The sequence below is a fragment of the Coregonus clupeaformis genome, chromosome 1 (assembly GCF_020615455.1).
Source record: "Coregonus clupeaformis isolate EN_2021a chromosome 1, ASM2061545v1, whole genome shotgun sequence".
Classification (NCBI taxonomy): domain Eukaryota; kingdom Metazoa; phylum Chordata; class Actinopteri; order Salmoniformes; family Salmonidae; genus Coregonus; species Coregonus clupeaformis.
Window position 1 is genome coordinate 84112176 of NC_059192.1, and position 120249 is coordinate 84232424.

At 43.7% G+C, this 120249-nt stretch overlaps 6 protein-coding genes across 11 annotated transcripts in view; 2 read left to right on the forward strand and 4 right to left on the reverse strand.

Moving 5' to 3' along the window:
• The first annotated feature begins 23130 nt into the window (after nt 1-23130).
• Nucleotides 23131-36822, forward strand: LOC121575447 (metalloproteinase inhibitor 2). The gene is made up of 5 exons (XM_041888579.2): nt 23131-23565; nt 33195-33295; nt 33398-33506; nt 34194-34318; nt 34865-36822. The coding sequence occupies exons 1-5, from the start codon at nt 23436-23438 to the stop codon at nt 35060-35062; spliced, it is 663 nt and encodes a 220-aa protein (XP_041744513.1). The 5' UTR covers nt 23131-23435; the 3' UTR covers nt 35063-36822.
• A 16259-nt stretch (nt 36823-53081) lies between these two features.
• Nucleotides 53082-63499, reverse strand: LOC121575458 (sideroflexin-2). 2 transcript variants are annotated; one of them, XM_041888587.2, is made up of 12 exons: nt 63414-63499; nt 56027-56330; nt 55478-55648; nt 55245-55343; nt 55060-55135; nt 54880-54965; nt 54701-54761; nt 54516-54582; nt 54278-54327; nt 54036-54085; nt 53638-53685; nt 53082-53504 (listed from the first exon to the last, which is right to left on the reverse strand). In XM_041888587.2, the coding sequence occupies exons 2-12, from the start codon at nt 56179-56181 to the stop codon at nt 53405-53407; spliced, it is 963 nt and encodes a 320-aa protein (XP_041744521.1). In that variant the 5' UTR covers nt 56182-56330; nt 63414-63499; the 3' UTR covers nt 53082-53404. The 2 variants fall into 2 exon arrangements, with proteins under 2 accessions (XP_041744521.1, XP_041744520.1); XM_041888586.2 differs by lacking the exon at nt 63414-63499 and adding an exon at nt 62292-62430.
• Nucleotides 62712-72197, forward strand: LOC121575479 (ADP-ribosylation factor-like protein 3). Its single transcript, XM_041888599.2, has 6 exons — nt 62712-62845; nt 65568-65711; nt 66486-66602; nt 71490-71540; nt 71649-71834; nt 71938-72197. The coding sequence occupies exons 1-6, from the start codon at nt 62843-62845 to the stop codon at nt 71983-71985; spliced, it is 549 nt and encodes a 182-aa protein (XP_041744533.1). The 5' UTR covers nt 62712-62842; the 3' UTR covers nt 71986-72197.
• A 6358-nt stretch (nt 72198-78555) lies between these two features.
• On the reverse strand, nt 78556-86220 carry LOC121575488 (E3 ubiquitin-protein ligase TRIM8-like). The gene is made up of 5 exons (XM_041888609.2): nt 83440-86220; nt 81640-81735; nt 81267-81532; nt 80834-80949; nt 78556-80703 (listed from the first exon to the last, which is right to left on the reverse strand). Exons 1-5 carry the CDS (start codon nt 84040-84042, stop codon nt 80033-80035), a joined length of 1752 nt encoding a protein of 583 aa, XP_041744543.1. The 5' UTR covers nt 84043-86220; the 3' UTR covers nt 78556-80032.
• Nucleotides 86221-92103: 5883 nt separating this feature from the next.
• On the reverse strand, nt 92104-113159 carry LOC121575494. Of its 5 annotated transcripts, none has more exons than XR_006002346.2 (5): nt 112460-113158; nt 95799-95958; nt 95413-95527; nt 94431-94520; nt 93067-93155 (listed from the first exon to the last, which is right to left on the reverse strand). XR_006002346.2 is itself a non-coding variant. In XM_041888620.2 (4 exons), the coding sequence occupies exons 1-4, from the start codon at nt 112862-112864 to the stop codon at nt 93041-93043; spliced, it is 795 nt and encodes a 264-aa protein (XP_041744554.2). In that variant the 5' UTR covers nt 112865-113149; the 3' UTR covers nt 92104-93040. The 5 variants fall into 5 exon arrangements, 3 of the variants coding, with proteins under 3 accessions (XP_041744554.2, XP_041744570.2, XP_041744562.2); XR_006002347.2 differs by lacking the exon at nt 93067-93155 and adding an exon at nt 93676-94042 and having other exon boundaries at nt 112460-113159; XM_041888620.2 differs by lacking the exon at nt 94431-94520 and having other exon boundaries at nt 92104-93155; nt 112460-113149.
• A 5811-nt stretch (nt 113160-118970) lies between these two features.
• LOC121575514 (serine/arginine-rich splicing factor 2) overlaps nt 118971-120249 on the reverse strand; it is a 4875-nt gene continuing 3596 nt past the window's right edge. The window contains exon 4 of the transcript XR_006002349.2: nt 118971-119848. The gene's annotated coding sequence lies outside the window, so the exon portion shown is untranslated. The remainder of the gene's footprint in view (nt 119849-120249) is intronic.

Here is a 120249-nt window from a genome sequence, read left to right on the forward strand (position 1 = left end):
CTTAGAGCTGATTACATATTAGACACACACATGCACACGCGCGTGCATGTGCACGCACGCACGCACACACACACGCACGTACGCGCACACACACACACACACACACCTGCTGCTCCACACGCACACTCATACAGATTCATAAATACACCTCCTGTTTCACACCCACCCACACACACATCAGAGTCACCGCACTCAGACCTGCTGGGCATCCAAGTCACGCAGTCACACTATAGCTACTGCATTCACACACTCACATACACACACATAATGGCATATATACAGCACTTACAATCGTACGTGTACCATCAAGGACATGAGGACAGAACACACACACACTCACAATTCTCTCCTTCTCTCATAATTGATTTTGGCCCAATAGACCTTGCATATTCCCACGTTCAAGGAGCTTTCCATTTTGATTGGATTATTTTGCCTAAAAACCTTTAGGCCTACCTATAGAAAAATTAAATAAACAACTCTGCATCTCTGCCCAGCCTGGCAAGAGTGGCCAAAAGGGTGTTTAGTATCCCCAGTGGCTCTGCAAGTGTGGAGCGGATATTCTCCGCTGCTGGCCGGTTCTCCAGGCACCATCACATGAAGCTACAGACTGGCCAAACACGTGTTTCTAAAAATGAATTCTAAGGCACTAATAAGTAATTTTTCATTGAATTTGTATTTAATTCTAAGTAAGTTACAGCTTATTTGGGCCTGCCGTGTGGCGCAGTGGTCTAAGGCACTGCATCGCAGTGCTTGAGGCGTCAACACCCTTCTTTCCTTCCTCTCTTTCTTTTTTTTATCGCTCTCTTGCTATCTCCTAGTAGCATTCCCACCAACAACGCCCTTTATAATGGGTTTACTTTTTCCAAGTGTCTTGTCTTCTGCCCTCCCCTCCTCACACTCTCTTTTTTAAAAGTAATTCACTCCCTCTTTCTTTCCCCTTTGTTGCTCAATCCTAATTCACATATTCTCTTCTCTCCCAGTGGTGACGTGTCATTCAAGGCAGGTGGGGCAGAGCACTCTGGGGCAGCCTGCGGAAAATACGGAGCGTAGGGGTTGGTAATGTTCTCTAGTTGCGCCGTGATTGGCTCAGTGTTCTGTCACTCATGGGGACACAACTTCACCGCAAAATCTACGGGTAGAGCTCGACAATTCAAGCCCCTTGGGTGCTGCCATAGACTTACATTAGAAGTGCCCATCCAAAAAGGCTCAAGGTCATTGGCCACAGATAAAATGGCATCAAATCACATTATATCTACTGTAGCTTTGATTGGACTGATCATGTCAACATCATACTTTCAAAATCTTAGCTAGCAAGCTAGACAAGCAGTCATCATCAAGTCGACAATCTACTTGTCATATGAAGAGAAATTATAGATAAAACGTATCGGTGCTCGTTGGCCATTGGACAAAACATTACACAACAAGTTGGAAATCGCAAATTCAACAATGAGTGCTAAGGTGCCACTGCAGCCACAGGTTCGATCCCAGGCTGTGTCACAGCCGGCTGTGACCGGGAGACCCATGAGGCGGCGCACAATTGGCCCAGCGTCGTCTGGGTTAGGGGAGGGTTTGGCCGGTCGGGATGTCCTTGTCTCATCGTGCTCTAGCAACTCCTTGTGGCGGGCCGGGCGCCTACAAGCAGACTTCGGTCGTCAGTTCGACAGTGTTTCCTCCGACACATTGGTGCGGCTGGCTTCCGGGTTATGCGAGCAGTGTGTCAAGAAGCAGTGCGGCTTGGTTCTCGACCTTCGCCGAGTCCGTAGGGGAGTTGCAGCGATGAGACAAGATCGTAACTACCAATTGGATATCACAAAAAAGGCGGTAATGCCATGGGCCAGAAAAGTTTGAATACATTGGCCATGCTGTCAATCCAGCATGACTTCTGCCGCGTTCAAAACAATTGGAAACTCAGAACTGGGAAATTTCAGACTTATGCCCCCTTTATTTATCCTACGGTTCTGACTTGGTGTACATGGAGAATACTGTAAGAACGGCCCATGTTCTGAATTCTGTCGCTGTACATTTCTAAAGTGCTGAACAAATAGTTATATTGACTACATCCATCCTAGCTCGCTCATTGTCTTAATCCAAATTACGGATTGCCTCTTATCCGCTCGTTGTCCCCTTATGCCATAGTTTGTACATCTCAATTGTCAGTAGAAACCACATTTGTTTAAGCAAGTCAGCCATATCAGCTACAGTGGTTTGCAAAAGTATTTTCCTATTTTGTTGCCTTACAACCTGGAATTAAAATGGATTTTTGGGGGGTTTGTATCATTTGATTTACACAACATGCCTACCACTTTGAAGATCCAAATATGTTTTATTGTGAAACAAAGAAGAAATAAGACAAAAAACAGAACTTGAGCGTGCATAACTATTCACCCCCCCCAAAGTCAATACTTTGTAGAGCCACCTTTTGCAGCAATTACAGCTGCAAGTCTCTTGGGGTATGTCTCTATAAGCTTGGCACATCTAGCCACTGGGATTTTTGCCCATTCTTCAAGGCAAAACTGCTCCAGCTCCTTCAAGTTGGATGGGTTCCGCTGGTGTACAGCGAACTTTAATTCATACCACAGATTCTCAATTGGATTGAGGTCTGGGCTTTGACTAGGCCATTCCAAGACATTTAAATGTTTCCCCTTAAACCACTCAAGTGTTGCTTTAGCAGTATGCTTAGGGTCATTGTCATGCTGGAAGGTGAACCTCCGTCCCAGTCTCAAATCTTTGGTGACTGAAACAGGTTTCCCTCAAGAATTTCCCTGTATTTAGCGCCATCCATCATTCCTTCAATTCTGACCAGTTTCCCAGTCCCTGCCGATGAAAAACATCCCCACAGCCAGGGGCGGTGTGTTCATTAGGGCGATATGGGCGACGCACTGCCAAACGGGAAAAGGAAGGGATTTTTTTTCTAATCAATTATATCACGGCAACAGTAGTTTTCAGTGTTCTAATCTAGACGTCTGATCTGCCACTAAATGTCCAATCAGGCTAAAGTCGTGCTTCAAATGGCCCCGCCCGTTTTGGGGCGATTTCAGTCAGGTTGAAAATCGCCCCAGAAGTCTCTCAGACTCTCATGTAAAATCTTTTTTTTTTCAAATATCAGAGCTTTCAATACAATCTCTATGGGTTCCGGGAGGGCTTGCACTTACGCGCTTTCGTCATACGTAACATAACCATGAACATAACTAAGAAAAGAGCGGGTAGCAGCGTCAATAAATTCACGTACAACTGTCAAGATGGCTAGCGTTCAGTGCAACTCGATTGTCTCTTTGAAAGAAGTTCATTTTTGTCGGCGAACAAATCAAGATAAATTGGCAACGAAACAATTAGGACCTCCCAGACCAAATTTAATAATTCAACAGGTTTCTACTAAAGGGGGAAAGTCCTACACCCGAGGATTTTCAAAAAATTGGTACGAACGAAAAACCTGGCTAGCAGGCTGCGATGTAGCTAATGCAGTCTTCTGCTACCCCTGCTTACTCTTTCACCCTGAAGGCGGCACGGCAGACAGCACCGCTTGGACAGCGACAGGTGTAACGGACATGCACCATCTTTCAGAAAAGATTAAGAAACATGAGCTGTCAAAGACCCACATGGATAGCTGTTTGAGATTGTCTGCTTTGGGGAGAGTGAACATTGCCACTCAACTGGATGAGGGATACAGGCTAGCTGTCCGCTGCCACAACGATGAGGTTAGCAAGAACCGCCACATCCTCAGCCGGCTAATCCAGTGTGTGAAGTTTTGCGGAGTGTTTGAGTTAGCTTTGCGAGGCAAAGATGAAACTGAGGGCTCCACCAACCCTGGTATTTTTCTTGGACTTGTCAACTTTGTGGCACAATTAGATGAGGTGTTTGATGACCATCTTAAAAATGCTAAAGTTTTCAAGGGCACATCAAAGACCATTCAAAACGAGCTACTGGAGTGTATGCTAGCGGTCATGAGGGAACATATTGTGGAGGAGGTGAAGTCGGCGAACTTCGTAGCTATCCAAGCTGACGAGACCACGGACGTTTCTACACAGACACAGCTGGTGCTTGTGCTGAGGTACATAGATAGCAAGAATTTTTTTTTTTTTTCCTGGGGCTTTTTCACAAAATCATGCCCCACGTCGACATTCTGTACCAGAAGCTACAGAAGAAGGACATCGATGCTGCCTTCATCAAACGTTCCCTCGACAGCTTCACAAGCAGTGTGCAGGCCATAAGGTAAGATTAAACAATATCATTCGATCTTTCTCAAAACAGAGCTTTATTTGAAAATGTATGCATGAAAGGAGACATCATCATATTTACAAATCTATACAATTGGCCAGAATATGGTTGTTCATTTTTACAAAGCCATACAGATAGCTGTGTTTACCTTTTCTAGAAATTATTTTCAAATTCTGTTTTCAGGCAAAATGTCTATCACTGTTCATTTTCACAAATCTATACAAGAGGGCAGAATATGGAAGTCTATAAAAATGTCTTATTACCAATAACTTGCATCAATGTTTTCAGTAGCCTCTATCAAAAGCTCCTGCTTGCTTGTTGTGAATTATGCTCAGGTGCACATATTTCCAATTCAACCATGAGGCCTTTTTGAAGCAAGTAATGTGTATATCAGTATTGACATATGCTGCCCCTGTCTTCATGTTGTTGCTGGACATATCTTTTTTTAAATGTGTGTAGGTCACCTAAATCATCAGAAAAATTGCCCCACCTGAGAATTTTTTCAAGAGCCGCCACTGCCCACAGCATGATGCTGCCACCACCATGGTGTTCTCTGGGTGATGAGAGGTGTTGGGTTTGCGCCAGACATAGCATTTTCCTTGATGGCCAAAAAGCTCCATTTTAGTCTCATCTGACCAGAGTACCTTTTTCCATATGTTTAGGGAGTCTCCCACATGCCTTTTGGCGAACACCAAACGTGTTTGTTTATTTTTTTCTTTAAGCAATGGCTTTTTTCTGGCCACTCTTCCATAAAGCCCAGCTCTGTGGAGTGTACGGCTTAAAGTGGTCCTATGGACAGATACTCCAATCTCCACTGTGGAGCTTTGCAGCTCCTTCAGGGTTATCTTTGGTCTCTTTGTTGCCTCTCTGATTAATGCCCTTCTGATATGTTTTTATAACCCAACCCTGATCTGTACTTCTCCACAACTTAGTCCCTGACCTGTTTGGAGAGCTCCTTGGTCTTCATGGTGCCGCTTCTGAAGGTAATTGGTTGCACCAGATCTTATTTAGGGGCTTCATAGCAAAGGGGGTGAATACATATGCATGCACCACTTTTCCGTTATTAATTTTTTTGAGTTTTTTGAAACAAGTTATCTTTTTCATTTCACTTCACCAATTTGGACTATTTTGTGTATGTCCATTACATGAAATCCAAATAAAAATCAATTTAAATTACAGGTTGTAATGCAACAAAATAGGAAAAATGCCAAGGGGGATGAATACTTTTGCAAGGCACTGTATGTTTTTTTAAAAAGGCAGTAAATGAGGCTGAATGGACTGTTTCGCTACCAGACAAGGCTCCGCTGATAGCCAGGTGTCGCAGTGGTAAGGATACACTACATGTTGCTGAAAAGATGCTCTGCTGTTGGGACAGCTTTATGTAGGCCCTAACAGTTTGTAGGCACAGTTTGTCACCGTTATAGTGCAATTAATGTATTATTTAGTGTTGTGTTGGCTTTGCTGGCATGCATTTAAAACATTTTTTTAAGTTTTCCCCCACCCTGATTTACATGCTAAAATCGCCACTGATCTCTCCTCCTCTTCTCTCTCTCTCCTCTCTGTTCTTCTTCTCCCCTTTCCCATTTGAATTATTTTTGAACTCTCCAGTGTAGTTCCTCTGTGGCCGCCCTCAACCTGTCTCAACCACCTTCCTCCACTCCACCAACCTTGACTGCCCCTGACCTCGACCAACTAGGACTCTCCTTGGCCTCTACAGGCCTAAGGCTCTAGGTTTCATCTCTAGAGAGCCAACTTCTGAAAATGAGTAGTTTGAGATAGAGGGAGGAAAGAAAGAGAGCACACACACACACACACACACACACACACACACAGACACACACATGTATGGATGACCTACTTGGAAAGGCCTCAATCTAATTTTCAAAGTAAATGTATTTTCTATCGCCAATCAAAAGCCTTTGAATTATTTTACTTTCAAGGACAAAGTGACGCTTCAACTAAGAACAAGTCATAATGTCTGAAGAATAGTGTCTGTGACTTTGTCCCCTTCCCCAGCCACACATACTGTATACACTACACACACACACACACACACACACACACACACACACACACACATGCAAAGACAAACAACCACAGAGTCAGGCTGGTATTCAATCCGATCACACTTTGTTGGCTATGCACCTTTAAAAGGCAATGTATGAAAAATGTATGCACTCACTAACTGTAAGTCGCTCTGGATAAGAGCGTCTGCTAAATGACTAAAATGTAAAATGTTACCACATTCGCGAAGACCACTTTTAACGTGTTGTATATGTCGTCTCAATCAGAAATGTCCCTTTAAAGACGTCCTCCAGCAATTGTTTTACTTTTACTGTTGAAAAGCGATATCCCAAGTATAAATGCAGTAAAGTACCCACCAGAGGAGGCTGGTGGGAGGAGCTATAGGAGGACAGGCTCATTGTAATGGCTGGAATGGAATCATTGGAACTGAGTCAAACACACTGTTTCCATGTGTTAGGTGTGATTGGTACCATTCCATTTATTCCATTCCAGCCATTACAATGAGCCGGTCCTCCAACAGCTCCGCCCACCAGCCTCCTCTAGTACACACACCAAAGGGAAAAAAATACATTTTGAGAAAAAAGCTCTTCCTCGCTATGATTTTGAGCAAAAAGCTCTTCCTCGCTATGATTTTGAGCAAAAAGCTCTTCCTCGCTATGATTTTGAGCAAAAAGCTCTTGCTTGCTGTGTGGTCACGTGGGTCGCGTAAGGCAGATCTAAAGAGCCCTGGTGGGAAACTGAAGGAAACATTTTTAACTGTGTCAAAAGAACAACGCACAGTTGCCACTGGCCTGGTCCTGGTCGCCTGTTTCAATTAGGTATCTCATTATCAAAAATGACACATTACAGAGATGTTTCTACTATAAAATACAGTAAGTGGTCCAGGGAGTGAACACAACATCTCTCTCTTCCTCCCTCACCGTAGCTCGCCATCCATCCACCCCAAACACTTCTCACAAATGAATCAAACCTGGTTGTCATGCCAACCAACACAGCTAAAAGGGAGAGGTGAGAGGAAGAGGAAGAAAAATAATAGAAAAGGCCAGACACAATGTGTTGAACGAGAGAAAGGTAAATTGCTTTCTCCTGCTAAAAGCAGTTGCACTCAGATAGTTGGGATTTGTGTGTGTGTCAGGGCCGGCGTTATGGGCGGGACCTAGGGGGCCTGGATGCCCTACCCGTACCTCCATGCCCCTCCAAATAAAATATTGAAATATTGATCATTTATTTGACGAGACGCGCACCGACAGAAAGACTCATCAATCTCAGATAAAGCATCCGAGCGAGCGAAACAGCGTCCCTCTGTCTCAGTATAGACCATGTATCTGATGCTGTCTGGACAAAAGGAGTATGGCATGTCATACTATTTCTGGCCGGACAGCATCATATACATGGGCTACATATAGTAAGACAGAGGGCGCTGTTTCGCTCCGCTAGTTTCAGCAGAGAGCAGGAGGCAAAACGAGATGGGTCACTCTCGCCAAAATCTGTCCTGAATAAGCCCAATGTGTTTCTATGGGCATAATATGCAGACCCTAAGCTTGTCGCCTGCCTTCCCACCTTTGGGACAACGACTCGCATTGTTAGTGCGGCGACATGAGCATCTCGTCATTATACACACTGTTCAGATGCTGGCTTCCCCTAAAGTAAATGGATATTTTGCCAAAATTATATAATTACTCCTGTCTAAATAAAATCACTCAAAATACTTTACCAGAGAGCTTGATTTAGCCACAGAAGATCATTAGCTTATTTTTTTTTAAATAGCAGTGAATTGTTTCAAATCACAAGTGCATAGGCCTATGCCTATTTGGGAAGCCAGCAATTTGGGCAGCGTGCGTGGCAATAGGCCTAGCTGGTTACTGAGTTGCGGCTGTCAGTGAAAAGCATCTATGTGTGAAGGTAATGTATCTTGAGTATAATTGAAAATGTTGAGACAAGAAGAAGGGGAGGGGTGTGTGGCGAATATATGGGTGTCTCTCTCCAGAATACATGCACTCAGCTCTCCAGAATGTGCTCCGCTGTCTCCCGCCAACTCTTATAATAATAATAATAATATGCCATTTAGCAGACGCTTTTATCCAAAGCGACTTACAGTCATGCATGCATACATTTTTACGTATGGGTGGTCCCGGGGATCAAACCCACTACCCTGGCGTTACAAGAGCCGTGCTCTACCAGCTGAGCTACAGAGGACCAACTCTTACACGTTCATTGTTTCATTGAGTGAATTGTTTGCCCTTTGACTGTTTATTTTTTATAAACTCAGCAAAAAAAAAAGTCCCTTTTTCAGGACCCTGTCTTTCAAAGATAATTCGTAAAATTCAAAATAACTTCACAGATCTTCATTGTAAAGGGGTTAAACACTGTTTCCCATGCTTGTTCATTGAACCATAAACAATTAATGAACATGCACCTGTGGAACGGTCGTTAAGACACTAACAGCTTACAGACAGTAGGCAATTAAGGTCACAGTTATGAAAACTTAGGACACTAAAGAGGCCTATCTACTGACTCTGGAAAACACAAAAAGAAAGATGTCCAGGGTCCCTGCTCATCTGTGTGAACGTGACTTAAGCATGCTGCAAGGAGGCATGAGGACTGCAGATGTGGCCAGGGCAATACATTGCAATGTCCGTACTGTGAGACGCCTAAGACAGCGCTACAAGGAGACAGGACGGACAGCTGATCGTCCTCGCAGTGGCAGACCACGTGTAACAACACCTGCACAGGATCGGTACATCCAAACATCACACCTGCGGGATAGGTACAGGATGGCAACAACAACTGCCCAAGTTACACCAGGAACGCACAATCCCTCCATCAGTGCTCAGACTGTCCGCAATAGGCTGAGAGAGGCTGGACTGAGGGCATGTAGGCCTGTTGTAAGGCAGGTCCTCACCAGACATCACTGGCAACAACGTCGCCTATGGGCACAAACCCACCGTCGCTGGACCAGACAGGACTGGCAAAAAGTGCTCTTCACTAACGAGTCGCGGTTTTGTCTCACCAGGGGTGATGGTCGGATTCGCGTTTATTGTCGAAGGAATGAGTGTTACACTGAGGCCTGCACTCTGGAGCGGGATCGATTTGGAGGTGGAGGGTCCGTCATGGTCTGGGGCGGTGTGTCACAGCATCATCGGACTGAGCTTGTTGTCATTGCAGGCAATCTCAACGCTGTGCGTTACAGGGAAGACATCCTCCTCCCTCATGTGGTACCCTTCCTGCAGGCTCATCCTGACATGACCCTCCAGCATGACAATGCCACCAGCCATACTGCTCATTCTGTGCGTGATTTACTGCAAGACAGGAATGTCAGTGTTCTGCCACGGCCAGCGAAGAGCCCGGATCGCAATCCCATTGAGCACGTCTGGGACCTGTTGGATCGGAGGGTGAGGGCTAGGGCCATTCCCCCCAGAAATGTCTGGGACCTTGCAGGTGCCTTGGTGGAAGAGTGGGGTAACATCTCACAGCAAGAACTGTCAAATCTGGTGCAGTCCATGAGGAGGAGATGAACTGCAGTACTTAATGCAGCTGGTGGCCACACCAGATACTGACTGTTACTTTAGATTTTGACCCCCCCTTTGTTCAGGGACACATTATTCAATTTCTGTTAGTCACGTCTGTGGAACCTGTTCAGTTAATGTCTCAGTTGTTGAATCTTGTTATGTTCATACAAATATTTACACATGTTAAGTTTGCTGAAAATAAACGCAGTTGACAGTGAGAGGACGTTTATTTTTTTGCTGAGTTTAAATTCCCCATTACATATGTAACCAGTAGGCCTGTGTCGTATCGGGTGAATGGTGGCAATTATTGCTGTCAACAAAGAGTCCGCTTAGGCTGCACAATGATTAGAGGCTTTTATTAATATCACAAGGTTACAGCATAAGTTACAGACCCGCGGTGTCTGGAGAACGGCGTCCCAGATTGCAATGGCCATTCTGCCTCTCTTTGTCTAGCCCCTTACTTATAAACAATGCAAAAAGATGGGTGGCTCCCTCTTCTGGCCAATCACCAGTCTCCCCTGGGGCGTCACCCTCCAACTGCTACATTCAAACTTAAGATAAACAGTTCTTCTTTGTCCCTCAAGACTAGTCATAATCGTCATACACGACATATCCCCCCTTCGAGACGAACTAAAAGTCTCGAAAACAAACAGAATAGGATTATGACAAGTAACAATTTATCTTATTGAGTATCTTTAACATTAAACCAAAAAACATTCTCCTCTAGAGTGTATATACCTTTCTATGAAATATGAATAACTGTTTATGAAGTGTGAATACATTACTATGAAATATGAACAAATCTTTATGGAGTGTAAGAGCGAAAAACTGTCCGGCAACCTTCGTTCCAAATCCATCCATCAATCAAGACAGTAAAATTCTCTCACGGTCCCTCTGCCCCAGGCAACCACCACGGTACTCCAGATAACCTCATAAACAATGTAAATGCATTTGAAACTATGATGCAATTAAATACACATGTAAGCCCCTGCAAACAAAATCCTATCCAAAAAATATCCACTCTAAGGCTGGTCAACCCATTGGACCCTACAGTGGACCTCTCCCTGCCTGGACTCCCTGTCCCTAAGCATTCACGAAATAAACAAAAACATCTAAGATCCTCACATGTATTCAATAACATCAAATATCATTCTACAAAAATTAATACGTAAGAGTATGACACAAATTATGTATTACACATGAAATATGTCTATATTTCATTGCAGACACTGGAATGTAGTCCACTACACTTCATCTCCTCCGTAGTCTCGACTTCCAATGGATTGTTGATGATGGAATCGGCCACACCCTCCTTGTTTCATCTCCTCCAGTCATATTGTCCCTTCATATTGTCCTTGTTTGAGTATTTCAATCTCCACATGTTCTCCCAAATGCTTCTGGAAGAAAAGGAAAGACCAAACAGTATCTTTTGCAAAACAACACCTTCAAATTAAACATCAATATCAACTAAGAATATAAAAATGATATATAAATGATGTATGAATCACATTAACCTATTCCCCCCTTTGATTCATAAAATCATACCAAAATCACCCTAATATTGAAAAAAAAAATTTGAAAAATGATCAAATAATCAAAAATGATATTTATCCATTCAGTTCCACTTGTCCATCTTCATCCAGATCAGGAACAGTCAACAACGGCATCTGAGTGTTGTCTCCAGGCATCACTCTCCAACCTATCTCAATATCATAGCTTTCTCAAAGGTCAGTAACAAATTACAAACATCACACACAGTGTTATCAAAGCTGCAACTAGAATCTGAACCATCACTGCCCCTACTGGGCCTAACTGATCTTGCAACCAAGACTTCGCTGACCATCCAGCTCCCTCAGATCTCCCAAACGCATCCCTTATATTCTTCAATGCATATATAACCCTAGTGATAATATCTGAACTATCTGGACTCAAAGTATACCTAATATTATCAATATGATCTTCCCAAATATTACACCATACCATGGAAAAAGTCCCCCCTTCTCCCTTGGACTCATCCTTCAATGATAGGCTTGAAGACTATAACATGTCTCCATGTCACCCTTTTAACCCTAGATTTATCTGTGTCCGGTGGTACCCCTCTTTTAATGGTAGAAACCTCATATGGAAGCTTCCACGTTGACATGTAACAACATCCTGTCCATCCATAGGGTAAGAATATATATGCTTTATCACCACAAACCCACCAAATATCTCTAAAATTCCCAATAGTTACATTGACAGGCAAAAGCTGATCTTTCACCATCAAAGTCCTGCTCTTCTTATTACCTGGTACATAAAAAGTTACATTATATTTGTCCTCTCTAACCTTTTGTCCGTGCTTATCCAAAGTCATCATATAATCATCACAATCTGATATTCCCATGAACATACCGTTTACATCATCTGTTTTATTAGAACAAAAACAACTTTTAGCCCTCACTGCTTTCACCTCAAATGATTCAGGGCTCGCTGTTACCTGATTTTTCTTCCCATCTAACAAATGCACACAAGTTAATACACTTAACCCAAGAACACCTAAACCTAGGCTTAAACAAATGTTTTGACAACGACATTATTTTATCTGTTACTGACTGTTGCTGATACCACAGTCATGACAAAGCATAAGATTGACACATACTTGATAGAGGTCGAGCGACCGTCTCTAACATGTTTGACTGGAATTCTCAACAGACATGGACCCTCAAGATTCCTCACTGATATTACAGAATGAGCTGCTGGAACCTGCCCATCTATCTCTAACTTTCACAACAGAAGAATCAAACCACTCCATATAGTTTCTCTCTTCCCTAACGAGCGGTACTGATCAGATACCTCTCCTTGTCTGTCATTAAAATCAAAGACCTCATCCTGTACCTCCATGATGAATCTATATTCTCTATATTCTCTCTACCACTATCTGTTCTCCTATTTTAACCCTATTCGTACTATCATTGACAGCACTCTCCATCCGTAACATAAACCCCTGAGTCCTTCTTGCTACCCCCTTTAATTCCAGAAAAGTTGATGTCGGTGTCATACTTCCTACATTTGCTATTGCCATCGTATCATTAATCCCTTCCAAAGTTACCATTAAAGTAGTTGATTTAGTTGATGTATTACCACCTTAATTATTTCTAGTAGGAAAGCTACCGATATCCTATGTGCATTATTTACTGTTGGAGTGACTACTGTAATCTACTTCTCCTGAACTCCCTCGGTGACTGCGGAAACTTCAACAGACTTCAAATCTTCCATTATAAGCGTTACTTTATGAATTACATAGTCTTTTAACCAATAATTCTTAACCGGAACAAATTTTAATGCTTGCACTAGATAAGTACACATATTCTCCCTAATCTTCTCTTATCATTACGCAAAATAAGTGAACAGTCACTCATAACCCTCTTCCACTTCATATCGTTGTACAAACTATACCTCCTTTGATTAGGTGCAACAGCTTCTACTCTTGGTCCTGATAACAATACTTCTTCTCCATAATTATCTCTCCATGTGGGAGGAACGTCCCCATCCTAACCCCAATAAGTATTTTCCCCCTAAAATTGGTGCTGGAGCTATTGGTTCCCTTATAATCAAATGCGATATATTTATGGCTTTAATAACTATCAATGTTGAAAGAGTTAAATTGCTTCTCACTGTTGTTATAATAGACTGACGTGTTAATGTCCTTATTGTTACTTCATCCATTTTCCCCAAAGCTTTGAAGTCTTTGCTTGTACTTCCATCTATCACCACTAGTGTCACTTTTTCCCAACTCTCAGTCCTAACTTTCAAACTTTTGATTATAAAAATACCCCTACAATTACCTTGATCTTCCTACTCTAAGATGTCCTTCACCACTGTTCTCTCTCTCTTACTACTAACTTTGAAACTTAGCTTACTGTCTTAGAGTTCCTTCAACCTAGTTCTCCTAACTTATTTTAATCTAATCTTTTCTCCTAACCTTTAAAAACCTTTTCCACTGATTTATTCACAAAATCCCTTTACCACCAATTTTTAGGATATGTGATAGGGAAAGTCCCCACCTGCTTCTGACTTCTTTACACACAGACTTGGCAAACAACTAAACACCTTTTAGCCTAGCCTGAAATCTCTTGGTGTAAGAATGTAACCCAGAATAACAGTCACCCCTTTTAACTTTATTTTCCAGACAGATTGTCTAATAGGCAGTCTAATAGATTATCATCCTTCCTATGATATTATCTTTTTAAGCCAATATGATTCCCAAAAACCCTACTTTTTCAAAATCTTCTACCAGACAGCCGTTTAGTGTACATCCTATTGTACAGTTCAATTTACACCATGCATCTCTTCCCAACACTGCAATAGGTATATGTTATAATATTAGTATGTCTATTTTAATTTCTCCTTGATTTTTTATAGCATAGCTCAATTGGTTCCCTAAGAGTAATTAACTGTTTTACTACCTCAAATCCCTATCCTAATTAGTTAATTTTACATAGTGAGATGTTTAACCTCTTTTAGGCTCAACACAGATAAAAGCTTTTACACTATTCACTATCACTTCTCATAGTCCTCTGGTTTTACTTCAATTGTTAGTTTTCTCTTCTTCTCTAATCGATGCTATCAGCTGACACCCCCCTTCGTATCTTCTAGGCACTCTAGAATCCTTAGGATTCACCTGGAGAACAGGTGATCTTCACTTGCTCCTTTATCTTCCTTAAAAATGTTCTCTGTTGTTTCCTCCTGGCCCATTGCACTCACAGGTAAAGTGACCAATCTGTCCATAATTATAACAGTCTTCTGAAAGTTGCTGGAAGTGTAGCTGAAATCTTCCTCCTCCTTCTAAGCCTTCTCGTCCTCTTCCTCTCCAATTCTGTGTCTGTCCAGAAACTGGCTGTGGATATGAAACACCTGGTACCCCCCTTGGCTGGTACAATTGCATTTGATATTGTTCAGTTGAAGCTGTAACAGTGATTGTTGATTTGGTTCACTCTGATTCTTCATAACCAAAGCTTCTCTTCTCCACCAGTTGTATGATTGAGTTTTTTGAGAGTTTCTTGATCCTGTTCTTTCTTGCTGTTGACATATCAGTATTCTTCAAAAGCTTATATTCTAAGTTCTGTCCTCAAAATATCATCTTCCATCATCTTCTTACTTTTCTTCTGTGCCAGTCCTTGTAGGATAAACTCCTTTTGAATACACAGCACCTTTAGTCTCCTCTTTATCGCTGTCTTCATCTGAACTCGAACCTCATTCTTCTCTTAGTTTCCAGACATCTCGGTTTTTCTTCCTTCTGGAGTTTTGGATTCATCTTCATTGTCGTTTCTGCTTGTCCTCTATCTATTATTCATCTTCATCTCTGATGCAACAATCACCCTCCTGGATGATCCCTGGAAGCTGAGGATAAACATCCCTAAGCTCTACTTCCTTCTCGTAAGGTGGGTGTCTTTTTGCTGAATCCGTATGTGAGAAAGGTGTACTAACTTCTGCCATTAGTTTTCCTGTCACCTTCTCTATACCTCTGTTTATCTTATCGCTGGAATCTTTTATCATTTTTTGTTTGAGAATGAAGGGCAACTTTTGTTTCATTTGCCGGATAACCTAACACTACTTTTAACTAAAGGATTACCATTTTGTACTATATCAACCGATGTAATGACTTTCATAGCCTTGCTGTCCTTTCTCCCCATTGTAACAACCCTTTTATATTCCTTTATCGTGAATTATTTTATTTTAGACTATATAGCCTATGGCTTCCCCCCTTTAATTATTAATATAACCCAAACAACTAAAAAAAAAAAATTTTTTTTTTTTTAAATAAATCAATCAACCAAAATATGAATATGAAAAAATTCAATTAAATGTTTTTGAGCAATCGATAATTATTCCTGAGTTAATTCTTAGAGCAAATGTAGAACGAACGAATATTGAATGGTGGCAATTATTGCTGTCAACAAAGAGTCCGCTTAGGCTGCACAATGATTAGAGGCTTTTATTAATATCACAAGGTTACAGCATAAGTTACAGACCCGCGGTGTCTGGAGAACGGCGTCCCAGATTGCAATGGCCGTTCTGCCTCTCTTTGTCTAGCCCCTTACTTATAAACAATGCAAAAAGATGGGTGGCTCCCTCTTCTGGCCAATCACCAGTCTCCCCTGGGGCGTCACCCTCTAACTGCTACATTCAAACTTAAGATAAACAGTTCTTCTTTGTCCCTCAAGACTAGTCATAATCGTCATACACGACACCTGCTAAATGTACCGTTAATCCCCGTCATTTGGTTACATTCATTTCTGTTAATGCATGTATTACAGTCATTTACCGTTCTCATTCTTGGAGTGGAAACGTTGTTTGCAGAATTCACAACCTGCTACACTTGTGAGAAACAACTTTGGTTTATTTCATAACCATCATTTAGGAGTTTTGTCAATTTTTTAATTGTCTTTTGTTTGGAGTGCTCCATGTGAGCAGTGATCATGTCTGTGTTTTTTCTGTCCTGATAACTCTGAGTTCCATGCGCTAATTTCATTTGTAACTTTTTGATTTTTATCATTTTAATTCCAATTTTTTGATTAACCATGTGACAATAATTTTGAGAAATTAAAGCGTTATTATTGAAATGAAGCTGTTCCACGAAAATTCGCATATAAAAATTATCATAACTGGCACGCAGATAGGTAGAAATGGTAGGATAAATTGTAAGCTTCCCCAAATTTCAAACTCACAAGCTGCCTATGGTCTTTATTATAATCCCCATTAACAAAATGTGTGCACGTGCTAGCGCGAACACACAGGAGGTCCCGTGAAAAAAACGGGTCCACCTATAGAAAGCAAATGCCCCTCCAACTGAGGGGTGCCGGCCCTGGTGTGTGTGTGTGTGTGTCTGTGATTACCTGTGTGTGTTTTACCTGTGTGCATTGCAGATTGCTGATCAAATCATACTATGACTATGATAACCTTATTTCTAGAAGTCTCCATCTCTCTGGTGGATAACACATAACTCTAAAACCAGAGGATTTTATACACTGGCCTGAGGGGTATACTACAAAGCAGGATCAAGGAGTTAACCAGCTAATTTACCTAAATATTCTAACATAAATATTTTTCGTGATATCCAATTGTGATCTTGTCTCACCACTGCAACTCCCCAACGGGCTCGGGAGAGGCAAAGGTCGAGTCATGCGTCCTCCAAAACATGACCCGCCTAACCGCGCTTCTTAACACCTGCCTGCACCAATGTGTCGGACGACCTGAGTCAGCCTGCAGGCGCCCGGCCCGCCACAAGGGGTTGCTAGAGCACAATGAGCCAAGTAAAGCCCCCCAGGCCAAACCCTCCCCTAACCCGGACAACGCTGGGCCAATTGTGCGCAGCCCTATGGGACTCCCGGTCACGACACAGCCCAGGATCGAACCCGGGTCTGTAGTGACACCACTACAGTGGCTTAGACCGCTGCGCCACTCGGGAGGCCACAAACTTTTGGGCATGGTCTAATTGACTCAACAAACGAAAAATACATATTTTATTTATTTGTATTTTACCTTTATTTAACTAGGCAAGTCGGTTAAGAACAAATTCTTATTTACAATGAAGGCTTAAGTGTTGCTTTTTTTAAAGAACTATAAAATCAATAGTTATTTCTGGTTACTTATTAAAGTTAGCCGGGTAACTAATTGAAACGGCTTTCTAGTATACCGCTCTGGTTGCCAGGTCTGTTTTAGCCAACTATTTTGCACTCTGTCTTATAATATGCCATTTAGCAGACGCTTTTATCCAAAGCACCTTATAGTCATGTGTGCATACATTTTTATGTATGGGTGGTCCCGGGGATCGAACCCACTACCCTGGCGTTACAAGCGCCATGCTCTACCAATTGAGCTACAGAGGACCACATGGTAGTGCTATTGTCTGCCACACGGTGGTGCTATTGCTCCAAGTGACAAAAGCTTTTTCCTCAACATTCATAAAACATACCCATTTACATGTACGCTTCATACATTTCGGTAACTAAAGCGGTTCTAAAATCTCACCATGGACTGAGCAAAACAGCAATGGGAGGTTGTGTCTGTGTGTGATTACCGTGTGTGTTTGAGAAGCTGTGTACGTGAGAAAATGCATGTATGTGTGTGTGTACCAACTAAGCTGTCACTTTCACAATTGCTGTGCCCTGGTATTGCTACACATCTCTTCTGGGCACAGCTTCTGTGTATCATCTGCATTTCATCACCCCCTAACATCCCCTGCTAATATTAGAAGTAGTGTTGCAGCCTCACTTGCTTGAGACATGGAACATCCACTTTTGCTGTCAGACCAGAATCTAGCTTTGAATCACTCACTCACACACACACACACACACACACACACACACACACACTCACACTCGCACACACACACACCTTATTATCATGATGGTTAATTGCCTGTGCTGATAGAGTTGGTGTTTACAGATGGACTATGATCATTGACTACTGAGCAGCCATCTTGTTTTGGGGTCATTTCATAGCGAGAGGAGAGCAGAGAGATGACTAAACCACCAGTTCTGGGCACAAGCTGCACATTCTCTGCATAGTTTCCCAGTTGAGTCGATCACCACAGCCATTAAAGTACATTTGTCCGCCCCGCTCCCTCTGTCTCTTTCTCTCTCACACATACATACACACACACACAGCTACACCAACAGAGACATCCAGATAGTCAGGCCACTATATTGCATTGTTATACAGCAGCACTTCTTTTTTTTTTGCACAGAAATGTGTGTATGTGTTTGTGTGTGTGTGTGTTTGAAAGGGGGAAAGATTAATTCAGTAGGGTTAGAAGGTTATTTGTCTGGATTGGGTTGACTCAGCCCTGTTGGGGTTTCCATGGTGACAGTGACACACATTTGTCTATGTCTTGTGTGTCACTTCCAGAGGTGTCCCCATACATTCAACTGTTGTCATAGATGTACAGTGGGGAAAAAAGTATTTAGTCAGCCACCAATTGTGCAAGTTCTCCCACTTAAAAATATGAGAGGCCTGTAATTTTCATCATAGGTACACGTCAACTATGACAGACAAATTGAGAAAAAAAATCCAGAAAATCACATTGTAGGATTTTTAATGAATTTATTTGCAAATGATGGTGGAAAATAAGTATTTGGTCACCTACAAACAAGCAAGATTTCTGGCTCTCACAGACCTGTAACTTCTTCTTTAAGAGGCTGCTCTGTCCTCCACTCGTTACCTGTATTATTGGCACCTGTTTGAACTTGTTATCAGTATAAAAGACACCTGTCCACAACCTCAAACAGTCACACTCCAAACTCCACTATGGCCAAGACCAAAGAGCTGTCAAAGGACACCAGAAACAAAATTGTAGACCTGCACCAGGCTGGGAAGACTGAATCTGCAATAGGTAAGCAGCTTGGTTTGAAGAAATCAACTGTGGGAGCAATTATTAGGAAATGGAACACATACAAGACCACTGATAATCTCCCTCGATCTGGGGCTCCACGCAAGATCTCACCCCGTGGGGTCAAAATGATCACAAGAACGGTGAGCAAAAATCCCAGAACCACACGGGGGGACCTAGTGAATGACCTGCAGAGAGCTGGGACCAAAGTAACAAAGCCTACCATCAGTAACACACTACCCCGCCAGGGACTCAAATCCTGCAGTGCCAGACGTGTCCCCCTGCTTAAGCCAGTACATGTCCAGGCCCGTCTGAAGTTTGCTAGAGTGCATTTGGATGATCCAGAAGAGGATAGGGAGAATGTCATATGGTCAGATGAAACCAAAATATAACTTTTTGGTAAAAACTCAACTCGTCGTGTTTGGAGGACAAAGAATGCTGAGTTGCATCCAAAGAACACCATACCTACTGTGAAGCATGGGGGTGGAAACATCATGCTTAGGGGCTGTTTTTCTGCAAAGGGACCAGGACGACTGATCCGTGTAAAGGAAAGAATGAATGGGGCCATGTATCGTGAGATTTTGAGTGAAAACCTCCTTCCATCAGCAAGGGCATTGAAGATGAAACGTGGCTGGGTCTTTCAGCATGACAATGATCCCAAACACACCGCCCGGGCAACGAAGGAGTGGCTTCGTAAGAAGCATTTCAAGGTCCTGGAGTGGCCTAGCCAGTCTCCAGATCTCAACCCCATAGAAAATCTTTGGAGGGAGTTGAAAGTCCGTGTTGCCCAGCGACAGCCCCAAAACATCACTGCTCTAGAGGAGATCTGCATGGAGGAATGGGCCAAAATACCAGCAACAGTGTGTGAAAACCTTGTGAAGACTTACAGAATACGTTTGACCTGTGTCATTGCCAACAAAGGGTATATAACAAAGTATTGAGAAACTTTTGTTATTGACCAAATACTTATTTTCCACCATAATTTGCAAATAAATTCATAAAAAATCCTACAATGTGATTTTCTGGATTTTTTTTCTCATTTTGTCTGTCATAGTTGACGTGTACCTATGATGAAAATTACAGGCCTCATCTTTTTAAGTGGGAGAACTTGCACAATTTGTGGCTGACTAAATACTTTTTTTCCCCACTGTACTTCAACATATTCTGTTTTAAAGGTCAACTGTCGGTCGTTAAATCCTAACTCTGGTGACCAACAGCCGCAGTGTTGAAAGCCTGATGTAAATCCTGACCTCTCTCTGTATCAGGTCAGGGGTGAGGGACAGTGCAATGGGGTCAAAAGAAAACCCCTAGTGTTCTAACCTTTCAGAGGAGGGTCTCTCTCTCTCTCAATTCAATTCAAAGGGGCTTTATTGGCATGGGAAACACACTGTATGTATACATTGCCAAAGCAAATGAAATAAACAATAAACAAAAGTGAGGAGAAACAAAAACAACATCAACAAAACACTATTAGAATAAACAAGATTTCAAAAAGATAAAGACATTTCAAGTGTTATATACTGAACAAAAATATAAACGCAACACGTAAAGTGTTGGTCCCATGTTTCATGAGCTGAAATAAAAGATCCCAGAAATGTTCCATACACACAAAAAGCTTATTTCTCTCAAATTTGGTGCACAAATTGGTTTACATCCCTGTTAGTGAGCATTTCTCCTTTACCAAGATAATCCTTCCACCTAACATGTTTGGCATATCAAGAAGCTGATTAAACAGCATGGTCATTACACAGGTGCACCTTTGTCACACAACACAACGCCACAGATGCCTCAAGTTTTGAGGGAGTGTGCAATTGCCATGCAGAGTTGTTGCCAGAGAATTGCGTGTTAATTTCTCTACCATAAGTCACCTCCAACGTCATTTTAGAGAATTTGGCAGTACGTCCAACCGGCCTCACAACCGCAGGCAACTTGCAAATGCCACTGGCACGCTGGAGAAGTGTGCTCTTCACGGATGAATCCCAGTTTCAACTGTACCGAAACAATTGCATTTTCTCGATGGCAATTTTAATGCACAGAGATACCGTGAAGAGATCCTGAGGCCCATTGTCATGCCATTCATCTGCCGCCATCACCTCATGTTTCAGCATGATAATGTACGCCCCCATGTCGCAAGGATCTGTACACAATTCCTGGAAGCTGAAAATGTCCCAGTTCTTCAATGGCCTGTATACTCATCAGACATGTCACCCATTGAGCATGTTTGGGATGCTCTTGATCGACATGTACGACAGCATGTTCCAGTTTCTGCCAATATCCAGCAACTTTGCACAGCCATTGAAGAGGAGTGGGACAACATTCCACAGGCCACAATCAACAGCCTGATCAACTCTATGCGAAGATGTGTCGCACTGCATGAGGCAAATGGTGGTCACACCAGATACTGACTGGTTTTCTGATCCACAGTTACTGGAGAGGAAGGAAACTGCTCAGGGATTTTACCATGAGGCTAATGGTGACTTTTAAACAGTTACAGAGTTTAATGGCTGTGATAGGATGGATCAACAACATTGCAGTTGATCCACAATACTAACCTAAATGACAGATTGAAAAGAAGGAAGCCTGTACAGAATACAAATATTACAAAACATGCATCCTGTTTGCAATAAGACACTAAAGTAAAACTGCAAAATATGTGGCAAAGAAATTAACTTTATGTCCTGAATACAAAGCGTTATGTTTGGGGCAAAATCAATAACACATCACTGAGTACCACTCTTCATATTTTCAAGCATGGTGGTGGCTGCATCCTGTTATGGGTATGCTTGTCATCGGCAAGGACTAGGGAGTTTTTTAGGATACAAATAAATGGAATAGAGCTAAGAACAAGCACAATCCTAGAGAAAACCCTGATTCAGTCTGCTTTCCAACAGACACTGGGAGACATTCACCTTTCAGCAGGACACTAACCTAAAACACAAGGCCAAATATACACTGGAGTTGCTTACCAAGACGACATTGAATTTTTCTGAGTTGCCTAGTTACAGTTTGGACTAAAATTGGCTTGAAAATCTATGGCAAGACTTGAAAATGGCTGCCTAGCAATGAGCAACAACCAACTTGACAGAGCTTGAAGAATTAAAAAAATAATAACGTGCAAATATTGTACAATCCAGGTGTGCAAAGTTCTTAGAGCTTTACCCAGAAAGACTCACGGCTGTAATCACTGCCAAAGATGATTCTGACATGTTCTGACTCAGGGGTGTGAATACTTCTGTAAATTAGATATTTCTGTATTTTTTTTTTTTTTTTTTGTTTTTTTTTTTTTTTTGTCATTTAGCAGACGCTCTTATCCAGAGCGACTTACAGTTAGTGAGTGCATACATTTTATATATATATATATTTTTTTTTTTTCTCCCATACTGGCTCCCCGTGGGAAACGAACCCACAACCCTGGCGTTGCAAACGCCATGCTCTACAAACATCCCTGCCGGCCATTCCCTCCCCTACCCTGGACAACGCTGGGCCAATTGTGCGTCACCCCATGGGTCTCCCGGTCGCGGCCGGCTACGACAGAGCCTGGATTCGAACCAGGATCTCTAGTGGCACAGTTAGCACTGCGATGCAGTGCCTTAGACCACTGCCCCACTCGGGAGACTTATTTCATTTTCAATAAATGTGAAAAATATTCGAACAAATGTTTTGACTTTGTCATTATGGGGTATTGTGTATGTGGGTGAGACAATTTATTTTATTTTATTTTTTTATTTGAATGCAGGCTGTAACACAACAACATGTGGAATAAGTTAAGGGGTATTAATATTTTCACTGTAAATAAACAGATAAATATTGGTGGTATTTACAATGTTCTCTCTCTCTCACTCTTTCTCTCTAAATATGCTGATAACGTCAGCAGTAGCTACAGACGGAGAAGAGGGATGCAACTCAGAAGAGATGAGAATAGGAGAGGAAAACTTTTAACATATGGCTCCAGCCCCTACCGCAGGACGAATCGTTACCGAGGGGGGAGGAGTCCAACATGCAGCAGACTTAAAACCCAGCTGATCCTGAAAGAAAGAACAACAGACTCCGGTGAACGGTCACACTGTTGGACAGTGCAGCAGCGTTTCCTTCACGACTTTCTAAAGGTGGATTTTAGTTTCCTCCAGCTCGGAACTGCTCAACTGCCTGGGGCCCAGGACCTGCGGTCTTCTTCAGTTATTATTGTCATTGTAGCGGCTCTCACACACAGATAGCCTACGCACACAGACACACACACCTACAGCGCTCAGCGGATTTCACTCTCAATAGGGACACTTTTTCCGCATTTCAAAGGAAGGTAAACAACGCGGGAGAAAATGTCGTTGTCAATTAACGGCGTCCTCTGTACGCTGACGGTACTGATTCTGTGGCGGGCAGAGGAGCTAGTGGAAGCTTGTAGCTGTGCCCCTGTGCACCCGCAACAGGCTTTCTGTAACGCGGACGTAGGTAAGTGATTGACAGGCTACGCCCTCACGTGCACCATCTGGGCACCTTCTGTTGTTGTGTCTCTATTACAGCCTCTGTCAACAGGTCTGGTCCTTTAAGGAAGGTAGTAGTGTGCTTGCCAGTTCTGGCTGTTTTCTCATAGTCTGCTGGCAGCGGTGGCAGAGTTTGTCACTTCTACAGTCTCTGTCAAGTGTGTCCAGTAGTTCATTTTGTAGTTTGTGCATTCAGTTTGTGGTGCGTTCAGGAATAGGGGGCCACATCTGGGTCGTTCCACCACAAAAAGGACAAGAAAGAGGATTTAGACACCCACCATCTCAGATTGTTCTGAAATCGTTTCTGTTAGAAACGGATAAGATTAGCATTCCTGCAACATTATTTTGTTGAAAATATAATTTGATCTCTGAGATAATAAGCTAAATATAGTACCTAACATCCGATTTGGACCAAAGTTTTTCTAACAATGAGTAAGACAAGGAATTCCCCATGTCTTACTCATTGTTAACATCCGATTTGGACCAAACGTTTTTCTAACAATGAGTAAGACAAGGAATTCCCCATGTCTTACTCATTGTTAACATCCAATTTGGACCAAACGTTTTTCTAACAATGAGTAAGACATGGGGAATTCCTTGTCTTACTCATTGTTAGAAAAACGTTTGGTCCAAATTGGATGTTAGGTACTATATTTATTGGATATGATATGAATCCTATAAATTAAAATGGCCAATTTGGGTGCAATCAAATTATATTTAAACAAAATAATGTTTCCGGAATGCTTATCTTATCTGTTTCTAACTACAGAAACAATTTCAGAACAATCTGAGACAGTGGGTGTCATGGCTTGCTGAAATGACATGGAACGACCCTTCTTTTCCACACTGGTGAGAATTGGTTGACCAACTTCTAACACATCAAATGTAAACAGGAGATGTGTAATGGAGGTGGTTGGCTCACATGATGATTAGTAACTTTGTCTGAGAGATGTGAAGGTTTGCATTGTTTCTCCACCTGACGATTCTGCAGACATGTAGGACGGGGTCCGATAGTAACGCAGAGGTGACACACAGACACACACCATTGTTTCACCTAGATTGTCTTTTGAATGCGTTGGCAAAGATTGCAGCGGGTTCACGGGAACATGCCCCTGCAGACTGTGAGAAGGTCATTTCTGGTGACTTTTTAAAATAACATTCTACTCCAAAATTAATGAAAATCAAATGATGCCAATACCAGGTATCTATAATCCCCACCAGAAATGAGCCCAATATTGACAAATTATTTTAAGGCTCTTTTACCATAGCCTGTACATGGCACCATACAATATTATCAGGCAGGTGTGCTATTAGCAATAAGAAAGGTTTTCCTCCAATTCTACGCATTTTACCATGGCTAATTCTGTGTTCTTATGTTCAAACATTATCACAAAATCAGTGGGGACCTGAATCGGGGCCAATAATCCAGCTATGCCAAAAGTACTTGTAAATTCATATTTTAATTTAATTGGTTTCATCGTTTTAGCTTTCTGGGGTGATTTCAAGTTCTCAAAGATTGTATGATTTAAAAATATGTAGGTCAATCATCTTGTCTGTAAACTTTGTCTACTTATACTCATTTAAGTTTACACTGAAAGCGTTTTTCCATCCCAAAAAGTTATATTAAACAAAGTGTGTGTTTATATATATATATATATATATATATATCACATACAAAAGTAGTGGATTCAGCTATTTCAGCCACACCCGTTGCTGACAGGTGTGTAAAATCGAGCACACAACCATGCAATCTCCATAGACAAACATTGGCAGTAGAATGGCCTTACTGAAGACCTCAGTGACTTTCAACGTGGCACCGTCATAGGATGCCACCTTTCCAACAAGTCAGTTAGTCAAATTTCTGCCCTGCTAGAGCTGCCCCGGTCAACTGTAAGTGCTGTTATTGTGAAGTGGAAACATCTATGAGCAACAACGGCTCAGCCGCGAAGTGGTAGACCACACAAGCTCACAGAATGGGACCGCAGAGTGCTGCAACACTCACTACCGAGTTCCAAACTGCCTCTGGAAGCAATGTCAGCACAAAACTGTTCATCAGGAGCTTCATGAAATGGGTTTCCATGGCCGAGCAGCCCCACACAAGCCTAAGATCACCATGCACAATGCCAAGCGTCGGCTGGACTCGCCGCCATTGTATTCTGGAGCAGTGGAAACGCGTTCTCTGGAGTGATGTATCACGCTTCACCATCTGGTAGTCCAAGGGACGAATCTGGGTTTGGCGGATGCCAGGAGAATGCTACCTGCCCGAATGCATTGTGCCAACTGTAAAGTTTGGTGGAGAAAGAATAATGACCTGGGGCTGTTTTTCATGGTTCGGGCTAGGCCCCTTTAGTTCCAGTGAAGGGAAATCTTAACGCTACAGCATACAATGACATTCTAGACGATTCTGTGCTTCCAACTTTGTGGCAACAAAGTTGTTTCAGCATGACAATGCCCCTGTGCACAAAGCGAGGTCCATACAAAAATGTTTTGTCGAGATCGATGTGGAAGAACTTGTCTGGCCTGCACAGAGCACTGACCTCAACCCCATCGAACACCTTTGGGATGAATTGGAACGCCTAATCGCCCAACATCAGTGCCCAACCTCACTAATGCTCTTGTGGCTGAATGGAAGCAAGTCCCCACAGCAATGTTTCAAAATCTAGTGGAAAGCCTTCCCAGAATAGTAGAGGCTGTTATAGCAGCAAAGGGGGGACCAACTCCATATTAATGCCCATGATTTTGGAATGAGATGTTCAAAGAGCAGGTGTCCACATACTCTTGGTAATGTGTGTGTGTTTGTTTTTGGTGTGGCAGCAACAATTTAGCAGTGGCGGTGTGCTGCTGCTAAATTAATACAGGGGAAACACTGCACAGTCCCCTATGAGTTTACAGTGCTTTAGCATCTGCTGTGGGGCTAGGAGTATCGCCTGGTTTGTGGACGTGGCACAGCAGGATGAGGAAGACATAAAGAGAGGGTGAGAGCGAGCAAGGGAGACTAAGATGGACCAAGCAGGGTAGTATAAATTCTGCTTTAGAATCCCTCTCAGAATTAGTCTCACACCAGTCCTCCTCTCTCTCTCTCGCTCTTTCTCTCTTTCTGTCCTCCCTTCTTTCCCTCCTTCCTCTGAGGGGTGTAGCTGCAAGGAATGACAGGAATGTTTCAGGGGTTTTCCCGCTCCGCACCAAACTAATGCAGCGGGACAGCTACAGACACTGACACACGCCACTTCAGAGAGACATCCCACTGGGCAAAAACTGGTTGAATCAATGTTTCCACGTAATTTCAGCAACAGAAAATCAATATGATGACGTTGAATCAACGTGAAAAAGATTGGAGTTGCAAAAAGTCATCAATGTAATAAGGGAATTGTCTTTTTTTTCGCGTAACTTTTAACCTACATCCAATGACATGGTGACATTTGTTGTTAATGTCATGTTGAATTCAAGTTAGTTGACATCTCAACCAAATGTACACTGAATAAAAATATAAACTCAACATGCAACAATTTTAAATAAATTCATTAGGCCCTAATATATGGATTTCACATGACTGGGAATACAGATATGCATCTGTTCGTCACAGATACCTTAAAGGCAGGGGTGTGGATCAGAAAACCAGTCAGTATCTGGTGTGACCACCATTTGCCTCATGCAGCGCGACACATCTCCTTCTTGATCTGGCTGTTGATTGTGGCCTGTGAAATGTTGTCCCACTCCTCTTCAATGACTGTGCGATGTTGCTGGATATTGGTGGGAACTGGAACACACTGTTGTACACGTTGATCCAGAGCATCCCAAACATGCTCAATGGGTGACATGTCTGGTGAGTATGCAGGCCATGGAAGAACTGGGACATTTTCAGCTTCCAGGAATTGTGTATAGATCCTTGCGACATTGGGCCGTGCATTATCATGCTGAAACATGAGGTGATGGCGGTGGATGAATGGCACACCAATGGGCCTCAGGATTTCGTCATGGTATCTCTGTGCATTCAAATTGCCATTGATAAAATGCAATTGTGTTCGTTGTCCGTAGCTTATGCCTGCCCATACCATAACCCCACCATGGGGCACTCTGTTCACAACGTTGACATCCGCAAACTGCTCGGCCACATGACACCATACACGTTGTCTGCCATCTGCCCGGTACAGTTGAAACTGGGATTCATCCATGAAGAGCACACTTCTCCAGCATGCCAGTGGCATTTGCCCACTGAAGTCAGTTACAATGCCGAACTGCAGTCAGGTCAAGACCATGGTGAGGACGACGAGCACGCGGAGGAGCTTCCCTGAGATGGTTTCTGACAGTTTTATTTGTCACATACACGTGTTTAGCAGATGTTATTGCGGGTGTAGCAAAATGCTTGTGCTTCTAGCTCCGACAGTGCAGTAATATCTAACAATTTCACAACATGTACCAAATACACACAAATCTAAGTAAGGAATGGAATTTAAGAATACATATTTGGACAAGCAATGACAGAGCGGCATGGACTAAGATACAGTATATAAATTACATATTGGATGAGTAGTGCAAGATATGTAAACATTATTAAAGTGACTAGTGTTCAATTTCTTAAAGTGGCCAGTGATTTCAATAGGCAGCAGCAGCCTCTAATGTGCTAGTGATGGCTGTTTTTAACAGTCTGATGACCTTGAGATAGAAGCGGTTTTTCATTCTCTCGGTCCCAGCTTTGATGCACCTGTACTGACCTCGCCTTCTGGATGATAGCGGGGTGAACAGGCAGTGGCTCGGGTGGTTGATGTCCTTGATGATCTTTTTGGCCTTCCTGTGACATCGGGTGCTGTAGGTATCCTGGAGGGCGGGTAGTTTGCCCCCAGTAATGCGTTCGGCAGACCGCACCACCCTCTGGAGTGCCCCGCGGTTGCGGGCGGTGCAGTTGCCATACCAGGCGGTGATACAGCCCGACAGGATGCTCTCAATTGTGTATCTGTAAAAGTTTGAGGGTTTTAGGTGCCAAGGCAAATTTCTTCAGCCTCCTGAGGTTGAAGAGGCTCTGTTGCGCCTTCTTCACCACACTGTCTGCGTGGGTGGACCATTTCAGTTTGTCAGTGATGTGTACGCCAAGGAACTTGAAGCTTTCCAACTTCTCCACTGCAGTCCCGTCGATGTGGATAGGGGGGTGCACCCTCTGCTGTTTCCTGAAGTCCACGATCATCTCCTTTGTTTTGTTGACGTTGAGTGAGAGGTTATTTTCCTGGCACCACACTCCCAGAGCCCGCACCTCCTCTCTGTAGGCTGTCTCCTCATTGTTGGTAATCAAGCCTACTACTGTTGTGTCGTCTGCAAACTTGATGATTGAGTTGGAGGCGTGCTTGGCCACGCAGTCATGGGTGAACAGGGAGTACAGGAGGGGGCTGAGCATGCACCCTTGTGGGGCCTCAGTGTTGAGGATCAGCAAAGTGGAGATGTTGTTTCCTACCTTCACCACCTGGGGGCGGCCCATCAGGAAGTCCAGGACCCAGTTGCACAGGGCGGGGTTCAGACCCAGGGCCTCGAGCTTAATGATGAGCTTGGAGGGTACTATGGTGTTGAATGCTGAGCTATAGTCAATGAACAGCATTCTTACATAGGTATTCCTCTTGTCCAGATGGGATAGGGCAGTGTGATGGCGATTGCATCGTCTGTGGATCTATTGGGGCGGTAAGCAAATTGAAGTGGGTCTAGGGTGACCGGTAAGGTAGAGGTGATATGATCCTTGACTAGTCTCTCAAAGCACTTCATGATGACAGAGGTGAGTGCTACGGGGCGATAGTCATTTAGTTTAGTTACCTTTGCTTTCTTGGGTACAGGAACAATGGTGGCCATCTTGAAGCATGTGGGGACAGCAGACTGGGATAGGGAGAGATTTAATATGTCCGTAAATACAGTCTAGCGGTTAAGAGCGTTGGGCCACTAACCGAAAAGTCACTGGTTCGAATCCCTGAGACAACTAGGTGAAAAATCTGTCGACGTGCCCTTGAGCAAGGCACTTAAACCGAATTGCTCCTGTAAGTCACTCTGGATAAGAGTGTCTGCTAAATGACTAAAATGTACAGTTGAAACCATGATTCATCCATGAAGAGCACACGTCTCCAGCATGACAGTGGCCATCGAAGGTGAGCATTTGCCAACTGAAGTCACTTACGATGCCAAACTGCATTCAGGTCAAGACCCTGGTGAGGACGACAAGCAAGCAGATGAGCTTCCATGAGACGATTTCTGACAATTTGTGCAGAAATTCTTCGGTTGTGCAAACTCACAGTTTCATCAGCCGTCTGGGTGGCTGGGCTCGGATGATCCCGCAGGTAAAGAAGCCGGATGTGGAGGTCCTGGGCTGGCATGGTTACACGTGGTCTGCGGTTGTGAGGCCGGTTGGACGTACTGCCAAATTCTCTAAAACGACGTTGGAGAGAAATGTACATTAAATTCTCTGATAACATCTCTGGTGGACATTCCTGCAGTCAGCATGCCAATTGTACACTCCCTCAAAACTTGTGGCATTGTGTTGTGTGACACAACTGCACATTTTAGAGTGACCATGTATTGTCCCCAGCACAAGGTGCACCTGTGTAATGATCATGCTGTAAAATCAGCTTCTTGATATGCCACACCTGTCAGGTGGATTACTTATCTTAGTAAAGGAGAAATGCTCACTAACAGGGATGTAATCAAATTTGTGGACAGAATCTGAGAAATAAGCTTTTTGTGATTATGGAACATTTCTTTGATATTTTATTTCAGCTAATGAAACATGGGACCAACACTTTACATGTTGGATTTATATTTTTATTCAGTGTAAATCAAAACTAGTCGTTGAAATTACGTCTGTTCACAGTGGGATGGGTGCTGTGCACACACAAGACTGCACAGACATGCAGTACAGTACACACACAGAACAGTACACACACACACACATGCATACACTACAAAGAAATGTGTCGCTCTCTCTCATGCATCCATCTGGCTGTCAGTTTTGGGTACACAAAAGGAACAAATATATAAACGTCAAGGACCTCTCACAAATATGTATGGTATCCATGGAAATGGCACAAACTTTATCTTTCCCGCTCTCCACCCATCCTTCTGACCATCCCCTCTATGATCATCGCTTTCTCAAACCACACACACAAACACTATTGATTTACAGGGTGGGATACTCTAACCTCTGACTTTCAACAGTGTTCGCTCCTCTTCAGAACCCATCCGTGTCCTGGTCATTTTGACTATGCATACATAACATAAATGCATACATACCTCTTAGTGTAGCAGTCCCACCAAGCTCATCAAAATTAGTTAGACTTTGCAGAGAGAGGCCAAGAATATGCTTAAGCTCCCATCCATACTCCGAGTAAGTAAGAAGAGGGAGAGGATGGTATGATAGGATGAAGATGAGATGTGTGTGTATATTGTCTGTGTGGACTACGCCAGTCGACAGCACACTGAGTCTGTATCTTCTAGTGGAGTGACACTAACAGCTACGTGATTTAACATTTTCCCTGGTGTCACACACACACACACACGTCCCTGCTCCCATGTCTAGCTTGTAGACAATTTTTATTTATTACGTTTATTTGGACAGGGACAATATACAACAAAAACATCACTCTGAAGTGAGAACCCACTGTGCACAGATGTCAGTTCAACTTCTATTCCACGTTGGTTCAATGTAATTTAATTCAAATGACGTGGAAACAATGTTGATTCAACCAGTGGGAAGTGATGCATTGCACCAGATTTAGCTTACAGCTAATTTTACATCTGCATTCCCCGGGAAAGACAGGGGACTTCCCAGCCTGCTCCAGCAAGTGCTGGGAATTGGGAGGCCAGGTCACCCCCTAGAACCACCGCTCTGATGGGGAGAGGGATGGAGAGTGGTGTGGTGTGGTGGATAAGTGAGGGGACGGTTAGGGGAACTCAGCATGGTTTTCATGGAAAGACATTGCTTAGTGCTGGTGATTTATACATGTATAAGTAATTCTGCATAGCTATGATTGGGGTGAGATGTGTGCGTGTTTTAACCTCTTAGCTCTCTCTCTCTGCTACCCTAGAGTTTCTGCTCCCCTCTCAACATGGGGTGCTCATATGACCTAGTTAAGAAGTAGCGGCGGCGGGGGGGGGCCTATTTAGGAAAACATAATTCCTGCGAAAGTCATTAAACAGGCAGCAGTCCCAAATCACAGAATCCCTTAAAATGTTTTGTCATTTAGCAGACGCTCTTATCCAGAGCGACTTACAGGTGGGTTAAGTACCTTGCTCAAGGGCACATCGACAGATGCGTCACCTAGTCAGCTCTGGGATTTGAACCAGCGTCCTTTCGGTTACTGGCCCAATGCTCTTAACCGGTAGGCTACCTGCCACCCCCACACTTTTTCCCTGGGCTGAGCGTTCTCTCTAGGGCTGGGAATTGCCAGGGACCTCATGATACGATCTTATCACGATACTTAGGTGCCGATATGATATGTATTGCTATTCTCACGATTCTATATGTATTGCGATTCAATACTGTGATTGTATTGTGATTCCATAGTCCAAACAAATTGCTCACTGTATGTCTGCTGCAGAGGGACAAGAGAGCAATGAGAAAACAACACGTTTTGATCAGTCATGGAAATAAAAAAATATTTCAGCCAACTAGCGCAAAAATAATATTGCGATATTATCAAAACGATACGATATCTTGTCAAAAAGAATATCCCGATATGTAACGGTATGAATTTCTTTTTTCTTCCCAATTGCTAGTTCTCTCTGCCCTGTTATATTCCCAGAGTCCTTAGTGCTCATTAGCCTCTGGGCCTAAATGAGGTCAGGAAACGAGAAAGGGAAAAACTCCACGGAATGCAGGAGAGGGAGCCAACCAGGTACACCGCTGGCACTTGGTGTGTGTGTGTGTGTGTTTTGCATCAGCCTCAGTCAGCTCCCTGTGTATGAACTTGGGAAGTGGTTACATGTGCAGAAAAGCATGCAAAAGACAGAGCATTGACCCCCCAAATATTTGTGTCTGTTCCATGCCATAAAGAGAACCCAAGGGTTTAGAGCAATGACAGTCAACCCTGTGGAGTGTGTTTGTGTGTGTTTCTCTCTGGTGATTGTACGTTCTTGCGTATTGCTCATTTTCCATTTCCTTCCCATAGCTGAAGCATGATGTAGTCTGTGAGGTCTTACACACACACACATACACACGAACTACAGCTCGTTCATACTTTATCTGGCCTCTATCCTTTCTTCAGTGTCACTACATTGTTCTCTCTCTCGCTCTCTCCCCTTGATAATGTGCCTCAATCACTCCCTTGTTTCTGTCAGTGAAAGCACACATCCCTCCCTGCCAATATGTGCTAACAAATCATGATTTGATGTGGAATGGTAGTGGCAGCTAGTTCACATCCTGAAACAGTCAAAACAAAGTTTTGACTCACCGTATTTGGGGTTTATTGATGTAGGATCTACAGGCTGCCATAGTGTGTTTAGGCTGCCTGGGCTCCATCTGCGGGTGGTTAACGAGCTGTACTGTGGAGGGAGGTATTCAAACAGAAGCTTTGTTTTGGGTCTGTGTGTGTTCTTGATGTCCTCTGACCCCATATCTCGGTCTCCCTGCAGTGATCCGAGCGAAGGTGGTGGGGGAGAAGGAGGTGGATACTGGGAATGATATCTATGGGAACCCCATTAAGAGGATCCAGTATGAGGTCAAGCAGATCAAGGTGAGAATACATCTATGACCTCTAACCCCCCCTGACTTGTGGTTGTGTTGTTAGATATAAGACCTGTGTTCATCTAACCCCTTACCTGTGATTGTGTTGTAGATGTTTAAGGGTCCTGACCAGGACATTGAGGCAATCTTCACTTCGCCAGTCTCCGCTATGTGTGGCGTTACCTTGGATACCAGCGGCAAGAAGGAGTACCTCATCTCCGGTAAGGCTAGTCGTCTGTCTGACCTGACCAGACACTGATGACATGGCGTAGTAATCTCCCTCCACTGTGTGCTAGAAGTAGTCTTATCCCAGAGCTGTTTGTGTTTTCTTGCCTACTCCTACGGTTAGTGGTGTTACAATGACCATAGGAGTTGGCAAGACGGCACAAACAGATCTGGGATCAGGCTATGCTAGATGGTGCTGAGTGAGCACAACTGGAGCAGACAGAGTAGACGTAAAGAGGGACACAGAGGGGCATTAGATCATGCACGCTCTGGTTTCCCTATACACACACACACACTCACACACTCAGCCTAATTACAGGGAACACCAGAACAGGAACTGCTGAGGTTAGCGTTTCCTTCTTCTGGATCCTTTAGGATTCCGGACGGACCTCAGTATGGTGAAAACCAGTTTCTGTCCTTCTAGCATTTCAACAACTCACCCCTCTCGTCCCTCCTCACCCCCTCTTCTCCCTTTTCTTATCGCTGTCTGCCCCGATCTAAGAGGGGGAAGGAGAGTAAAAGAAAAGCTTCTGTCCGATTTCAATTACTCTCATCACGTTTCAGAACCACATCTGTTGTTGCTGTTTTAGAGAGAACCTTTCTCTCTCTCCTTACCCCACCCCCTCTGTCTCCACCCACCTCTCTCTATCTCTCTCTCCCGCTCCCTCTGTTGCCCCCTGCAGGCAAGGCGGAGGCAGGTGGGAAGATGCATGTGACCCTGTGTGATTACATCACGCCCTGGGAGCCCATGAGCCCCACTCAGAAGAAGAGTCTGACGCAGCGCTATCAGATGGGCTGTGACTGCAAGGTAGGTAGGGAGGGAGGTGGTGGGAAGCAAGATGAGTGAAGGGCAGGAGAGTGATGTGGAAAGGGTAGATGGGTAGGGAAACCAATCTTAAAGGCCCAGTGCAGTCAAAATTCTGTTTTCCCTGTGTTTTCTATCATATTGTACAACAGCTGATGAAACTAACACTGTAAAAGTGTTTTTTTATATATATATATTTGTATCAGTTATTTCCTGAAAATACAATCTACAGAGGGCCTTCTAATCAGCAGGTTTGATTGGGCGGGAGTTTCAGCTTTACAGTGTAAATTGGTTAATAGATCAATAACAGAGTTCGAAACCTCTCTGCCAATAATATCAGCTAGTTTTTAGTTTCCCCCTCCCCACTCAGACCTAGCAAATTTCTTACTTAAGAAATATTTTTTTGCTAAAAAGCTATTTTTGCCCATTTAAAATGGAAATCTATTACAGTAAGGTACTTAATTGTTACCCAGAAATGATTTGATATTCATATAAAAACATCTGCATTGGGCCTTTAACCTATGTGTGTATCTGTCTCTCTCTGTGTAGATTGTGCGCTGCCCCTCCCTGCCCTGTGCCATCTCTGCTCCAGAGGAATGTCTGTGGACAGACCTGATGATAGAGAAGCAGGTGCACGGTCGCCAAGCCAACCACTACACCTGCGTTAAGAGGGCAGACGGCTCCTGTTCCTGGTATCGCGGTGTGACTCCGCCCAAGAAGGAGTTCCTGGACATCGAGGACCCCTAGTCACTTTCTGACACTACCCCCTTCCAGCTGCCCACTGCACAACCTGATTTAAAGAAAAAAAATGGTTTCTAAACATTTCATGAAATATTAGGGGAGAAAATAAGTTCTGTGTGAAAGGCCAACATATTAATATGATACACATATAAAATATAACGAGGCAAAGCTGATTGATTTTAAGAGAGCTCAGTGAAATTGTTTACTGGTCCAAAAACAACTCCTAGCTACTACCCCTTCTTCTTGTGTTTGCAGATCTAAAGGGACTGAATATGTTAATAGTATGGTGATGCTCCACCTAGCCCCCTAAATGGTATTTGTCAAATTGCTTAAACCCATCCGGTTCCTTCAGGACTACAAAACACAGAAGGGTTAGAGGCTAGGGGAAGGCACTAGACAGGGGCTCAGGATGTTTGTGTAGCTATTTAGGGTCACGAGACCCATAGTCTGGTCGAGTGATGATGATGTCACATCCCCCTGAGGCTGGCGTCAGGAGGACTGATTTATGGGTGTGTCTCAAATGGCAACAGAGCCCAGGTCAAAAGTAGTGCACTCTCTACCCCTGTCAAACTACCCAGGTTAGAACGACTCCATATCTATTCAATGATGGCTCGACATTAATTATGTTTCCTCATTCTGTTTGATTGCAAAGCCATATTCCAAGATGCCTTTTTGTGTTTTTTTTTTATCTAGTCAAACGCTATTTGTTGCTTCTCATAACCATGCTGTTAGGACCAATCAGATTGATGGTGAGGCGGGACTTCCCAGCTTGTTCTAATAGACATTTGGTAAGAAGGGAGTTTAGTTTTTATAAATGGTTGCATTCGTTTTGTCTGAATAACCAAAGCATCCCAGTCAGAGACAAATATGGGAATAACATTTTAAAAGAACCTTCTAGAATGCATGTCTCACCAGACCAGTCTATGGTGTATGTGATAGAGATACACGCCTATGGTATCACATATTACCCCTGCACCCCCCATAACCCGCACCCCTATGCCCCCTCTAGACTCAACAACCCCCTCACCCCTCCTCACTGTCTCCACCCACTCCCCCTAGATTGCTGTACAGTACCTATGCATATACTTTTGTTTTTTAAAATAATTATTGTTATTTGCATCATTAGATCTAGAACTAGATTTGCACTTTGAAGAGGAATTCCAGTAAAGACCGAACCGTGTGATTCTCTGTAGTGTTGTTAATATCATACCACAGGCAGGCAGACTGTGTGTCCCAAATGGCACCCTATTCCAATATAGTGCACTATATGGGTCCTGGTCAAAAGTAGCACTACAAAGGGAATAGGGTGCCTTATGGGACTCAACCAGACAGCCAGGCCACGTTCTGTCTTAACTGCAGTCAGTCACATTGCGCAGGTGATCAGATCTCACAATGCCTGGAGAAGTGTAACTTCTCAGGAAACCACATCAAAATGAAATGGCATCTTCTGAGGTCTGAGACAGCACATACTCCTCAGATCTCAGTAGATTGCTATATCATATTCATTTGGATTCAAAGTATGATTGAGTATCAGAAGCATAAATTAAAGTGCTTTCCATTTCCAGTACATTTTGTTTTCCAGTGTTAAATCTATTACATGATTTAGTGTTTTTTTTCCTATCAAGTCTGTCTTTCTTTCTAAAGTGGTGAAGGTCTTCTTGCGCTGGGAGCATGTGAGAGAAAGATCATCTCACCAGTGGAGGCTGCTGAGGGGAGGACGGCTGATAATAATGGCTGGAACGGAGTAAATGGAATGGCATCAAACACATGCAAACCATGTGTTTGATGTATTTGATACCATTCCGCCCCAGCAATTACCAAGAGCCTGTCCTCCCCAATTAAGGTGCCATCCACCTCCTGTAAATCTCACCCCTAGTCACCTACCTGCAATGAAGGCACTTGCATAGATCTAAAGAGGATTGGATGTAAGAAACATGGGGATCATTCTATCTTTCAGAAGGCAATCCCTTGGTAATACCATATTTATTTTACCTTATCCAATGCTTTCAGATGTACATGTGCCAAGTTGGTAGGGAGGGGTTGATGGGGTATTGGGTGTGTGTGTGTGAAGACTGAGGGAGATGAAGAGGTGGAGTGTGAAGACAACCAGACTATGCATGTGTTTAATGCTTTGTGTAAGTCCCTCGTGGGCATTCAGCCGATGGACAAAAATATACAACAGTATTATCAAATAAAACCAAACCTTTGAAATAATAACTTTCTCTGTGTGTGTATCTGTGCTGCTGGTAGTTATCAGCCCTTGATTTAGTGTTTCACATGTTGCACCACTAAAGGGTGTTGACTAAATAGAGAATCTCTGTTTCGGTTCCAAAAACAGAGCCTGCATCCCAAATTGCACGGAGTACTTGAAGTACTTTGTCTGGTGAAAGAACAGGGAGGGAAATTTGGACTTGAGCATGCTTGTCGCTCATGTGGTTACGTTCAAAAGAATAAAGTATACTGAATTTTTCATGATCTTAATAAATGGCTTTGGGTGCTGATCATTATTCTTGCAGTAGTCAACAATTCTAAATGTATTAGAAGGCTTGAAAATGCTAACCTAGATTAATACATTTAAAGAAATGTTCTGCTTCTTTTTTTCTGCTCAGGGAATTTACATTTTGGTGTAACTCAATACATTATGTAAATGGTGAAGAATCTTGTTGAAAGCTAACATGGAGCTGCTCGTCAGTCTCACTGGCCAGGTTCTAGCCTGGTTCAAATACTACCTCACAAACTGTTATATTTGTGCATAAAACTCTGTTGTACCACAACCGCCAAATGCATCGAGGACTCGGTCATTGCTATTCTCCCTTCCAGGACGGCTACAAGGCCCTCCTCCGCTGCCCTCCTTTCGACAAATCAGATCATGCCTCCATTCTGCTCCTCCCCACCTATAGGCAGAAACTTGGTCTGACCAATCAGAATCTATCCTTCAAGATTGTTTTGATCACGCGGACTGGGAAATGTTCCGGGTCACCTCTGAGAATAGCATCGACATGTACACTGATTCGGTGACTGGGTTCATCAGGAAGTGCATAGAGGATGTTGTCCCACTGTGGCGATTAGAACTTATCCAAACCAAAAACCGTGGATAGATCAAGTGGCCAGGGTTCCGGTCTAGAAGCAAAGTTTCGACTGCTCCTACAGTTTTGCTTCGGTACTGCAGTTTAACTGAAAGACAATTTCCGTAGACGGCCATATAAAGAAGTCAGATTTGAAAATTCCTAATAAGAGACTTTAGTCATCACCGTTGTGCACAAAACATCCATTGAATTATTCAATTAATTGTCGCTGAGGCAGATTTTTTTTCAATCACTCACAGCCTAAGATATTAGCATTTTATATTCATCCAAATGTCTGCCATGTTTTTGGATAACATGACGTCGTCGCTGCTCCCTGTGCACACCGAGTGCTAGTGCGCATGTGATGTTAGTCCGTATAAACCGGATGCAACCCAGATATAGATGGTCGATGAATCGGCGTATGCGAACATGAGTAGATTACCTTGAAAACAACGGACGGACATCTTGGGCGGACAGTCTCCAGTACTTATTATACCTCAGAGGGATAGATGGCAGCATGGAGCTGCTCGTCAGTCTCACTGTCCAGGTTCAAAGTTATCTTTTTGCTAAAAAATCTTATCACAACCGCTAAATGCATTCTACATCAGTTGTACAACTTCAGTGTGAACATATACAATCAAGTTGCACACTGTGCAACCAGAGGGGGAATAAACTCTAGACCACCTTTACTCCACACACAGAGACGAGTACAAAGCTCTCCCTAGTCCTCCATTTGGCAAATCTGACCATAATTCTATCCTCCTGATTCCTGCTTACAAGCAAAAACTAAAGCAGGAAGCACCAGTGACTCTGTCAATAACAAAGTGGTCAGATGAAGCAGATGCTAAGCTACAGGACTGTTTTGCTAGCACAGACTGGAATATGTTCCGGGATTCTTCCGATGTCATTGAGGAGTACACCACATCAGTCACTGGCTTCATCAATAAGTGCATCGATGACGTTGTCCCCACGGTGACTGTACGTACATACCCCAACCAGAAGCCATTGATTACAGGCAACATTCTCACTGAGCTAAAGGGTAGAGCTGCCGCTTTCAAGGAGCGGGACTCTAACCCGGAAGCTTATAAGAAATCCCGCTATGCCCTCCGACAAACCATCAAACAGGCAAAGCGTCGATACAGGACTAAGATCGAATCGTAGTACACCGGCTCCAACGCTCGTCGGATGTGGCAGGGCTTGCAAACTATTACAGACTACAAAAGGGAAGCACAGCCGCGAGCTGCCCAGTGACACGAGCCTACCAGAAAAGCTAAATTACTTCTATGCTCGCTTCGAGGCAAGTAACACTGAAACATGCATGAGTGCATCAGCTGTTCCGGACGACTGTATGATCACGCTCTCCGTAGCCAATGTTAGTAAGACCTTTAAACAGGTCAACATTCACAAGGCCGCAGGGCCAGATGGATTACCAGGACGTGTACTCCGAGCATGCGCTGACCAACTGGCAAGTGTCTTCACTGACATTTTCAACCTCTCCCTGTCTGAGTCTGTAATACCAACATGTTTCAAGCAGACCACCATAGTCCCTGTGCCCAAGAACACTAAGGTAACCTGCCTAAATTACTACTGACCCGTAGCACTCATGTCTGTAGCCATGAAGTGCTTTGAAATGCTGGTCATGGCTCACATCAACACCATTATCCTAGAAACCCTAGACCCACTCCAATTTGCATACCGCCCCAACAGATCCACAGATGATGCAATCTCTATTGCGCTCCACACTGCCCTTTCACACCTGGACAAAAGGAACACCTATGTGAGGATGCTATTCATTGACTACAGCTCAGCGTTCAACACCATACTGCCCTCAAAGCTCATCACTAAGCTAAGGATCCTGGGACTGAACACCTCCCTCTGCAACTGGATCCTGGACTTCCTGATGGGCCGCCCCCAGTTGGTAAGGGTAGGTAACAACACATCCGCCACGCTGATCCTCAACAAGGGAGCCCCTCAGGGGTGTGTGCTCAGTCCCCTCCTGTACTCCCTGTTCACTCATGACTGCATGGCCAGGCACGACTCCAACACAATCATTACGTTTGCTGATGACACAACAGTGGTAGGCCTGATCACCGACAACGACGAGACAGCCTATTGGGAGGAGGTCAGATACCTGGCCATGTGGTGCCAAGACAACAACCTCTCCCTCAACGTGATCAAGACAAAGATGATGATTGTGGACTACATGAAAAAGAAGAGGACCGAGCACGCCCCCATTCTCATTGACAGGGCTGTAGTGGAGCAGGTTGAGAGCTTCAAGTTCCTTGGTGTCCACATCACCAACAAACTAACATTGTCCAAGCACACCAAGACAGTCGTGAAGAGGGCACGATAAAACCTATTCCCCCTAAGGAGACTGAAAAGATTTGGCATGGGTCCTCAGATCCTCAAAAGGTTCTACAGCTGCACCCTCGAGAGCATCCTGACTGGTTGCATCACTGCCTGGTATGGCAACTGCTTGGCCTCCAACCGCAAGGCACTACAGAAGGTCGTGCGTACGGCCCAGTACATCACTGGGGCCAAGCTTCCTGCCATCCAGGACCTCTATACCAGGCGGTGTCAGAGGAAGGCCCTAAAAATTGTCAAAGACTCCAGCCACCCTAGTCATAGACTGTTCTCTCTGCTACTGCACGGCAAGCGGTACTGGAGCGCCAAGTCTAGGTCCAAGAGGCTTCTAAACAGCTTCTACCCCCAAGCCATAAGACTCCTGAACATCTATTCAAATGGCTCCCCAGACAATATGCATTGTTCATCCACTACAGCTCAGCCTTCAACACCATAGTGCCCTCCAAGCTCATCACTAAGCTCAGGGCCCCCGGGTCTGAACCCCTCCCTGTGAATCTTGTCCTGGACTTCCTGACGGGCCGACCCCAAGTGGTGAAGGTAGGCAACAACACCTCCGTCTCGCTAATCCTCAACACGGGGGACCCCACAGGGGTGTCGTGCTCAGCCCCCTCCTGTACTCCCTTCAACCTGGGAGAAGCGGTCATACAAAAGTGTCTCACCTTTTAGCCAGGTACATTTCTATGGCAACGAATCATTCAGAACTAACCTGCTCCAGGGCAGGAACAGAACAGCGCCGGAAGAAGATGGCTGCCGTTTTACAGCCCTCTAACCAATTGTACTATTATGTGTGTTTTTCCGCGTTATTTGTAATTTATTTTGTACATAATGTTTCTGCCATCATCTCTTATAACCAAAGAGAGCTTCTGGATATCAGGACAGCGATTACTCACCTCGTATTGGACGAAGACTTTTTCTTCAACGAGGCGTTCGCGAAGGATATTCTACAGACACCCAACAAGGCCCAGATCCCCGTCATTCGCGTGAGGAAGAGACGGAGATATCGTGGACGCAGATCCGGTGCCTTGTAAGGATCCGACGGCGAACGAGTAAACTGCCTCTCCCATCAATCCTATTAGCCAACGTTCAAGCTTTTGAGAATAAAATGGACGATTTAAGATTACGGTTATCCTACCAACGGGACATTAAAAACTGTAATATCTTATGTTTCACGGAGTCGTGGCTGAATGACAACAATGACAACATTCAGCTAGCAGGCTATACGCTACATCGGCAGGACAGAACGGCAGACTCTGGTAAGACAAGGGGCGGCGGTCTGTGTATATTTGTAAACAACAGCTGGTGCACAAAATCAAATACTAAGGAAGTCTCAAGGTTTTGCTCGCCTGAGGTAGAGTATCTTATGATAAGCTGTAGACCACACTATTTACCAAGAGAGTTTTCATCTATATTTTTCATAGCTGTCTATTTACCACCACAAACCAATGCTGGCATTAAGATTGCACTGAATGAGTTGTACAAGGCCATTAATCAACAGGAAAACGCTCATCCAGATGCAGCGCTCCTAGTAGCCGGGGACTTTAATGCAGGGAAACTTAAATCCGTTCTACCTCATTTCTACCAGCATGTTAAATGTGCAACCAGAGGGGAAAAAACTCTAGACCACCTTTACTCCACACACAGAGACGCATACAAAGCTCTCCCTCGCCCTCCATTTGGCAAATCTGACCATAACTCTATCCTCCTGATTCCTGCTTATAAGCAAAAACTGAAGCAGGAAGCACCAGTGATTCGGCTAATAAAAAGTGGTCAGATGACGCAGATGCTAAGCTACAGGACTGTTTTGCTAGCACAGACTGGAACATGTTCCGGGGATTCTTCAGACAGCATTGAGGAGTACACCACATCAGTCACTGGCTTCATCAATAAGTGCATCGATGATGTCGTCCCCACAGTGACCGATACGTACATACCCCAACCAGAAGCCATGGATTACAGGAAACATCCGCACTGAGCTAAAGGGTAGAGCTGCCGCTTTCAAGGAACGGGACTCTAACCCGGACGCTTATAAGAAATCCCGCTATGACCTCCGACGAACCATCAAACAGGCAAAGAGTCAATACAGGTCTAAGATTGAATCATACTACACTGGCTCTGACGCTCGTCGGATGTGGCAGGGCTTGAAAACTATTACAGACTACAAAGGGAAGCACAGCCGCGAGCTGCCCAGTGACACAAGCCTACCAGACGAGCTAAACCACTTCTATGCTCGCTCGAGGCAAGCAACACTGAAGCATGCATGAGAGCACCAGCTGTTCCGGACGACTATGTGATCACGCTCTCCGTAGCCGATGTGAGTAAGACTTTTAAGCAGGTCAACATTCACAAGGCCGCAGGGCCAGACGGATTACCAGGACGTGTACTCCGAGCATGTGCTGACCAACTGGCAAGTGTCTTCACTGACATTTTCAACATGTCCCTGACTGAGTCTGTAATACCAACATGTTTCAAGCAGACCACCATAGTCCCCGTGCCCAAGAACTCTAAGATAACCTGCCTAAATGACTACCGACCCGTAGCACTGACTACTGTAGCCATGAAGTGCTTTGAAAGACTGGTCATGGCTCACATCAACAGCATAATCCCAGAAACCCTAGACCCACTCCAATTTGCATACCGCCCCAACAGATCCACAGATGATGCAATCTCTATCGCACTCCACACTGCCCTTTCCCACCTGGACAAGAGGAACACCTACGTGAGAATGCTATTCATTGACTACAGCTCAGCATTCAACACCATAGTGCCCTCTAAGCTCATCACTAAGCTAAGGATCCTGGGACTAAACACCTCCCTCTGCAACTGGATCCTGGACTTCCTGACGGGCCGCCCCCAGGTGGTAAGGGTAGGTAACAACACATCTGCCACACTGATCCTCAACACGGGGGCCCCTCAGGGGTGCGTGCTCAGTCCCCTCCTGTACTCTCTGTTCACCCATGACTGCATGGCCAGGCACGACTCCAACACCATCATTAAGTTTGCCGACGACACAACAGTGGTAGGCCTGATCACCGACAACGATGAGACAGCCTATAGGGAGGAGGTCAGAGATCTGGCCGTGTGGTGCCAGGACAACAACCTCTCCCTCAACGTGACCAAGACAAAGGAGATGATTGTGGACTACAGGAAAAAAAGAGGACTGAGCACGCCCCCATTCTCATCGACGGGGCTGTAGTGGAACAGGTTGAGAGCTTCAAGTTCCTTGGTGTCCACATCACCAACGAACTATCATGGTCCAAACACACCAAGACAGTCGTGAAGAGGGCACGACAAAGCCTATTCCCCCTCAGGAGACTAAAAAGATTTGGCATGGGTCCTCAGATCCTCAAAAAATTCTACAGCTGCACCATCGAGAGCATCCTGACTGGTTGCATCACCGCCTGGTATGGCAACTGCTTGGCCTCTGACCGCAAGGCACTACAGAGGGTAGTGCGTACGGCCCAGTACATCACTGGGGCAAAGCTCCCTGCCATCCAGGACCTCTATACCAGGCGGTGTCAGAGGAAGGCCCTCAAAATTGTCAAAGACTCCAGCCACCCCTAGTCATAGACTGTTCTCTCTGCTACCGCACGGCAAGCGGTACCGGAGTGCCAAGTCTAGGTCCAAAAGACTTCTCAACAGCTTCTACCCCCAAGCCATAAGACTCCTGAACAGCTAATCATGGCTACCCGGACTATTTGCACTGCCCCCCCACCCCATCCTTTTACGCTGCTGCTACTCTGTTAAGTATTTATGCATAGTCACTTTAACTCTACCCACATGTACATATTACCTCAACTACCTCAACTAGTCGGTGCCCCCGCACATTGACTATGCAACGGTACCCCCCTGTATATATAGCCTCCCTACTGTCACTTTATTTTACTGTATATATAGCCTCCCTACTGTCACTTTATTTTACTTCTGCTCTTTTTTTCTCAACACTTTTTTGTTGTTGTTTTATTCTTACTTTTTTGTTTAAAATAAATGCACTGTTGGTTAAGGGCTGTAAGTAAGCATTTCACTGTAATGTCTGCACCTGTTGTATTCGGCGCATGTGACCAATAAAATTTGATTTGATTTGATTTGATTTGATTTGAGGCTGACTCACTTACCCTAAATGAAATGACTGAGTTAAGGACCAATGAAATCAGATTCCCTCCTTCTTGCTAAGATTGCACCATCATCCCCTTCATTTGAGGAAGATGACAAATTAAATATTTTATAAACTACTACAAAAAATGGTGTTTAAAAATAGTAATGTTCGAATACACTGCTCAAAAAAATAAAGGGAACACTTAAACAACACAATGTAACTCCAAGTCAATCACACTTCTGTGAAATCAAACTGTCCACTTAGGAAGCAACACTGATTGACAATAAATTTCACATGCTGTTGTGCAAATGGAATAGACAACAGGTGGAAATTATAGGCAATTAGCAAGACACCCCCAATAAAGGACTGGTTTCGCAGGTGGTGACCACAGACCACTTCTCAGTTCCTATGCTTCCTGGCTGATGTTTTGGTCACTTTTGAATGCTGGCGGTGCTTTCACTCTAGTGGTAGCATGAGACGGAGTCTACAACCCACACAAGTGGCTCAGGTAGTGCAGCTCATCCAGGATGGCACATCAATGCGAGCTGTGGCAAGAAGGTTTGCTGTGTCTGTCAGCGTAGTGTCCAGAGCATGGAGGCGCTACCAGGAGACAGGCCAGTACATCAGGAGACGTGGAGGAGGCCGTAGGAGGGCAACAACCCAGCAGCAGGACTGCTACCTCCGCCTTTGTGCAAGGAGGAGCAGGAGGAGCACTGCCAGAGCCCTGCAAAATGACCTCCAGCAGGCCACAAATGTGCATGTGTCTGCTCAAACGGTCAGAAACAGACTCCATGAGGGTGGTATGAGAGCCCGACGTCCACAGGTGGGGGTTGTGCTTACAGCTCAACACCGTGCAGGACGTTTGGCATTTGCCAGAGAACACCAAGATTGGCAAATTCGCCACTGTGCTCTTCACAGATGAAAGCAGGTTCACACTGAGCACGTGACAGACGTGACAGAGTCTGGAGACGCCGTGGAGAACGTCCTGCTGCCTGCAACATCCTCCAGCATGACCGGTTTGGCGGTGGGTCAGTCATGGTGTGGGGTGGCATTTCTTTGGGGGGCCGCACAGTCCTCCATGTGCTCGCCAGAGGTAGCCTGACTGCCATTAGGTACCGAGATGAGATCCTCAGACCCCTTGTGAGACCATATGCTGGTGCGGTTGGCCCTGAGTTCCTCCTAATGCAAGACAATGCTACACCTCATGTGTCAGCAGTTCCTGCAAGAGGAAGGCATTGATGCTATGGACTGGCCCGTCCGTTCCCCAGACTTGAATCCAATTGAGCACATCTGGGACATCATGTCTCGCTCCATCCACCAACGCGACGTTGCACCACAGACTGTCCAGGAGTTGGCGAATGCTTTAGTCCAGGTCTGGGAGGAGATCCCTCAGGAGACCATCCACCACCTCATCAGGAGCATGCCCAGGCGTTGTAGGAAGGTCATACAGGCACGTGGAGGCCACACACACTACTGAACCTAATTTTGACTTGTTTTAAGGACATTACATCAAAATTGGATCAGCCTGTAGTGTGGTTTTCCACTTTAATTTTGAGGGTGACTCCAAATCCAGACATCCATGGGTTGATAAATTTGATTTCCATTGATAATTTGTGTGTGATTTTGTTGTCAGCACATTCAACTATGTAAAGAAAAAAATATTTAAGAAGATCATTTCATTCATTCAGAAAATCACATTGTAGGATTTTTTATGAATTTATTTGCAAATTATGGTGGAAAATAAGTATTTGGTCAATAACAAAAGTTTCTCAATACTTTGTTATATACCCTTTGTTGGCAATGACACAGGTCAAACGTTTTCTGTAAGTCTTCACAAGGTTTTCACACACTGTTGCTGGTATTTTGGCCCATTCCTCCATGCAGATCTCCTCTAGAGCAGTGATGTTTTGGGGCTGTCGCTGGGCAACACAGACTTTCAACTCCCTCCAAAGATTTTCTATGGGGTTGAGATCTGGAGACTGGCTAGGCCACTCCAGGACCTTAAATGCTTCTTACGAAGCCACTGCTTCGTTGCCCGGGCGGCCACTCCTTCGTTGCCCGGGCGGTGTGTTTGGGATCATTGTCATGCTGAAAGACCCAGCCACGTTTCATCTTCAATGCCCTTGCTGATGGAAGGAGGTTTTCACTCAAAATCTCACGATACATGGCCCCATTCATTCTTTCCTTTACACGGATCAGTTGTCCTGGTCCCTTTGCAGAAAAACAGCCCCAAAGCATGATGTTTCCACCCCCATGCTTCACAGTAGGTATGGTGTTCTTTGGATGCCTCAGCATTCTTTGTCCTCCAAACACGACGAGTTGAGTTTTTACCAAAAAGTTCTATTTTGGTTTCATCTGACCATATGACATTCTCCCAATCCTCTTCTGGATCATCCAAATGCACTCTAGCAAACTTCAGATGGGCCTGGACATGTACTGGCTTAAGCAGGGGGACACGTCTGGCACTGCAGGATTTGAGTCCCTGGCGGCGAAGTGTGTTACTGATGGTAGGCTTTGTTACTTTGGTCCCAGCTCTCTGCAGGTCATTCACTTGGTCCCCCCGTGTGGTTCTGGGATTTTTGCTCACCGTTCTTGTGATCATTTTGACCCCACGGGGTGAGATCTTGCGTGGAGCCCCAGATCGAGGGAGATTATCAGTGGTCTTGTATGTCTTCCATTTCCTAATCATTGCTCCCACAGTTGATTTCTTCAAACCAAGCTGCTTACCTATTGCAGATTCAGTCTTCCCAGCCTGGTGCAGGTCTACAATTTTGTTTCTGGTGTCCTTTGACAGCTCTTTGGTCTTGGCCATAGTGGAGTTTGGAGTGTGACTGTTTGAGGTTGTGGACAGGTGTCTTTTATACTGATAACAAGTTCAAACAGGTGCCATTAATACAGGTAATGAGTGGAGGACAGAGGAGCCTCTTAAAGAAGAAGTTACAGGTCTGTGAGAGCCAGAAATCTTGCTTGTTTGTAGGTGACCAAATACTTATTTTCCACCATAATTTGCAAATAAATTCATTAAAAATCCTACAATGTGATTTTCTGGATTTTTTTTCCTCAATGTCTGTCATAGTTGACGTGTACCTATGATGAAAATTACAGGCCTCTCATCTTTTTAAGTGGGAGAACTTGCACAATTGGTGGCTGACTAAATACTTTTTTCCCCCACTGTATACCCTGATATTTACCCTTTTCGCCCAGTATTAATCAGCCCACATGACTATTTACATGTATGCTGAACAAAAATATAAAACGCAACATGTAGATGGTTGATCCCACGTTTCATGAGCTGAAATAAAATATCCCAGAAATGTTCCATACGCACAAAAACCTTATTTCTCTCAGATTTTGTGCACAAGTGTTTACATCCCTGATAGTGAGCATTTCTCCTTTGTTAAGATAATCCATCCACCTGACAAGTTTGGCATATCAAAAAGCTGATTAAACAGCATGATCATTACACAGGTGCACCTTGTGCTGGGGACAATAAAAGGCCACTCTAAAATGTGCAGTTTTGTCACACAACACAATGCCACAGATGTCTCAAGTTTTGAGGGAGCATGCAATTGGCATGCTGACTGCAGGAATGTCCACAAGAGCTGTTGTCAGATAATTTAATGTTAATTTCTCTACCATAACAGTCTCAGGGAAGCTCATCTGCGTGCTCGTCCTCCTCACCAGGGTCTTGACCTGACTGCAGTTCGGTGTCGTAACTGACTTCAGTGGGCAAATGCTCACCTTCGATGGCCACTGGTACGCTGGAGAAGTGTGCTCTTCACAGATTAATCCCGGGTTTCAACTGTACCGTGTATTGCGTCGGTGTGGGCGAGTGGTTTGCTGATGTCAAGCGTTTTGAACAGAGTGCCCCATGGTGGTGGTGGGGTTATGGTATGGGCAGGTAGGCATAAACTACGGACAAACACAATTGCATTTTATCGATGACAATTTGAGTGCAGAGATACCGTGACGAAATCCTGAGGCTCATTGTCGCGCAATCACCTCATGTTTCAGCATGATAATGCACTGCCCCATGTCGCAAGGATCTGTACACAATTCCTGGAAGCTGAAAATGTCCCAGTTGCAAACTCACCAGACATGTCACATGTTTGGGATGCTCTGAATTGACATTTACGACAGCGTATTCCAGTTCCCGACAATATCCAGCAACTTCGCATAGCCATTGAAGAGGAGTGGGACAACATTCCACAGGCCAAAATCAACAGACTGATCAACTCTATGTGAAGGAGATGTGTTGCACTGGATGAAGCAAATGGTGGTCACACCAGATACGGATACTGACTGGTTTTCTGATCCACGCCCCTACCTTTTGTTTAAGGTATCTGTGACCAACAGATGGATATCAGTATTCCCAGTCATGTGAAATCCATAGATTAGGGCCTAATTTATTTCAATTTACTGATTTCTTTATATGAACTGTAACTCAGTAAAATCTTTGAAATTGTTGTATTTATATTTTTCTTCAGTGTATAAATCCATTTTACATGTTTGAAGGTGAAGTATTGCAATTAAGGGTTGAAACATATTCACAAATGAGTGAGTCGGACAGCTTTTTGGGCACATTCTTACCACAATTGTGTAAATAATATATAATCTTTACATATCTGGCACACCTGGCTCATTTGGTTGTATTTTCTACATCACTGTGAACATTTAAAGATATTATTGGGCATACTACAATTATATTTCATACAGGTATGGTCATGCGGAATTGATCCAATAATATGCCATTGAGTTGTTTGGCAGCCATATTGGAAAAAGGCTTCTGTGGGCTTAATACGTAAATCCTGTATTTGTATTTATTAACGATCCCCATTAGCTGCTTTCAAGGCAGCAGCTACTCTTCCTGTGGTCCAGCAACATTAAGGTAGTTATATACCATTTAAAATATTACATGACATTACATTTCATAACACTTTTCACAACACATTAAGTGTGATGGCCCTGTATCTTCAAATCCTTTTTAAACCCTGTTCTAGCTGTGTGTGTGAAATGTGGTGGCTCCATCACCAAAGTTACAATCCAAAAACATAGCTGCAAAACTACATGGAATTTTATGGCTAAGCTTCCAACATTCTAATGTCAATGGCACACAATGGGCTATTTTAAAACAATAGTTGTAGCTGGTGCATTCAAAGTTGGTTATATGATATATCATTTGAAAGGTAATGTCATGAGCTTTCAGACAAACAAAAATGTTAACGTATCAGGGTTTCCTTTTTTAAAGCAATTTATACAGGTAATTCTGATATGTACCCTAGAGGTCAAAGGTCAAGGTTCTGCGACAACTGGAAGTCTCCAACCCCCATATCTGACACTCACAAACTAAATATACATTCACCGGCCAGTTTATTAGGTACACCCATCTAGTCCCGAGATGGGGCCCCCCCTTTGCCTCCTGAACAGCCTGAATTCTTTGACTTGTAGAATCCATGCCCCGGAAACGTTCCACAGGAATGTTGGTCCATGCTGACGCGATGGCATCACGCAGTTGCTGCAGATTGGATGGTGGTACACCACCGCCACCAGCCTTTACCGTTGACATGGACTCATACTGCTTACGCCAAATCCTGACTCTGCCATCATCATGACGCAACAGGAACCGGAATTAGTCAGTCCAGGCTGTTTTTCCACTCCTGAATTGTCCAGTGTTTGTGATCGCGTACCCACTGAAGCTGCTTCTTCTTGGTTTTTAGCTGATATGAGTGGAACCCGGTGTGGTCGTCTACTGCAATAGCCTATCTGTGACGAGGATCGCCGAGTTGTGCGTTCCAAGATGCCATTCTACACACACCACTGTACCGTTATTTGTCTGTTTATGGCCCGCCTGTTAGCTTGCATAATTCTTGCCATTCTCCTTCGACCTATCTCATCAACAAGCTGTTTTCGTCCACAGGACTGCTGCGGACTAGACGTTTTTGGTTTGTTGCACCATTCAAAGGGAAACCCTACAGCCTGTCTTGCGTTAAAAAAGCCCAGGAGGGCAGCCATTTCTGAGATACTGGATCCGGCGTGCTTAGCACCCGACGATCATACCACGCTCAAAGTCGCTTAGGTCACTCGTTTTGCCCATTCTAACGTTCAATCGAACAGTAACTGAATGCTTCGATGCCTGTCTGCCTACTTTTTATAGCAAGCCCTGTGACTCACTGTCTGTAGGAGCGCTCCATTTTCGTGAACTGGGTTGTGTACCTAATAAACTGGCCAGTGAGTGTGTGTACATTGTCTACCAATTGGTGAGAGCCTCAAATTCCACATTAATTTATACATATCCTCTGTATACATGAATCACGGCAAAGTTAGTTCCTGTTTTTGCCATGTCTTTGGTCACGTTCGGGTGGGTCAAACAAAAACACCATAATGCGCAAGTCGGACACTTTTTATCCCAATAATGCAACACACTTTGGAAGGCGGTGACCAACAATCGACAACGACTTGGAAAAAGTGATCTGCTCGAACGCGCCCACAGAACAAGGAGCCAGATGTTTCACCAGATGTAAAAATCTGAAGCATCCGGTTGGAATTTCCAGAGTAAGCCCAGTGGCCGGCAGAGGGAGTATGGAGCGAGATGGAGGTGAGCCGAAATTCTGCTGATTTTCTCATTGAAGAAAAACGCGATCTCAATACAGTTTTCTGTTCCCAAAACTAGAATCTGTTACGAACAGAGTGCGCTAAGTTTTGTAGACGTGACCCTTTGCCAAGGTTTCTCAAAATTGCGTCGTTTACAAGGAGTGCAAGGGCGAATTGAGTTATTGCACAAGAGCATTTCAGACGGAAGGCGTTCGCTAACGGAAATATGCAAATACATGTTAGAACGCGCCAATAGGATCTCGCTATCTCACTACATGCTAATGTAGTGAATACACAACATACTGTGCTGAGGTATGTTGTGGTGATAGAAAATAACCACCAGGGGGCAATGTCTCCTTATGGTTAGAGATCAACTACACAGCAGCAAAAATATTTATAACGAACCCAGTTTTCAATGGGAGCAAATTAAGCATAGTGGGCAGAACAAGCAAAGAGGTGGGCGCTATAAATATTTTTGCTGCTGTGTAGTTGATCTCTAACCATAAGGAGACATTGCCCCCTGGTGGTTATTTTCTATCACCACAACATACCTCAGTACAGTATATTGTGTATTCACTACATTAGTTTAACTATCATTACTACACTACATTAGTTTAACTATCCTATCCCAGGTATTCCTTAAAGAGGTGGGGTTTCAAATGTCTCCGGAAGGTGGTGAGTGACTCCGCTGTCCTGGCGTCGTGAGGGAGCTTGTTCCACCATTGGGGTGCCAGAGCAGTGAACAGTTTTGACTGGGCTGAGCGGGAACTATGCTTCCGCAGAGGAAGGGGAGCCAGCAGGCCAGAGGTGGATGAACGCAATGCCCTCGTTTGGGTGTAGGGACTGATCAGAGCCTGAAGGTACGGAGGTGCCGTTCCCCTCACTGCTCCATAGGCAAGCACCATGGTCTTGTAACGGATGCGAGCTTCAACTGGAAGCCAGTGGAGTGTGCGGAGGAGGGGGGTGACGTGAGAGAACTTGGGAAGGTTGAACACCAGACGGGCTGCGGCATTCTGGATGAGTTGTAGGGGTATATAGTGCTCTAATTTTGACCAGCGGCGATAGGGCTCTGGTCAATTGAATTATATACTGTAGCATATTAACACAGTAGCTGGGTTTCCATTCAATTGGCGACAGATTTTCAAGCGAATATTCTAAAAACTGCATTAAAAAAAAAAGCTCCAGCACCAGAGATGTGTTATCATCAAATTGACTTGTTGTGGATAAAAGGCTGTGCGTGATGACAGTGCACATAAAAATAACCTTTGCAGATAAATTCCCATGTACCGAATAAAACATTTAATGGGTTTCCATCGCATTTTCAACTCTACTGATGTTTTTGTCACAAAAAAATTGCTGGACTATTTCTGTCTGTAATAAAGCACTTTTGTGGGGAAAAACGAATTCTGATTGTCTGTGCTTGGCTCCCCAGTTGGTGGTCCTATGCCCTCCCAGGCCCACGTCCCTGCCCAGTCATGTGAACTCCATAGATTAGGGCCTCTTTTATTTATTTCAATTGACTGATTTCCTTATATGAACTGTAACTCAGCAAAATCATTGAAATTGTTGCATTTATATTCATGTTCAGTATATTTTTTATTTGTCGAATGGCAGCCAAGCATCGATCAGGTCACCAGAATAAGACTCAATATTTATTGGAAAGGTGCATCAAGCTCATCACCGTGCACTTTCATCACCCTGTAAAGTTTATCATAACTTATTTCCTTTGTAACCTAAAAAAAACTGTATGCTTTCCTGAGTCATAGTAGGAGGACCACACAACATATCATCGCGTGACTCCAAGTTTATATGATGGTTATCATCAATATTTGTGCATAAAAAAAGTGTTTCCACCACCATTTCTCGCATAATTAATTTTACAGACACAAAAAGATCCCACCTTGTCTAGCGTATTTTGTTTTGTCAACATTTGGAAAGTTTACAGACAGATTTGCTGTTTCCATCAGGCCTCTCATTACATTTTTTTATCCGCCATGTACTTTACTCTCATAAAAAGGTTGGAAACCTGATTAGTGGTACAAGAGAATTCATACACACATTTTAACTATTTAAGAACATCTCCCCTACAATCACAAAGATTATATGAAAATAAAGACAGACAAACAAGGAGAAAGCTATTTCTCCTATGAGCCGAGGATGCTGATTGGCTCATTTAGAAAAAAGTTCAGGTGCTCTCCCTGATTGGACAATGATTAAGAAGGCAGGTATGTGTGTTCAAAGGCCCTTGTTGAAGTAGACGTATTCTACACTGTCCCCGTAGCGAGACAAGATGGATGCCCTTAGCTCTGGCTCCAGCTTAGACACGGCCATGGAGCTGAAAGAAAGTGAGAGGAAGAGTGCGATCTAAACCAAGGGAGAGTCTAATACGTTACTGTAGGTGAGCTAAAACAGCTACTAACATCATGAAGGCGCATTACTGAATGCTGCCCAGTCGACAGGCTACTTACCATTGCTGAGGGAACAGGGAGCAGGCTGCAGGCACCATGAAGACCAGGCTGCAAAACAGACATTACATTTTAGTCATTTAGCAGACGCTCTTATCCAGAGCGACTTACAGGAGCAATTAAGGTTAAGTGCCTTGCTCAAGGGCACAGACAGATTTTTCACCTAGTCGGCTCGGGAATTAGAACCAGCAACCTTTCGGTTACTGGCACAACGCTCTTACCCACTAAGCTACCTGCCGCCCCATGGAGGGTTAGGTGACTGTGCCTACTGAGACGTATGGTTGTGTCCCAAATGGTACCCTATTCCCTACATAGTACACTACTTTTGACCAGGGCCCAAAGAACAATCCCCTGAACCAAACAAATCTTCATGGTTCAACCTCCTAAACAGTCCTACTTACAACACTCCCACCATCATGACTTGTAAAGGTCCGTGGAAGAAGGTGATCCTCTGTTAACCAAAAGACAGAGCTTGTTAGCAATAAACAAACCGCAACGCCAGACAGAATCTGCACTGTCAGCATGTTTAGTCAAGAACAACGTAACTGTGGATATTTAGTCAATGCTTATTCAATAACAATGTAGCTAGCTAGCCTATGCATGTCTAGTAGCAGCATTTGGTGTATTTTAATAAAAGTCCCACCTGCATAAACTTGTATTTCTCCAGTCTCTGCATGATGATGGGGAGAATGACTAGGAGAAGAGAGGGGGAAAGGGAAAGGATATAAAGTAGAAGGTGGCAACAAGAGGAGAATAATGAGTCATTGAAGGGAGCAACAGGGTCACACTCCAACACAGCTCCACTTCCCATTGTCTATGGAGCGAGGACTGAGCTCAAACTCTACAGCTCCAGCCCTCCTCCTTAAACCTTTGAAACGTACTCATGCCCGGTGCTGCCATGGTAATCCGGGAAATGACCACCTGGGTGATGCCCTTCACAGCTGCTTTCTGGAAAGAAAAAAAGAAACATTGGGAACGGAGGAGTAGGTACAACGTAATTTCTCTGCTCTTGTGTAACAGTCAGAAATAGGATATTTAATTATCCAGACATTCCCAGTGCTGTTACCTTGGAATGGCCAAGTTTGTTTCCATTCTCATCTGTTACAGCTATGCCATTCAGGAGCTCCCTGAGAGGAGAGGAGAGAAGGACATGATCAACAACTCACTGTTATCTTCATGGGGATGCTAATACACTATCAGAATAGATGCTAATACTCAAGTGACCTCAATTGAGTATGTACTCACTGTTGCCTCATCATTGGGATGTTGACGCAGTTAGCGGATGCCACGGCTGCAAACGGAACCCAGCGCGCCACCAGGGGAGGGGCTCTCTACAGAAGGGGGCGGAGACAAGATGGGAAGGGGAAGTTGAACATGTAATCAATCAAACCAGTCTGTGTGCGTGTTATGTTCTTTGAACAATACCTTTGTGTAGAAGTTGAGTCCCACAGCAGTGGCTAGAGCTGTGCTAGTCGCTGTTAAATAGGCTACTCCGATCTGACTGAAGAGGTAGAGAAAAGAGATTGATCGTAAGACATTTAAATTATATTCTCCATGTGCATTACAATACAGTCACCACAGCAGTGTGTGTGTGGTCTGCAGGGTCATACTTGGGTGTGATGGGGGAAGCAGCGTTTCTGTTGGTGTAGTTGACCAGAGCATTAAACGACTGATTCACCCACTGCCAGAACACTACAGCAGGGACTGTCCTAGAGAGAAAGAGAGCGAGAGAATGATAGGAAGAGAGTGGGGACAGAGGGATATAAATGTAGGATTAGAAGTCATCGCTCCAAACGTACCTATGTTCGGCTAACCTAAAGATCTCAAATCTGTGTGTGTGTACCTGTAGAACTGTAGCATACCGCCCGTTATGGCCATCCCTCCGGGCACCTGGAAGGACATTCGACCAATCAGGTTCATGCGATCGCCAGTGTCAGGGTGAAAGGCAGAGTCATAGAGCTTCTTGGAGTAGTGCAGCTGTTCCTCTGTGGTGCCGGGGGGAATGGAACCCGCTCTAGAAAAGGAGAACCACACAGAACCCAGGTTCTCATCATAAGGAACAAAAACTGTAGACATAACAATGCAGGGGAATTACTACTTAATAATAATATAATTTGGTGCGCGCTTAATTATATTTGTCCTATTAGACACATGTTCAAGTGTGTATTGGAAATGTGTTCTAGCATATCCCAACTCCCCCTGAGACACCAGCAGAGAGTTGTGGTCGGAGCCAGGGTCCAGCATTTTACCAGCGTCCCTGGAGCAAATAGGGTTAAGTGCCTTGCTCAAGGGCACAACAGATTTTCCAACTTGTCGGCTCCAGGATTCGAACCAGCAACCTTTGGGTTACTGGCCAAACGCTCTAACCTCGTGGTGTCTGTGTGTGCGTTACCTGCAGCTCTCCACCAGTGCTTTAGCCTCATCCAGTTGTGAGTCCGGCAGAAGTGCTGTCCTCCAGTCTGTGATGTTGGCAAAGTGCTTCAGTCTGCCCATAAACGTGGACTGATCCCACCGTGGCACGTCAATGTCAAACCCGCTCACTGCCATCGCGACGCTCCGCCTCACAACCTAGGTCTAAAGTCACAAATGCTGTCTCCAAACCACCTCGCCCGTCCCAAACCGAGTCGAGTCTGCAGTCACCGTTTGGTTCCTTGGTCTTGTACCAACCTGGTCCACTCAGCCCTTCTGGTCTGCCTCTGGAAGAACAGAAACACATGAGTCTTTCTGTTTTCAGTTGTTAGAATAGCCTTCACTTTAGTGTAAGCTTAATAAAGTGTAGGACTAATTACAGTATCATATAATTTAAATCCTCAGTTTCCTTTGTAAAAAAAAAAAAAAATCCTCCCAAGGTTCTCTGGGTAACCTACTTTCTAACCAATCAGACCAGTTAGAGCCATAACCTTTGAACCCAGCCCTGGGGTAGCCCTCCCTGTGTTTCCCACGGTGTGTGTATGTGTCTATTTATCACTCAGCAAACTGAACTGACCAGAGTTGATTCACTCACAGGAGACAGTAACAGAATCAGTTTAATTAATAATCAACCACCCTTCCACAGTTCACTCAAAGTTCCTCTGGGGTCACAGTGTGGCATAGTCTGCATCAGAGCATTTCCTTCCTACCCATTTCAAACAACCAGAGATGGTGTGTGGCATCTGCAGTAGCCAAAAACCAGTCTGTTGACCAGGGCTGCATCTCAATAGTCTAAAAGTGGCTTCCTCTACTTGTCTCCTTTCTTTCATCTGTATTGATGTTTTAAAAAATGGACAAGTTCAAACAAATCTCCAGATTAAAGTATAACCTCATGTTCTTAGATCAGAGCAGTGCATGCAAGGAAACGAGGCGAGAAGGAGAGGAGGCCATTCTAGAGAATATTGAGATGCACCCAGGCCCAGGACAGCCAGGCAAGAAGCAGGCTGGAACCAGAGCTGTTCAGAGTTGTTTGTTTGAACAGCAGGGTCATGTACACTCTCTGCTGCAGCTGCACAATGAGCAGGAATGAACACAGACCAAGCACAGCATCTCAGTACAGTGACATATCACTGACCAAGTCTGAATGGATGAATAAACATGAATTAATGAACAAACGTTTGGTATGAATGGTGTGAAGCGAGATCGAGAGTAAGGGCCGAGGGAGAGAGGGGACTGGGAGGAAGATGTGAATGAATAACAAGGGCAGTGGCGGTTTTACACGGAGGCCGGGGGAGGCCCGTGCCTCCCTGGAAATGTCCCTGGCCACCCCTGTGGCCCCCCCGTGCTGACCAAATAAAAAATTATGAATTTATAACTATTTTACACGCGAGCGCCAAAAGCGGAACTAATGCAACGCTCTACACGGCAACGTTCTACACGGGTAAATTAGAGTGGCGCACCCAAAAAGTAGGCTAGTAGGCTATCCTTGCTAGGTCTACACAATGTTGTGATGTTAACCACGTAACTTCATCCGTCTTGGCTGTTGCATCGCGATAACAAATACATTTTTAGTAAAGTAATCAACAGGTTATCTGCCAGTGTTAAGTAGGGAGGGATGGTTAGGTAACAAAATGTAATGCATGCCCCTACGTTTTTTCTTCTTCTAATAGTTATCATGAAACGAGGAAGGGACATAAAGTCATTTTTGCCCCAGCAAACAAAAAAGTGAGAGAAACAAATCGAGGTTTTGAGAAAGTTGAGGAAGAGGGAGAGCCAGCATGTGATGAAAGTGAGGGGTCTGACAAAGAGAGGGAAATTCCAGAGGGTGAGGAGGATGAAGAAGAGGGTGAGGAGGATGAAGAAGAGGGTGAGGACTCCTTGTTTTATTATTTTTCATTTTACATCATCTATCTTTTTTTTCCTCACAGTACCAGTAGTTCCACACACTACTAGAGTGTATGTATGTTTGTATGTATGTATATATATCCCACCAATCCTCTCTCAAGAGGTTTTCAAAAAGGGCAAACTCATGTCTCAAGACCTGCTTCTGTTGGTTCCCCTCTCCTGCCTGTAACTTTCCATCCACATCCCCAAAGTTTTGTGGCCCATTATGACATCACTCCATTAAGTGATTGCTGCATGTACTGCTCTAAGGAAACACTTCTCTCTCTCTCTCTCTCTCGATAGATAGATAGAGTTTATGATTTTATTCTTTTGAATTATCTCTGCCAAACATCTATGTACTACAAATCTTCAAGCTCCACAGATGTTTTATGGCATCCACTAAACCTCTTTAGATATTTGTAAATTATACAGTGTGATACCTTTCAACGAAAGTTTATTTTATTTTTACCAACTATGATTTTTCCTTTTGAAAACAAGCAAAGCAAGAAAAAAAGAAACAAAATCACTCCAATCATTGCACACTTGTGTCGTTCAGACTTTGCAGGTCCAGCTTTGACATGATGATCTAACTAACACTAATATTGTAACTAATATTGTAACTGAAATATGTATGATCCTATGATGAGCGATTGCTTACTTCCCTTTCACTCTTAAAACATTACTGAAAAAAATTTGTATAAAAAGTAGGGGTGTAACGATCCATCTACTACATCGATGTATCGATTTATATTCATATGATCCAACTACATCGATCTGTGCTTTAGCGAGTTGGCCTTTTGGACAACATATATCGATCTAACATCGTTTTAAAATGTAATAAATCGATTGTATCGATACTAGGAAATAACCCATTGGATTTAAGCACGTCAGACTTTATATGCAGGGGTGCACATAACTGGTACGCAGATACGCAAGCGCGACAAAAATCAGGAATGCGTAATGCCACTTGTGTTACTACGCGCCTTTGCGTACTTGACCGATCTTCTCATCTAACCTTACACATGACATGTTGCTTGTCAACTACTGTCAGGGATGTCCAAAAAGCAACAGACATTAAGCAGATTCTTTGGCGTTTCGCCACCTACAAAGAAACGCCAACTGGAGCCAGAGCCGAAGAAAATACTTTTTTCGGAAAAGTGGCTTGAAGCTAACGATGAGCGCACTGAAATGTGGTGCAAGATTTGCCGCTCAAATCCACATCTAGCAGACAAAACAGGTGCATTTTATAAAGGCTCAAAGAATTTCAACCATCCTTTATTTGACAAACATGAAAAGAGCAAGGAGCACACGAATGTGGCGCAAGCCATTGCTAAAAGCGAGCCGAGAATAAATGTCCAGTCGCGGAGACAAGCTGAATGAAGAACAGCGGCAAGCTCTGTTTAATATTTTTCTCTTTCCATAAAGCTAAACACGCACGTCCCATGTCTTCCTATTCTGAGGATGTTCCTTTACTGAATGCTTTTTGATGGATCTGAGGACATCACAAAACTGAGCAGGAAATAGTTTACATTGTGTCTGTGTCCAGCAACGGAGAGTTTACTTCAGACTTTATTGGACTGATTGAATTGGGTGCTGACCGAACCGCACAGGCCATAACAGACGGACTTCTGAGACTTTTGGTAAGTTTCATAATACCAGATGGTCTGCATGGAGTCATGAAACACTGTTAAAAATATCAAGACTATTGCCAGCCATTAAAATGCAACTGGTTACCAGGTATTTATTTCAGTCACACTGGTTGAATTTTTGGCTAAAAGGTTACTGAATCGATTTCAAGTCACTGAATCGTTTCGGATCGTATCGTTCTAAATTAACCAATATCGTCCTTGAATCGTATCGACAACCACGAATCGTGATACAAATCGAATCGTTGTTAAAACGAATCGTTACACCCCTAATAAAAGGTATATGTAGTATATGTTTGTTTAGTGAGCATTCATGCTGTCATTTTTTCCTAATGTGAACTATGGTGGAAATGTGCTGTCCTAAATGGACTTGCCCATATATGTTGTAAAGCCTTTTTTGTACACCTGCTCATCAACTGACAGTGAAGTACACAAAGACACAGACACACACACACACACACACAGACACCTGTAATATTCTTGTTTTCATGTTGTTGCTGATATCCATCAGTGTTGTTCATATTGCTACATTGTGTTGACATGATTGTTGCTTTTAAACGAATGTTAACTTAATGTTTATTGTCTGCATCCTATTGGACTACTGGATGTTAATGTGTAACACGTTTTCCTGTTTATGTGCTTTAGCAATACTGTATGTCAATATGGTCATGCTAGTAAAGCCTCTTTGAATTGAATTTCTTTTCTGATTTGGTTTATTTTACCTAAATGGATACAGGGTAGTGTGTTTTGTTTATAAATCACTCAGAAAGTTTTCTTTCTTAAAACAAAATGTGGAATCAACTGTCCACAGTAGTGGGGCTTCCATAAATAGGAAATGGCACATTGTTGTACCCTTTGTTGTATCCTGGAGTTTTGTTCACATTGAATATGAACCCTGTATTTGTACCCTGTACTTTAAAAAAAAAAATATTTATTTATTTTTTCATTTTTATGGCACTATCTCTCTTGCATCTGCACTCTTGTACAAAATACGTGTTATAATAAATGTCATATGATTTTAAAGTAAAATAAAGTTTATAATCTTTGAATATCATGTGTTGCCAGTTTTTTTATGTGTGCCCCCCTGATTAAACACTGGCCCCTCCTTGGCCCCCCTAGTAAAATGTGTCTAGAACCGCCACTGAACAAGGGGGTCAGAGAGTTCAAAAGCCTGAAAGCGTGTGATGAGGTTGAGAATAAAGTAAGGATATTATCAACCGCAGGTATTTATTTTCCACAGGGCAGGCTAGTTAGACTGGACGTCCATCTATGGCTGCATCTCAATACTCTACAGTGGCCCCTCTCCATCTACACTGATCTGATTCTTCCGCTGCTCTATGATCGCGGAAAATAAACGTTCATGGGCGTGGCTGGAGCAGTCAGGCCCCCAGTGTCCGGTCTGGAGGGTGAAGTCAAGGGGTCTACAGCTCGGCTACTGTGTAGCAACCTAGCGGTCCAAACGCCCTGATCTGCCCTAGAAAGCCTATGTAATTTACGATCCACAGAACAACCAAACAACATTTTTGGGGATGGACGTTTTGGCCTCAAAAATGTGTTTATTATGATCACGTTCGATCACAACCACTGGCCTGCAGTCTAGAAGAGGCTCTGGTTGACTCTCAGGCAGGATGAAAGCGACTGTCGACCATAATCCTTTCCTAGTTATCCTTTGCTGGTGCCATTCCAGCCAGATATACTTTTGAGGAGATAGGAAACTCCATTGGAATCTTATTAACCCCCATTGTGTAAATTGCCCATGCTTCGTCAATGGCCCCGCGCAAAGGGAGAGTGCTCCTTCAAGGAGTGAATGGGAGAATTGGTCGATAGCTCAAAAACACAACATTACAAATATTTTCCGAGATGTGAGACAGTTACATCTCTGATGTTCGACTTCAATGCGTTTAAGACAACTGGGAACTCGGGGAAAAACGAGATCAAATCATGACGTCTGATCTTAAGGTCGGAAAGTGGCCGAGTTGCCGACTAGGAAATCCGAATTGGATGACCGTTCAAACCGATTTTTCCCAGTCGGAGCTCGTTTATTTCAGAGTTCCCCGTTGTCTTTAACGCACTGAAGATTTTTGAACGCGGCATGCTTCAAATTCAAATACTTCCGGCTTCATGAGCCATCGGGAGATGTCCATAGGATTACGTGGATGTCGTCAGCGCTATCACTAGCTACTGGTTTTAATGTCTATGGGAGCAATGTGGTTGGGTTGCCAGGCAAGTGAAACCTGTTCTTCAGAACCGGTGCAAATAAAGGAAAGGAGATGAGAGGAAGCTAAGATAAATGAGATTTTCCCCGAGTCTGTGCAGTTAAACCATGAGAGAAAACTAGTAACCTAAAAAAGGCAGTAAAGACAATTAACTACAACTGCAGCCAGCAGTAAACAAGTAGCTAGTTTGCTACATTCAAAGCAATCTTGCAAGACTGTCGAGAAGCTAGACTAATTGTTCACATCCATCCTGTGCCAAGTGCCTCTGCATGTCTAGAACAGCTGCACTCCTCATTATGCATTGGACCATCATATTGTGGGACATTATTGGATTCACCGTAAAGCTATCATTCGGACTGATGAAACTTGCCTGTCATGTTACCCGCATTTTGCGAAGCATGCTAGCAGCTTTGTCCAACAAGCACGTCCAGAAATGAGAGATAGCTGGCAACAAAAACACTATCAATACCTGCAACAAAGTAGCACAAGAAACATACATTACCTTTCAGCGCTGGACTGCAAGATTATTATTATTATACAATGTAACTTGCTAAATGTTTCAAGTCAAGATCCCAGCAGTTGGTAGTAGGGGAGGGTGCACGTGGCACCGCTTCCTCCAATCACAGCCTGGGGCAGCTCCCTTTCCGAACATCTGTCTCTAGAAATAAATACTTATATGAACTTTTAGTCATCTCATCTTTGAAACTCTGCTTGCAGCAGATCTTTACTTTTGTATTTCTAAAGCAAAATACATGCATATGACAATGATAGCTAGCTATCGAGCTAAAGCGACCTCAATGATAAAGAAAACATATAGATAATAAATGTACAGTGTTGGTATTTATGCCTCTGCTAGTACACAGTGTATTTCTGACGTGGGGAATGTTTTGTTCACAGAGCTTTTGATATTAGCTAAAGTGGCTACTTTTAACGATAAGGGCCTTTGTTTACGCACACACTTGTGCTTTACGTGTGCGTTTGTGTAAAACGTCATCACGCCCTAGTAACCTCGGCAGCGTCTTGGGAAGATAGATCGCTAGCTAAAGCAACAAGATGGTGAGTTAAATTGACTGTGATAAATTGCTTTTATAATGTAGATCGAACTGAATAAATGCATAATAAACAATACTATCGAATATATTTTTTTTCTTCAAATTACTGCCACTGTACCCTTTAAGACATTCATAAATTGGTGAAAAATAAAGATGTTTCAAAAGCTGACTGCAGCGCCAGCGGTCTTGTTGCTCCATTGGTTTAGCTAGCATCATGATGAGATGTGTAGTATAGCTAACTAGCTAGGTAAACTCCGTTAACTGTTGCTAGCTACATAACTAGTTCAGTCGCTTCAGAACACTTTCCCTCTTTGAAACCACCGTGTCATCCTGAAGAGAGCGTCATTATTTCGAGAATCATTCTCTATTTTCTGTATCCTCTCTGCGCATCCTCTCAAGTCGCAGGCATCTGTTCGGCCTGTTGTCGAGGGATGCAAGTAGCTAGTTAGGTACAGTAGTTGGCTAATTTAGATAGTAGGTTTACTAACAGATTGTGACGAGCTAATGTGAACCTCCATTATCCGTTACAGGTTAGGTACTGTTTTGCATAACACAGATAATTTTCCACTAACCTTAACTTGGCGATGCTTCCTCAATGGTCGACATGGAAGACAGCCAATGTCTTCTAAACATCCCCCAAAAATGTATAGTTGCAGGGGGTTTGTTTGAATTTAGAGAATGCTCCATGAAGTAATCCAACAATGTGTATGCCGCCATCTTGTCTATTTAAAAGGTGAGTGGCACTTTGGGGTGGACACCCACCTGTCTCAATCAATGAGAGAAGATCTGAAATAGTCAAGATGGCAGCAACATTTTTAACAGCAGGCTTGCCAGAAGTTTCCGACCCTACCCTTACACTTGTTTACACTGAGCTGCACTGGGGTCGGAACGCAATCATGGTTACATTAAGACACTGTGGAGCCTGCCCGAGATATGGTTTGAAAAACGTACCTCAAAGCAGGGATGGGATATGCCACCTGTACTCCAAATGTTACCTTTATCCACACTGATACATTGAGAAGATTGAAATACTGCTAGTTTTCCTGGAAAACTGCCCTTTTCGTGCTCATGCTAGCTAGCAGTAGCCACCGCAGCCATTTTGGAATGGCACTGTCGGCCAATCAGCTCCTTTGTTGTTCAACGCAACATGCCATTCCAAAATGTCTGCAGTGGCTACTGCTAGCTAGTATGAGCACGAAAAGGGCAGTTTTCCAGGAAAACTAGCAGTATTTAAATCTTCTCAATGTATCAGTGTGGATAAAGGTAACATTTGCCGTACAGTGGCATATCCTATCCCTGCATTGAGGTATGTTTTCCGACACATATATTTTGTTCCGGCTCCATGGTGTCTTAAACGAAAGATTCACCCATTTTGAATGTTGTATTGTTTTTGTGCATCTCTGGATGATGTTCTATCGATTCCCTGGGTCATTTCATGTTTTTTTGTGTATTTGAGTTATTGGCGTTCAAGCAGGCAGAAATCCGGCCGGTATGACGTAGCACTGTGATAAAGTCGCTCTCACTACACTGGAAGTTAATAGGAATACGACTTTTAGATTGCGAAAATGTATATCATACATGTCAGATTTCAATACTGGCCAATGTCATAACTCGGGAGGATGTCTTCTCTCGAATGAGCCATTGATCATATTTTTGCGATATTCCTATCTCAATAAAAAAAATATTTAACGGAGGGTCTAGCACATTATTTGTCTGCCTCTTTAGTCCAGGGTGCATTGCATGGTGCCGTTGCCAGAGATATTATAGAAAGGATATAGGAATCCAATTAATTAAGGAACGTATAACGCCCCACCCAGCAGACTGTCGACCAATCGCGTTCATGTTGTCAAGCTGCGTCACACGGTTGCTAAGCTAATCGTCACATAATCCCTTCTCAAAGTCAGTGTATACTGTATGTCAAGAAACGTGCCTATTTTCCTCGAAAGTACGCAGTGTCACGATTCCAAAGCTATACGATATTACAGATAGCAAGTTAATTATCTCACATCTCTGAAAAGATTTGTAATGTTGTACTTCTTGTTGATGAAATTCGTGCTAATGTTGGGTTTTTGAGCTAGCGCCCAATAGACTCCCATTCACTCCTTGACAGAGAGCGCTCCTTGTCCTAGAATAGCCCAGAATGCACCGCACGGCCCATTGACGTAGCATGGGCAACGTTTCCCATTTCCTCAAAAGTATATCTGCCATTGCGAATGTTAGACAACTCTGTGAGGCACATCTATCTGCAGGTTGAACATGGTGAGATTGTAGACTCCTAAATTGATTGTGCAGTGTGTTTAGGCTATTTTACAGCTGATATTGTTTTTGGTATTATTGTGTGTAGCTACGTTTGCTAGCTAGCCAGCCAGCCCATAGAGAGAGCATTGCGTTGTGGATTTTGTAGTCGACTTGAGCTGCAACAGATTTCCACAACAATTTTCCATGTTGCTACCAACCTTATTATAACGGCAAAATGAAACATTTGTTCACAAAAAATATTGTTCTCACATATTAATGTTATTTAACACTAAATTCAAAGGAATGAGTGGTTTTGGGTGGATTTTTCCTTTAATGTAACCATGATTGCGTTCCGAACCCAGTGTAAACGAGCGTAACGGTAGGGTCGGAATCTTCTGGCGAATAGCCAGTATGCTCCTGTAGCTCCTCCATTGGTCATGTCACGACTCAGGATAACCCATAACGGATCGGATTTTGATATGTTGCAGGGTTTGCTGTCAATCCTTCGAAAGCTAAAGAGCACACCTGATCAGGAGGTTCGGATCTTGTTGCTGGGTTTGGACAACGGAGGAAAGACCACGCTGCTGAAACAACTGGCCTCTGAGGACATCAGTCACATCACCCCCACACAGGTAATGAGGAACACACACATTTAGGGGAGCCTAGTATTTTTTTATTTGAGGTAGAATTGCAATGTGTAAAGGTTTATACTTGTTGAAGCCAATTAAGATGTTGCCTGTCAACACTCCAACATATTGAGAAAACACTGTTTTTTTTGTTTTTTTTGTTTTTGCTATCACTCATTACTGTAGCCTATGCTATTTAATACTGTAAACTGTAGTATCTATCCACAATGGACTAGGATGAGAATATTCCGTGCCCCCAGTCGAATTGGAGTTGATGACAACGCAAAGACCGTCAATAACCTACGGAACTTAAGATGAACTCATGCAGTATTAAGCCATGGAATACCTTGATTGGCCAGTGAGTGGCCAAGCCCTAGTCACACCTACAGCGTGTTTATTCATCGAAACCCAGCCCTTTCGCGCCACCGCCAGCTATTGCGCTCATAATTCCGGCTGTGAAAATAGCAAAAATATCTCTGACACACCCCCAGACCTATAGCACTGCCGCCAGCACTTAGATTTACCATTGCCTTAGATTTGTTAAAATAAAGCCCTACAGCTTGTTTATTCATCGAAACCCAGCCCTTTCGCGCCACCGCCAGCTATTGCGCTCATAATTCCGGCTGTGAAAATAGCAAAAATATCTCTGACACACCCCCAGACCTATAGCACTGCCGCCAGCACTTAGATTTACCATTGCCTTAGATTTGTTAAAATAAAGCCCTAACACTTTAACCCCCCCCCCTCTCTCTCTCTATCTCCCTCTCTCCCTCTCTCCAGGGCTTCAACATAAAGAGTGTTCAGTCTCAGGGTTTTAAGCTGAATGTGTGGGACATCGGGGGACAGAGGAAGATCAGACCCTACTGGAGAAACTACTTTGAGAACACTGACGTGCTGGTGAGTGGCTCAACCATAGCTTCCTTTACGGGGGTATTACTTTTATACAGTGGGGAGAACAAGTATTTGATACACTGCCAATTTTGCAGATTTTCCTATTTACAAAGCATGTAGAGGTCTGTAATTTTTATCATAGGTACACTTCAACTGTGAGAGACGGAATCTAAAACAAAAATCCAGAAAATCACATTGTATGATTTTTAAGTAATTAATTTGCTTTTTATTGCATGACATAAGTATTTGATACATCAGAAAAGCAGAACTTAATATTTGGTATAGAAACCTTTGTTTGCAATTACAGAGATCATACGTTTCCTGTAGGTCTTGACCAGGTTTGCACACACTGCAGCAGGGATTTTGGCCCACTCCTCCATACAGACCTTCTCCAGATCCTTCAGGTTTCGGGGGCTGTCGCTGGGCAATACGGACTTTCAGCTCCCTCCAAAGATTTTCTATTGGGTTCAGGTCTGGAGACTGGCTAGGCCACTCCAGGACCTTGAGATGCTTCTTACGGAGCCACTCCTTAGTTGCCCTGGCTGTGTGTTTCGGGTCGTTGTCATGCTGGAAGACCCAGCCACGACCCATCTTCAATGCTCTTACTGAGGGAAGTAGGTTGTTGGCCAAGATCTCGCGATACATGGCCCCATCCATCCTCCCCTCAATACGGTGCAGTCGTCCTGTCCCCTTTGCAGAAAAGCATCCCCAAAGAATGATGTTTCCACCTCCATGCTTCACGGTTGGGATGGTGTTCTTGGGGTTGTACTCATCCTTCTTCTTCCTCCAAACACGGCGAGTGGAGTTTAGACCAAAAAGCTATATTTTTGTCTCATCAGACCACATGACCTTCTCCCATTCCTCCTCTGGATCATCCAGATGGTCATTGGCAAACTTCAGACGGGCCTGGACATGCGCTGGCTTGAGCAGGGGGACCTTGCGTGCGCTGCAGGATTTTAATCAATGACGTTGTAGTATGTTACTAATGGTTATCTTTGAGACTGTGGTCCCAGCTCTCTTCAGGTCATTGACCAGGTCCTGCCGTGTAGTTCTGGGCTGATCCCTCACCTTCCTCATGATCATTGATGCCCCACGAGGTGAGATCTTGCATGGAGCCCCAGACCGAAGGTGATTGACCGTCATCTTGAACTTCTTCCATTTTTTTTTGCGGTTGGAGTCTGTTTGATTGAGTGTGTGGACAGGTGTCTTTTATACAGGTAACGAGTTCAAACAGGTGCAGTTAATACAGGTAATGAGTGGAGAACAGGAGGGCTTCTTAAAGAAAAACTAACAGGTCTGTGAGAGCCGGAATTCTTACTGGTTGGTAGGTGATCAAATACTTATGTCATGCAATAAAATGCAAATTAATTACTTAAAAATCATACAATATGTTTTAGATTCCGTCTCTCACAGGTGAAGTGTACCTATGATAAAAAGTACAGACCTCTACATGCTTTGTAAGTAGGAAAACCTGCAAAATCGGCAGTGTATCAAATACTTGTTCTCCCCACTGTATATATATATATATATACAGTGGGGAAAAAAAGTATTTAGTCAGCCACCAATTGTGCAAGTTCTCCCACTTAAAAAGATGAGAGAGGCCTGTAATTTTCTTCATAGGTACACGTCAACTATGACAGACAAATTGAGAATTTTTTTTCCAGAAAATCACATTGTAGGATTTTTTATGAATTTATTTGCAAATTATGGTGGAAAATAAGTATTTGGTCACCTACAAACAAGCAAGATTTCTGGCTCTCACAGACCTGTAACTTCTTCTTTAAGAGGCTCCTCTGTCCTCCACTCGTTACCTGTATTAATGGCACCTGTTTGAACTTGTTATCAGTATAAAAGACACCTGTCCACAACCTCAAACAGTCACACTCCAAATTCCACTATGGCCAAGACCAAAGAGCTGTCAAAGGACACCAGAAACAAAATTGTAGACCTGCACCAGGCTGGGAAGACTGAATCTGCAATAGGTAAGCAGCTTGGTTTGAAGAAATCAACTGTGGGAGCAATTATTAGGAAATGGAAAACATACAAGACCCCTGATAATCTCCCTCGATCTGGGGCTCCACACAAGATCTCACTCCGTGGGGTCAAAATGATCACAAGAACGGTGAGCAAAAATCCCAGAACCACACGGTGGGACCTAGTGAATGACCTGCAGAGAGCTGGGACCAAAGTAACAAAGCCTAACATCAGTAACACACTACGCCGCCAGGGACTCAAATCCTGCAATGCCAGACGTGTCCCCCTGCTTAAGCCAGTACATGTCCAGGCCCGTCTGAAGTTTGCATTTGGATGATCCAGAAGAGGATTGGGAGAATGTCATATGGTCAGATGAAACCAAAATATAACTTTTTGGTAAAAACTCAACTCGTCGTGTTTGGAGGACAAAGAATGCTGAGTTGCATCCAAAGAACACCATACCTACTGTGAAGCATGGGGGTGGAAACATCATGCTTTGGGGCTGTTTTTCTGCAAAGGGACCAGGACGACTGATCCGTGTAAAGGAAATAATGAATGGGGCCATGTATCGTGAGATTTTGAGTGAAAACCTCCTTCCATCAGCAAGGGCATTGAAGATGAAACGTGGCTGGGTCTTTCAGCATGACAATGATCCCAAACACACCGCCCGGGCAACGAAGGAGTGGCTTCGTAAGAAGCATTTCAAGGTCCTGGAGTGGCCTAGCCAGTCTCCAGATCTCAACCCCATAGAAAATGAGGGAGTTGAAAGTCTGTGTTGCCCAGCGACAGCCCCAAAACATCACTGCTCTAGAGGAGATCTGCATGGAGGAATGGGCCAAAATACCAGCAACAGTGTGTGAAAACCTTGTGAAGACTTACAGAAAACGTTTGACCTGTGTCATTGCCAACAAAGGGTATATAACAAAGTATTGAGAAACTTTTGTTATTGACCAACTACTTATTTTCCACCATAATTTGCAAATACATTCATTAAAAATCCTACAATGTGATTTTCTGGAGAAAAAAAATCTCATTTTGTCTGTCATAGTTGACGTGTACCTATGATGAAAATTACAGGCCTCTCTCATCTTTTTAAGTGGGAGAACTTGCACAATTGGTGGCTGACTAAATACTTTTTTTCCCCACTGTATACAGCTCTGGAAAAAATTAAGAGACCACTGCAAAATTATCAGTTTCTCTGGTTTTACTATTTATAGGTATGTGTTTGGGTAAAATTAACATTTTTTTAAATTCTATAAACTACTGACAACATTTCTCACAAATTCCAAATAAAAAGATTGTCATTTAGAGCATTTATTTGCAGAAAATGACAACTGTTCAAAATAACAAAAAAGATGCAGTGTTGTCAGACCTCGATTAATGCAAAGAAAATAAGTTCATGTTCATTTTTAAACAACACAATACTAATGTTTTAACTTAGAAAGAGTTCATAAATCAATATTTGGTGGAATGACCCTGATTTTCAATCACAGCTTTCATGCGTCTTGGCATGCTCTCCACCAGTCTTTCACATTGATGTTGGGTGACTTTATGCCACTCCTGGCGCAAAAATTCAAGCAGCTCGGCTTTGTTTGATGGCTTGTAACCATCCATCTTCCTCTTGATCACATTCCAGAAGTTTTCAATGGGGTTCAGGTCTGGAGATTGGGCTGGCCATGACAGGGTCTTGATCTGGTGGTCCTCCATTCACACCTTGATTGACCTGGCTGTGTGGCATGGCGCATTGTCCTGATGGAAAAACCAATCCTCAGAGTTGGGGAACAATGTCAGAGCAAAAGGAAGCAAGTTTTCTTCCAGGACAACCTTGTACGTGGCTTGATTCATGCGTCCTTCACAAAGACAAATCTGCCCGATTCCAGCCTTGCTGATGCACCCCCAGATCATCGCCGATCCTCCACCAAATTTCACAGTGGGTGCGAGACACTGTGGCTTGTAGGCCTCTCCAGGTCTCCGTCTAACCATTAGACGACCAGGTGTTGGGCAAAGCTGAAAATTGGACTCATCAGAGAAAATGACCTTACTCCAGTCCTCTACGGTCCAATCCTTATGGTCTTTTGCAAACCTCAGCCTGGCTCTTCTTTGCTTCTCATTGATGAAGGGCTTTTTTCTAGCTTTGCACGACTTCAGCCCTGCCCCTAGGAGCCTGTTTCGAACCGTCCTCGCCGTGCACTTCACCCCAGCTGCCGTTTGCCATTCTTTTTGTAGGTCACTTGATGTCATCCTACGGTTGTTGAGTGACATTCAAATGAGTTGGCGGTCATCCCGGTCAGTAGAGAGTCGTTTTCACCCTGTGCCGGTCTGTAGCTTTGTTGTCCCCAATGTCTGCTGCTTTACCTTGTTCTTATGAACCACCGTCTATGACATTTTAAGGACGGAAGGAACCTGACGCTCACTGTATCCCTCTGCCAGTAAAGCCAGAATTGAACCCTTCATTTCCTCACTCAAAACTTTCCTTTTCAACTCTTTTGGCATGGTCCATAGTTATTTTTTGATTAATATTACTTTTGAGGTACTATTAGCACTGTTTTTGCCATCCAGCTGGTCCTATTGCAAGAGGATAGTGATGACCACAGCAGTGGTTTTTATACTTTTCCTCGTTAAATAAGATTTGGTTCATGTGATCACCTAATCAGTACCTAATTCAGTAGAATGAGGTGTGCCTGTGTTGGAATTCAACAAACACTGGAATGGAATGGCTGTCATACATGTAGAGATGCTGATTTAAGAAACATTTGCAGTGGGCTCTTAATTTTTTCCAGAGCTGTGTGTGTATATATATATATATATATACACACACACACACACACACACACACACACACACACACACACACACACACACACACCACCAGTAGTGTGCGATTTAATAATTTTGAATGGAGACACTACCGTATTTCAGATTTACGTCATCGACAGTGCAGACAGAAAAAGATTTGAGGAGACGGGACAGGTGAGTTTTCTTTCTCTTCAGTGATGTTCGTGGGCTGTGTAATGTGCATATTCTGCGTATACATAAGTTTATATTGGGATCCCATGCTGATGTGTGCTTGTGTTCTAGGAGCTGGCTGAGCTGTTGGATGAGGAGAAGCTGAGTGGGGTTCCAGTGCTGATCTTTGCCAACAAGCAAGACCTGCTGACGGCTGCCCCAGCTTCTGAGATCGCTGAGGGACTCAACCTGCACACTATCCGGGACCGCGTCTGGCAGATCCAGTCCTGCTCTGCCCTCACCGGAGAGGGGGTACAGGTGAGACACCAGCCATAACCCATCCATCTACAACAGGGGTTGGGGTCAATTCATGTTTTCAATTCAGGAAGTGACATTTTATTCTCTTTCTGTTTCCTTTCAGGACGGAATGAACTGGGTCTGCAAGAGCGTCAACGCTAAGAAGAAGTAGCACAGCTGTCTGCTTTCACACACACACACACACGCCCTGAGCCTGTGAGAGGACGGGGTGTACCTGTGAATGTACACACTAAACCAACATGGACTTGAAGAAAGTTTTTAACTGCCTGGCTGGTCTCTACACATTGTTTACTAAACTACAACTCTCGCTAGAACTACAACTTCCATTGTTGCTCTTCAAAATTAAGTATTTTTATTTGGGGGTACAAAGGGAAGGAAACCCATCCCAGGAGACCTCCCAGCCTGACATTCCGCCCGTGACATTCCAGACCTTTCTACTGTCCTTCACCACAACACCAGCCTCTCTTCTCTCTTTCTCTTCCCTCTCTCCTAGCCTGGGTACCAGTCTGTTTAGCTTACATTCCACTCCTTGTACTCTGTGTCATATGCCAAAGCATCACAGGAGTGGCAAGGAGTGGAATGATAGCAAAACAGACTGTTACCCAGACTACCTCTCTCCCCCTCTCATTTGATCTCTCTTTCTGTCTCATCTCTCTTTCCCCCTTTTTCTTATTCGTACAGTTTGCTCAGTTGTTGTTTTTTATTCCATGCTCCAAGCTCTTTTCTCGCTGCAGTTCTGTTTGAAGTGGGGTATATTTTTGTAATTCTCTATTTATGATGAAGTAGAGGGTAATAGCCTACTCTAGGATGCTTACAAATAACAGAAACGGTGTGTGGTTACGGTTACTGGTTACTAGGATAACAGGGCAACATTGTATACTGTGCTTTACTCCCCTGTGAAAAGGTTACGTGTGTTAATATGTAAAAATAAAATAAAAGAACACTATAGGGCAAATCTGAAATGGCACCCTGTTCCCTAAATAATGAACTTGAGTCGACCACAGCCCATATGAGTAGAGCCCTATCTAGTGAATAGTGTTCCATTTTGGACGAAGTCTATTAAATTAAATGGAAAAAGACTACATTTTTGATGATCAATTGTATATAACTCGCCCCCCTATTCATATGTTATGTTATGCACATGCAGTAGAGTATATATTACACCTGTACTATGTAATCTATCGTATCTGCATATGTAACGTATGTGTTGATCAGTGGAGGCTGGTGGGAGGAGCTATAGGAGGACGGGCTCATTGTAATGGTTGGAATGGAACGGTATCAAACATATGGAAACCACATGTTTGACTCTGTTCCGTTGATTCCATTCCAGCCATTACAATGAGCCCATCCTCCTATAACTCCTCCCACCAGCCTACACTGGTGTTGATAGATTTTAACAGGGATAAATGACAATGTGTTTCTCATGTGTGTTTCATTGTCTTGGGTTTTAGAGGGCATTTACACAAAAGGCCTTTTCTTTTTGATATTCTTGAATGTGATCTGTCCAAGGATTGAAGGTACGTGAATAAAATGTGATGGGAAAAATTGCATTGTTTTCTGACCTGGCTGTAGAGTGGTAGTATAGAGGCCCAGCCAACACACACACAGTTCTGTGTGATGCCCTGTGGAGCTGTGGAGGACACCACTTTACCCCAGACAACACCGCCTGACCAAAAAACATCTCCGCTGCCCAGACCCTTGTCGTTGACAGTCCCTGGAGAGACCCCACACCAGAGCCTTTTTCATCTCCAAAACACTAATGCCACACACACAGGTGGGGTAACAGACTAACATCGCCTCAGGCTTGTGGGGTCAGCTGGTTTTGACATTGTCAAGGCCCAGCTGGTTGGGCCCCTGAATGGGCAGCTCTCTGTGTTTGTCGTGGCTGGCAGCCTTTATAGCTAGTCTAACCACTCCGCCACAGTCGATTCCTACAGGCCTATGTTTAACTACTAGTCAGACCGTAGCTGTTCAGTGGTTGGTTCAGGCCTGCTGCACATAGTTGTGAGGGTGTTGCATCTGCTACAGGGGAGAGAACACTGGCCATAAAACACTGACTTCCAGCTGTGTGTGTGAGAGAGCGATGCATTCAAAGGGCCTGTGGGACTATAAAATGTCTCTGCTCTTACAAAGACCCATTGTGAAACACTTATTTCTCTCCTCTCGATTCCTACATGGGCCACAGGCTGCTAACTGTATGTGGGGCTTTGGATCAAAGTGTCTGTTAAATTAGATCGTTATGCTCAGACATTAAGATCAAAGTGCAGATGTCTTTAAATCTCTGGGCATAGACCGAGAGGCTACGTCCCAAATGGCATCCTATTTCCTACACAGTGCACTACTTTTGACCAGAGCCCTTGGAACCCTGGTCAAAAGTAGTGCACTACATAGGGAATAGGGTGTCATTTGGGCACAGAGACAGTCCAATGCAGCTGTTTTTATCTCAATATCAAATAATTTCTGGGTAACAATTAAGTACACTACATGACCAAAAGTATGTGGACAACTGCTCGTTGAACATCTCATTCCAAAATCATGGGCATTAATATGGAGTTCCTCTTTAAGGAACACCTGGGATAGGATAAAGTAATCCTTCTAACCCCCCGGCGTTCCAATTCATCCCAAAGGTGTTCAATGGGGTTGAGGTCAGGGCTCTGTGCAGTCCAGTCAAGTTCTTCCACACCGATCTCGACAAACCATTTTTGTATGGACCTTGCTTTGTGCAAGGGGGTTATTGTCATGCGGAAACAGGAAAGGGCCTTCCCCAAACTGTTGCCACAAAGCTGGAAGCACAGAATTGTCTAGAATGTAATTGTATGCTGTAGCGTTAAGATTTCCCTTCACTGGAACTAAGGGGCCTAGCCCGAACCATGAAAAACAGCCCCAGACCATTATTCCTTCTCCACCAAACTTTACAATTGGCACTATTCATTGGGGCAGGTAGCATTCTCCTGGCATCCACCAAACCTAGATTTGTCCGTGGGACTGCCAGATTGTGAAGCATGATTCATCACTCCAGAGAACGCGTTTCCACTGCTCCAGAGTCCAATGGCGGCGAGCTTTACACCACTCCAGCCGACGCTTTAAATTGCGCATGCCATTCTACTGCCAATGTTTGTCTATGGAGATATGGCTGTGTGCTCAATTTTATACACCTGTCAGCAATGGGTGTGGCTGAAATAGCCGAACCCACTAATTTGAAGGGGTGTCCACATACTTTTGTATATATAGTGTACCTTACTGTGATTTTTTTCAATTAAAATGGTCAAAAATAAACAAAAATAGCATCTCGGCATAGAGCAATTTCTCAAGCAAGAATTTTCTGGGAATGGTCTGAGTGGGCAGCGGAAAACAGAAAATGAGCCGTTATTGGCAGAGAGGTTTGGAACTCTCTTTCTTATTGGTATATTAACTAATTTACCACCTGGGGATGTCACCAGGCAGGTCAAAACTCCATCCCACCAAAATAGGCTGACATTTCAGGCAGTCTTTCAAACAGCTTACACTATAAGGGCATTATGATCATTTTCACAATTTCACAGTATTATTCCAACCTCATAGTGTGGAAATAGATATAAAACACAGGGAAATAAATGTTTTGACCGCACTGGGCCTTTAAGGCCTGTTATCTTCTACAATCTGATTGAGAGAACACAAAGTTCTGTGGTTGGTTTATCTGTGCATAAAAGTTGTGTGTGTGTGTTTGGGCGACATGAGGAGCCAGACAGAGGGGAGTGTGATGCCTATCTTTGAGGCGACAGGATTACCGCCTTTTTCTCCTCATGAATCAAGACAGCTGTGTATGTGTGTGAGAGAGAGAGAGAGAGAGAGAGAGAGAGAGAGAGAGAGAGAGAGAGAGAGAGAGAGAGAGAACGAGATCGAAAAAGAGAGAGAGAAAAAGAGAGAGAGAGAAAGAGAGAGAGAAAGCGAGAGAAAGAGAGAGAGAGAGAGAGAGAGAGAGAGAGAGAGAGAGAGAGAGAGAGAGAGAGAGAGAGAGAGAGAGAGAAAGAGAGAGAAAGAGAGAAAGAGAAAGAGAAATAGACCAACCACTCAAATCCCAAACCAGCATGCTTCATACCGGCCCCTTTCTCTTCAACTAATCACATCTGAGTTGCAATGATGACAGATGAAACAGGAAACAGATATCATATCCCACCAACAGATAGGAAATAGGTGGGAGTTGCACAGAAGGTGGGGAAGACGTGGAGGAGAAAAGGATCATGCATTATAAGAATGTGCATCACTTTGAAATGTTAAGATTTTTTAAAAAAATTAAAAAATTAAAAAAATTTAAAAAAAAAATTAAGATACATCAAACCATACGCTCTCAATACACCTCATACATCTTCCTACCTCACCCACCAAGCCCATGTCTTCCTGAGTCCATTTTCCCATGAGAGCTACAGATAATAGGGTTAGCATATCAAACACTCTTATGTGTGTTAGCATATCAACCAAGAGTCATGTGATACTGTTTGTTGGCCAGGGTCGGCCTGAGCTCCGTGCTTTGCTGGAGATTATCTGATCTACAAATCACCTCACCGTCCAAACCATCGTGCATCAACTAGCTCTGGTCCAGGGCATTAAGTGCAGCTTGCTAATACTGAGCTCAGCGTTAGCAAGCCACACTAACGCCCTGGACCAGAGCTAGGTATCGACATGCTGATGATGGAGAGATTAGTGAACCTGCACATGCATGGCCTAGCTAGGACTATGGGTTTAAAGAAACGTATTAGACAAGCCAAACCTTGTTGACGACGAGCAGATAGTAATGTCCTCCTGTTTTACCACACATACACAACATCTCCCCTACGCCAAAAGCTCATGATCTGTAATAGTTAGGACCAAAAACACCATATACTGTATCATGTATACCAAATATGTCTGAGTACCATTTAATGTGTAAATCAAACTCTATTTTCTGTCATGTAATACTGTGTGTAGAAATATCATGAATGTGAAATGTATGAATAATGTATATGTAACAAAATAGCTGTAAAGAAGTCAAATGTAAAACAAAGTTACTGTTGTCATCCGAAGAAGGAGAATGAGCTAGCTTGCTGCTTGTGGATGTGCCAATAAAAAATAAAAAATAAAAATAAAAACTCTCTCCTACTCTCTCTTTCTCTGACACACAAAAGCACACACACAAAAATAATAGTGGACCATCCCTGCTAGCTGAAGAGGATTGAGGTCCAACATGCTAGGTGGCAGAAAGCTTTAAAGCTACAGCTTAGTCAGGCTGAAACACACAAACACACCCTGTTAGACATAGATTCCACTCTCTCTTTCTCAGATGTGCCTCCACTACCCATGAAGTTTCCACTGCAATAAAAACCTGCTGATATATCACTACTGATGTTAGTATTGTGTTCTGTTGGTGGGCGCAGTGGGTGGATCTCAGTTTCTCTTTCGGTAATTTCTCGGGTTAACAGACGACTGTGTGTGTGAGCTGTACGGGTGAGGGGGTGGACAGCAAACCCAGCCGCCTGGCCCTCCACAGACCAATCTCGCCTCAGAGATTAGCTGACTTCTCCAACGGCGTGTTTGTTTACTGGAGCTCAGCTTTCTTTATAACCTATCCTCAAGGTTTTACCAACTTCCCCACCCCTGACTCCACCAGAGACAGAGCAGAACAACTTTTATCCAGTGTGTGAGATTGAGTGAAAGAGAGGGAGGGAAAGAGAGGCTCCCACCCCTGACTCATCACTACAGAGAAAGATCAGGACAACTTTATTGACTGTGTGTCTACCACCCCTGACCACAGGGTCTTTCTGGCAGCTTCACTCAGGCGAACACCTAGTAAATGACAGGGTTAGTTTGATGTCTTACCATATGTGTGGTGGTTGTATTCTCATGGGAGTCTCCCCTTCAACCCACTACATACCAAGTGATGACATTTACAGTGCCCTCTGTCATTTTTGGCACAGTGAAGCATTTTTTCTTCTTTTGTCTCTATACTTCAGAACTTTGGATTTGAAATCAAACAACGACTATGAGGTTAAAGTGCAGACTGTCAGCTTTAATGTGTATTTCCAACCATATCGGGTGAACCGTTTAGGAATTACAGCACTTTTTGTACATAGCCCCCCCCATTTTAGGGGAGCAAAAGTATTGGGACAAATTCACTTACATGTGTATTAAAGTAGTAAGAGGTTAAGTATTTGGTCCCATATTCATAGCACACAATGACTACATCAAGCTTGTGACTCTACAAATTTGTTGGATGCATTTGCTGTTTGTTTTGGTTGTGTTTCATTTTATTTTGTGCCCAATAGAAATTAATGGTAAATCATGTCATTTTGGGGTCACTTTTATTGTAAATAAGAAGAGAACAATTCTAAACACTTCTACATGAATGTGGATGTTACCATGATGACGGATAATCCTGAATGAACCGTGAATAATGATAAGTGAGAAAGTTATATGCGCACAAATATCATAACCCCCCCCCCCCCAAATGCTAACCTCCCGTTATTGTAATGGTGAGGTTAGCATGTCTTGCGGGTATGACATTTGTGCGTCAAACCTTTTCACTCATCATCCAGGATTATCCGTCATCATGGTAGCATCCACATTCATGTAGAAGTGTAGTTCAGTTCTGTATCAGTAAGTAAAACCTATCAAAAAACACTTTACTTGACAGATCTGAAAATAAAGGCTGACAAGAGAGAAAAGAAGAAGAGACTTGGGTTGTGATCAAGAAATGAAGGGAAGTAACTGAATTAAATTCCTTGATTTATTTGGAACCCTCCAAATGACATGTCCTTTATTTTTCATTTCACAAAATATTTACAAAAAAGATACTTTTCCCCATTTTTTTTCTCCTATTGGTCGACTGTTCTTGTAACAGTTCCTTTTCAGCGTTTTTTTATTTATCCAATGCTTACGCTGAGCAGTCCAGTTTCTCTCTTAGAAAAAGTTCATGAAAAAACCCCTCAACCATTACTTCTGCTCATCTTTTTTTATTTTTCATTTCTTGTAGGTTTTTTATTTTTTATTCCAGAGTGCTTTATAAAACTCTTCCCCGCATGCTTACAGCTGCAAACAGGAAGCAGAGAGCGTGTGCTTGTTAAAAGGAAGTGACATCACCCTGCAGGAAGTACATTATTAACGCATAGTCACCGTCACACTCCCAGATGCTTGAGTTGATTTGTTTGGTCTGTCCAGTCCAGCCCAGGCCATGTAGTTGCTCGCTGAGCCACCATCCTGTCTACGAGTCCAACTGTCTTTAAGACAAACATGATACCTGCTCATATGGTATGATTACTCATATGCCATATGGGAATCGCTCATGTGTCATGATCTGTATATTAATAACTAGAAAACAAAGGAGACAGCCTGGCAGCACAATGGAAGGGGGTCGGATCCCCTCTCCGATGGGATTGGGATCCGAATCAATGGGAATAAAGAAGGTCCATAATGAAGTAGGTTTACAGTTGCCCATAAACCCTGATCTAGGGCCAGTTTCTGCCATTTGACCCCCTGATGTTTAAGGTTAGGACTGGGGGACGGGTCAGCTGATCCTGGACCTGTGTCTACAGGGAGGGTAAACTAATCCTAGACCTGTCTACAAAGCAACTTCTACAGAGAGAAATCCCCCCCCCCCCCCAAAAGTGCATGGGAGGGGGTCCCAGCCCACACACAGAAGAGAACCTGGAAGAACGTGTGTGTTCAAGCTGCACAGTACATCCCTGAACTCAGCAAGGAGACAAAACCAGAGCTCTAACAATAATAAACCACCATTCTCTTTACACGGTTATCAGACCATGTTCAATAAACAGAAAATTATAATTAGAACATTAATAATAACAACATAAGGCTATCGATCTCACTACGACGGGGAGGGAGATGTCGCTAAAACATTTCATTTGAGCCGAAGTGCTTCAGCATCAACAGTTTCTGCACAAAGACAGAGATCATCATACAGTACACTGTGTGTCTGTCTGACAGAGAAAACTAATACATGTGTCAACCCTGCCCCCGAGAGTGTGTGTAAGTGCATCTATGAGTTGTAACATGGTGCTTAGCAGAGGACTGTCCGTATAACATGTAGAAGTGAACGTCTGTGTATGTACCTATATATATTTATTCTGTGTGTGTGTCTACATGAGCATGTGTGCGTATTTAACTAGTAGCGTAGTGCTTAGTGGAGAGCTGTTTGCCTGTAGAAGTGTGTATATATAGATGTATGTGTGTTAACTGGTGACATAGTGCTTGGTGGAGGGTTGCCCATACAGGCCATAGAAGTCTGTGTGTCTGTGCGTCTGCTGTGCGTCTATCCAGTCTCTGACAGCCAATCCTTGCATGGCTGGAGCTCCAGAGGCCAGGCCGGGGGGAGGGGGGTAGTCCTGGGCGCTTACCCAGGGAAAGGAGCCTGAACGTGGGTAGGGAGGGTGGCCGCGGTGCCCCGACACTGAGGGTACCCCGGAGCAATAGCAGTTATCCATGGTACACACCAGGATCTTACGCCCGCCATACTGGGGGAGCACTGCCGGCTGAGAAGAATGGGAGGAGCTACCGCTGGCAGGGGGGAAGTGGGAGGGACTGAACACAGACCCTGAATGGTGATTGGTTAGAGAGCCACTTCCACTTCCTGTTCCGCCACCTTCGTTCATGTGGGAGGGGCCACAGGGACCCAGAAGCTGCTGATTGGAGGATTGGCCCTCCCCGGGGGCAGAGTTTGGGCCCAGGTAGGGCTGCTTAGAAGAGGAAGAGGAGTCATTGAACCCGGAAGAAGCCGTTTTCCCAGCGCTTCCGTTGCTTTCTGGGAAGGCCGAGGAGTGTTTGCGTTTCTCTGCCCCGGAGCCGAGGCCGCTGGGATATGCCTGGACGGACTGGAGGAACGAGGAGGGAGGTGCTAGGGGGGCTGGAGGGGGAGGGAGAGAAAGAGAGGGGGATCAGACTTACAAAGCCAAATATGAATTACCTTGATCTACCAACACAAATAATCAGATAAGGGTGTGAAGATTCTGTAAAGATGATTCTCTCGATCCTACCTTCCAATGTTTTCCGTAGGCTCTTCTCTCGCTTGGAGAGTTCTGACAGGAACAGCTTAGAGTTGAGACTGCCCACCTTGTAGGGAGGGAGCGCACTGCCCACGCACGCTTGAGACCTGCAACACACAAATATGCATGTAACAAGCCTGGTATATTAGCGCTCCATTAAAACTATAGTCCCGGTTCGATCCCCGCATGAGCCCTACGCATTTCTGCTCCGTCAACTCTGTCTCCCTACTACATGTCCTATCCTGTCATAAAAAGATTTGTAAGGAGTTTGGAATTCTGTTCTCCTAAATAAATAATGATGTGTATCATGACAATTCTAACATGACTACAGTTGTAATACGTGTGCAATAAGCCGCATGTAAGCGCCTTTCTGTATCTCTACTAACTTTTTTATAACATCTGTGTAATGTCCCCTGTCTCTCACCTCTCCATGAGGATCTTGACAGGTTTGGTATTCTTCATGAAGCCCAGCTCCTCAGCCTTGCCGAAGGCCGTGTGGACCGAGCTGAGCAGCTTCTGGGCCTCGTGTCTCTGTTCTCCCAGAGCTAGAACCTGGCCTGCGTTCTCCTGGCAGAACCTAGAACGCGCCCGCTCTAGAACCTCCAGCGTTCGGGACAGATCTTCTTCCAAGAAGTGCTGCATCCGCTGGTACTGCACACGCACCTCCTCTTTCAGCTCACACACTCTGTCCTGTAGGAGAGAACAGACTGTTATACATGTGTGTGCAGCCTGTGCTCACTGGCTGAGGTGTGTGGGAGAGAGAGAAAGAGAGTGTTTGTGAGAGAAATCAGACGTACCTCCACCACACACTTGTCAGAGTCGAGTTTACAGAGCTGCTCATCAATGTCCTGAACTCTCTCCTCCACCCTCTCCTGCTGCCGCAATAGATTTTGCTGAGAGAGAGAAATGGTAATGTCATTCATAGTTGGGTTCGATAACTCCTCATACATAGCCGAACAAACCAATGAAAATGATAATATGAGAAGAGAAACACCACTAGGCCTCTAGCAGGCTGAGCCAGCCAATTTAGTCTCCATCTAACAAACAGCTTATCTGAGGGAGGGAGCTGTCATGGCAACCAATAGCTATTTGTGGTGAATGAGGTATGAGCAAGAGAGCGAGAACAGGGCGCAGCCAGATAGATACTCTTCTACCCTTCTCTCCTCCGGATGCTCCTCCTTTCTCAGAACACCACATACACACAGACATTAGGCCCACTCATGGTACTGTTGTCAAAACAACACTAGTTATTCTGGGCTGGCATTGGCACGGCTACAACACATGCCCAGACTGGCCAAACCAGAGTGCCACGCCAGCCAGCGCAACTGATGCAAAACTGAGGCAAAAAACACAATAAGGAATTCACAGACATTCCCAATCCCAAATCGAGCCCTAGCCTCCATCCCTTGGGAACCTCTCTGGATCTGAATTGTGGGATTTCAATTTGGAATTCAGTAGAGGAAACAAGACACAAATAGAACAATTCCACTTCCTGGGGGCAAAGGTTATAAGTAGGGCAGGACACTGCTCCTATAGCATCTTGCTGCACGCCCACGGTAGTAGTGGTCTGTGACCTGAATGCTGATAGAAATCAGGCTCAGGGCAGAAGCCTTGGGCAGGGATGGATAGTGGGGGTGGGTGGAGGGGTGGTGGGGGACAGCAGTACCTCTCTGCATGGGGGACGTTCAGTACCATTAAGGGGTACTGGGGGGAGATGGCATATCTATCAGTCATTTCTATCCAACATATTTTCCACCAGGACCCCCAGTGGAGAAGAGTGATATGGGGAGGTAGGTCAGTCATGCCCTGGGGAGATGGGGTAGTGCTGGGGACCATGGTGGAGGCTAGGGGGCATCTCTACCCCCTCTGCCACCACCACTAGATGCACTTAAGCAGTAACACTGTCACAGTACATTAACTTTAGGCTCCCAGAGTCACTCATTACAAATGGAGATGGTAGTCAGTCACAGGGAGAATCAGAGGACAGGAATTCACACTGTAGTTTGTTATACAAGAACCTTCCTAACCCTTCCAATGTGGTTGATCCCACACACGGAGTAGGCTACTAACAGGCTAGTGCACACAGAGTATTAACAGCTCCCTAAAATGGAGTCAGAGGCCAGAAGTAGTCACCAATATGAGTCAGGAGAAAAGCCTGTATGACTGACTAGCCCCCATCTCATATCCCCAACCTGGGGACAGTTGGTTGTTTTTAACTAACCACAGCCTTCCTTACTAGAACCCAGGAAATAAAAGAGAATCACAAGAAAACGAAAAGGAAACCATAAACAACCATTCTTCCACCTCTTCTACCACAGAATGGAGTGAAGAATCTCACTTCATTCCCCCCCCTGCCGGCTGGTGGTCCCAGACTAGGATGCACCTGTGCTGGGGAGATAAGGCTGGCTTAGACCACTCATTGTTCCAGCCCTCCAACACATTGTTTGTCACTCTCAACAGATGAGAGAATGGGGGTTGGATTGGATCACAATTGAAAAATGCATACACCGGAGGATTGACACACACTTTCCCCCAATTTGGGCTGCTTTGTTCTTAACCAAAGGAATGGGTGTAAGAGACATAAATTTTAGTCTTACCCGTATATCGTTGCGTCGTAGCTCCACGTCAGTGACCCCGTGTCCGTGACTGGGATGGCATCGCGTGAAGCAGCAGTATTGACACACGGCCGTCTGTTCTGCCTCACAGTGGTACAGTCTGTACTCGTCGTGCTGAGGACACGTCCAGGCCTTGACCGCCTCAGCCTCCACCAGCAGATGTCCCAGGGCGGAGCAGGGCTGCTGCAGGTGTGTCTGGACGTGGCTCTGGCAACAGGGGGCGCTACAGCGCAGGCAAACCTTGACAGCCGGGAGTGGCGGGCCACGGCGGCACAGAATACACTGCAGCACCGGCGAGGCGGCCTTCTCTACGGACAACGCGTTGAACTTGTCCACGATGTTGGACAGCTTGTGGTTCTTCTCCAGAGCAGGCTTCTGGCTGTAGGCGTGGTTGCACTCGGGGCAGCGGACCAGGGTGGTGTCTTTAGCCCAGGCCTCAGAGATGCAGCCCCGGCAGAAGTTGTGCTTACAGGGCAGCTGGATAGGCTCGGAGAAGACGTGCAGGCAGATGGGGCAGATCAGCTCCTCTTCGAAACAGTTCCTCCATGTCTCGGACAGGTCGGAGGTCGCCATGTTTGAGGCCATGGTGGGAGCGGCGTACAGACACGCGACGACAACCTTCTCACATGAAAAAAATAACAATCCTATGGATTGACTATGGATTTGTAGTCATGAACTAAGCCCCTGACTATAGATCAAATGTCTTGAGGACTGAGGGAAGACCTGTGACTCTGTATACAGAAAGATAAGTCCAGTATGTTAGTATGTTACTAGTCCTTTAGTGATAGTTGTCTATTGTGCAACAAACTCAGCAATGAAGGGTTATTATCATCACTAGCACTGTCAACTAGTTTAGTCCAACCGACTGGTGAATGAATGTCCTCAGCTATTGCTTTAAATCCAGGCAGCAGTGCACATCCTGTAGGGCAGAGCAGGTAGGCCTTGGCAGATTCCACAGCCACCAGAAAAGGCCTCAGGGAAACGATGACAACACCCCGGTGATTACGACACACAGTCCGGGATGACGTTATGCAAATTACCGTAGAGTTAGCGAGGCCTTCGTTTCTCTGAAATCACACGGTTAGGCAATAACCGGCTCCTGTGACGGCTGACGAATGGTTCACTTTGTGCGTAGTATAGCCTAGGCCTAATTCTCGCAGCTAAATTGTTCGTATTTCCAGCTACGGTATGATAGCAATGAAGGCACAGAGATCTACCAACCAACACGGTTCAGACATTACATTGAATCGGTCTGAATTAGGATCGTTTGGACGGTTACATCACCGCGGAGCTGAATTGATTTCTATACAGCTGATGAAAGACGAACGCTCACCTTTTCTTCTCCCCTTCTGCGTAGGTCTTTACTTTTGCTTGACGAGCTAGCCTTGACTTCCTCGTCCGCTTATGTTTGTTTGTTCCTCAATCGATTGAGGTCCAGAAATGAACATAAGTAAAAGATTGCGTTGCCGAAATGATTCCTATACCTCCACCCTGAATAAAGCCATCTGTAAATCGATTAAGCTTGCCCAAGGTTGATACAACGCCGATGTTCCAAAGGGCACATTAATTGTTATTTTATCCTCTCTTCCAATAATACACCGACTATTTTGGGTACGTTCACAATTAATACGATTACGCTCGTGACAGCTTTTTGGCAGTAGGACAAAACAAAAATATAAGGATTTGCAAATCAGATACATGTGACAAGTGTCCTTAGCCCTTCAATAAACATTGCGACGGACTTTGATCCTCACAATAGGTACATAACAGCCTATTTGTTTGATGTGTAACGTCGTCAGTTATGATGCTTCCACAGGCAACGCTCGCATATCTGTACACAAGGCCTCGACTTCTCTCACCAAATACTTTCCTCTCGGCTATTTGGGCCTATAAAGACTTAATTAGTAAAAAGGTCAAACAATACTTCGTTAGAAGGCGATGTACTGCATAGTTTATGGTTTAACCGACTTCAATTCATAAGCGCAAAACAAAGGCCAGGGTTTTTTTAATCCACTGGAATGTTGGCTTCTGTGGCAAGCTTTCGGATCATACACACAGACCGATCAAAACGTATCCAGACCCAAAGATATGTCCCGGCTTCATTCCTTTGGTTTATCAGGGACGGATCATGACTATTATCAGCTCACATTCAGCTAAAAACATTTCACTCCACTGATTTCGTTAGCTTAATGAAATAGTTTTAATTCTGAGAAGTCATCTCACCATTTTCTGTCGCTGTACAAACAAATAAATGACTACATTAGAATATTTACGACTACCACGGTTTTACATCTATTATTATATATAAATGCACCCGTCTAATCTTATTTTAAAGAGGATGTCGCTATTCTGGCATTTTTAAAGGTAGCTGTCATCAATCTTGCGCTCCTCATCAAAAAAAGAAAGAAAGAGAATCCACGGAGGATACAGGGCCTCGGTTATTCCCAAAACTCGTTTGGTTTGCAGATCACACCGAAACAAAAAGATTCCCGTCGCGTTCAAACACGCCTCGCCAGTTCTTTCGGATTCAGCTGTGTATATGTGGCCATATTTCGAGGCCTTCTGTCCCGTTGTTTATAGCCGAATCGCCTTGATCATACAAATCCAATCCGTCTCTGAATTCTAATTTGCGATCTCTTTCCTCTTTCTAACCAGGCGTCGGGGCAAGGAGGAATGCTAGCTAGCTAGACTAGTCGTTCAATCGGGTTGAACATCGGCTCACCCCTCCTTCCGGCTGGTCCCGTTGCTCCTCCACCATCACGTGACCTGTCACACAACCGATGTGTGTCATGTTTTTAACGGAAGGCGTTAATTAGCGAGACGGGGAGAGGAGCATATTGAAATATATTAAGAAATTACGATACGCTTTTATTTTTCACAGGTATAGGAAAATATGTGTAGATATTCAATGTTCCTCTCCACGGAAATCTTTAAAAGGCAATATTATTTGTTTTTTCCAAAATTATTTACAGTTTTCAAAGATAAATCATTCAAAATGTTCAATAAATAATAGCCAATTAAATAAATAAATAAAATACAATTGTACACATAGACATATTTAGCAGATGTTATTGCAGGTGTAGCGAAATGCTTGTGTTCCTAGTTCCAACAGTGCAGTGATATATAACAATACACACGAATCTAAAAAGTAAAAGAATGGAATGAAGAAATATAGAAATGTTAGGACAAGCAATGTCGGAGTCCGGAGTATATATATGTGTGTGTGTGTGTGTGTGTGTGTGTGTTTGATGGGATGGGATGTATAGACAATATGGACAGTTTATGGATAGAATATGTAGTATATCTGAAGAATAGTATATGTACAGCAATAGTTAAATGGGATAGGCCTTGACTAGAATACAGTATATACATAGGAAGTGGGTAAAACAGTATGTAAACATTATTCAAGTGACCAGTGTTCCATGACTATGTACATAGGGCAGCAGCCTCTAAGGTACATGGTAGAGTAACTGGGTGGTAACCAGCTAGTGACAGTGACTAAAGTTTAGGGCAGAGTACTGGGCGGAGGCCGGCTAGTGGTGACAATTTAACAGTGTGTGTCACACACAGCTTCTTGAGATAGAAACAGTCTTTCGGTCCCATCTTTGATTCACCTGTACTGGCCTCGCCTTCTGGATGGTAGCGGGGTGAACAGGCCGTGGCTCGGGTGGCTTAGGTCCTTGATTATCTTCTTGGCCTTCCTGTGACACCGGGTGCTGTAGATGTCCTGGAGGGCAGGCAGTGTGCCCTGGTGATACGTTGGACAGACCGCACCACCCTCTGGAGAGCCCTGCGGTTGTGGATGGTGCAGTTGCCATACCAGGCGTTGATACAGTCCGTCAGGATGCTCTCAATGGTGCATCTGTAAAACGTTGTGAGGGTCTTAGGGGCCAAGCCAAATTTCTTCAGCCTCCTGAGGTTGAAGAGGCGCTGTTGCACCACTCGGCCAGGGCACTCACCTCCTCCCTGTAGGCTGTCTCATCGTCGTTGGTAATCAGGCCTACCACTGTTGTGTTGTCTGCAAACTTGATGATTGAGTTGGAGATGAGCTTGGCCACGCAGTCATGGGTGAACAGGGAGTACAGGAGGGGGCTGAGCACGCACCCTTGTGGGGCCCCTGTATTGAGGATCAGTGTAGTGGATGTGTTGTCCTCTGTAGCTCAGCTGGTAGAGCACGGCGCTTGTAACGCCAAGGTAGTGGGTTCGATCCCCGGGACCACCCATACACAAAAATGTATGCACGCATGACTGTAAGTCGCTTTGGATAAAAGCGTCTGCTAAATGGCATATTATTATTATATTATTGTTTCCTACCTACACCACCTGGGGGCGGCCCATCAGGAAGTCCAGGACCCAGTTGCACTGGGTGGGGTTCAGACCCAGGGCCCTGAGCTTAATGATGAGCTTGGAGGGTACTATGGTGTTGAAGGCTGAGCTGTAGTCAATGAACAGTGTTCTTACATAGGTATTCCTCTTGTCCAGATGGGATAGGGCAGTGTGCAGTGTAATGGAGATTGCATCATTCGTGGATCTATTGGGACGGTATGCAAATTGCAGTGGGTTTAGGGTGTCGGGTAAGGTGGAGGTGATATGATCCTTAACTAGCCTCTCAAAGCACTTCATGATGACAGAAGTGAGTGCTACTGGGCGATAGTCATTTAGTTCAGTTACATTCGCTTTCTTGGGTACAGGAACAATGGCGGACATCTTGAAGCAAGTGGGGACAACAGATTGGGATAGGGAAAGATTGAATATGTCCGTAAACACTCCAGCCAGCTGGTCTGCGCATGCTGTGAGGACGCGGCTAGGGATGCTGTCTGGGCTGGCAGCCTTGCGAGGGTTAAATGCTGTGGTTCGCGCTTTCAGTTCTATCCACGGTTTTTGGTTATAAGTCGTCAAATAAGTAATCAAATCAAAACTAGGCAAATCAAATCGTCATCAAAAGGAAGAAGAAAAATCCATCAGTAATCAACAGAGAAAGAGAATACAAATAGAAGAAAAAAACCTTCAGAAGAAATTTAAAGCTGCAATATGTAACTTTTTAAATGACCCCACCAAATTCACATAGACATTTGTGTTATGGATCTGCCATTCTCATTGAAAGCGAGTCTAAGAAGTGGTAAATCCTTTCTATATGCGCTATTTCTATTTTCCCCATTCTTAAGTTTCGGTTTTGCATCGTTTACTTTCGGTTTTGTACACCAGCTGAAAATACAATATTTTTGGTTATGGGAAATATTTCACAGCGGTTTAGATGGTACAATGATTCTCAATACGATACTTGTTTGTTTTGTCACATAAACTGAAATTAAGCAAACTATTAGAATTTTAGCAACCAGGAAATGGTGTAATGATTTCTGCATGGTGCATCTTTAAAATGGTCTTATCACAGTTAGTTAGTTGTTTGTTTGTTTGTTTCACAGTGTGTTGGAGAGTCGATCACGTCTTAGAGTTTTGGGGTTGATGCTTGAGTGGTTGGTCTAGTGGTGATTGACGGTTTGTCGGTGTTCTTGTGTTGGGGGAGGGGTGGGGTCTGGGCCGGCAGTTGCTGGGTGGAGGTGGCAGTTGTGGTTGGTCGGTACTGTGTCCAGGGTTGGTGCTGGGATTGGAGCTGGAACCAGGAAAGCCTGAGTTGGTGCTGGGGCCTGGACCGGAACCAGAAGCCGTACTGGTATTGTGGCTGGGCCCAGGACTGGAAAAATCAGGAGGTGCTGGGTCTGGTGTCAGGACGGGAACCGGGAACTGGGAACTGGGGCTGCTGCAGGTGCTGGGTCAGGATCTGGATCTGCAGAGGGGGTGAAGGACCACCTGAGGAGCTAGCAGACACACTTGGAAGCCCAAGACCCGGAGGTCAGTGATGGTACTCCCCTGTGGCCTGCTCGCTCCAGACATAGGTGTAGATCTTTGGTCCTTCCTTTGTGCCTCGTCTGGTGTGATGATTAATGGTTCCTGTTTCTGTTCTGGTTCTGTGAGAGGGATAGGTGTAGAGGGAGGAAGGGGGAGAGAGGTGGAAAGGGAGCAGGGGGGTTGGGGTGGTGGAGAGTATGTCCATCGGCCTGTGCCGGTGCTGGAGGAGGGGCGATGCGGAGGCAAGACTGGACACTGGATGCTAGAAGACAGAGGGAGCAAATAGGACCCAAACCCAGCTGGCCACCGAGCAAACAGTTGGTAGGTGTGTTCGGTGTGAGTGCATCCGTGCGGGCAGTTCTCTGTAGGTACCTTGTGCCATCTATGGATGGATTCCCTAGTGGGGAGGCAAACAGGAACAGCTGTCTGAAGAAAGTCTTTCTGTTCTGAGTGTATTGTCAGGGTCATTATGATGGGTAATTGGGGGTCTCCGGTACCGGGGTTGGTCATTCTGTTTCAGAGGTGGATGAGGGCCGTTGGTGTTGTTGGGTAGTTCTAGGCTGTTCATGGGTCTTAGCCTGCCTCCTCACTGACTGCCTGGCGGCCCCCTATACTGACAGTTGGTTGTGAGATGGGGGGTGCTGGAAGGGGAACCCTTTTGAGTTCCATTTAGAACCCTCATGAAGAACCCTCAGGTTCCAGCTAGAACCAATGACAGGTTCAACAGTTATAGACAATACTTATAGACAATGTTCCCTGACTAAAGTTTTGGTCTTGTTAGTGGAAACTTGAACGTTGTGAGAATTTTGTGCAACTTCCAGCGCACGTTTAGAATGAACACTGAGGCTGTACCCTTACAGTTTTAGACAGTAGCCAATAGGCTATTGCTGCTATTTGAGCATAATCTAGGCCTACCAACAAAACCAAAACATTTTCACATGGAGCAAATCCCATAACATTTTCACATGGAAATAGCTTTTGATTTCTATGATATAGACTACAGTAGCCTATATGTGGTGTTCAATGCATGAGACATTTAAAACAGTTTTTACATTATGAAGGGCTTGACATACACATTTGACTTGGTCTGTAACACCATTGGCCAAATAGGTGACTGTAAATTGCATTGTATTGTGTTGTATGATGCAAGGAACCACTTTACAAAATAAAATGAAGTATTATTAGCATACAGAGAATTAGACAATGTAGGCTACCCCTCAGCCTATTGGCTTATTTGCATATTCAAGCCTGTCTCAAAATACAACACTGCCCTTTTAATTAAGACATACGCTTTTTACCTGCTGGCTTTTCAAAGACAGCTTGAAATGTAGCCTACACGTTTTGTGCTCTTGTAGGAAGCAGTAACTCCCAATTGCTGACCTATACTTATCTATAACTGGGTTAATAACTCGCTAACTAGCAAAGAACGTCAACAAATGTGCAAACGCATGATCTGAACTGATCTAAAAAGCGCATTCACTCGCGGGTGACCGCTCGTGGGCTACCTCCGGCCAATATAATTCTACTTGGGGGCGCTCTGGCTCTGCCTACAACAATCAATCATACTTAGTTAGCTTTGTTTTGTTGCATTGAAAAGGGGATGATATAGTGTTGATTCAATCACACACAAAAATATCTATATATTGCAAACTAATGGGGCGAACTCAGTGAAGTTCAATCTCTTTCGTCTCTGTGCAGCCGTCCTGGAGGAGGTGCACGGCCGCGCGCAGTTTAGAGGGAACATTGTTTATAGGATACTTCAGATGTGCTTATGGCACACACTGTTAGGTACTGGTACCGCTAAGGGTGCATGTGTGCATTTTTCAATATGTTGATGAAGGTTGAGCACCTAATTTGTCCACTCCCAGTTCTACAGTCTTTGTAAGAGCTTGTGAAAATCAATAGCTGCACTGTTAAGAGGGTTTACTGTATATTTGTCATTAACTTAATTGCAGTTGGTCAATAGGAAGTTAATGTTTATTTTTCAATAATTTTCTCTCAGCTTGCTGCAAGTAGTTATTGTAAAATTCACAGTAACTTACTGAGGCTGATCTCTGTCACGCTCACTGACCTAATGGTGTGGCAGGAAGGTCAGTTTGCTGCCAACCAAGAGGTTGAGGCCAAGTGAGTCAAGTGTGCACAGCACAAAGAATGCTTAGTAGTTGTTAACTAGTTACTGGCAGCTAGTTGCAAATAGGTTACTAGCAGTTACTGGCTATTAAGTTACTGTGAATTTTACAATAACTTACTGACAGCTGGTTGCCAGTTAGGTTCAGTAAAATCCACAGCAACTTCCAGGCAACTAACTCCCATTAAGTTACTGTGAAAAGCACATCCTCTTAACAGTCCAGCTCTTTATTTTCACATGCTTTTATAAAGATTGCAATACTGACAGTGTTAAAAGAGGTGCTCAACCTTTGACAACATAACCATCAACCACTTAAACTGATACAACACAGCCACTGACGGTTGGCGTAAATACTCAACATTTAGTAACTTGTTGTTTAACGTACTTTCACTGCAACCAGTAGCCTAAAATTAGTAGCATTTCGTGGCACAAAGGAAAACATGGTGGTGAGAGAAAGAACAGGATGATTCTTCACAACCATCACAGAACCCTTCCAGATATGCAAAAAAAAAAAAATCACCACTCTCACCCCTGACAAATAAGTAAAATGTACCATTATTTTTATTATTACAGGTATTTAGTCACAGATGACATTGCCAGCCACGCATGGACACACGCACACACAGGGAAGACAACAAAACCCAGAACTGACACAATGATGACACCATTACTTGTATCAATTACAGTGTGTTTATTGTTTTGAATGGTATTAAACCATTAAGAAGTAACAAACAGCAGTATCTAATGTACATGTTTGTGTTGGTGCCAATGTTGTTTGTTTGCACAGAGGGGTCTAGAGAAGGACATCTGCTGCCTTGAAAAGGGTGAGGAGAGATAGCGATGGGTGAGAGAAGGATGTTGGTGAGGAAAGGTGAAAGGAATGAGGTGCATTCAGATAAGTGTATGTTGTTTCACCATGAGGCTTGCCGAAACTGTTGGCTTTCATGGGTGTGTACGGTATAAGAACCTCTTAGATCAGTGGTATTCAAACTCTTTCAGTGAGGGCCCCATTTTTCTCCCAAGAATTTCTTGCGACCCCACCCCAAATCTAATGACACAACCTTAAAATCTGTAAATTTAGATTTTTACATCAACCAAAAACCTTTAATTAATTACATTTTCCTCTCTTATCAAAATGAAAACAAACCAATAAATACATTTCCTCAATACAATTGTATTTTTCAAATGATCTTTCTCAAAAACGTTTGTATATTGTCCCATACAATAATGTGTAATCTTAATTGTTGTACATTTTGTAAATAAATAAAAAACATGTTGGCGACCCCACTGCAGTTTCCCTGGTCGCGACCCCGACTTTGAATACCACTGTCTTAGATTGTACCAGACCAATCAAATGACTCAGGTCCAACTATCCAAAGCCTTATTGGTTATTTCAATGCCTCAATCTTCAGAGAATGGTATACAGTTCAAAATAGAGTGGACCTTTGAAACAACGCCCCCTTTGAAACCCAGGGGACCATGTGAATGTACCTTAATCTTGATTGTCAGTTTTATGTGGGATTAACAGAGTAGAGTTTGGGGAAAGTAGAGTTAGACGTAGTACAGCAAACTAGTAGACTTGTAGTAGAGTGTGAGTTGAGTAGCGGTTCAGATGTTGTAGAGTCTGAGCTGCTCCTCCACGTCTCCCTCTGACACCTCCCCAAACGTCTCCTGGTTCTCCTTCAGCAGCTGGAAGATGGCTGCCAGCTGCTCCCGTTGCACCCTGGGAAAAACACACAGGTAAACAAATCTGAGTCTCCACCCTGCTGCTCTCACCTGGCCAATGATAGAGATAGAGCCCACAGGGACAGGCAGGTTTTTAAACATCAACTCTAGTCTACACACATACACAGATGGTTAATGACAAGTGGTTAATGATAAAAGTGCAGAACATAGGTCAGCAAAGCTTGATGATGGTACAGCCCAACTCAGCCAAGTGCAGCATGGAGAAACAAAGCCAACATAGAACAGTGAATATGGTGTGAGCAAAATGGCCACTGAAACGATCTCTAAAAACCAAAACATATCACACTGTCTGGATCAAATCTGAAACGAAAATAAAGTAATTTAATTGTTTGCTCTTAATCAGCAAACCAGCAAGCCAGGTGCAAACTAACTGCCAAATAACAGTTTGGTGAGCAGATTGACATTTATTGGGATGAGTCTTGTCCTGGAGGCAGAACTGAGCGATTTCCGCTAGATGGGCCAGCTGCAAAGTCAAAATTGTCTATATCGTAAAAATTAATGAAAATTTTTAAGGTTAGGCATTAGGGTTAGCAGTGTGGCTAAGATTAGTGTTAAGGTTAGGATTAATATCAGCTCTTATGACTGTTGCTGTGCCAGCTCTAGTGACCCCTCTGCAGAGCTGCCTCCAGAACAAGACTCATGACAAAACACGCTAACCTGCGTTTGGTGATGCAATGCACCACCTATTGGTCAAATGGGGAATTGCCATATGAGTTGTATTAAATAGGCGAAGTGTCATCTGGTCTGAAGTGATCCCTGGAGGCACACAGGTGACAGTTATTTCCAATCAACACCTTATCTACCCCTGAGAAACACCTGATTTATACTTAACACATGGGAACCATGGCAACATCCTCAGGGGAGCTGGGGGGATGGAGCAAGAAAGAGGAGGAGGAGGAGGAGGGTAAGGGTTGAGGAGCATGTGGTACGGATGAGGGACATGGGGATATGGGACAGGTCCAGTCCTGGAGGGCAGCAGCGTCTGCTGGTCTCTCGAGGAATGGAGGTGAGAGACATCTGGTATAAGCATGAGGCCAGGGGACTGGGTGGTAGGTCACTAGATGGCCATGCTTGAAAAAACAAGTGGCTTCAGAGCGGAATACATTTCAAATACCTTTGCTTTTTGGTGTCAGTTTAGTTTAAGGTTAAAAATCACATCGGAGGTTAGAAATTAAGCACATCCATCCATCCTAGCATGGTCAGGCAATGACGACCCTAATGAATGAGCGCAATTCATATGTTCATACCTTACCATGTTTTTACTACAGCCCCTGTCTGTCTGCATGTCTGTCTGTCTGTCCGATGGGCTTACAGAGAGGTAAAGTCAGTGGTGAACTCTACCCTGCAGAAACAGAGAGCAGGACACAGGTGTTACAGACAGACACCAGGCCTGAGTGGGTCTCTGAATAGGAGGCCTGGGTTTCTGCTGGAGTAAGATGAAGCTGCCCTGGAACACTGATCTAAGGTCAGTTTTGTGTTTCTCCTTCAACTAATTGGAGGTCTTTCTTTCTTTCCTGTGCCTTGTTTTCGGAGCCCTGGTCCTAAGTCCCCATTGGTGCCGTGGATAGAAGCAGCTGCTAAGCACAGCCAACCTCACAGAGACAACACACACTGACACACACTGACACACACTGACACACACTGACGCTTGGAGAGGTGGAGAGGGGCGGTTAGGTAGCAGAGGAAGCTGGACAGGAGAGGGTTAAACAGTGGGAAATACATTTTATAATGGCCGTGTCCGAAATCTTGTCTACTACTTACTAAAACTACATACTGTGTACTAATCGTACTACATACTATTTAGGATGTACTGTTTAGTAAAAATGTATGCAGTAAGTAACAAATATTAACATACTAAGCTCATCCATACTGAGAAAGCGCCATGTAATGCACAATCGCGCTTGTTCCCCGCCATTCGTGTATTTTGTTAGAGCGCGTCCCCTATTCCGATTATCAGCCGTTATCAAACGCACGTGGATCTGAAAAGACAATTGTCTTCCTCAAAAGTGTACAGCAAATTCTACTAGATGAAAAGCTGAAATGAGTATGTCATCCTGGCATTTTAAAGCATACTAACTTTAAAAAATGTCACATCCTACTATTTAGAATGCAAGTATGGGTATTCGGACACGGCCAGTTACTGCTGGTATGCAGTGGCAGTTAAATATGGGGAAAGGGGAGGAGACTAGGAGAGGAAGCCACGTCAGAGTATTGAGATGCAGCCCAGCACTGACCTCTGTTCCTCCTCCAGCTCCTCTTTGGTCATCATCTTCTCCATCTGGCTGGTCCGCAGCATGCCGGGGATGTATTTCAGGCGCGCACCGTCTGCATCCACTTCCTCCATATCTGCTAAGAGAAAAGGCTCTCTTGGTGCTGTTTGAATCCCAGTGGTCAGTCACCAGCCCTAGTCCTGGAGAGCTACATGCTGTGCCAGCTTTTGTTCCAGCCAACACTAACACACCTGAGTCTACTGATCAACTGATCACCAAGACCTTGATTAGCTGAAATCAGGTGTGTTACTGCTAGGCTGAAACAAAAGCCGGCAAATTATGTAAATCAACAGGACCAAAGTTGGTGGCCACTGCTCCATCCACAGTGGTTGAAGCAGTAGCTTACTCACCGTTGCTGTACTCTGGGCTCTCTATGGCACCCCCTGTCTGTCGGTAGGAGAAAGGGCACAGTAGCGACCCCCCCTCAGGGAACTGTAGGTGACCAAAGTCTCTACCTGGAATGTCCACCGGCGCTGAGGCAGGGTTTGAGGTCGAGCACCGTTGGCCAGACTGTCAGAGAGGAAGTGAGACAGGAAGCGAGAGGGAGAGAAACATTGGATTAAACCAGCAGTTCCCAAACTAGGGGTCGCGACCCCATGTGGGTTCGCCTGTTATGAAAATGGGGTTGTGGGAGAATTTCCAAAATCCTGAAAAAAAAGAATAATAATAATAATAATAATAATAATAATAAATATAAATATATATATATATATATATATATAGACTGATTTTACCGGCCGCAATTGATTAAGTGAAAACAATGTGTGGGAAGGCAGAGGCACAGAAACTCACATCAATACCTTTGACAGATAACACTGTAACGAAGAATGTATGCTATTGCTAGCAATCAAGAGGAAACTGACTGAACGACTCAAAAACTCTCCAGCTTATGCTCTCCAAATGGACGTTAGCTGTGAGGGCCGAGATGCCCATACATTGACATATGTTTGCTATACATGTCAGGGGATGCTATTCACGAGCACATATTCTTCTTTCTCACGATTCCCGAGCATGAAATGGCACAGGGGATGTTCAGCGTGCTGCGTGGCTATATTGACGAAAAACAGATTCCATGCGATCAAATGGTGGGTTTTTGCACAGATGGGGCTCCATCTTTTACGGGACGGCGGGCAGGCCTCTGCACTCTAGTTATGAATGTGTCTCACTCTGCCATATGGACGCATTGTATGACACACCGAGAGCAACTGGCAGCAAAAGAGCTGAGCACAGAACTTGGAGATATACTGCAGCAGGTAACTTTAATTGTAAACTACATCAAACCGCATCCACTGCGCAAACGCCTATTTGCAAAACTATGTAGAGATATGGGATAAGAACATGACACAGCCTGGTCTCATAGACTAGACGTAACACACTAAATGTAAATCCGGGATGATATACTGAACAAAAATATAAACACAACACGTAAAGTGTTGGTGCCATGTTTCATGAGCTGAAATAAAAGATCCCAGAAAATTTCCATACACACAAAAAGCTTATTTCTCTCAAATTGTGTGCACAAATTTGTTTACATGCCTGTTAGTGAGCATTTAGTCTTTGCCAAGATAATCCACCCACCTGACAGGTGTGGCATATCAAGAAGCTGATTAAACAGCATGATCATTACACAGGTGCACCTTGTGGTGGGGACAATAAAAGGCCACTCTAAAATGTGCAGTTTTGTCACACAACACACAGATGTCTCAAGTTTTGAGGGAGCTTGCAATTTACATGCTGACTGCAGGAATGTCCACCAGAGCTGTTGCCAGAGAATTGAATGTTCATTTCTCTACCATAAGAGAATGTTGTTTTAGAGAATTTGGCAGTACGTCCAACCGGCCTCACAACCGCAGACCACGTGTAACCACGCCAGCCCAGGACCTCAACATCCGGCTTCTTCACCTGCAGGATCGTCTGAGACCAGCCACCCGGACAGCTGATGAAACTGTGGGTTAGCACAACCAAAGAATTTCTGCACAAACTGTTAGAAACCATCTCAGGGAAGCTCATCTGCATGCTTGTCGTCCTCACCAGGGTCTTGACCTGACTGTAGTTCGCCATTGTAACCAACTTCAGTGGGCAAATGCTCACCTTCGATGGCCACTGGCATGCTGGAGAAGTGTGCTCTTCATGGATGAATCCCGGTTTCAACTGTACCGGGCAGATGGCAGACAGCGTGTATGGCGTCGTGTCGGCGAGCGGTTTTCTGATGTTAACTTTGTGAACAGAGTGCCTTATGGTGGTGGTGGGGTTATGGTATGGGCAGGCATAAGCTACGGACAACGAACACAATTGCATTCTATCGATGGCAATTTGAATGCACAGAGACGAGATCCTGAGGCCCATTGTCGTGCCATTCATCCGCCGCCATCACCTCATGTTTCAGCATGATAATGCACGGCCCCATGTCGCAAGGATCTGTAAACAATTCTTGGAAGCTGAAAATGTCCCAGTTCTTCCATGGCCTGCATACTCACCAGACATGTCATCCATTGAGCATATTTGGGATGCTCTGGATCGATGTGTACGACAGAGTGTTCTAGTTCCCGCCAATTTCCAGCAACTTCGCACAGCCATTGAAGAGGAGTGGGACAACATTCCACATGCCACAATCAACAGCCTGATCAACTCTATGCGAATGTGTCGCTCTGCATGAGGCAAATGGTGGTCACACAAGATACTGACTGGTTTTCTGATCCACACCCATACTTTCTTTTTAAATGTACACTATATATATATATATAATATATATATAATATATATATATATATATATATATATACATACATACATACATACACACACACACAAAAGTATGTGGACACCCCTTCAAATTAGTGGATTCGGCTATTTCAGCCACACCTGTTGCTGACAGGTGTATAAAATCGAGCACACAGCCATGCAATCTCCATAGACAAACATTGGCAGTAAAATCGCCTTACTGAAGAGCTCAGTGACTTTCAACGTGGCACTGTCATAGGTTGCCACCTTTCAAACAAGTCAGTTCGTCAAATTTCTGCCCTGCTAGAGCTGCCCCATTCAACTCTAAGTGCTGTTATTGTGAAGTGGAAATGTCAACGACTCAGCAACAACGACTCAGCGTGAAGTGGTAGGCCACACAAGCTCACAGAACGGGACCGCCGAGTGCTGAAGCAGGTAGAAATCGTCTGTCCTCGGTTGCAACACTCACTATCGAATTCCAAACTGCCTCAGGAAGCAACGTCAGCACAATAACTGTTAGTCGGGAGCTTCATGAAATTGGTTTCCATGGCCGAGTAGCCGCACACAAGCCTAAGATCACCATGTGCAATGCCAAGTGTAGGCTGGAGTGGTGTAAAGCTCGCCGTCATTGGACTCTGGAGCAGTGGAAACGCGTTCTCTGGAGTGATGAATCACGCTTCACCACCTAGCAGTCCGATGGACAAATCTGGGTTTGGCTGATGCCAGGAGAACGCTACCTGCCTGAATGCATAGTGACAACTGTAAAGTTAGGTGAAGGAGGAATAATGGTCTGGGGCTGTTTTTCATTGTTCGGTCTAGGCCCCTTAGTTCCAGTGAAGGGAAATCTTAACGCTACAACATACAATGACATTCTAGACGATTCTGTGATTCCAACTTTGTGGCAATGGTTTGGGGAAGGCCCTTTCCTGTTTCAGCATGACAATGCCCCGTGCACAAAGCGAGGTCCATACAGAAATGGTTTGTCGAGATCGGTGTGGAAGAACTTGACTGGCCTGCACAGAGCCCTGACCTCAACCCCATCGAACACCTTTGGGATGAATTGGAACACCGACTGCGAGCCAGGCCTAATCGCCCAACATCAGTGCCCGACCTCACTAATGCTCGTGGCTGAACGGATGCAAGTCCCTGCAGCAATGTTCCAACATCTAGTAGAAAGCCTTCCCAGAAGAATGGCTGTTATAGCAGCAAAGGCGGGACCAACTCCATATTAATGCCCATGATTTTGGAATGAATGTTCGACGAGCAGGTGTCCACATTCCTTTGGTCATGTAGTGAATCTGTCATGTGAAATCCATAGATTAGGACCTAATAAATGTATTTAAATGTTTTCCTTATATGAACTGTAACTGAGTAAAATCTTTGAAATTGTTGCATGTTAAGTTTATAGTTTTGTTCAGTATATTTTTGTTCAGTGTATGTTACGTTTGGTATGGGGACAATGTTCTTTTTTACATAGTTGGGGTCGCAAGAATCTTCAGATCTCAAAATGGGGTCATGGGCCAAAAGAGTTTGGGAACCTCTGGACTAGACCATACTAAACTTTATATCCATGAGTGTGGGAGAGAACGTATAGGCCTAGGTGATGCGTTGGTTCATTGATTGTGCAGGGCGGCTTACAGAGAGCCTACAATTATAGTGAATTTGTATTTGATTTTAAACAGCCTAGTAATAGGGCATTTTTTATATTTTCATAATTAATAGGCTGACATTACCTTTAGCTACAGGATATCTCACTGGCATGCATTTCCATCTCCTCCTCTTTCTCCTTCATTCCTTTCTCACGTGCGCAGAGATAGGGGCTGTCAACAGCTTTATTAAATATGTTTAGTTGTGAAAACATTTAACTATCGATGTTCCCGAACAGATTTCTCTTGGTTTCCCAAATTAAGCACTGGGTAGCTGCAGGAACATGGCTGGAGAGCACATGGCATACAGAGTTTGGGCGGAAGTATTACCTGTCGCGCAGCCAGAGGCTGCATGCTCCTCAAACAGTGGTTTATGCGTGAAGTGAAATAAGTGTTCTTATAAGCCCAGACATTTCTATATGCAGTCCCATGTGAAAGCAGAGTTTTGCTGGTTGACACTAAAAAGAGGAGGATCCGAACTGCTACTATGTTTATTTCTCAGCTGCTCCATTATAAAACCGGGGTAGCCTACCAGGCTTAAAAACGAAAATGTGGGAAAGCAGCCTCTATTCGCTATTGGAGTGCGTACGGATGACATGTCCTATTTCCCCTGCCCCTGTTCATGCCCATTCGATAATGGGCCATTCTAAATCGAAACTAATTTGACATATTAGTAAAGACAATATTAAATTGAGAATAGTCTCATGGGTGAAAATATGATCACGTCTGGAGGAAGCCTGGCACCAGCCCTACGGTGAAGCATGGTGGTGGCAGCATTATGCTGTGGGGATGTTTTTCAGCGGCAGGGACTAGGAGAGTAGTCAGGATCAAGAGAAAGATGAACAGAGCAAAGTACAGAGATATTTGTCACCGTTATAGTGCAATTAATGTGTTGTTTAGTGTTGTGTATTGGCTTTGCTGGCATGCGTTTGCCCTGTTGGGGAATACACGTATTTGCCTGAATTGTTTAATATTGATAGTTAACTATTAATATGCTTAACAATAGTAGAGACATTTCTTAACTACCAATGCTGTGCTTTTCATGAGGAGGGTCCCCTCTAGCTCCCTGCAGCTGGTCTGGGTGTGTAGTCAAGGACATGGGATGGAGATAGACCTGTATTTTTTCTCGTTGCTTCAGAGTAACCCAGTCACACGGTTAAAACAAAGAGCCTCAGAGTGACCACAGTCTTTCAGTTCATCCTGTCTTTTGCTATCTTCCAAGGGCACAGCTGTGTGGAGATATGGGCAGTGACGGAGCTAACGTTATCACTTGTTTGTGCGCTATGACTTGATACACATAGCCACAGGAAGAGAACAAGATGGCTCCTGATCTGCCCAGGTGGGGGCGTACTTGTATAAAAGGCAGAGATTGTTTTATGACACTTTGTAGAACTTATGAGGAGCCATCCAAATCCTGTGTGACTCTGTATTAACTTCCACCTGCAATTGCATAACTAAATATATTTTATATATACACTCAGAAGTTGTTGTCTGTGTCATTTTCTAAAGCTTAAGGTTTGTTTAAGAATAAGAGAATATCAGCACTGTGCAAAGAATCCTCTACAGCCCCGGCAATATTTACATGCTAAAGTCGCCACTGGTCACAAGTATGCTCACTGTCCACTGATAGTAGGTGCTTTACAGGTAATCCTAAGTGAGAAGCTTGCAACGTGATGGTCACCCTATTTATCCTGCCCTGTGTGTTTTGGTGCTACTTGAGTCAAGCTTTCCTAAAGCATTAGCTATGGAAGCGTGTCACAGCGATCAAAGCACATTTTGTCTACTGTCTCGGAGCTACAGTGGACACCGTTGTCGGTAGGCTAATATTACACCAACAAAGCCAACGGGATGTGATATTTCAGTTTATGTCCAATGGCCGATGAACACCGATACGTTTTATCTATACAGAACAAAAATATAAACGCAACATGTAAAGTGTTGGTCCCATGTTTCATAAGCTGAAATAAAAGATCCCAGAAATGTTTCATACGCACAAAAAGCTTATTTCTCTCAAATTGTTTACATCCCTGTTAATGACCCTTTCTCATTTGCCAAGATAATCCATCCACCTCACAGGTGTGGCATATCAAGAAGCTGATTAAATAGAATGATCATTACACAGGTGCACCTTGTGCTGGGGACAATAAAAGTACACTCGAAAATGTGCAGTTTTGTCACACAACACAATGCCACAGATGTCTCAAGTTTTGAGGGAGCATGCAATTGGCATAGTGACTGCAGGAAAGTCCAACAGAGCTGTTGCCAGAGAATTGAATGTTCATTTCTCTACCATAAGAAATGTAATTCTAGACCACGTGTAAACACGCCAGTCCAGGACCTCCACATCTGGCTTCTTCACCTACGGGATGGTCTGAGACCAGCCACCCAGACAGCTGATGAAACTAAGGAGAATTTCTGTCTGTAATAAAGCCCTTTTGTGGGGAAAAACGAATTCTGATTGGCTGGGCCTGGCTCCCCAGTGGGTTCCCTCCTATGCCCTCCCAGGCCCACCCATGGCTGCGGCGCTGCCCAGTCATGTGAAATCCATATATTAGGGCCTAATTTATTTATTTCAATTGACTGATTTCCTTATATGAACTGTAACTCAGTAAAATCATTGAAATTGTTGCATGTTGCGTTTATATTTTTTATCAGTATATCATTTATCTTCATCTGAAGGGCGGCAGGTAGCTTAGTGGGTAAGAGCGTTGTGCCAGTAACCGAAAGGTCGCTGGTTCTAATCCCCGAGCCGACTAGGTGAAAAATCTGTCGATGTGCCCTTAAGCAAGGCACTTAACCCTAATTGCTCATGTAAGTCACTCTGGATAAGAGCGTCTGCTAAATGACTAAAATGTAAATGTAATCTGACAAGGACTGAAAAGGATTTGCCAGTAGATTGTCAACGTGATTCATGATGATGACTGCTTGTCTAGCTAGCTAGCTTGCTTGCTAGCTAGCTAAGATTTTTAAAGTATGATGTTGACATGATCAGTCCTATCAAAGCTAAGGTAGATATAATGTGATTTGATGTCATTTTATCTGTGGTCAATGACCTTGTCCCTTCTTGGATGGGCACTTCTAATGTAAATCTATGGCAACACCCAAGGGGGCTTAAACTGCCTAGCTCTCCCTGAAGATTATGTGGTGACGTAGTATCCCCATGATTGACAGAACACTGAGCCAATAACGGCGCAACTAGACAAAATGACCAATGCCTACGCTCTGTGCTTTCGCTGGCTGCCCCTCCACCACAGAAAGCACTGAGCTAGGCTGAAACACCTGCATTTTGGAGCTCCCTTACGCAAGAGACCATGTTTGTATGCGGTTTTATTAACTCAAGGATTTGTATATTTTTTTTTACATTGTTTACAAACTGATACAGTGGGGGAAAAAAGTAGTCAGCCACCAATTGTGCAAGTTCTCCCACTTAAAAAGATGAGAGAGGCCTGTAATTTTCATCATAGGTACACGTCAACTATGACAGACAAAATGAGAAAATAAAATCCAGAAAATCACATTGTAGGATTTTTAATGAATTTATTTGCAAATTATGGTGGAAAATAAGTATTTGGTCAATAACAAAAGTTTCTCAATACTTTGTTATATACCCTTTGTTGGCAATGACACAGGTCAAACGTTTTCTGTAAGTCTTCACAAGGTTTTCACACACTGTTGCTGGTATTTTGGCCCATTCCTCCATGCAGATCTCCTCTAGAGCAGTGATGTTTTGGGGCTGTAGCTGGGCAACACAGACTTTCAACTCCCTCCAAAGATTTTCTATGGGGTTGAGATCTGGAGACTGGCTAGGCCACTCCAGGACCTTGAAATTCTTCTTACGAAGCCACTCCTTCGTTGCCCGGGCGGTGTGTTTGGGATCATTGTCATGCTGAAAGACCCAGCCATGTTTCATCTTCAATGCCCTTGCTGATGGAAGGAGGTTTTCACTCAAAATCTCACGATACATGGCCCCATTCATTCTTTCCTTTACACGGATCAGTCGTCCTGGTCCCTTTGCAGAAAAACAGCCCAAAAAAGCATGATGTTTCCACCCCCATGCTTCACAGTAGGTATGGTGTTCTTTGGATGCAACTCAGCATTCGTTGTCCTCCAAACACAACGAGTTGAGTTTTTACCAAAAAGTTCTATTTTGGTTTCATCTGACCATATGACATTCTCCCTATCCTCTTCTGGATCATCCAAATGCACTCTAGCAAACTTCAGACGGGCCTGGACATGTACTGGCTTAAGCAGGGGGACACGTCTGGCACTGCAGGATTTGAGTCCCTGGCGGGGTAGTGTGTTACTGATGGTAGGCTTTGTTACTTTGGTCCCAGCTCTCTGCAGGTCATTCACTAGGTCCCCCCGTGTGGTTCTGGGATTTTTGCTCACCGTTCTTGTGATCATTTTGACCCCACGGGGTGAAATCTTGCGTGGAGCCCCAGATCGAGGGAGATTATCAGTGGTATTGTATGTATTCCATTTCCTAATAATTGCTCCCACAGTTGATTTCTTCAAACCAAGCTGCTTACCTATTGGAGATTCAGTCTTCCCAGCCTGGTGCAGGTCTACAATTTTGTTTCTGGTGTCCTTTGACAGCTCTTTGGTCTTGGCCATAGTGGAGTTTGGAGTGTGACTGTTTGAGGTTGTGGACAGGTGTCTTTTATACTGATAACAAGTTCAAACAGGTGCCATTAATACAGGTAACGAGTGGAGGACAGAGGAGCCTCTTAAAGAAGAAGTTACAGGTCTGTGAGAGCCAGAAATCTTGCTTGTTTGTAGGTGACCAAATACTTATTTTCCACCATAATTTGCAAATAAATTCATTAAAAATCCTACAATGTGATTTTCTGGATTTATTTTTCTCAATTTGTCTGTCATAGTTGATGTGTACCCATGATGAAAATTACAGGCCTCTCATCTTTTTATGTGGGAGAACTTGCACAATTGGTGGCTGACTAAATACTTTTTTTCCCCCACTGTATGTAACACAAATGAATGCCCAAATTACATGCAAAATATGCCAATTAAAAATATATACAGTATATATAAATATATATACAGTGGGGAGAACAAGTATTTGATACACTGCCAATTTTGCAGGTTTTCCTACTTACAAAGCATATAGGAGGTCTGTAATTTTTATCATAGGTACACTTCAACTGTGAGAGACGGAATCTAAAACGAAAATCACATTGTATGATTTTTAAGTAATTCATTTGCATTTTATTGCATGACATAAGTATTTGATCACCTACCAACCAGTAAGAATTCCAGCTCTCACAGACCTGTTCGTTTTTCTTTAAGAAGCCCTCCTGTTCTCCACTCATTACCTGTATTAACTGCACCTGTTTGAACTCGTTACCTGTATAAAAGACACCTGTCCACACACTCAATCAAACAGACTCCAACCTCTCCACAATGGCCAAGACCAGAGAGCTGTGTAAGGACATCAGGGATAAAATTGTAGACCTGCACAAGGCTGGGATGGGCTACAGGACAATAGGCAAGCAGCTTGGTGAGAAGGCAACAACTGTTGGCGCAATTATTAGAAAATGGAAGTTCAAGGTGACGGTCAATCACCCTCGGTCTGGGGCTCCATGCAAGATCTCACCTCGTGGGGCATCAATGATCATGAAGGTGAGGGATCAGCCCAGAACTACACGGCAGGACCTGGTCAATGACCTGAAGAGAGCTGGGACCACAGTCTCAAAGAAAACCATTAGTAACACACTACGCCGTCATGGATTAAAATCCTGCAGCGCACGCAAGGCCCCCCTGCTCAAGCCAGCGCATGTCCAGGCCCGTCTGAAGTTTACCAATGACCATCTGGATGATCCAGAGGAGGAATGGGAGAAGGTCATGTGGTCTGATGAGACAAAAATAGAGCTTTTTGGTCTAAACTCCACTCGCCGTGTTTGGAAGGAAGAAGAAGGATGAGTACAACCCCAAGAACACCATCCCAACCGTGAAGCATGGAGGTGGAAACATCATTCTTGGGGATGCTTTTCTGCAAAGGGGACAGGACGACTGCACCGTATTGAGGGGAGGATGGATGGGGCCATGTATCGCGAGATCTTGGCCAACAACCTCCTTCCCTCAGTAAGAGCATTGAAGATGGGTCGTGGCTGGGTCTTCCAGCATGACAACGACCCGAAACACACAGCCAGGGCAACTAAGGAGTGGCTCCGTAAGAAGCATCTCAAGGTCCTGGAGTGGCCTAGCCAGTCTCCAGACCTGAACCCAATAGAAAATCTTTGGAGGGAGCTGAAAGTCCGTATTGCCCAGCAACAGCCCCGAAACCTGAAGGATCTGGAGAAGGTCTGTATGGAGGAGTGGGCCAAAATCTCTGCTGCAGTGTGTGCAAACCTGGTCAAGACCTACAGGAAACATATGATCTCTGTAATTGCAAACAAAGGTTTCTGTTACAAATATTAAGTTCTGCTTTTCTGATGTATCAAATACTTATGTCATGCAATAAAAAGCAAATTAATTACTTAAAAATCATACAATGTGATTTTCTGGATTTTTGTTTTAGATTCCGTCTCTCACAGTTGAAGTGTACCTATGATAAAAATTACAGACCTCTACATGCTTTGTCAGTAGGAAAACCTGCAAAGTCGGCAGTGTATCAAATACTTGTTCTCCCCACTGTATATATATATATATATATATATATATATATATATATATATATATATATATATATATATATATATATATATATATATATGAGTATTTTTATTTATTTTTATTTTGTTGCTAAACAGGTAGGGCTCAAAACAGTTGGGCTCTGCCTCACCTGCCCTGAATGACGGGTTGCCACTGATGTTTAATTTTAATTTTTTATTATTGAATATTAAAACATACAATCTACTTGCAGTGAAGCCGCTCAACATTTACATTACATTCAGTCATCTAACAGACTCCCATCCAGAGCGACCCACAGAAGCAACCAGGGTCAACGTCCTGCCCAAGGGCACGTCGACAGATCTCCCACAAGGTCAAAATGGGGACCGAACCAGCGACCTATCGGCCACCAGCCCAAGCTCCCCACCCTCAAGACCCCCCCCAATGCACCAATAACCAACAAAATCAACAAAAGAATGCAACAAACAAAAGACATCAAGGACAACAAAAAATCATAACAGCAAGCCCAACTGAATACGTTTGAGTGCATGTATGGCACTATTTACATGTGTGTGTGTACACGTGAGTGCATTTGAATGCGAGTGTGTGTATATGCATGTGTACACGCGTACAAACACCAGCGCGGCATCAGCCTCAGGCAAACAGGCATTAGATGTAACAACGTTGCCCCTCAGTGTCATTCAAACTTACTTTTTTATTTTGACTTTACTTTTGACTTATCTTTGACTGTGATTCTATCCCCCACCCAGAAACTCCACTCCCACTTGTCTCCAATTCCACTTCCCAACCCTCAGCTTCCCTCAACCCATCACACCGATCTCTGCTGGCCACCTTCTTCAGATTTCTACGCGCCATATATCTTTCAACTACGCTTTGATGTTTAACATACAATTTCAATCTATCTAATCAAATAGAATCCACAGATTACGAGTTGAAGATAAATACTTTTACTAAGAGTATTAGTATATTAGTAATTGACTGACCATGTCTCTCCAGATCTCCAACAATACTATTTCTAGGGTCAATTTTAGATGAATGTTATGCTTTTTCAGCCATTCCTGAACCTGAGACCAGAAACAGGCTACCTGAGGGCAATACCAAAACAAATAGTCTAAATCTGCAGATCTCTGATGATTGTATGCCCCAAATATTCAACATTTTGTTGGTGGCAAGAATTCTGTACAATAATTTTTGCTGAAAAGCACAAAGTTTTGAATCTTACGTCGTTTTATAATTTATATCAACTCATGCACCCTGTACCATGGAATCGGTACATCAAAATCTCTTCCCAGCTATTTTGCAATCTGTATTGAGCAGACCTTTCCATACAATTCTGATAACTCCATGAAAGACATAACTCTACCATTCCAATGTACAATATAATTAAAAAACAAAATACCCTTTTCAAACATCTTTTCCATAAATACAGGTCTTTTATCAACCAGCACATTTGAGTTCAACCATAATATTTGTTGTAATATTTCTATCTTTTCAGGGGGATGAAATTGAAATTGTAACCAGCTCTGCAATGCTTGTTTGAAAAAGAGATACTTTGAAGGTTTCATTTTCAATTAATCGAAAATGAGACATGGCAATCTGCACAAAGGCAAAAAGGCCATTTTTAAACAATGCATGAGCTTTTCTTAGTAATCTACTTGAGAACCATTTATGTTTGAAGTAAAACTTTTGTATAAGTGAAGCTTTTAGAGAGTGCTTTTATATTTAATAATCTCAATCCACCCAGTTCATATTCATTATATAGATAGGCACGCTTTATCTTGTCTGGTTTAGCATCCCAGATAAAGCGAAATATTCTTTGCTCATATGATTTGAAAAACGAATCATCAGGAGTAGGCAGCGCCATAAGTGAGTAAACTGAGATAAGACTAAGGTGTTAATCAGTGTACTTTTCCATAAATAGAGGTATTTACCTCTCCATGGTTGCAGGATCTTGTCTATTTATACTAGTTTTCTATTGAAATTCATTGTGGAGAGCTCATTTCTATCTTTTATGATATGAATACCAAGTATGTCTACTTCACCGTCAGCCCATTTTATAGGTAAACTGCAGGGTAATGTAAAAGTTGTATTTTTTAAAGATCCAATACGTAATATTGTATTTTTTTAAAGATCCAATACGTAATATTGTACATAATTAGGTTTTAGTCCAGAAAAGTTATCTAGATCTTCAATGAGACATTACAGGGATCTAGCTTGTGGACTTAATATAAAACTTGAGTCATTGGCATACATGGACACCTTTCTTTTTAAGGCTTGGATTTCTTATCCTCTAATGTTGTTATTTGATCTGATTTTAATAGCTAGCATTTCGATGGCCATAACGAATAGATATGGTGACAGCGGACACCCTTGTTTAACTCCTCTTGCCAATTCAAAACTCTCTGAGAAGTAGCAGCTATTTACTATTTTACACCTGGGGTTGCTATACATTACTTTTATAAGAGACTCACTGAAATTGAAAAAAATCTAGGCATTTATAAATAAAATCCAGTCTTACTTAATCAAAGGCCTTTTCAAAATCCGCTATTAATACCAGGCCTGGCTTCTTAGATGTTTCATGTTGTTCTATTATTTCTAGTAGTTGTCATATATTATCTTGTGTAAAAAACCTGTCTGATCAGGATAAACAATACCTGGTAAAAACCTTTTTAATTCTGAGTGCTATGCATTTCGCTAGTATGGTTCCGTGTGGCTCAGTTGGTAGAGCATGGCGCTTGCAACGACAGGGTTGTGGGTTCAATCCCCATGGGGGACCAATACGAAAATGTATGCACTCACTACTTAAGGATTCTAGCTTTAACCATACACTGCAGCAAACATCAAATGAGAGATCTCACACACACTGTCTGCAGTAGAGCAGGCGAGTGTGTAAAGTACAGTAGGTCATTTAGTTCTGGGCATGACGGCTGTGAGTCAATATCTGGACTGGCACCTGACTCTCCCCATGTGTCACCTTTACAATCACACAGGCTTAGGTCTTCTCCCCTCCTTTGTCTCCCTCTCTCCCAGATGCTGGGGTGCAGTATGTAACACATCTATCCTCTCCTTACCACCTCGCTCTCCCTTTCTCTTTACCTCTCTCTCCAAGGTTCTGACACCCGTGTTTCACACCTTCATGGTTTCTTCTCAGTATATATGGTGATGGTTCAGCCGGTCAGCCATCATGGTTTCTTCTCAGTATCTATGGTGATGGTTCAGCCAGTCAGCCATCATGGTTTCTTCTCAGTATCTATGGCGATGGTTCAGCCAGTCAGCCATCATGGTTTCTTCTCAGTATCTATGGTGATGGTTCAGCCAGTCAGCCATCATGGTTTCTTCTCAGTATATATGGTGATGGTTCAGCCGGTCAGCCATCATGGTTTCTTCTCAGTATCTATGGTGATGGTTCAGCCAGTCAGCCATCATGGTTTCTTCTCAGTATCTATGGCGATGGTTCAGCCAGTCAGCCATCATGGTTTCTTCTCAGTATCTATGGCGATGGTTCAGCCAGTCAGCCATCATGGTTTCTTCTCAGTATCTATGGTGATGGTTCAGCCAGTCAGCCATCATGGTTTCTTCTCAGTATCTATGGTGATGGTTCAGCCAGTCAGCCATAGTGGACTGTCACCCACTGTGCACTTCAGCAAATAATTTAGGCATGCTTGTAGGCTAGGTCACTTGCAGCATAGGCATGACTCATTTAGAGGTGATTTACTCTACCAGAGAAATATGACATTTGTGATGTATTGGCCACGGCTCTTGTAGCCTATCCGTGTGAGAATGAGTGAGTTTGAGTGGTAAGGCGAAAGCAACCGACTGTAGATGAAAGTTGAGGGGTGAAGTCGGGAGAGGTACATCTGCGACAGCCGAAAGTCAGACACTAATATGGTTTTCCAACAGCAAGGCTCAGATCAACATGGCAGGGTTGCCATTGTTTATAAAAGGGTTTCTTTATAATGTCAAATTAAACATGGCTCCAACCCCCATATCACACACTGAAATTGCACAATCTGAGAGAGAGCCTCAAATATCATATTAATTTGCATATAGGCTATCCACTGTGTAGCCTACATGAAGTTGGTTCCTGTTTCAGTCATGTCTTTGGTCACATCCGTGTGGGTCCATTGTCATTGGCCGTGTTCAAGAGGATCAAAATCGTAAGGTATCATGGGCAAATTGTGAATGACTGATCTACAAATAATAATGAGTTATTTATGATGCAAGGTGAATATAGATCAGTCAGTCGGCAGTCGCCTGCACTATCGGCTGCAATTTCAAACAAGCCCATTTAGTTGGCTGTGTAGTAAACAGTGTCAACTTATTGGTCCAAAAAGCTGCCTATAATGCGCAATACCTGCAATACCTACCTGACCAAGGTAAGGAGTGGTGTATTCTGTTGAGGGAAAATGTACTTTATACGATCGTGATGTGTTGTTGTCTCACCTAGCTATCTTAAGATCAATGCACTAATTGTAAGTCGCTCTGGATAAGAGCATCTGCTAAATGACTCAAATGTAATGTAAAATGTATTCTGTGACTAATATAATATATAAATAATAGTATAATTAAATATAGGGTTGGGTAAGTTACTTTCTAAATGTAATCCGTTACAGTTACCTGTCCAAAATTATAATCAGTAACGTAATTTTTGGATTAACCCAAACTCAGTAACCTAATCTGATTACTTTCATTCCTTTCCCCTTAAGAGGTGCAGGTTAACGTTTTTCCGTCATGAATCTTGCTAAATTCATTAGAGTTACCAGCCTCAGAAATTGCAGCCCAAATAAATGCTTCACAGAGTTCAAGTAACATCTCAACATCAACTGTTCAGAGGAGACTGTGTGAATCAGGCCTTCATGATCGAATTGCTGCAAAGAAACCACTACTAAAGGACACCAATAAGAAGAAGAAGAGACTTGCTTGCTGACATAGACTGTAGCCTACAAAAGCCTATTCCTGCTCTTTTCCCACGATCCATCAAATTCATTTGGTATCACTAACCAGGTCTCCATCCAACCTTTTTATGAGAGTAAAGTACATGTCGGATAAAAAAAATGTAATGACAGGCCTGATGGAAACAGAAAAATTGTAGGTCAACTTTCCAAATGTTGACAAAACAAATATGCTAGACATGGTGGGATCTTTTTGTGTGGGTAAAATGAATTATGCGAGAAATGTTCAAATGAATTATGCTAGAAATGTCCTCCCACTACAACTCGGGAAAGCATGCAGTTTATTAGGCTACAGATTAAATAACTTATAAGGGTTGTGAAAGTGCAAGGTGACGCTCCTTTCCAATAAATATCGAGGGTCTTATTCTGGTGACATGATCATCGATGCTTGGCTGCCATTTGACAAATAAAAATAATCTCGCTCCTGTCCATAATAATCTAATCATCTCCGGTCCTGAGCCGTTCCATCAGGGCTAATCAGACCTAATTAAGTCTCCCTAAGAGTATACCTGCACAGCCTAGCCTGCACTGTGCCTGCGAGCTGTTGGCTAGAGTGCACAAGCCAAGACCAGAGCAGGCACATTTGTTATTTAAAGCAACCGTCTTTGTGACAAAACTATAGGAAGAGTTGAAAATGCGATGGAAACACATTTAACTTTAGATTTTTATTCGGTACATCATGCACCAATAAGTATCAGCAAAAAGTATATTTGGTGAAAACACACCACTGGTGGGAAAATGCGCATATTTTCTTTATGTGGATTCTAGAGTATTCCCATTCAAATCTGTCACCAATTGGATAGAAACCTAGCTATTCAGAAAACAGAAAAGTGTCTTTTTTTTTTTGGCAAACATCCCTTCCGAGTTGAAAAGTTATCCTAGAAGTAATCTAGTTTTTCAAAAGTATCTGTAATCTGATTACATGTATTTATTTTGCTGAATGTAACGGATTCCAGCTAGTTTTTTTGTAATCCGTTACTCCCCAACCCTGATGAAAAATATTAGGCATATACACTACTCATACAGCACATTATATTAGCCTACCATAATGCCAGATTTCACCTTTTTCTCGTGAACAGCATGGGTCCTAACTTCTGCAGCGTGCAGTCCCTCCTCCTCAACTGTCCTTCTGTCCGCTGCCACCGGATACATTCTTTTTCCGACAGATCGATATTCACTGTCCTCCTCCGATTTGTCCGTAAAGGTTTGCCCTGCTGCTGTTCCCTGTTTCTCCGTGAGATTTACCGACGGTCCTGATTTAGCTAATCCCGCTTTCACCACCTCTCTCCCGGACTGCGCCAAAGATCCCTCCCTTGAGTGATCCGCGTTGGATGCAGCAGAGCCAGAGAACGAGACAGTAGTAGTATCGTTGGTACTGAACAATGTTGTCACCAGAATAATAGCGAAAAGCGTGAAGAGAATAGCAGGCAAGATAAAACTTAATTCCATTGTTGCAGACTGAAAGCGCGTCGATTTTTCGAGCCAGCAAAATATCACCCGTTTATCCTTTTGTCTTCTATTTTTGTCTGTTACAAAACATGTAGGCTCTACAGCCTATACTGGAGAAATACTGTTAAAAAAGTATATCCTTGGTATCCTCACTCATGCGATTTTCAGTCGGTTTGCCTACCCCGAATCCCATTGGCTTTGTTGCTGTAATATTAGCCTACCGACAACGGTGTCCACTGTAGCTCGGAGAAAAAAGGTGCTTTGATCGCCGTGACACGCCTCGAAAGGAAACGTAATTTCCTACGGACACGCCTCCATAGCTAATGCTTTAGGAAAGCTTGACTCAAGCAGCACCAAAACACACAGGACAGGATAAATAGGGTGACCATCACGTTGCAAGCTTCTCACTTAGTAGGTGCTTTACAGGTAATCCTATCAGTGGAAAGTGACCATACTTGTGACCAGTGGCGATTTTAGCATGTAAATATTGCATGCCAGCAAAGCCACTACACTAAACTAAACAATACATTAATTGCACTATAACGGTGACAAACGGTGCCCACAAACTGTTAGGGCCTACATAAAGCTGTCCCGAAAGCACCATGGAGTGAATTATTACCCCGCTACACATGGCTATCAGGTGGAGTCTCCTCTGGCAGCGAAACAGTTCATTCCGCCTCATTTACTGCGTTCTTAAAAACCATAGCTAATATGGCTTACTTGCTTAAATACATATAGTGCATTCGGAAAGTATTCAGACCCCTTACAAAAAAAGATTGCAGTTTTGAAACTGCGGTAAAAGTGCAGTAACTGCAGTCAACTGGTATTTTGGACGCAGTAATTGCAGAATAACTGCAGTTACACTGAAAAATTACTGCAGTAAAAAAAAAAGAAGGTTTTGGACGCAGTATTTACTGCATACTGCATTTATACTGCACTCTGACTGAAATCCACATTTTGTTAGGTTACAGCCTTAATCTAAAATGGATCCAAAAATATAATAATCCTCATCAATCTACACACAATACCCCATAATGACAAAGGAAAAACAGGTTTTTAGAAAAATGTGCAAATGTATTTAAAAAAAGACTGAAATATGACATTTACATATTCAGACCATTTACTCAGTACTTTGTTGAGGCACCTTTGGCAGCGATTACAGCCTTGAGTCTTCTTGGGTATGACGCTACAAGCTTGGCACACCTGTATTTGGGGAGTTTCTCCCATTCTTCTCTGCAGATCCTCTCAAGCTCTGTCAGGTTGGATGGGGAGGGTCAGGGTCACTGCACAGCTATTTTCAGGTCTCTCAAGAGATGTTAGATCGGGTTCAAGTCCAGGCTCGGGCTGGGCCACTCAAGGACATTCAAAGACTTGTCCCGAAGTCACTCCTGCGTTGTCTTAGCAGTGTGCTTAGGGTCATTGATTTCTCTGTAATTTGCTCCGTTCATCTTTCCCTCGATCCTGACAAGTCTCCCAGTCCCTGCCGCTGAAAGACATCCCCACAGCATGATGCTGCCACCACCATGCTTCACCGTAGGGATGGTAATGGCCAGGTGACGAGCGGTGCCTGGTTTCCTCCAGACGTGATGCTTGGCATTCAGGCCAAAGACTTAAATCTTGGTTTCATCAGACCAGAGAATCTTGTTTCTCATGGTCTGAGAGTCCTTTAGGTGCATTTTTGCAAACTCCAACCAGGCTGTCATGTGCCTTTTACTGAGGAGTGGCTTCCGTCTGGCCACTCTACCATAAAGGCCTGATTGGTGGAGTGCTGCAGAGATGGTTGTACTTCTGGAAGGTTCTCCCATCTCCACAGAGGAACTCTGGAGCTCTGTCAGAGTGACCATTGGGTTCTTAGTCACCTCCCTGACCAAGGCCCTTCTCCCCCGATTGCTCAGTTTAGCCGGGCGGCCAGCTGCAGAAATGTTTTGGTACCCTTCCCCAGATCTGTGCCTCAACACAATCCTGTCTCTGAGCTCTACAGACAATTCCTTCAACCTCATGGGTGTGTGCCTTTCCAAATCATGTCCAATCAATTGAATTTACCACAGGTGGACTCCAATCAAATTGTTGAAACGTCTCAAGGATGATCAATGGAAACAGGATGCACCTGAGCTTAATTTTGAGACTCATAGCAAAGGGTCTGGATACTTACGTAAAGAAGGTATTTCCGTTTTTTATTTGTAATACATTTGCAAATATGTCTAAAAACATGTTTTCGCTTTGTCATTATGGGGTATTGTGGGTAGATTGATGAGGACATTTTTTTAATTGATCAGTTTTAGAATAAGGCTGTAACGTAACAATGCTGAAAAGGTAAAGCTGTCTGAATACTTTCCGAATGCACTGTATGGTTTCCACCGACTCCTTGTGGATTTGTGTAACTCGATAAGAACCGCATTCTCCTTAAATAATAACAAATGCCGACATGAGTTTTGACTTTTGACCCACACACAAACATTATTACATTTATGTTCAATAAATTAATAATCTTTGTTCTTATATCATTAACATGTAGCTCTAAGTGTAAGTGCAAGCAAACGAGCTGCGACGAGGTAGGCCTTCATTCAGCACTTTCAAAATGGACACAGACAGAAATTCAGATAGATGTTAGTTCAGATAAATTCAGCAAGATGTTGAGGCCTTAACTTCACTCTTCTTTAAGTCACCACAGAGAGAGGGAGGGAGCGAGCGAGACACAGTTAGCCTACCATTTGTAGTATTTTATTAGCCCTATTTGGTCTAAAAAGGAAGGAAAATACAATCACGAAGATCCACTTTTATAGACAATAGGCCTATACCGACGCACAGACTGCGCAAACAAAACAACCCTCGCAATATCAACTGGAATTACATGGGTCTATTACTGAACTTGGCAAACATGGTTACAGACCCAACAACATTATATATACTGAACAAAAATATAAACGCAACACGCAACAATTTAATAGATTTTACTGAGTTACAGTTCATACAGTATGAGGAAATCAGTAAATTGAAATAAATTCATTAGGCCCTAATCTATGGATTTCACATGACTAGGAATATAGATATGCATCTGTTGGTCACAGATACCTTAAAAAAATGGGCCTCATGATCTCATTATGGTATTTTTGTGCATTCAAATTGCCATCGATAAAATGCAATTGTGTTCGTTGTCTGTAGCTTATGCCTGCCCATATCATAACCCCACCGCCACCATGGGGCACTCTGTCCACAATGTTGACATCAGCAAACTGCTCGCCCACACAACGCCATACACATGGTCTTCGGTTGTGCATACTGCCAAACTCTCTAAAATGACATTTGAGACAGTTTATGGTAGAGAAATTAACATTAAATTCTCTGGCAACAGCTCTGGTAGACATTCCTGCAGTCAACATGCCAATTGTACGCTCCCTCAACTTGTGACATCTGTGGCATTGCACATTTTAGAGTGGCCTTTTATTGTCCCCAGCACAAGGTGCACCTGTGTAATTATCATGCTGTTTAATCAGCTTCTTGATATGCCACACATGTCACATGGATGGAGTATCTTGGCAAAGGAGAAATGCTCACTAACAGGATGTAAACAAATTTGTGCACAACATTTTTGAGAAATAAGCTTTTTGTACTTATGGTAAATTGAGATATACAAACTATGGCATAAGGGAACGATGAGCTGAGCAGATAAGAGGCAAGCCGTAATTTCAATTAAGACATTAATGAGCAAGCTAAGACAGACGTAGTCGATATGCCCATTTGTTCAGCAGTTTTGAAATGGACAGCGACAGAATTCAGAACATGGGCCGTTCTTACAGTATTCTCCCTGTACACCAAGTCAGAACCGTAGGATAAATAATGGTGGCATAGAAGCAGACAATGAAAGCTCTTACAATATTCGATGATGACATTTCACTGAAACAGGCTATAAGCTACATGTGCACCACCAAGTCAGAACAGTAGGCTAAGTTCTGAGGGGGAGAGGGACCAAATTCTTAGGCTGAGAGACATGGGCTACTAACGGCTTAGTGCACAACATACACTTAGTATTACTTTCTTAGTTACAGTATACACATCCTGGCATATTATATCCTTTCTGCAGCAGCATACAATACATATTTTTGGACTCACCGTTGTGCTGCTCAATTGAAAAGTGGCGCGTTGGTCCTTCTTGTGGGCAAACTGTCATCAAAGTCTGGCAGTCTCTGGATTTATGGTGCTTTCAAGACAACTGGGAATTCTGAGAAAATAAACAAGGTTGAATCATGATGTCGGTGACCTTCAGCAGTGGTGTAAAGTACTTAAGTAAAAATACTTTAAAGTAGCCTAATAAAGAAGTTTATTTGGGGTATCTGTTACTGTTTATATTTTGACTACTTTTACTTCACTACATTCCTAAAGAAAATAATGTACTTTTTACTCCATACATTTTCCCTGACACCCAAAAGTACTCGTTACATTTTGAATGCTTAGCAGGACTGGAAAATGGTACAATTCACGCACTTATCAAGAGAACATCTCAGGTCATCCCAACTGCCTCTGATCTGGCGGACTCGCTAAACACACATGCTTTGTTTGTAAATTATGTCTGAGTGTTGGAGTGTGCCCAACAATCTGTAAATTAAAAAACAAGAAAATGATACTGAAGTATATTTTAGCAATTACATATAATTTTGATACTTAAGTATATTAAAACCAAATACTTTTTGACTTTTACTCAATTAGTACTTTTTACTGGGTGACTTTCACTCGTGTAATGTTCTATTAAGGTACTGTATCTTTACTTATAGTCAATTATGACAATTGGGTACTTTTTCCACCACTGATGTTCAGGTTGATGCTCTAGAAAGAGGCCAGAGTTCCCGACTTAGAATTCCAAGTTGGATGACCATTCAAAACGTATTTTCCCAGTCTGAGCTTTTTTTTTTTTTTAAAGAGTTCCCCAGTTGTCTTGAACGCATTGAAGTCGGAGATTTCCCAGTTCCGAGTTCCGAGTTGTTTTGGACGCCGCAGAAGTCATGCTGGATTGACAGCATGGCCAATGCATTCAACCTTTCCTGATCCATGGTGTTGGGTGTGAATGTTTATCCTTTTAATCTTAGAAAAAGAGACCCTTTCAGACGTTTTAAATCCTTAAACCCAGACTTGGACCACACCCCGCTCCACCGAATAGCAGGCAGGGGAAGCAAAATAGTGATCGCTTTGCAACGCTCACAGTTAGCCACTGAATCTTTCTAAACCACTCATTGTTGAATTTGCAATTTTCTACTTACTGTGTAATGTTTATGTCCAATGGCAGATGAGCACCGATACATTTTATCTATAATTTCTCTTCATATGACAAGGATTGAAAAGGATTTGCCAGAAGATTGTCGACATGATTCATGATGACTGCTTGTCTAGCTAGTTAAGATTTTGAAAGTATGACGTTGACATGATCAGTGATGTAATTTTATCTGTGGCCAATGACCTTGAGCCTTCTTGGACGGGCACTTCTAATGTAAATCTATGACAGCACCCAAGTGGGCTTGAACTGCCTAGCAGTGTTGCCAACTCCTCAGTAAGGAAAGTAGCTATTGGCTGTCCTAAAAGTCGCTAAATGACGTCATCACCTAATTTGCATAATTGGTTATGTGCATGTAATTGTGATGGACGCTGTAGGAGAGAGGAATAACGTTGCGGGAGAGACAAAAAGTGAGTAAAAAGCTGCGCGAGGACTGGGCCGCCTGTGAGTGCTTTGGGACGGGGGTGGGGCCCCCACTGCTCGTTGAAAAGAGTAAGAACGATACGTGCTTTCGCATCAGTCTCCAATAACACCAGAAAAAGGTCGCTAGATTTGTCACGAGTCACTTTTTTGAAAATGTGTCGCTAGAGGGGTCTGAATACTCGCTAAATATAGCGACAGTCGCTAAATTGGCAACACTGCTGCGTAGCTCTCCCTGTAGATTCTGCGGTGACATAGTGTCCCCATGAGTGACAGAACACTGAGCCAATCACAGCGCAACTAGCGAAGATTACAAACGCCTACGCTCTGCGCTTTCCCTGGCTGATCCTCCACCACAGACAGCACCGAGCTAAGCTGAAACACCGGCATTTTGGAGCTGCCTTACTCAAGAAAGAGACCATGTTTGTAGTCGGCTTTATTAACTCAAGGATTATTACGTATAAAGAAAAGTAAAACATTGTTTGCAAACTGACATGGGGGGGTGTATAGAGAAAACACCAAGTCAGGTACAGGCTTGTGCATATAAAAAGGAAAGGGTCTCATCAATGCGTTGCCTTTTGATGTCATTTTTAGAAGTGTATAAACTTGCTGAAATTGTAATATGCTGTATTGGCTCAACATTAAATGTATTTGTGTCTTGGCTAGCTCTGTGAAGGAGCGAAGCCAACCATTACAGACAAGCTCTCGCAACATCTGACCTAATAACAGTCCATAACAACAAATGTACCACATTTATTATTAGCGTTCACCTGAAGCAGTTACAAGACATCTTGTGAGGGTTCACAAAATAATGCACTGAGACTAATTTATCAAGCTAGTGGAATGCCCTTTATCCAACCCTCCTCTATCGAGCCATAATAGACTCCATCAACACTGGGTACAACCAGCTCACAACAGAGGACTAAACCACAGTTGGAGGAGGGGGTAGGATAACCTGGTGGAACCAGCCTGATCGAAACAATGTTAAACACAGCGATCAGTTTGGTTCCACCAGGCTAGGGTTGGGATGGAGAAAGTGAAGAATTGTATTTGTACATCAGGAATGGTAGAGACCATATGACAACACAGGGAGAGAGATGGGATGATCAGATCTGCCACCACAGCTGTGACTGATTTATTCTTACAAACCAGAACCAGGCAAACGGCAGCAGCACCAAGCCGAGAGCCGGGAAGCAACTGCACCGGGCACCGCAACGCCCCCGCCAGCCACCTCACCATCATCAGCACTGCATCGCACCTTAACAGCTAACCAGCAATACTCAACTGCTACACAACTGCGCCTATTGCACAAAAGATGACACAAGAGGGGGTTAGAATTCACAGGAAAGTAAATGCATACCAGAGACATAAAAAAATGTATCAACAATATACACTGAGTATAGTAAACATTAAGAACACCTTGACAGACTGACCAGGTGAAAGGTATGATCCCTTATTTGTTTCACTTGTTAAATCCACTTCAAATCAGTGTAGATGAAGGGGAATACTTTTTAAGCCTTGGAGACATGGATTGTGTATGTGTGCCATTCAGAGGGTGAATGCACAAGACAAAATATTTAAGTGCCTTTGAACAGGGTATGGTAGTTGGTGCCAGGTGCACCGGTTTGTGTCAAGAACTGCAACGCTGCTGGGTTAACGCTCAACAGTTCCCCGTGTGTATCAAAAATGGTTTATCACCCAA

Excerpts from the sequence above, each read along its gene's own strand:
- LOC121575447 (XM_041888579.2), top strand. The coding sequence starts at position 23,436 with ATGTCGTTGTCAATTAACGGCGTCCTCTGTACGCTGACGGTACTGATT. Across the intron at positions 23,566-33,194 it reads TTTCTGTAACGCGGACGTAG|TGATCCGAGCGAAGGTGGTG; the intron begins GTAAGTGATTGA and ends GTCTCCCTGCAG. Across the intron at positions 33,296-33,397 it reads ATGAGGTCAAGCAGATCAAG|ATGTTTAAGGGTCCTGACCA; the intron begins GTGAGAATACAT and ends ATTGTGTTGTAG.
- LOC121575458 (XM_041888587.2), bottom strand. The coding sequence starts at position 56,181 with ATGGCAGTGAGCGGGTTTGACATTGACGTGCCACGGTGGGATCAGTCC. Across the intron at positions 55,649-56,026 it reads GCACTGGTGGAGAGCTGCAG|AGCGGGTTCCATTCCCCCCG; the intron begins GTAACGCACACA and ends CTCCTTTTCTAG. Across the intron at positions 54,086-54,277 it reads AGAAATACAAGTTTATGCAG|AGGATCACCTTCTTCCACGG; the intron begins GTGGGACTTTTA and ends TTTGGTTAACAG.
- LOC121575479 (XM_041888599.2), top strand. Across the intron at positions 66,603-71,489 it reads TTGAGAACACTGACGTGCTG|ATTTACGTCATCGACAGTGC; the intron begins GTGAGTGGCTCA and ends ACCGTATTTCAG. Across the intron at positions 71,835-71,937 it reads TCACCGGAGAGGGGGTACAG|GACGGAATGAACTGGGTCTG; the intron begins GTGAGACACCAG and ends GTTTCCTTTCAG.
- LOC121575488 (XM_041888609.2), bottom strand. The coding sequence starts at position 84,042 with ATGGCCTCAAACATGGCGACCTCCGACCTGTCCGAGACATGGAGGAAC. Across the intron at positions 81,533-81,639 it reads CTGACAAGTGTGTGGTGGAG|GACAGAGTGTGTGAGCTGAA; the intron begins GTACGTCTGATT and ends TCTCTCCTACAG. Across the intron at positions 80,950-81,266 it reads GTCAAGATCCTCATGGAGAG|GTCTCAAGCGTGCGTGGGCA; the intron begins GTGAGAGACAGG and ends TGTGTGTTGCAG.
- LOC121575494 (XM_041888620.2), bottom strand. The coding sequence starts at position 112,864 with ATGGAATTAAGTTTTATCTTGCCTGCTATTCTCTTCACGCTTTTCGCT. Across the intron at positions 95,528-95,798 it reads GAGCCCAGAGTACAGCAACG|CAGATATGGAGGAAGTGGAT; the intron begins GTGAGTAAGCTA and ends CTTTTCTCTTAG. Across the intron at positions 93,156-95,412 it reads GAGCTGGAGGAGGAACAGAG|GGTGCAACGGGAGCAGCTGG; the intron begins GTCAGTGCTGGG and ends TGTTTTTCCCAG.